Source organism: Rhinoraja longicauda, chromosome 22 (assembly GCF_053455715.1).
Source record: "Rhinoraja longicauda isolate Sanriku21f chromosome 22, sRhiLon1.1, whole genome shotgun sequence".
In the NCBI taxonomy this organism is placed as follows: Eukaryota; Metazoa; Chordata; class Chondrichthyes; order Rajiformes; family Arhynchobatidae; genus Rhinoraja; species Rhinoraja longicauda.
Genome location: NC_135974.1, coordinates 17,330,734 through 17,474,912, shown reverse-complemented (window position 1 = coordinate 17,474,912; position 144,179 = coordinate 17,330,734). Strand labels below are relative to the sequence as shown.

At 45.4% G+C, this 144,179-nt stretch overlaps 2 protein-coding genes across 5 annotated transcripts; one reads left to right on the top strand and one right to left on the bottom strand.

Moving 5' to 3' along the window:
* Window positions 1-65,988: 65,988 nt before the first annotated feature.
* On the top strand, window positions 65,989-93,305 carry eif2s2 (eukaryotic translation initiation factor 2, subunit 2 beta). 2 transcript variants are annotated; one of them, XM_078418859.1, is made up of 9 exons: window positions 65,989-66,120; window positions 68,272-68,455; window positions 73,384-73,478; window positions 74,128-74,263; window positions 75,107-75,207; window positions 80,391-80,539; window positions 86,865-86,921; window positions 91,558-91,643; window positions 92,642-93,305. In XM_078418859.1, exons 1-9 carry the CDS (start codon window positions 66,106-66,108, stop codon window positions 92,815-92,817), a joined length of 999 nt encoding a protein of 332 aa, XP_078274985.1. In that variant the 5' UTR covers window positions 65,989-66,105; the 3' UTR covers window positions 92,818-93,305. The 2 variants fall into 2 exon arrangements, with proteins under 2 accessions (XP_078274985.1, XP_078274984.1); XM_078418858.1 differs by having other exon boundaries at window positions 65,990-66,132.
* Window positions 93,306-100,414: 7,109 nt separating this feature from the next.
* Window positions 100,415-143,885, bottom strand: raly (RALY heterogeneous nuclear ribonucleoprotein). Of its 3 annotated transcripts, none has more exons than XM_078418855.1 (9): window positions 143,654-143,884; window positions 116,096-116,360; window positions 115,239-115,311; window positions 113,727-113,777; window positions 110,306-110,466; window positions 108,604-108,717; window positions 107,470-107,636; window positions 103,944-103,988; window positions 100,415-103,254 (listed from the first exon to the last, which is right to left on the bottom strand). In XM_078418855.1, exons 2-8 carry the CDS (start codon window positions 116,349-116,351, stop codon window positions 103,947-103,949), a joined length of 864 nt encoding a protein of 287 aa, XP_078274981.1. In that variant the 5' UTR covers window positions 116,352-116,360; window positions 143,654-143,884; the 3' UTR covers window positions 100,415-103,254; window positions 103,944-103,946. The 3 variants fall into 3 exon arrangements, with proteins under 3 accessions (XP_078274981.1, XP_078274982.1, XP_078274983.1); XM_078418856.1 differs by lacking the exon at window positions 143,654-143,884 and adding an exon at window positions 142,960-143,085; XM_078418857.1 differs by lacking the exon at window positions 103,944-103,988 and having other exon boundaries at window positions 143,654-143,885.
* Between the last annotated feature and the right edge of the window lie 294 nt (window positions 143,886-144,179).

Here is a 144,179-nt window from a genome sequence, read left to right as displayed (position 1 = left end):
AGTTCACATCACCAACACAAATCATCAGGTCATTTTTCATTGCTGTTCATCAGACATTATTGAGCAAAAAAAAAAAGACGCAAAGTGCGAGAGTAGCCCTATGGATCCGGCAGCATCTCTGAACATGACTGAAGAAGTCACCTATCCATGTTCTCCTGTGATGCTACCTGACCCACTGTGTTGCTCCAGCACATTGTGTCTTTTTTTGTAATCCAGCATCTGCGGTTCCTTGTGTCAACATAGTTGAGCACAAATTAGCTGCTGCACCTGACATTACAACAGTAACTGCACTTCAGAAATATCTGACTGGTGACAAAGGTCTTTCGGTGTCATGGCCATGAAAGTTGCCACATAACATTAAACATAGAACAGTACAGCACAGGAACATGTCCTTCGACTCACAATATCCTTGCCAAACAAATTTTGTGCAAAATTAGAAAATCGTTACCTCTTGGTTCTGACATTCTACTTTGGCCCACAATTTTTGTGCTGAACATGGTGCTAAATTAAACTAATCCCTTTACCTGCACATGATCCATATGCCACCATTCCCTGCATATCCATGTGACTATCTAAAACCCTCTTAAATGCCACTATTGTGTCTAAATATTATTTTCTGCAACTTTATAAAAGTCAATTGTATTCCCTCTGACATTTAATAACATTTGAAAAATATTAGGCATCCACTTTTGGATTCAATCTAAAACTTGACTGAGGTTCCTCCAGCATTTGAATTACCTTTTGAAATCTCTTACTTGAGATGCAAATAACAAAATGTTGGAGGAACTAAACAGGTCATTTTTTTGACCCTGGCCCAATGAGTTCCTGCAGCATCTGCTGTCTTTCTCTCTTATTTGAGGTGATTATCTAACCAAACAAAAATTTGTTGCTGTCTCTCCCGATCAAATTTTGGCTGATTGAATCTGAAAGTGGATGCCTAATATTTTTTACATTTCCCAAGGCTTTCGTTCTAGTGTCTGTTGCAAACATTCTACAATTAAACATCATAAGGGAGCACATATGGATGCAGACTGATTTCTGTCTCAATATTCTACTATTAATTTAAAATATCTGATGCACAAAGTAGAAATCTGTAACCAACAATCCCATTAACTCATAAAAGTAAGAAATCCTTCACCAACAATCTCATTGTTAGTGAGATTGCTGGTTATGGATATCTACATTGTGCTTTAGATATTTTAAAGGGCTGGTACAAGATTGAGACAGAAATCTGCCTGCTTCGAAATACATGTATGCTACTTAACGTTAAAATGCTGTTTAATTCCAGAATGTCTGGGGTCAGATTGCATTCAATATTCCTAATTCATGAGCTCCGGTTCATGCTGGAGAGGTTGTCATCGGTCTTTGACAGCTGTTTGCCACAGGGGTGGGTGTGGAAGTTACATTTACTGCTTTTGGAGCAGTACTACAAATCAAATGTTACACATTAAACATGTGTCCAAAGATCCAGTATCTGTCTCTTGAGAAAACTGTTCATTGAATCATTGAAATATACAGCATGGAAACAGGCCCTTCAGCCCACCGAGTCTACGCTGACCATCGATCACCCGTTAACACTAGTTCTACAGTGCCCTCCATAATGTTTTGGACAAGGACCCATCATTTATTTATTTGCCCCTGTACTCCACAATTTGAGATTTGTAATTTAAAAAATCACATGTGGTTAAAGTGCACATTGTCAGATTTTAATAGAGGCCATTTTTATACATTTTGGTTTCACCATGTAGAAATTACAGCAGTGTTTATACATAGTCCTGTAGGGACACAGGGATTGGTCCAGACCATCGAACCCTCTGATTGGTAGAAGAGGTGAGGTGGTGCGCAGGAAAAGGAACTGGGCAGTCTGGTTTAGAACTCCGAGAGAGACAGTAAGATTTATGGTTGTCTGTCGTTTGGTGCGTTGGTTGTCACGGTTGTTAATATTACAATAAACGTCTACCTCAACGTACTTCGCCTACGACACGCCATAGTGGTGACCCCGACGTGATCACAGATCACCAAGATGTCCTATCGGGAGGCATCGATGCCGAACGCAGTCGGCGTTCATCTGCCCCCGTTCTGGGCCCACCAACCACGCCTGTGGTTCGCCCAAGCGGAGGCACAGTTCCACCTCCGGGGAATACAGGAGGACGAGACCAGGTTCTACCATCTACTGAGCGTCCTGCCATCGGAGACGTCCGCACGAGTCGCACAGTACGTCACCGACCCGCCAGAAACCGACAAGTATGCGGGCCTCAAGTCGCTGCTGCTGAAAACCTTCGGGCGCAGCCAACAACAGCGGGCCAGCACACTCCTGCACTTACCTGAGCTCGGGGACCGACCGCCGTCGGTCCTCATGATGGCGATGATGACTCTAGCGGGAGAGCACACCAAATGCCTCATGTTCGAGGAGGAATTCCGCGAGAAGATGCCAGAGGACGTCCGCGTAGTCCTAGCAGACGTTACTTTCGGGGACCCGATGGATTTCACAGAAAAGGCGGACGCACTGGTCGCGGCAAAGGCGAGGCGCCCCGGCTCAGTAAATCGGGTTTCAACACAGGTGAGCGACCGACCGCGTGGCCAAGATGGCGCCCATCCGCCCGCCACTTTTCAAAAAACCCGCCAAGCTGCTATGTCGACGGCGGCCATTTTGAAACAGGCCCGCGACATAGAAACACACCAGCGCGGCTGGTGTTTCTTTCATAGACGGTGGGGAGCAGCGGCACGCAACTGTAGAAGCCCCTGCACATTCTCGGGAAATGCCTCGGCCGATCAAATGTAGAGGCAATCTCGATCGGCCAGAACCATCGCCTCTACCTTGCGGAGCAACATACAGGTACCGTTTTCCTCGTGGACACCGGGGCGATCGTCAGCATTGTGCCTCCATCCTGCCAGGAAGCGCGATCAGGTAAGACCGGCCCCCCACTCATTGCGGTCAACGGCAGCCCTGTCCGTACCTACGGAACACGGGACATGTCCCTGTCCTTTGGTTCCAGGACCTACAACTGGACTTTCATCATCGCAGATGTAGGCCAGGCAATCCTGGGAGCGGATTTCCTTTGGGCTTTTTCATTGATCCCTGACGTCCGTGGGAAGAGCCTGCAGCCGTCGTCCAGTAGCGTTGACCCCCCCGCTCCTTCGGTTTCCGTGTCATCCAGCCCGACCGTCCAGGCCGTCACCACGACCTCCGACCCGTTTGCTGCGATACTCGCTGAATTCCCGGAGCTCCTAGTCCAGCGTTTCGACACACCTGCCGCCAAGCACGGAGTCGTACACTTCATCCCTACGGAGGGACCACCTGTTTTCGCCCGAGCCCGACGCCTACCCCCTGATAAGCTGGCAGTCGCTCGCGAAGAGTTCCTCACTTTGGAACGGCTGGGGATCATACGCCCGTCAGACAGCCCGTGGGCCTCACCGTTACACATGGTCCCAAAAGCATCTGGGGGGTGGAGACCATGTGGCGATTACCGACGTCTGAACGCCATCACCACGGCTGACCGATACCCGATCCCGCATATTCAGGATTTTTCTGCCAGCCTAGAGGGTGCCACGGTATTCTCAAAACTGGACTTAGTCCGAGGGTATCACCAAATCCCGGTTCGCCCTGCAGACATCCCTAAGACCGCCACGATCACCCCGTTCGGGCTTTTTGAGTGGCTGCGGATGCCTTTCGGCCTCAAAAACGCCGCCCAAGCGTTCCAACGCCTCATGGATCATGTGGGTCGGGGTTTCCGATCCGTGGTCGGCCCGCCAGCAGAGACACCTCACTTTCGTTTCGGAATTTACCACCGACGTTCGGCACATTGCGGGAAAACTAAACACCGTGGCGGATGCCCTGTCCAGACCAGCGGTTTCCCCGGTTGCCGAGGTAAGTTCCGGGGTGGATTTCCAGGAGCTCGCGGAGGCTCAGCGCCTGGAAGACACCCCCTCCCTGTACCCCCACACCACCTCGGGGTTGCGGTTGGCACAGGTAGCCTGTGGTCCCACGCGTACCAAACTCTGGTGTGACGTTTCTCTGCCGCGCACCCGCCCGGTAGTGCCCACTTCCATGCGGCGCCAGGTTTTCGACACTATTCACGGCCTGGCACATCCGTCCATCCGGGCCACTTCGGCTCTGGTTGCAGCTCGATTTGTCTGGCACGGGCTGCGGAGGCAGGTGGCCGCCTGGTCCCGCTCCTGCATTCCGTGCCAAACCTCCAAGGTACACCGGCACACTCGGCCCCCCGTCCAGCAGTTCACGGTCCCCGCAGTCCGATTCCTCCACATCCATGTGGATCTCGTCGGTCCGATACCCCACTCCAGGGGCTACACCCACCTCCTCACGGTAGTCGAGCGGTTCACCCGGTGGCCAGAGGCGCTCCCGTTGTCCGACATCTCAGCAGCCTCCTGCACTCGGGCTCTGGCACTAAATTGGGTTGCCCGTTTCTGCGTCCCGGACGTCATCACTACCGACCGGGGCGCCCAATTCACCTCATCCCTGTGGGTGGCTCTGACTCAGCTGTGCGGGTCCCGATTACAGCAAACCACCACCTATCACCCCCAGGCCAACGGGATGGTGGAACGGTTCCACAGGCAGCTTAAAGCCTCACTCACTGGCCGCCTGTCCGGCCCCGACTGGGCCGACCAGCACCCATGGGTTCTCCTGGGTATCTGCACGGCTCCGAAGCACGATCTCGGAGCTTCCTCGGCAGACCTGGTCTATGGCTCGCCCCTGCGGGTACCAGGCGACGTTCTCCCCCAATGTTCCACCCCCCCTCCCTCCATGCCAGCACTCTTAGCTTCACTCCGAGCGCGGGTGGGGTCCCTGGCCCCGGTCCCTGCTTCTCGTCACGGGGATCCCCCTTCACACGTCCCGCCGGCCTTGGGCGACTGCGAGTTCGTTTTCCGGCGCATTGATGCCCACCGTCCCCCGTTCCGGCCAGTTTACCAGGGTCCGTTCAGGGTAGTGAAGAGAGGCACAGTCACCTTCACGTTAGAAATGGGTACACGACAAGAGGTCGTCTCGGTGTCCCGCCTCAAGCCTCCCTATTTGGACCCAGACCAGCCCGTCACAGCGGCTCAACCTCCTCGCCGGGGCCGACCTCCGGCCGCGGCTCCCGTACAGCAGTTTTCCCCCTCGCTGTCCCCGTTCGGGACTCCGCTTCCCCCGGTCGCCTTGCCACTGCCGCCTCCGGCTCCGTCAGTTCCCCCTCCTCCCGTGGTGCCGGTTTCCCCGTCCCCACCCCCGGCAGGGCCCCCCTCTCCTCTCCGCACCCGCTCCGGTCGGGTGGTCCGGGCACCTGCCCGGTACCGCACCGAGGGTTCTTGGGGGGGGTCATGTAGGGACACAGGGATTGGTCCAGACCATCGAACCCTCTGATTGGTAGAAGAGGTGAGGTGGTGCGCAGGAAAAGGAACTGGGCAGTCTGGTTTAGAGCTCCGAGAGAGACAGTAAGATTTATGGTTGTCTGTCGTTTGGTGCGTTGGTTGTCACGGTTGTTAATATTACAATAAACGTCTACCTCAACGTACTTCGCCTACGACACGCCATAGTCCCCCCATTTCAGGGCACCATAATGTTTGGGACACAGCAATGTCATGTAAATTAAAGTAGTCATGTTTAGTATTTTGTTGCATATCCTTTGCATGCGATGATTGCTTGAAGTCTGTGATTCATGGACATCACGAGTTGCTGGGTGTCTTCTTTAGTGATGCTCTGCCAGGCCTGTATTGCAGCCATCTTTAGCTTATGCTTGTTTTGGGGGCTAGTCCCCTTCAGTTTCCTCTTCAGAATATAAAAGGCATGCTCAGTTGGGTTCAGATCGGGTGATTGACTTGGCCACTCAAGAATTGACAATTTTTTAGCTTTGAAAAACTCCTTTGTTGCTTTAGCGGTATGTTTGGGATCATTGTTTTGTTATAGAATGAATCGCCGGCCAATGAGTTTTGAGGCATTTGCTAGAACTTGAGCAGATAGGATGTGTCTATACATTTCAGAATTCATTATGCTACTACCATCAGCAGTTGTATCATCAATGAAGATAAGAGCCAGTAACTTCAGCAGCCATACATGCCAAGGCAATAACATCCCCACCACCGTGTTTCTCAGATGAGGTGGAATGCTTTGGATCTTGGGCGGTTCCTTCTCTCCTCCATTCTTTGCTCTTGCCACCGCTCTAATATAAGTTAATCTTCTTCTCATCTGTCCACAAGACCTTTTTTCCAGAACAGTAATTACTCTTTTAAGTACTTCTTGGCAATCTGTAACCTGGCCATCCTATTTTTGCGGCTAACCAGTGGTTTGCATCTTGCAGTGTAGCCTCTATATTTCTGTACATCTATACATCTTCAGACTGAGGATGGGTCTTGACCCGAAACATCACCCATTCCTTCTCTCCCTTCTCTCCCGAGATGCTGCCTGACCCGCTGAGTTACTCCAGCATTCTGTGTCTATCTCCGGACAGTGTGGGCCCAGATGCCCGGGCGCTGCCTAACGGAGGATCACATGGCAACCGCCTCCCGGCCCAGGCAGCCGCCATTGGTGGAGCGGGAGCACGTGGCCGCTGGCTGGATGAGGTCACATGGGGCGGTGACTTCACATTGTCCCGTATTTGGGCTTGAGGAAGTTGGCAACCCGAGGTAGACTTCACGGTGTGCATCCAGGTGGGGTACAAAGAGAGGGGGATGAAGAGGAAGAAGGCGTCTGTTTGTTGGTTAGTCACCAAAACGTGGAGAATTCAATGTTCATACAGTTCGGTTGTAAACTTACACCATATGAGAAGCTGATGAATTCCTGCTTTTAAGTTTTATTTAGGATAGATAGAGACGGACGGACGGACGGACAGACAGAGGATATAGATCATTCACATAATTCCTGGCTGTTCTTATTCTGCTTTCTAGCCTCCTGCCATTTTTTTCTATCAGTGAATCCTTTATTTCTTATCTGACACCCTTTTGGTTTTTTTTTCATCTCGAGCATCAGCCCACCCATCTACCAATCACCCCCCCCCCCCAATCTGCATCCACCTATCCACCTATTGTATCTATATATGCTATACCCGATCTGTCTGGATAGCATGCAAAACAAAGCCTTTCATTGTACCTTGGCACACGTGGCAATAATAAATCTAAACCTAAACCCATATCCCCTACCCCACTCCCAGCCTTTTCTTTTGAAATATGCTGAGTGTCTCCATATCCTTTTTTAATAATATGGTCTTGGAATGTACACAAATGCAAAAGCAGCTCAAATACTGAGGTTCACGTTACCTTGCCTCTGGTGAGACCACACTTGGAGTATTGTGTTCAGTTTTGATAACCCTGCTATGGGAACAATGCTATTAAGCTGGAAAGAGTGCTGGGAAGATTTATGAGGATGTTTCCAGGATACAAGGGACTTAGTTATAGGGATAGGTTGGGTAGGCTCAGACTTTATTTCTTGAAGCGTAGACTGAGTTGTGATGTTATGGAGGTGCATAAACTTGACGGGAATACTGTAGATAGGGTGAACCCACAGAGTGTTTATTCCAGGGTAGGGAATCAAGAACAAGAAGGCTTAGGTTTAAGGTGACAGTAGAAAGATTTAATAGGAACCCGAGGGCCCTTTTTTATTCTCACAGAGAGTAGTGGGTATATGAAACAAGCTGACAGATGAAGTAGTTAAGGCAGGTGCAATTCAGAAGTCAGAATACATTTATTAGCCAAGAATGTATCCATACAATAAATTTGACATGGTGCTTTGCTCGCACATGGTAAAAACACGATATATATCAGACAATTAAAAGTAAAACATTATAATTTAAACATGTGAAGATAAAGTACCAGAGTAAAAAGAGGCTACAGACTTTTGGCTGTTGAATAGAGCTACTGCTCGTGGAAAGAAGTTGTTTTTATGCCTGGCTGTGGCAGCTTTGATAGTCCGGAGTCGCTTCCCAGAAGTACTTCAAAGAGTTCATGGGCAGGGTGAGAGGGGTCAGAGATGATCTTACCCGCTCGCTTCCTGATCCTTGCAGTGTACAATTCGACAATGGGGGGAAGGTTGCAGCCAACAACTTTCTCCACTGATCGAATGATGCATTGCAGCCTCTGGATGTCATGCTTGGTGGCTGAGCCAAACCAGACCATGATAGACAATAGACAATAGACAACAGAAAATAGGTGCAGGAGAAGGCCATTCGGCCCTTCGAGCCAGCACCGCCATTCAATGTGATCATGGCTGATCATTCTCAATCAGTACCCCGTTCCTGCCTTCTCCCCATACCCCCTGACTCCGCTATCCTTAAGAGCTCTATCTAGCTCTCTCTTGAATGTATTCAGAGAATTGGCCTCCACTGCCCTCTGAGGCAGAGAATTCCACAGATTCACAACTCTCTGACTAAAAAGTTTTTCCTCATCTCTGTTCTAAATGGCCTACCCCTTATTCTTAAACTGTGGCCCCTGGTTCTGGACTCCCCCAACATTGGGAACATGTTTCCTGCCTCTAACGTGTCCAACCCCTTAATAATTTTATACGTTTCGATAAGATCCCCTCTCATCCTTCTAAATTCCAGTGTATACAAACCTAGTTGCTCCAGTCTTTCAACATATGACAGTCCCGCCATTCCGCGAATTAGCCTAGTAAACCTACGCTGCACGCCCTCAATAGCAAGAATATCCTTCCTCAAATTTGGAGATCAAAACTGCACACAGTACTCCAGGTGCGGTCTCACTAGGGCCCTGTACAACTGCAGAAGGACCTCTTTGCTCCTATACTCAACTCCTCTTGTTATGAAGGCCAACATTCCATTGGCTTTCTTCACTGCCTGCTGTACCTGCATGCTTCCTTTCAGTGACTGATGCACTAAGACACCCAGATCACGTTGTACGTCCCCTTTTCCTAACTTGACACCATTCAGATAATAATCTGCCTTCCTATTCTTACCACCAAAGTGGATAACCTCACACTTATCTACATTAAACTGCATCTGCCATGCATCCGCCCACTCACACAACCTGTCCAAGTCACCCTGCAACCTCATAGCATCTTCCTCACAGTTCACACTGCCACCTAGCTTTGTATCATCGGCAAATTTGCTAATGGTACTTTTAATCCCTTCATCCATCATTGATGTATATTGTAAATAGCTGCGGTCCCAACACCGAGCCTTGCAGTACCCCACTAGTCACTGCCTGCCATTCTGAAAGGGACCCATTTATCCCCACTCTTTGCTTTCTGTCTGTCAACCAACTTTCTATCCATGTCAGTACCCTACCTCCAATACCATGTGCTCTAATTTTGCCCACCAATCTCCTATGTGGGACCTTGTCGAAGGCTTTCTGAAAGTCGAGGTACACCACATCCACCGGCTCTCCCCTGTCAATTTTCCTAGTTACATCCTCAAAAAATTCCAGTAGATTAGTCAAGCACGATTTCCCCTTCGTAAATCCATGCTGACTCGGAACGATCCTGTTACTGCGATCCAAATGCTCCGCAATTTCGTCTTTTATAATTGACTCCAGCATCTTCCCCACCACTGATGTCAGACTAACTGGTCTATAATTTCCCGTTTTCTCTCTCCCTCCTTTCTTGAAAAGTGGGATAACATTACCTACCCTCCAATCCACAGGAACTGACCCGGAATCTATAGAACATTGGAAAATAATCACTAATGCGTCCACAATTTCTAGAGCCACCTCCTTAAGCACCCTGGGATGCAAACCATCAGGCCCTGGGGATTTATCAGCCTTGAGTCCCATCAGTCTACCCAAAACTTTTTCCTGCCTAATGTGGATTTCCTCCAGTTCCTCTGTCACCCTAGGATCTCTGGCCACTAGAACATCTGGGAGGTTGTTTGTATCCTCCTTAGTGAAGACAGATCCAAAGTACCGGTTCAACTCGTCTGCCATTTCCTTGTTCCCCATAATAAATTCCCCTGCTATTGTCTTCAAGGGACCCACATTTGCCTTGACTATTTTTTTCCACTTCACATAGCTTCAAAAGCTTTTACTATCCTCCTTTATATTATTGGCTAGTTTACCCTCGTACCTCATCTTTTCTCCCCGAATTGCCTTTTTAGTTATCTTCTGTTGCTCTTTAAAAGAGTCCCAATCCTCTGGCTTCCCACTCTTCTTTGCTATGTTATACTTCTTCCCTTTTATTTTTATGCTGTCCTTGACTTCCCTTGTCAGCCACGGGTGCCTCTTACTCCCCTTAGAATCTTTCCTCCTCTTTGGGATAAATTGATCCTGCAACTTCTGCATTATTCCCAGGAATACCTGCCATTGCTGTTCCACAGTCTTCCCTGCTAGGGCCTCCTTCCAGTCAATTTTGGCCAGCTCCTGCCTCATGCCTCTGTAATCTCCTTTGCTATACTGTAATACTGACACCTCCGATTTTCCCTTCTCCCTCTTAATTTGTAGAGTAAAACTTATCATATTGTGGTCACTGCCTCCTAATGGCTCCTTTACCTCAAGTCCCCTTATCAGGTCAGGTTCATTACATAACACTAAATCCAAAATTGCCTTCTCCCTGGTAGGCTCCAGTACAAGCTGTTCTAAGAATCCATCTCGGAGGCACTCAACAAACTCTCTTTCCTGGGGTCCATTACCAACCTGATTTTCCCAGTCTACCTGCATGTTGAAATCTCCCATGACCACCGTAGCATTACATTTGCGACATGCCAATTTTAGCTCCTGATTCAACTTGCACCCTATGTCGAGGCTACTGTTTGGGGGCCTGTAGATGACTCCCATTAGGGTCTTTTTACCCTTACAATTCCTCATCTCTATCCATACTGATTCTACATCTCCTGATTCTATGTCACTCCTTGCAAGGGAGTGAATATCATTTCTTACCAACAGAGCTACCCCGCCCCCTCTCCCCACCTGCCTGTTTTTTCTGTACGTTGTGTACCCCTGAATATTCAGCTCCCAGCCCTGGTCCTCTTGTAGCCATGTCTCAGTGATTCCCACAACATCATACTTGCCAATGTCTATCTGAGCCTCAAGCTCATCCACTTTATTTTTTATACTTTGCGCATTTAAATACAATGATGGAGAAGGTGAGGACAGACTCTATGATGGTAGTGTAAAACTGGACCGTCATTGCCTGTGGCAGGTTGTGTTTAGCAAATTTTAAAATATATCTGAACTAGTACATGGATAGGAAAGGTTGAGGGGGATATGAGGTCAAATATGGACAAACAAGATTATCCTAGATGGGGAATCTTAGTCATCGTGAACAAGTTGGGTCAAAAGGCCTGTTTCCGTGCTGTATTATGACTCTATGACTACATTCTATGACTCTCTGATTCTGGAGCATAGATTCCAGAGGTTAAAGAATTCCTTGAAAGAAATTCCCTGAATTCCCTGATTAGTCTGAAAGATCATCAAGCAATACTCCAAAAGCAGCCTCACCAAAGTCTTTTAGAGCTGCAACATAACTTCCTGACTCTTATACTCGGTGCCTTGACCAATGAAGGCAAGCATACTTCATGCCTTCTTTACCACATATCTGCTTGCTTTGCAACTTTCAAGTGGCTATGGACTTGAACCCCTAGATCCCTCTGTACATCAATGGCGTTAAGAGTCGATGCAATTATGTAGTCAAGAAATGAGTGCACAGCACTCAACCTAACTGTGTTTACAACCTAAAGATATGAACATTCAATTCTCCAATTTTATGTAACTGACCTAAACTCCCCGCTCCTTTCTCCTCCCCCCTCCCCCTATGGTCGCGTTCCCACGTGACCTCGCTGGCCAATCCGAGGGTTCGACGACCTGGACCATTCTCTATGGTCGCTACAGTAGCACCAATAATGATTTCAGTGCAGCTGCCTATGTGAGGGGCCCACTCACCATGACAAGGGTCTGGGAAAGGGTTTATTCAGTCACAGAGGTGGGAGAGCTTACTCCAGTGTCTCAGAGGGTGAGAATGGTGCAGGAGAACATGTATTGGGTTTGTATTGTCACGTGTACCAAGATACAGTGAAAAGCTTTGTTTTGCATGCCATCCAAACAGATCACATATACTAAATATTAATATAATCAATCAAGTCAAACTCAAGTACAATAGACAGGGTGCAGGGAAAGATACAGAGTGCAGAATATAGTTCTCAGCATTGTAGCGCACCTGTTCTATATTATCTATAGTATTTGTCTTTTAAAAAACTCTATTCTCTCCCCCACACCACCAGCTCCAGTTCCAGTTCCAGTTCCAGCCACGGAGCAATGATTTAGTGCCTTCTGTCAGCTGCTTAATAGCCCAGCCTGTAATGATTTACTAATGGAGGCATCATAATGGGACATTAACGGAAAAAGGCACCATACATGCATCCTCCCAGGGGACAACATCAGGCAGCAGCTTTTACTCTGGTACTGGCAGTTTAATGGTAATTAGGCCCACCTGTATCACTCAGCTCATCACATTATGCAGCTCAGGAGAAGGCTAGTTGGCCCATCAAGATTATGCTAGCTTTTTGAAAGAGACATCCATTCACTTTTAGACTTATAGAGACACAGTGCAGAAGCAGGCCCTTTGGTCATCCTGTACCCTAGCACCATCCTACACTCCAGGGATAATTTACAATTTGCAGAAGCCAATTAAGCTACAAACTTGTACATCTTTGGAGTGTGGGAGGAAACCAGAGCATCCAGAGAAAACCCATGGCATCACAGGGAGAACATACAAACTCCACGCAAATCCTCCTGTCTTTGTTCAAGGTCTGCTCTGGTTAATCATGTTTTCACATTTCACAGTCCATATTTTTGTCTCTGGTCTACACTCATTCTATATTATCTGTCTTTACTGTTGCTAGTATTTCCTTAGTGAGTTTGCAAAGTTTTCAAACCTTTCAATATCTCTGTGTCTCCCTCTCCCCGACTCTCAGTCTGAAGAAGGGTCTCTACCTGAAACGTCACCCATTCCTTCTATCCAGTGGTGCTGCCTGTCCTGCTGAGTTACTCCAGCATTTTGTGTCTATTGTTCTCAATCCTCAAGCCTAGAGACAAGAGTCAAGAGTCTGATGATGGGTCCCAACCCGAAACATCACCTATCCAGTCTGAAGAAGGCCTGATCTAAGAGGTTATGTATCCATTCCAATGTTGCTTTCTCTAATTTCAAGTAACCCCTGCATTCCCTTTTTCTCTGGCACTCCCCCACCACTGGAACGTCCTGCCAGTTCAACTGTTTGCATCCAGATATTCCTTTGTTATCACCTCTCCCACAGCCAACAATGAATTATTGTGGGCTCAACCTTTCCTTGGTCATTGGTGACCCGGTCCGGTCAGGTTGTGCGACCACCAGTGCGCTTTGTGCCTCCGGTTCTGGGGGGGGTCCTGTGGCGGCTCCCAAGGGTCGGGTCATGCCACTGCCGACAACCTCGGCACGGGAATAGACCATTCCAGGGGGGCGGTCCGGTACTACAGATATAAGGACGAGGTTTTGGGCGCGAAGCCATTCTGGCAGACTCGACCCTTCTGATAACCGTGTATTAAACCAAAACGCCCCCAAAATACCTGGCTCCTTGCCTTTATTTCGGGCCTCTACCGACGCGCCACACTAGTTCCAATTTGTTCTGAACCTTTTCATACCTCTAGTTTCCCTCTCCCATGATTCTCCATCTGAAGAAGGATTTTGACCCGAAACGTCACCTATTCCTTTAGTTATCTTATTAAATGACAAAGCTTTTCGACCCAAAACGTCACCTATTCCTTTCCCCCACAATACTGCTTGACCCACTGAGTTACTTCAGCACTTTGTGTTTTTTACGAGTCAAGAGTGTTTAATTATCATATGTACCAGCAACAGGAAGATGAAATTCTTACTTGCTGCAGCTTAACAGGCTCTTAAACACCAATTGCTGTTCCTGGCAATTTTATGTCTCTTCCTTTTGGATTTAATGCTCATTAATTTCTCTTGTCAGCCACATATGGACAACTTCTCCTTGGCTTTTTATGCCTTAAGGAATTATTTTTCTGGAAATTATTAATTGTTTATTTTAAATACTAACTATTGTCTGTCCTCTGTCCTCTGTCACCCCTTTCCCAACTAACCACGGCCATCCTCCCTTCATCCTTCCATAGTTTATACTGTAGTGTTTAAACTTTAGTTGAAATCTAGTTATCTTATTAAATGACAAAGCTTTCTCGGCTGTACTAGGGACTTTGGGCTTTGTTTTGTTTTTGCACTATTTTTTTTTAATTGAACACTTTTGGTTGTTTACTATATTATGTAATGAGCACTGCATTTACAAACCTGTTACGCAGCTACTGCAAGTAAGAATTTCATTGTTCCGCTTTGAGACATTTGACAATAAAACACTCTTGACTTGACTTTCAAATACATTGTAAAATTCTATTTTATTATCATCACACTTCTCCAAAGGTTCTTTGACATTAAGATTATCAATTTACCCTTCCTCTGAGTGGCGCAGTGGCTCAGCTGGTAGAGTTGCTGCCTCACAGCATCCGTGTGGGGATTCTAACTGCAGGCAAATGGAACAAACTGAGATGGGGCATCTTGGTCTGCATGGACTACCACTGCATGTGGCCTTGCCAAGGTCTTACCCACTACAGATGATGGAGTTAGCAATGGGTCAGAGCAGGCTCACTGAGAAATGGGTTAAGAAGAAAATAAAGCAGGTTTTCAGATGAGGAAGGTAAGTGGAGAGTCAAAAGACATTGCAAATCAGGTTTAGGTTTAGATTTATTATTGGCACATGTACCAACGCATAGTGAAAAACTTTGTTTTGCATGCATGCTAAGCACGATTTTAAAATGTTTAGTTTAGTTTTAGTTTAGTGATACAGCGCGGAAACAGGCCCTTCGGCCCATCCTACACACACTAAGGACAATTTGCAATTATACCAAGCCAATTAACCTATAAACCTGTGCATCTTTGGAATGTGGGACGAAACCAAAGATCCCGGAGAAATCCCACTCAGGTCACGGGGAAACAGAAACATAGAAACATAGAAAATAGGTGCAGGAGTAAGCCATTCGGCCCTTCGAGCCTGCACCGCCATTCAATATGATCATGGCTGATCATCCAGCTCAGTAGCCTGTACCTGCCTTCTGTCCATACCCCCTGATCCCTTTAGCAAAAAGGGCCACATCTAACTCCCTCTTAAATATAGCCAATGAACTGGCCTTAACTACCTTCTGTGGCAGAGAATTCCACAGACTCACCACTCTGTGTGAAGAAATGTTTTCTCATATCGGTCCTAAAAGACTTCCCCCTTATCCTTAAGCTGTGACCCCTGGTTCTGGACTCCCCCAACATCGGGAACAATCTTCCCGCATCTAGCCTCTCCAACCCCTTAAGAATTTTATATGTTTCTATAAGATCCCCCCTCAGTCTTCTAAATTCCAGCGAGTACAAGCCCAGTCTATCCAGTCTTTCCTCATATGAAAGTCCCGCCATCCCAGGGATCAATCTGGTGAACCTTCTCTGTAATCCCTCTAAGGCAAGAACGTCTTTCCTAAGGTTAGGAGACCAAAACTGCACACAATACTCCAGGTGCGGTCTCACCAAGGCCCTGTACAACTGCAGCAGAACCTCCCTGCTCCTAAACTCAAATCCTCTTGCTATGAATGCCAACATACCATTCGCTTTCTTCACTGCCTGCTGCATCTGCATGCTTGCTTTCAATGACTGGTGCACCATGACACCCAGGTCACGTTGCATCTCCCCTTCTCCCAATCGGTCACCATTCAGGTAATACTCTGCTTTCCTGTTCTTGCCGCCAAAGTGGATAACCTCACATTTATCCACATTATATTGCATCTGCCATGCATTTGCCCACTCGCCTAATCTATCCAAGTCACTCTGCAGCCTCCTAGCATCCTCCTCGCAGCTAACACTGCCACCCAGCTTCGTGTCATCCGCAAACTTAGAGATGTTGCATTCAATTCCCTCGTCCAAATCACTAATATACACTGTAAATAACTGGGGTCCCAGCACTGAGCCTTGCGGTACCCCACTAGTCACTGCCTGCCATTCCGAAAAGGACCCGTTTATTCCTACTCTTTGCTTCCTGTCCGCCAACCAATTTTCTATTCACCTCAACACTGAACCCTCAATACCGTGTGCTTTAAGTTTGTACACCAATCTCCTATGTGGGACCTTGTCGAAGGCCTTCTGAAAGTCCAGATATAACACATCGACTGGTTCTCCCTTATCCACTCTACTAGTTACATCCTCGAAAAATTCTATAAGATTCGTCAGACATGATCTGCCTTTGGTAAATCCATGCTGACTTTGTCCGATGATTTCACCACTTTCCAAATGTGATGCTATCACATCTTTAATAACTGACTAGCATTTTCCCCACTACCGATGTTAGGCTAACTGGTCTATAATTCCCCGTTTTCTCTCTCCCTCCCTTTTTAAAAAGTGGGGTTACATTAGCTACCCTCCAGTCCTCAGGAACTACTCCAGAATCTAAAGAGTTTTGAAAAATTATCACTAATGCATCCACTATTTCTGAGGCTACTTCCTTAAGCACTCTGGGATGCAGTCTATCTGGCCCTGGGGATTTATCGGCCTTTAATCCATTTAATTTACCTAACACCACTTCCCGACTAACCTGGATTTCCCTCAGTTCCTCCATCTCATTAGACCCCCGGTCCCCCGCTATTTCCGGCAGACGGTTTATGTCTTCCTTAGTGAAGACAGAACCAAAATAATTTGTTCAATTAGTCTGCCATCTCCTTGTTCCCTATGATCAATTCACCTGTTTCCGACTGCAAGGGACCTACATTTGTCTTAACTAATCTTTTTCTCTTGACATATCTATAAAAGCTTTTGCAGTCAGTTTTTATGTTCCTTGCCAGTTTTCCCTCATAATCTATTTCCCCTTTCCTAATTAAGCCCTTTGTCCTCCTCTGCTGGACTCTGAATTTCTCCCAGTCCTCTGGTATGCTACTTTTTCTGGCTAATCTGTATGCTTCATCTTTTGTTTTAATACTATCCTTGATTTCCCTTGTTAGCCACGGATGCACTACCTTTCCTGGTTTGTTCTTTTGCCAAACTGGGATGAACACTTGTTGTAGTTCATCCATGCGACCTTTAAATGCCTTCCATTGCATATCCACCGTCAACCCTTTCAGCATCAATCGCCAGTCTATCTTGGACAATTCACGCCTCATACCCTCAAAGTTACCTTTCTTTAAGTTCAGAACACTTGTTTCTGTATCGACTTTGTCACTCTCCATCCTAATAAAGAACTCTACCATATTATGATCACTCTTGCCCAAGGGGCCTCGCACAACAAGACTGCTAACTAACCCTTCCTCATTACTCAATACCCAGTCTAGAATGGCCTGTTCTCTCGTTGGTTCCTCGACATGCTGGTTTAGAAAACCATCTCTCAAACATTCCAAGAAATCCTCTTCCTCAGCACCCCTGCCAGTTTGGTTCACCCAATCTATATGTAGATTGAAGTCACCCATTATAACTGCTGCACCTTTAGTGCACGCATTTCTAATTTCCTGCTTGATGCCATCCCCAACCTCACTACTGCTGTTAGGTGGCCTGTACACAACTCCCACAAGCGTTTTCTGCCCCTTAGTGTTTCGTAGCTCTACCCATATCGATTCCACTTCCTCCAAGCTAATGTCCTTCCTTTCCACTGCTTTAATCTCCTCTCTAACCAGTAACGCTACCCCACCTCATTTTCCTTTCTGTCTATCCCGCCTGAATATAGAATATCCCTGGATGTTGAGCTCCCAGCCTTGGTCACCCTGGAGCCATGTCTCCGTAATCCCAACTATATCATAATCATTAATAACTATCTCCACATTTAATTCATCCACCTTATTACGTATACTCCTTGCATTGAGACACAAAGCCTTCAGGCTTGTTTTTACAACTCTCTCACCCCTTATACAATTATGTTGAAAAGTGGCCCTTTTTGATTTTTGCCCTGGATTTGTCTTCCTGCCACTTTTACTTTTCACCTTGCTACCTGTTGCTTCTACCCTCATTTTACACCCCTCTGTCTCTCTGCTTCTGCTCCCATCCCCCTGCCACATTAGTTTAAATCCTCCCCGACAGCACTAGCAAACACTCCCCCTAGGACATTGGTTCCATTCCAGCTCAGGTGCAGACCGTCCTGTTTGTACTGGTCCCACCTCTCCCAGAACTGGTTCCAATGTCCTAAAAATTTGAATCCCTCCCCCTTGCACCATTTTTCAAGCCACGTATTCATCTGAAATATCCTCCTATTCCTACTCTGACTAGCATGTGGCACTGGTAGTAATCCAGAGATTATTACCTTTGAGGTCCTACTTTTAAGTTTATCTCCTAGCTCTCTAAATTCACCTTGTAGGACCTCATCCCGTTTTTTACCTAAATCGTTGGTGCCAATGTGCACCACGACAACTGGCTGCTCACCCTCCCCCTCCAGAATGTCCTGCAGCCACTCAGAGATATCCCTGACCCTTGCACCAGGGAGGCAACATACCATCCTGGAGTCTCGTTTGCGGCCGCAGAAACGCCTATCTATTCCCCTTACAATTGAATCCCCTATCACTATAGCCCTTCCACTCTTTTTCCTCCCCTCTTTTGCCGCAGAGCCACCCACGGTGCCATGAACTTGGCTGCTGCTGCCTTCCACTGATGAGCCATCTCCCCCAACAGTATCCAAAATGGCATATCTGTTTAGGAGGGAGATAACCGCAGGGGACTCCTGCACTACCTGCCTACTGCTACGCTGGCTAGTGGCCACCCGTTTCCTTTCTGTCCGCTTATCTTTTACCTGTGGTGTGGCCAACTCACTATACGTGCTATCCACGACCTTCTCAGCATCGTGGATGCTCCAGAATGAGTCCAACCGCAGCTCCAACCGTTCAATGCGGTTTGCCAGGAGCTGCAGCTGGACACACTTCCTGCACATGTAGTCATCAGGGACACCGACAATATCCCTGATCTCCCACATGTTGCAGGATGAGCATTCCACGGGGCCGATCTCACCTGACATGTCTTACTCCCAAATTAAATCAAATCCCTCTTAATCCTTTAAACTGTAACTTTACTAAAAAGCACTGTACCTTTAACTCACTGAACACTTAACTAAAAGTACAAACAAAAAGCAGAAATACAACCCCGGGGTTACGCCCAATCAGCTGCTTCCTCTAGTCCGCTTCCACCAATCAGCGGCTTCCTCCAGACCACTTCTTTTAAAGTGTGTGGGAACGTTTTTATCTCCAACCACCTCCAACCGCTCCTGGGCCTCTGTGTGAACAAGCCCCGCGCTGGCTTTTTAAACCTACCGCCCGGACGCTGCTCCAACCGCCTCCAACCGCTGGGAGAACTTACCAATTCCGTACAGACAGCACCGGTAGTTGATATTGAACCCAGGTCTTTGGCGCTGTAAGGCAGCAACTCTCCCACTGCGCCACCATGCTCCCCATGTTGTTCTTAATATATCACTATCAATGTTAATATTAATAACTAGTACACATATTTGGGCAGCACAGTGGTGCAGCGGTAGAATTGCTGCCTTACAGCACTGGAGACCTGGGTTTGATCCTGACTACGAGTGCTGTCTGTACGGTGTTTGTACGTTCTCCCTGTGACCACATGGATTTTCTCCGGGTGCTCTGGTTTCCTCCCATGTGTCCAAAGACGTGCGGCGTTGTAGATTAATTGGCTTCTGTAAATTGTCCATAGTTTGTATAATAAAACAAGTGCATGGGTGATCGATTATCGACACGGACTCTGTGGGACAAAGGGTCTGTTTCCACTCTTTGTCTTTAAACTAAACTAAAGATCAGATATGCCATACCTAGATACAATCAATTTAAACTCAAGTACAATACAATAGATAGAACTATCAGTTCCATAGACAAAGTCCAATGCCCTCGGTGAGGTAGAGGGGTTGATCATCGGAGAGGAGTGACAAATTAGGGTACAAGATTACTCTCAGAAGGTAAAATGGGCTATTATAAACAGCACCAGGAATTGTGACATCTGAGAATTATTCTAGTGTGCAGAGGGAAGTCAAGAAATAGATTGCACACATACTGACATTATTTGTAATGTTATGTGTTTTCCAGAGGGAGATGAACCGAGCAAGGTTGATATTTATCTTTGTGCCCAGACTGTGACAGGGCTTCTGCTTCGACCTCCAATTTAGCATAATAGAGTCAGAGCGTCATAAAGCATAGAAACAGTCCCAACCTGTCCATGCTGACTGAGATGCTCCATCTAAGGTCATCCCACTGGCCTGCATTTGCCCCATTTATATACTAAAACTCTCATTTGTTTGTTTATTTGTTTGTTTGTTCCTGAACTACAGCCAAAATGGTACACGATAGCGCGACAATTTAAGGCCCACCTTAGTTTCTGTCGTCCCTTTGGTGCTAATGGAAGAAGTTTCATTGAAATCGGTTATATTTTTAAAGCTATTCACATTTTAAAGTTCAAATCTATCTCCTGGGGGGGGAGGGAGGGAGGGAGTTGGGGGGGAGGGAGGATAAGGGGGGTTGAGGGGGATGGAGTGGGGAGGGAGGGGAAGACAGGGAGGGGAAGGCAGAGAGGGGGAAGGGGGAGAGGAGAGGGTGTTGCACCACTGCAGGAGAGGTTTGGGCACAATGGGTCCACTTGGTCTAGTATCCCCCTAAAGCTTTTTTGTCCATGTACCTGTCCAAGCGACTTTTAAATATTGTTACTGAGCCTGCCGCAACTACTTCCTCTGTGGAAAGGTTGCCACCACAATGTTGTCAGGGAGAGACTTCCAGGATATTGATTAACTCTTGGTGAAAGATTGGTGGGAATTAGGATGACGTTGTCTTAGAGCAGGGGTGTCAAACTACCGGCCCGCGGGCCGCATCCGGCCCATGAAGGGGTCCAATCCGGCCCGCGGGATGATTTGGGGAAAAGCCAGCGTTGTTAGATTGTACACAGAAAGTGAGCTACATGACCGCTTAAACTCGCAGGAAATATGAATTTTGCGCAGAAGGAAAATGCAAGTCCGATCTGCAGCTGTCACCTCCCCACTCCCCGGCTCCCGGGGGTGAGTGGTAGCTGCGCCCATCTCCGCCATGCAGTACCGTGGGTGGGAAGGGGCCGGCGTTGGGGAAGGTGGGGAGACTCAGCATTGTTGTGCCTGGGCTGCCGCCACAGAGAATGCCACCATGTACCTGAGGTAGACACAAAATGATGGAATAACACAGAATGAAGAAGGGTCTCGATCCGAAACGTCACCCATTCCTTCTCTCCAGAGATGCTACCTGACCCGCTGAGTTACTCCAGCATTTTGTGTCTACTTTCGATGTAGACCAGCATCTGCGTTTTTTTTCCCGACCATGTACCTGAGACCCAGGTGAGTGCGTGGATAGAGGCTGGTGGGAAGTTGCCGCACTGTGAAGCAGCCAGCGATCCAAAATCTGAGCTGCTCTCCAGGATGGGGACTCTGGCTTTGGGTTAAGGTTAGGTGGGATGTGAAGACGTGCTGGTAGTTATGCGGGAATAGGGAAGAGAAGGGAGAAGGTGTGGTAGAGGAAGGGGAAGGGGAGCAGGTGAGGGAAAGGAGGGTTTTTAGGGATGAGGAAGGGAAGAGAGGGTGTCGAGGGAGGGGAGTGGGGGTAAAGAAAGAAAACAGGGAGGGGGGTGGTGAGGAAGGGAGCAGATGAGAGAAGGAATGATGTTTAGGAATGACGGAAGGGAGGAGATTTAGGGACGAGGTAGGAAAAGAGAGAGGATGTAGTAAGGGAGGGGAGTGGGGGAGTAGTTGGAAGGAAGGAAGTGGGGATGAGAGAAGGGATAGGCTGAGGAAAGGGAGAGGGCAGGTGAGGGAGAAGGTGAGGGTAGAGAAGGACATGAGAGGTAAAGGAAGAGGATGTGAGGGGAAGGATGGGGAGCGGGGCCTTCAGGTGAGATGATGGACAGACCATTTTTCACCATGCCAGGTAGCTGCTGTTTGGCTGTTCACCACCCAGCCAGCCCATTGTGGGCAAAACATAAACACAGTAGGAAGACTATAAGACAGGGGAACAGAATTAGGCCATTTAGCCCATCAAGTCTATTTTGCCATTGAACCATGGCTGATCTATTTTCTCTCTCAACCACATTCTATTGTCTTCTTTCTCCCTGTAACCTAATCTAGATCTATCAATCTCTGCCTCAAAAATACCCAATGTCTTGGCCTCCACCGCAGTCTGTAGCAATGAATTCCACAGATTTACTCCTCATCTCCATTTTGAATGTATGACCTATTATTCTGATGCTGTGACCTCTGGTCCTGAGAATCTATGCTATTAGCTGATATAGTCAATTAGAGATATTATATTTTGTTGTAGTAGAGATGGTTTCTTTTGTTGTTTTAGCTAATATAAAATGAATGCTTATTTTAGTGGAAAGCAGTAAGATGGATGCTTGTGGCAGAAATGTTATCCTTGGGAACAGAATGTGTTTGTCCCTTTACGAATGATAAAGCTCATTTGTGATCTCACTATCTTGGGTAATGCAACCACGGGGGCCCTCGACATGATTACCCAGGGACTTACTGAACTTAGGCTCTTTACTATGCAGAACAGATATGCCCTAGATTATTTGTTGGCTCTGGAAGGAGGTGTCTGTGCTATAGTAAAAGGTAGGTGTATGATGGGAGTTAGGGATCAGACAGAGAATATTACTAGTTTTATTACAAAGATAAGAGAGTAAATGGATAACATGAAGGAGTCGAATAGTTGGGGTGATTAGGATTTCGGGGGCTGGTCGGACAAGTTGATTAATATAGCATTGTATATGGGAATTTTAATTGTTTGTATTTTTGTCGGGTTGGCTATTCTGAAATGCGTATTGAGAAGAATGCAGATGGTGTTAGAGAGTATCGGTACTTCAAGAATGTTAGTGGTAAGACAAACTGAATTGTGTGATAAGGAGGCTGAGGATGTTGATAGTGTGAAGGAAGAGTTTGAACGACTAGGAAGGTTATTAGATTAGGAGGTAAGAGTGAAGGGGAAGATGAAGTGGTTTTGAGGAAGAGCAACATAATAGAATAGGTGTAATAGGATATGCGCCCTTTGGAGAGCTATACCAGAAGGTCTGGAGATCTTCTCGGGAAGAACCCCATGGTGGAATAAATCTGATGTGCTAATCCAGTATCACGTGTGATTATTCAGACTGAAGGTAAAGAATTTGATTTAACAGTCCTAGACTCTCCTATTACTGGAAACATTATTTCTACATCCACTCTATCTAGGGCCTAGATACCAATCATAAAAGTAATGTTTGTTACGCAAACGTCTTCATAAGAAACAAAATTCGTAAAGTGAAACACTTTGTAGTTCTAGCAGAAACTGAGACACATGAGAGCAGATTGAAAAAACAAAGCCAACAAAAGCTGTGGGAGCACGCGCAGATGCGTTCACACGTGCACAACTGATCCGGCCCGCATGAAGTCGCATTTTGCCCATTCCAGCCTGTGACCTAAAATGAGTTTGACACCCATCTCAGAGGAATGTAGAAATCCAGAATTATCATTGGTCTGGTCCTTTATAGTTGCAGAGATCATGAGGATGGCAGATGTTGTTGAAGTAACTCTATTGCATGTCAGAAATATTGAAATTGGCCATAATCTCTGAAAAATGTATTCTCAAAAGCAGACTGTAAAAGAATATCATAACGTGTGGAAAAAATTATCTTTTCACTTGTCATCAGAGAGGTCTTTTTCTGCAAGTGTTGACTATCATTATGTAATATTCTGTGTCATATCCAATTAAACCATCCAATGCAGATATACAAAGTGTTTTTTAACCAAGTAACAGTTAATCCCTTGGTATTTGGTAGTGATTTAATTGGTGTGGTCTCACCAAGGTCCTATCCAACTGCAAGGAGACTTCCTTACTCCTGTATTCAAATCTGCTTGTAATAAAGGCTGGCCAGATTTATCCACCTAATTGTTTGCTGAACTTACCACTCATAGGTCGGCACAGTGTCACAGTGGTAAACTTGCTGCCTTACAGCGCCAGAGATGTGGGTTCGATCCTGACCTCAGGTGCTGTCTGTAAAGAGTTTGCACATTCTCCCTGTGACTGCGTGGGTTTTCTCCGGGTGCTATGGTTTGCTCCCACACTCCAGAGACGTGCAGGTTTGTAGGTTAATTGGCTTCTGTAAGTTGTCCCTAGAGCGTTGGATAAAAATAGTATACAGAGTGGTTATTGGTCAGTGCGGACTCGGTGGGCCAAAGGGCCTTTTTCCACGTTGTAACTCTATACTAAACTAAATTAAACTTCGTAGAGTTAGATGGCACAGAAACAGCCCTTCAGCTCAACTCGTCCAAGCCAATAGGAGTGTAGGAAAAAAACTGCAGGTGCTGGTTTAAATCGAAGGTAGATCAGTCTGAAGAAGTGTCTCGACCCGAAACGTCACCCATTCCTTCTCTCCAGAGATGCTGCCTGACCCGTTGAGTTACTCCAACATTTTGTGTCTACCTTCGTCCAAGCCAATCCTGACGACTATCTAAGTTAATCCCACTTGGCCCATTTCCCTCAAAACCTTTCCTATCCATGTATCTTGTCCAAATTATGGTGTTGTTTGTACAAAGATTGATTGGTGGACTTGAATGAATAAATTGGTCAATTCAAAATAAACGAGTGGATGAGTGTTTATTGCCTAAAATATTCCGATCTTCCCCCACCAGAAGCACTGTTATGCTGCTGCAAGTAAGAATTTCATTGTTCTGTTTTCGGTACATAAACACTCTTGACTCTTGTAGCATGTTTTTTTCAATCACAACTTCCAGTCCATTTATCCTCAGGCACCTTTGATCCAAAGTAGGTTCAGATGATTTATATTAATTGGGCCTGGATAAACGAGGAGGTTGCCAAAAAGAAGTTTCTGATCTCCTTTTGCCAATGTGAGTGCAGAAGAGATGGGGAACACACTTGTTTGTTGCCTTTTATCTCTTTGTTTTCCTTTAAAACCTTCTTTAAAAACGTACCTACATCCATCCTTTGGCTATCACCCCTTATACCTCGATGGTAGACACAAAATGCTGGAGTAATTCAGTGGGACAGCAGCATCTCTGGAGAGAAGGAATGGGTGACTTTTTGGGTCGAGACCCTTCTTCAGTCTGATGCCCTTATAACTCTGCATGGGTCAGAGAATATTTTGATGACACAAGGAACTGCAGATACTGGTTATTAAAATAAAACACAAAGTGCTGAAGTAACTCAGCGGGTCAGACAGCATCTCTGGAAGATATGAATAGGTGATGTTTCGGCCCGGGGCCCTTCTTCAGTGATTGTGATGGGGAGAAAAACTGTAAAACAGGTGGCGGCAGGACAAAGGAGTTATAAGTAATAGGTAAGTACAGGTGAGGAGGGATTTTTGATAGGCAGATGGTTGGATAAAGGTCAGAGATGAAAAGATTAAAAACTGAGATAAGGATAGAAGAGATTTGAACTGAGAAGCCAGAGAAAGGAATATAGGTGGAAGGGATGGGGGGAGGGGATAAATGGATGCAAATCCAGGTAGGGCACAGGGAACAGAGGGGTAGAAGGGGGAAGGGTGGTTGTAGGTTAGTTACCTAAAATTTGAGAATTTAATGTTCATACCGTTGAACATGGAATATGAGGTGGCGTTCCTCTGGTTTGCGTGTGGTCTCATACGCAATAGAAGAGGCCCTGGACAGAAAGGTCAGTGTGGGTTTGGGAAGGGGAGTTAAAATGTGTCTGGGAGAATGTTGCTGTGCTGAATGTTGAGAGAAACATTAGCTGGAGAGGTGGCACCTTGTAGTATTTAGCTGCTGCTTTGCGATTAAACCATGTCGACCTTTCTACTGGTAGGAGGGCTAAAAATGGGCAGAAACATTGTGGTTTTGAAAATGAGTGCTTCCCAGAAAATAGAACAGCACAGCACAGGAAAGATCCTGCAGGCCACAGTGTACATGCCAAACAAAATGCAAAGTTACACTAATTTCCTCTGCACGTGATCTATTTCCTTCCAACCCATGCATATCCACGTGTCTATCTAAAAGCATCTAGAGAAGAAGTCTGAAAAAAAGTCCCAACCCGAAATGTGGCCTATCGATGTCCTCCAGAGACAGTCTGGCCCGCTGAGTTACTCCAGCACTTTGTGTTCTCTGTAGGATTCCAGTGTCTGCAGTTCCTTAGGGTAGCTTTAAAACTTTGTTCAATTAGCACTGAAAGTGTGATGGGCAGTTTTCATATTGGGAGGTGGTTCAGAGAATCACAAGAAATGACATGCATTTTAAATATCACCATTACTTCAGTTTAACACAGAATTCATTTGAGGATAGCACTTCTGTGTGTTTTATATTGATTCAGTCTGGGTTATTAGCATGGAAATCACTGAAAATATTCTGCATAGAAATTACTTTTGGGTTATTATGACCTTGAGCCCAGCAGTTGATGTGTGAAACATCCCACAGTTCTGCATATTGCTGTTAGACTTTAGAGATACAGTGCAGAAACAGACTCTTCAGCCCACCGAGTTCATGCCAACCACGGATCACCCCGTACACTAGCACTATCCTACACACTAGGGACAATTTACAATGTTGCCAAAGTCAATTAACCTGCATACTACCTGCATGTCTTTGGAATGTGGGAGGAAACCAGAGCACTCAGAAACCCCATGTTTCAAGAGTCAAGAGTGTTTAATTGTCAAATGTACCGAAAATGGAAGTGAAATTCTTACTTGCAGCAGCATAATAGGCCCGTCAAATTAAATAGCATAATAAATATAAGAAAATTCAAATGATTAAAAAATATATATATATTAGTGCAAAACAAAATCCCAAAGGCCTTTGTGCAAACAAGACAGTTTGTACCAAAGATAGACACAAGGTGCTGGAGTACCTCAATGGGTCAGGCAACATCTCTGGAGAAAAAAAAAAATTTCGGGTCAGGACCCTTCTTCAGTCTGATACCAACAACTGCAGTTCCTTTCCACACAAAACAGTTTGTGGATTAGTTGGTATTTGTAATGTTCAAGAGGCTGATGGTTGTTGGGAAGAAGCTATTACTGAACCTGGAGGTTACAGTTTTCTGACTCCTAAGAATGCGACTGATAAAATTTGTCTCCTAATATCCTCTGCTTTGAAATAAAAAAATCTAAATTAGGCTAAGGGAGAAGGTGTGGTAGAGGAAGGGGAAGGGGAGCAGGTGAGGGAAAGGAGGGTTTTTAGGGATGAGGAAGGGAAGAGAGGGTGTCGAGGGAGGGGAGTGGGGGTAAAGAAAGAAAACAGGGAGGGGGGTGGTGAGGAAGGGAGCAGATGAGAGAAGGAATGATGTTTAGGAATGACGGAAGGGAGGAGATTTAGGGACGAGGTAGGAAAAGAGAGAGGATGTAGTAAGGGAGGGGAGTGGGGGAGTAGTTGGAAGGAAGGAAGTGGGGATGAGAGAAGGGATAGGCTGAGGAAAGGGAGAGGGCAGGTGAGGGAGAAGGTGAGGGTAGAGAAGGACATGAGAGGTAAAGGAAGAGGATGTGAGGGGAAGGATGGGGAGCGGGGCCTTCAGGTGAGATGATGGACAGACCATTTTTCACCATGCCAGGTAGCTGCTGTTTGGCTGTTCACCACCCAGCCAGCCCATTGTGGGCAAAACATAAACACAGTAGGAAGACTATAAGACAGGGGAACAGAATTAGGCCATTTAGCCCATCAAGTCTATTTTGCCATTGAACCATGGCTGATCTATTTTCTCTCTCAACCACATTCTATTGTCTTCTTTCTCCCTGTAACCTAATCTAGATCTATCAATCTCTGCCTCAAAAATACCCAATGTCTTGGCCTCCACCGCAGTCTGTAGCAATGAATTCCACAGATTTACTCCTCATCTCCATTTTGAATGTATGACCTATTATTCTGATGCTGTGACCTCTGGTCCTGAGAATCTATGCTATTAGCTGATATAGTCAATTAGAGATATTATATTTTGTTGTAGTAGAGATGGTTTCTTTTGTTGTTTTAGCTAATATAAAATGAATGCTTATTTTAGTGGAAAGCAGTAAGATGGATGCTTGTGGCAGAAATGTTATCCTTGGGAACAGAATGTGTTTGTCCCTTTACGAATGATAAAGCTCATTTGTGATCTCACTATCTTGGGTAATGCAACCACGGGGGCCCTCGACATGATTACCCAGGGACTTACTGAACTTAGGCTCTTTACTATGCAGAACAGATATGCCCTAGATTATTTGTTGGCTCTGGAAGGAGGTGTCTGTGCTATAGTAAAAGGTAGGTGTATGATGGGAGTTAGGGATCAGACAGAGAATATTACTAGTTTTATTACAAAGATAAGAGAGTAAATGGATAACATGAAGGAGTCGAATAGTTGGGGTGATTAGGATTTCGGGGGCTGGTCGGACAAGTTGATTAATATAGCATTGTATATGGGAATTTTAATTGTTTGTATTTTTGTCGGGTTGGCTATTCTGAAATACGTATTGAGAAGAATGCAGATGGTGTTAGAGAGTATCGGTACTTCAAGAATGTTAGTGGTAAGACAAACTGAATTGTGTGATAAGGAGGCTGAGGATGTTGATAGTGTGAAGGAAGAGTTTGAACGACTAGGAAGGTTATTAGATTAGGAGGTAAGAGTGAAGGGGAAGATGAAGTGGTTTTGAGGAAGAGCAACATAATGTGTAATAGGATATGCGCCCTTTGGAGAGCTATACCAGAAGGTCTGGAGATCTTCTCGGGAAGAACCCCATGGTGGAATAAATCTGATGTGCTAATCCAGTATCACGTGTGATTATTCAGACTGAAGGTAAAGAATTTGATTTAACAGTCCTAGACTCTCCTATTACTGGAAACATTATTTCTACATCCACTCTATCTAGGGCCTAGATACCAATCATAAAAGTAATGTTTGTTACGCAAACGTCTTCATAAGAAACAAAATTCGTAAAGTGAAACACTTTGTAGTTCTAGCAGAAACTGAGACACATGAGAGCAGATTGAAAAAACAAAGCCAACAAAAGCTGTGGGAGCACGCGCAGATGCGTTCACACGTGCACAACTGATCCGGCCCGCATGAAGTCGCATTTTGCCCATTCCAGCCTGTGACCTAAAATGAGTTTGACACCCATCTCAGAGGAATGTAGAAATCCAGAATTATCATTGGTCTGGTCCTTTATAGTTGCAGAGATCATGAGGATGGCAGATGTTGTTGAAGTAACTCTATTGCATGTCAGAAATATTGAAATTGGCCATAATCTCTGAAAAATGTATTCTCAAAAGCAGACTGTAAAAGAATATCATAACATGTGGAAAAAATTATCTTTTCACTTGTCATCAGAGAGGTCTTTTTCTGCAAGTGTTGACTATCATTATGTAATATTCTGTGTCATATCCAATTAAACCATCCAATGCAGATATACAAAGTGTTTTTTAACCAAGTAACAGTTAATCCCTTGGTATTTGGTAGTGATTTAATTGGTGTGGTCTCACCAAGGTCCTATCCAACTGCAAGGAGACTTCCTTACTCCTGTATTCAAATCTGCTTGTAATAAAGGCTGGCCAGATTTATCCACCTAATTGTTTGCTGAACTTACCACTCATAGGTCGGCACAGTGTCACAGTGGTAAACTTGCTGCCTTACAGCGCCAGAGATGTGGGTTCGATCCTGACCTCAGGTGCTGTCTGTAAAGAGTTTGCACATTCTCCCTGTGACTGCGTGGGTTTTCTCCGGGTGCTATGGTTTGCTCCCACACTCCAGAGACGTGCAGGTTTGTAGGTTAATTGGCTTCTGTCAGTTGTCCCTAGAGCGTTGGATAAAAATAGTATACAGAGTGGTTATTGGTCAGTGCGGACTCGGTGGGCCAAAGGGCCTTTTTCCACGTTGTAACTCTATACTAAACTAAATTAAACTTCGTAGAGTTAGATGGCACAGAAACAGCCCTTCAGCTCAACTCGTCCAAGCCAATAGGAGTGTAGGAAAAAAACTGCAGGTGCTGGTTTAAATCGAAGGTAGATCAGTCTGAAGAAGTGTCTCGACCCGAAACGTCACCCATTCCTTCTCTCCAGAGATGCTGCCTGACCCGTTGAGTTACTCCAACATTTTGTGTCTACCTTCGTCCAAGCCAATCCTGACGACTATCTAAGTTAATCCCACTTGGCCCATTTCCCTCAAAACCTTTCCTATCCATGTATCTTGTCCAAATTATGGTGTTGTTTGTACAAAGATTGATTGGTGGACTTGAATGAATAAATTGGTCAATTCAAAATAAACGAGTGGATGAGTGTTTATTGCCTAAAATATTCCGATCTTCCCCCACCAGAAGCACTGTTATGCTGCTGCAAGTAAGAATTTCATTGTCTGTTTTCGGTACATAAACACTCTTGACTCTTGTAGCATGTTTTTTTCAATCACAACTTCCAGTCCATTTATCCTCAGGCACCTTTGATCCAAAGTAGGTTCAGATGATTTATATTAATTGGGCCTGGATAAACGAGGAGGTTGCCAAAAAGAAGTTTCTGATCTCCTTTTGCCAATGTGAGTGCAGAAGAGATGGGGAACACACTTGTTTGTTGCCTTTTATCTCTTTGTTTTCCTTTAAAACCTTCTTTAAAAACGTACCTACATCCATCCTTTGGCTATCACCCCTTATACCTCGATGGTAGACACAAAATGCTGGAGTAATTCAGTGGGACAGCAGCATCTCTGGAGAGAAGGAATGGGTGACTTTTTGGGTCGAGACCCTTCTTCAGTCTGATGCCCTTATAACTCTGCATGGGTCAGAGAATATTTTGATGACACAAGGAACTGCAGATACTGGTTATTAAAATAAAACACAAAGTGCTGAAGTAACTCAGCGGGTCAGACAGCATCTCTGGAAGATATGAATAGGTGATGTTGCGGCCCGGGGCCCTTCTTCAGTGATTGTGATGGGGAGAAAAGCTGTAAAACAGGTGGCGGCAGGACAAAGGAGTTATAAGTAATAGGTAAGTACAGGTGAGGAGGGATTTTTGATAGGCAGATGGTTGGATAAAGGTCAGAGATGAAAAGATTAAAAACTGAGATAAGGATAGAAGAGATTTGAACTGAGAAGCCAGAGAAAGGAATATAGGTGGAAGGGATGGGGGGAGGGGATAAATGGATGCAAATCCAGGTAGGGCACAGGGAACAGAGGGGTAGAAGGGGGAAGGGTGGTTGTAGGTTAGTTACCTAAAATTTGAGAATTTAATGTTCATACCGTTGAACATGGAATATGAGGTGGCGTTCCTCTGGTTTACGTGTGGTCTCATATGCAATAGAAGAGGCCCTGGACAGAAAGGTCAGTGTGGGTTTGGGAAGGGGAGTTAAAATGTGTCTGGGAGAATGTTGCTGTGCTGAATGTTGAGAGAAACATTAGCTGGAGAGGTGGCACCTTGTAGTATTTAGCTGCTGCTTTGCGATTAAACCATGTCGACCTTTCTACTGGTAGGAGGGCTAAAAATGGGCAGAAACATTGTGGTTTTGAAAATGAGTGCTTCCTAGAAAATAGAACAGCACAGCACAGGAAAGATCCTGCAGGCCACAGTGTACATGCCGAACAAAATGCAAAGTTACACTAATTTCCTCTGCACGTGATCTATTTCCTTCCAACCCATGCATATCCACGTGTCTATCTAAAAGCATCTAGAGAAGAAGTCTGAAAAAAAGTCCCAACCCGAAATGTGGCCTATCGATGTCCTCCAGAGACAGTCTGGCCCGCTGAGTTACTCCAGCACTTTGTGTTCTTTGTAGGATTCCAGTGTCTGCAGTTCCTTAGGGTAGCTTTAAAACTTTGTTCAATTAGCACTGAAAGTGTGATGGGCAGTTTTCATATTGGGAGGTGGTTCAGAGAATCACAAGAAATGACATGCATTTTAAATATCACCATTACTCCAGTTTAACACAGAATTCATTTGAGGATAGCACTTCTGTGTGTTTTATATTGATTCAGTCTGGGTTATTAGCATGGAAATCACTGAAAATATTCTGCATAGAAATTACTTTTGGGTTATTATGACCTTGAGCCCAGCAGTTGATGTGTGAAACATCCCACAGTTCTGCATATTGCTGTTAGACTTTAGAGATACAGTGCAGAAACAGACTCTTCAGCCCACCGAGTTCATGCCAACCACGGATCACCCCGTACACTAGCACTATCCTACACACTAGGGACAATTTACAATGTTGCCAAAGTCAATTAACCTGCATACCTGCATGTCTTTGGAATGTGGGAGGAAACCAGAGCACTCAGAAACCCCATGTTTCAAGAGTCAAGAGTGTTTAATTGTCAAATGTACCGAAAATGGAAGTGAAATTCTTACTTGCAGCAGCATAATAGGCCCGTCAAATTAAATAGCATAATAAATATAAGAAAATTCAAATGATTAAAAAATATATATATATTAGTGCAAAACAAAATCCCAAAGGCCTTTGTGCAAACAAGACAGTTTGTACCAAAGATAGACACAAGGTGCTGGAGTACCTCAATGGGTCAGGCAACATCTCTGGAGAAAAAAAAAAAATTCGGGTCAGGACCCTTCTTCAGTCTGATACCAACAACTGCAGTTCCTTTCCACACAAAACAGTTTGTGGATTAGTTGGTATTTGTAATGTTCAAGAGGCTGATGGTTGTTGGGAAGAAGCTATTACTGAACCTGGAGGTTACAGTTTTCTGACTCCTAAGAATGCGACTGATAAAATTTGTCTCCTAATATCCTCTGCTTTGAAATAAAAAAATCTAAATTAGGCTAAGGGAGAAGGTGTGGTAGAGGAAGGGGAAGGGGAGCAGGTGAGGGAAAGGAGGGTTTTTAGGGATGAGGAGGGGAAGAGAGGGTGTCGAGGGAGGGGAGTGGGGGTAAAGAAAGAAAACAGGGAGGGGGGTGGTGAGGAAGGGAGCAGATGAGAGAAGGAATGATGTTTAGGAATGACGGAAGGGAGGAGATTTAGGGACGAGGTAGGAAAAGAGAGAGGATGTAGTAAGGGAGGGGAGTGGGGGAGTAGTTGGAAGGAAGGAAGTGGGGATGAGAGAAGGGATAGGGTGAGGAAAGGGAGAGGGCAGGTGAGGGAGAAGGTGAGGGTAGAGAAGGACATGAGAGGTAAAGGAAGAGGATGTGAGGGGAAGGATGGGGAGCGGGGCCTTCAGGTGAGATGATGGACAGACCATTTTTCACCATGCCAGGTAGCTGCTGTTTGGCTGTTCACCACCCAGCCAGCCCATTGTGGGCAAAACATAAACACAGTAGGAAGACTATAAGACAGGGGAACAGAATTAGGCCATTTAGCCCATCAAGTCTATTTTGCCATTGAACCATGGCTGATCTATTTTCTCTCTCAACCACATTCTATTGTCTTCTTTCTCCCTGTAACCTAATCTAGATCTATCAATCTCTGCCTCAAAAATACCCAATGTCTTGGCCTCCACCGCAGTCTGTAGCAATGAATTCCACAGATTTACTCCTCATCTCCATTTTGAATGTATGACCTATTATTCTGATGCTGTGACCTCTGGTCCTGAGAATCTATGCTATTAGCTGATATAGTCAATTAGAGATATTATATTTTGTTGTAGTAGAGATGGTTTCTTTTGTTGTTTTAGCTAATATAAAATGAATGCTTATTTTAGTGGAAAGCAGTAAGATGGATGCTTGTGGCAGAAATGTTATCCTTGGGAACAGAATGTGTTTGTCCCTTTACGAATGATAAAGCTCATTTGTGATCTCACTATCTTGGGTAATGCAACCACGGGGGCCCTCGACATGATTACCCAGGGACTTACTGAACTTAGGCTCTTTACTATGCAGAACAGATATGCCCTAGATTATTTGTTGGCTCTGGAAGGAGGTGTCTGTGCTATAGTAAAAGGTAGGTGTATGATGGGAGTTAGGGATCAGACAGAGAATATTACTAGTTTTATTACAAAGATAAGAGAGTAAATGGATAACATGAAGGAGTCGAATAGTTGGGGTGATTAGGATTTCGGGGGCTGGTCGGACAAGTTGATTAATATAGCATTGTATATGGGAATTTTAATTGTTTGTATTTTTGTCGGGTTGGCTATTCTGAAATGCGTATTGAGAAGAATGCAGATGGTGTTAGAGAGTATCGGTACTTCAAGAATGTTAGTGGTAAGACAAACTGAATTGTGTGATAAGGAGGCTGAGGATGTTGATAGTGTGAAGGAAGAGTTTGAACGACTAGGAAGGTTATTAGATTAGGAGGTAAGAGTGAAGGGGAAGATGAAGTGGTTTTGAGGAAGAGCAACATAATAGAATAGGTGTAATAGGATATGCGCCCTTTGGAGAGCTATACCAGAAGGTCTGGAGATCTTCTCGGGAAGAACCCCATGGTGGAATAAATCTGATGTGCTAATCCAGTATCACGTGTGATTATTCAGACTGAAGGTAAAGAATTTGATTTAACAGTCCTAGACTCTCCTATTACTGGAAACATTATTTCTACATCCACTCTATCTAGGGCCTAGATACCAATCATAAAAGTAATGTTTGTTACGCAAACGTCTTCATAAGAAACAAAATTCGTAAAGTGAAACACTTTGTAGTTCTAGCAGAAACTGAGACACATGAGAGCAGATTGAAAAAACAAAGCCAACAAAAGCTGTGGGAGCACGCGCAGATGCGTTCACACGTGCACAACTGATCCGGCCCGCATGAAGTCGCATTTTGCCCATTCCAGCCTGTGACCTAAAATGAGTTTGACACCCATCTCAGAGGAATGTAGAAATCCAGAATTATCATTGGTCTGGTCCTTTATAGTTGCAGAGATCATGAGGATGGCAGATGTTGTTGAAGTAACTCTATTGCATGTCAGAAATATTGAAATTGGCCATAATCTCTGAAAAATGTATTCTCAAAAGCAGACTGTAAAAGAATATCATAACGTGTGGAAAAAATTATCTTTTCACTTGTCATCAGAGAGGTCTTTTTCTGCAAGTGTTGACTATCATTATGTAATATTCTGTGTCATATCCAATTAAACCATCCAATGCAGATATACAAAGTGTTTTTTAACCAAGTAACAGTTAATCCCTTGGTATTTGGTAGTGATTTAATTGGTGTGGTCTCACCAAGGTCCTATCCAACTGCAAGGAGACTTCCTTACTCCTGTATTCAAATCTGCTTGTAATAAAGGCTGGCCAGATTTATCCACCTAATTGTTTGCTGAACTTACCACTCATAGGTCGGCACAGTGTCACAGTGGTAAACTTGCTGCCTTACAGCGCCAGAGATGTGGGTTCGATCCTGACCTCAGGTGCTGTCTGTAAAGAGTTTGCACATTCTCCCTGTGACTGCGTGGGTTTTCTCCGGGTGCTATGGTTTGCTCCCACACTCCAGAGACGTGCAGGTTTGTAGGTTAATTGGCTTCTGTAAGTTGTCCCTAGAGCGTTGGATAAAAATAGTATACAGAGTGGTTATTGGTCAGTGCGGACTCGGTGGGCCAAAGGGCCTTTTTCCACGTTGTAACTCTATACTAAACTAAATTAAACTTCGTAGAGTTAGATGGCACAGAAACAGCCCTTCAGCTCAACTCGTCCAAGCCAATAGGAGTGTAGGAAAAAAACTGCAGGTGCTGGTTTAAATCGAAGGTAGATCAGTCTGAAGAAGTGTCTCGACCCGAAACGTCACCCATTCCTTCTCTCCAGAGATGCTGCCTGACCCGTTGAGTTACTCCAACATTTTGTGTCTACCTTCGTCCAAGCCAATCCTGACGACTATCTAAGTTAATCCCACTTGGCCCATTTCCCTCAAAACCTTTCCTATCCATGTATCTTGTCCAAATTATGGTGTTGTTTGTACAAAGATTGATTGGTGGACTTGAATGAATAAATTGGTCAATTCAAAATAAACGAGTGGATGAGTGTTTATTGCCTAAAATATTCCGATCTTCCCCCACCAGAAGCACTGTTATGCTGCTGCAAGTAAGAATTTCATTGTTCTGTTTTCGGTACATAAACACTCTTGACTCTTGTAGCATGTTTTTTTCAATCACAACTTCCAGTCCATTTATCCTCAGGCACCTTTGATCCAAAGTAGGTTCAGATGATTTATATTAATTGGGCCTGGATAAACGAGGAGGTTGCCAAAAAGAAGTTTCTGATCTCCTTTTGCCAATGTGAGTGCAGAAGAGATGGGGAACACACTTGTTTGTTGCCTTTTATCTCTTTGTTTTCCTTTAAAACCTTCTTTAAAAACGTACCTACATCCATCCTTTGGCTATCACCCCTTATACCTCGATGGTAGACACAAAATGCTGGAGTAATTCAGTGGGACAGCAGCATCTCTGGAGAGAAGGAATGGGTGACTTTTTGGGTCAAGACCCTTCTTCAGTCTGATGCCCTTATAACTCTGCATGGGTCAGAGAATATTTTGATGACACAAGGAACTGCAGATACTGGTTATTAAAATAAAACACAAAGTGCTGAAGTAACTCAGCGGGTCAGACAGCATCTCTGGAAGATATGAATAGGTGATGTTTCGGCCCGGGGCCCTTCTTCAGTGATTGTGATGGGGAGAAAAGCTGTAAAACAGGTGGCGGCAGGACAAAGGAGTTATAAGTAATAGGTAAGTACAGGTGAGGAGGGATTTTTGATAGGCAGATGGTTGGATAAAGGTCAGAGATGAAAAGATTAAAAACTGAGATAAGGATAGAAGAGATTTGAACTGAGAAGCCAGAGAAAGGAATATAGGTGGAAGGGATGGGGGGAGGGGATAAATGGATGCAAATCCAGGTAGGGCACAGGGAACAGAGGGGTAGAAGGGGGAAGGGTGGTTGTAGGTTAGTTACCTAAAATTTGAGAATTTAATGTTCATACCGTTGAACATGGAATATGAGGTGGCGTTCCTCTGGTTTGCGTGTGGTCTCATACGCAATAGAAGAGGCCCTGGACAGAAAGGTCAGTGTGGGTTTGGGAAGGGGAGTTAAAATGTGTCTGGGAGAATGTTGCTGTGCTGAATGTTGAGAGAAACATTAGCTGGAGAGGTGGCACCTTGTAGTATTTAGCTGCTGCTTTGCGATTAAACCATGTCGACCTTTCTACTGGTAGGAGGGCTAAAAATGGGCAGAAACATTGTGGTTTTGAAAATGAGTGCTTCCCAGAAAATAGAACAGCACAGCACAGGAAAGATCCTGCAGGCCACAGTGTACATGCCGAACAAAATGCAAAGTTACACTAATTTCCTCTGCACGTGATCTATTTCCTTCCAACCCATGCATATCCACGTGTCTATCTAAAAGCATCTAGAGAAGAAGTCTGAAAAAAAGTCCCAACCCGAAATGTGGCCTATCGATGTCCTCCAGAGACAGTCTGGCCCGCTGAGTTACTCCAGCACTTTGTGTTCTCTGTAGGATTCCAGTGTCTGCAGTTCCTTAGGGTAGCTTTAAAACTTTGTTCAATTAGCACTGAAAGTGTGATGGGCAGTTTTCATATTGGGAGGTGGTTCAGAGAATCACAAGAAATGACATGCATTTTAAATATCACCATTACTCCAGTTTAACACAGAATTCATTTGAGGATAGCACTTCTGTGTGTTTTATATTGATTCAGTCTGGGTTATTAGCATGGAAATCACTGAAAATATTCTGCATAGAAATTACTTTTGGGTTATTATGATCTTGAGCCCAGCAGTTGATGTGTGAAACATCCCACAGTTCTGCATATTGCTGTTAGACTTTAGAGATACAGTGCAGAAACAGACTCTTCAGCCCACCGAGTTCATGCCAACCACGGATCACCCCGTACACTAGCACTATCCTACACACTAGGGACAATTTACAATGTTGCCAAAGTCAATTAACCTGCATACTACCTGCATGTCTTTGGAATGTGGGAGGAAACCAGAGCACTCAGAAACCCCATGTTTCAAGAGTCAAGAGTGTTTAATTGTCAAATGTACCGAAAATGGAAGTGAAATTCTTACTTGCAGCAGCATAATAGGCCCGTCAAATTAAATAGCATAATAAATATAAGAAAATTCAAATGATTAAAAAATATATATATATTAGTGCAAAACAAAATCCCAAAGGCCTTTGTGCAAACAAGACAGTTTGTACCAAAGATAGACACAAGGTGCTGGAGTACCTCAATGGGTCAGGCAACATCTCTGGAGAAAAAAAAAAATTTCGGGTCAGGACCCTTCTTCAGTCTGATACCAACAACTGCAGTTCCTTTCCACACAAAACAGTTTGTGGATTAGTTGGTATTTGTAATGTTCAAGAGGCTGATGGTTGTTGGGAAGAAGCTATTACTGAACCTGGAGGTTACAGTTTTCTGACTCCTAAGAATGCGACTGATAAAATTTGTCTCCTAATATCCTCTGCTTTGAAATAAAAAAATCTAAATTAGGCTAAGGGAGAAGGTGTGGTAGAGGAAGGGGAAGGGGAGCAGGTGAGGGAAAGGAGGGTTTTTAGGGATGAGGAAGGGAAGAGAGGGTGTCGAGGGAGGGGAGTGGGGGTAAAGAAAGAAAACAGGGAGGGGGGTGGTGAGGAAGGGAGCAGATGAGAGAAGGAATGATGTTTAGGAATGACGGAAGGGAGGAGATTTAGGGACGAGGTAGGAAAAGAGAGAGGATGTAGTAAGGGAGGGGAGTGGGGGAGTAGTTGGAAGGAAGGAAGTGGGGATGAGAGAAGGGATAGGCTGAGGAAAGGGAGAGGGCAGGTGAGGGAGAAGGTGAGGGTAGAGAAGGACATGAGAGGTAAAGGAAGAGGATGTGAGGGGAAGGATGGGGAGCGGGGCCTTCAGGTGAGATGATGGACAGACCATTTTTCACCATGCCAGGTAGCTGCTGTTTGGCTGTTCACCACCCAGCCAGCCCATTGTGGGCAAAACATAAACACAGTAGGAAGACTATAAGACAGGGGAACAGAATTAGGCCATTTAGCCCATCAAGTCTATTTTGCCATTGAACCATGGCTGATCTATTTTCTCTCTCAACCACATTCTATTGTCTTCTTTCTCCCTGTAACCTAATCTAGATCTATCAATCTCTGCCTCAAAAATACCCAATGTCTTGGCCTCCACCGCAGTCTGTAGCAATGAATTCCACAGATTTACTCCTCATCTCCATTTTGAATGTATGACCTATTATTCTGATGCTGTGACCTCTGGTCCTGAGAATCTATGCTATTAGCTGATATAGTCAATTAGAGATATTATATTTTGTTGTAGTAGAGATGGTTTCTTTTGTTGTTTTAGCTAATATAAAATGAATGCTTATTTTAGTGGAAAGCAGTAAGATGGATGCTTGTGGCAGAAATGTTATCCTTGGGAACAGAATGTGTTTGTCCCTTTACGAATGATAAAGCTCATTTGTGATCTCACTATCTTGGGTAATGCAACCACGGGGGCCCTCGACATGATTACCCAGGGACTTACTGAACTTAGGCTCTTTACTATGCAGAACAGATATGCCCTAGATTATTTGTTGGCTCTGGAAGGAGGTGTCTGTGCTATAGTAAAAGGTAGGTGTATGATGGGAGTTAGGGATCAGACAGAGAATATTACTAGTTTTATTACAAAGATAAGAGAGTAAATGGATAACATGAAGGAGTCGAATAGTTGGGGTGATTAGGATTTCGGGGGCTGGTCGGACAAGTTGATTAATATAGCATTGTATATGGGAATTTTAATTGTTTGTATTTTTGTCGGGTTGGCTATTCTGAAATGCGTATTGAGAAGAATGCAGATGGTGTTAGAGAGTATCGGTACTTCAAGAATGTTAGTGGTAAGACAAACTGAATTGTGTGATAAGGAGGCTGAGGATGTTGATAGTGTGAAGGAAGAGTTTGAACGACTAGGAAGGTTATTAGATTAGGAGGTAAGAGTGAAGGGGAAGATGAAGTGGTTTTGAGGAAGAGCAACATAATAGAATAGGTGTAATAGGATATGCGCCCTTTGGAGAGCTATACCAGAAGGTCTGGAGATCTTCTCGGGAAGAACCCCATGGTGGAATAAATCTGATGTGCTAATCCAGTATCACGTGTGATTATTCAGACTGAAGGTAAAGAATTTGATTTAACAGTCCTAGACTCTCCTATTACTGGAAACATTATTTCTACATCCACTCTATCTAGGGCCTAGATACCAATCATAAAAGTAATGTTTGTTACGCAAACGTCTTCATAAGAAACAAAATTCGTAAAGTGAAACACTTTGTAGTTCTAGCAGAAACTGAGACACATGAGAGCAGATTGAAAAAACAAAGCCAACAAAAGCTGTGGGAGCACGCGCAGATGCGTTCACACGTGCACAACTGATCCGGCCCGCATGAAGTCGCATTTTGCCCATTCCAGCCTGTGACCTAAAATGAGTTTGACACCCATCTCAGAGGAATGTAGAAATCCAGAATTATCATTGGTCTGGTCCTTTATAGTTGCAGAGATCATGAGGATGGCAGATGTTGTTGAAGTAACTCTATTGCATGTCAGAAATATTGAAATTGGCCATAATCTCTGAAAAATGTATTCTCAAAAGCAGACTGTAAAAGAATATCATAACGTGTGGAAAAAATTATCTTTTCACTTGTCATCAGAGAGGTCTTTTTCTGCAAGTGTTGACTATCATTATGTAATATTCTGTGTCATATCCAATTAAACCATCCAATGCAGATATACAAAGTGTTTTTTAACCAAGTAACAGTTAATCCCTTGGTATTTGGTAGTGATTTAATTGGTGTGGTCTCACCAAGGTCCTATCCAACTGCAAGGAGACTTCCTTACTCCTGTATTCAAATCTGCTTGTAATAAAGGCTGGCCAGATTTATCCACCTAATTGTTTGCTGAACTTACCACTCATAGGTCGGCACAGTGTCACAGTGGTAAACTTGCTGCCTTACAGCGCCAGAGATGTGGGTTCGATCCTGACCTCAGGTGCTGTCTGTAAAGAGTTTGCACATTCTCCCTGTGACTGCGTGGGTTTTCTCCGGGTGCTATGGTTTGCTCCCACACTCCAGAGACGTGCAGGTTTGTAGGTTAATTGGCTTCTGTAAGTTGTCCCTAGAGCGTTGGATAAAAATAGTATACAGAGTGGTTATTGGTCAGTGCGGACTCGGTGGGCCAAAGGGCCTTTTTCCACGTTGTAACTCTATACTAAACTAAATTAAACTTCGTAGAGTTAGATGGCACAGAAACAGCCCTTCAGCTCAACTCGTCCAAGCCAATAGGAGTGTAGGAAAAAAACTGCAGGTGCTGGTTTAAATCGAAGGTAGATCAGTCTGAAGAAGTGTCTCGACCCGAAACGTCACCCATTCCTTCTCTCCAGAGATGCTGCCTGACCTGTTGAGTTACTCCAACATTTTGTGTCTACCTTCGTCCAAGCCAATCCTGACGACTATCTAAGTTAATCCCACTTGGCCCATTTCCCTCAAAACCTTTCCTATCCATGTATCTTGTCCAAATTATGGTGTTGTTTGTACAAAGATTGATTGGTGGACTTGAATGAATAAATTGGTCAATTCAAAATAAACGAGTGGATGAGTGTTTATTGCCTAAAATATTCCGATCTTCCCCCACCAGAAGCACTGTTATGCTGCTGCAAGTAAGAATTTCATTGTTCTGTTTTCGGTACATAAACACTCTTGACTCTTGTAGCATGTTTTTTTCAATCACAACTTCCAGTCCATTTATCCTCAGGCACCTTTGATCCAAAGTAGGTTCAGATGATTTATATTAATTGGGCCTGGATAAACGAGGAGGTTGCCAAAAAGAAGTTTCTGATCTCCTTTTGCCAATGTGAGTGCAGAAGAGATGGGGAACACACTTGTTTGTTGCCTTTTATCTCTTTGTTTTCCTTTAAAACCTTCTTTAAAAACGTACCTACATCCATCCTTTGGCTATCACCCCTTATACCTCGATGGTAGACACAAAATGCTGGAGTAATTCAGTGGGACAGCAGCATCTCTGGAGAGAAGGAATGGGTGACTTTTTGGGTCGAGACCCTTCTTCAGTCTGATGCCCTTATAACTCTGCATGGGTCAGAGAATATTTTGATGACACAAGGAACTGCAGATACTGGTTATTAAAATAAAACACAAAGTGCTGAAGTAACTCAGCGGGTCAGACAGCATCTCTGGAAGATATGAATAGGTGATGTTTCGGCCCGGGGCCCTTCTTCAGTGATTGTGATGGGGAGAAAAGCTGTAAAACAGGTGGCGGCAGGACAAAGGAGTTATAAGTAATAGGTAAGTACAGGTGAGGAGGGATTTTTGATAGGCAGATGGTTGGATAAAGGTCAGAGATGAAAAGATTAAAAACTGAGATAAGGATAGAAGAGATTTGAACTGAGAAGCCAGAGAAAGGAATATAGGTGGAAGGGATGGGGGGAGGGGATAAATGGATGCAAATCCAGGTAGGGCACAGGGAACAGAGGGGTAGAAGGGGGAAGGGTGGTTGTAGGTTAGTTACCTAAAATTTGAGAATTTAATGTTCATACCGTTGAACATGGAATATGAGGTGGCGTTCCTCTGGTTTGCGTGTGGTCTCATACGCAATAGAAGAGGCCCTGGACAGAAAGGTCAGTGTGGGTTTGGGAAGGGGAGTTAAAATGTGTCTGGGAGAATGTTGCTGTGCTGAATGTTGAGAGAAACATTAGCTGGAGAGGTGGCACCTTGTAGTATTTAGCTGCTGCTTTGCGATTAAACCATGTCGACCTTTCTACTGGTAGGAGGGCTAAAAATGGGCAGAAACATTGTGGTTTTGAAAATGAGTGCTTCCCAGAAAATAGAACAGCACAGCACAGGAAAGATCCTGCAGGCCACAGTGTACATGCCGAACAAAATGCAAAGTTACACTAATTTCCTCTGCACGTGATCTATTTCCTTCCAACCCATGCATATCCACGTGTCTATCTAAAAGCATCTAGAGAAGAAGTCTGAAAAAAAGTCCCAACCCGAAATGTGGCCTATCGATGTCCTCCAGAGACAGTCTGGCCCGCTGAGTTACTCCAGCACTTTGTGTTCTCTGTAGGATTCCAGTGTCTGCAGTTCCTTAGGGTAGCTTTAAAACTTTGTTCAATTAGCACTGAAAGTGTGATGGGCAGTTTTCATATTGGGAGGTGGTTCAGAGAATCACAAGAAATGACATGCATTTTAAATATCACCATTACTCCAGTTTAACACAGAATTCATTTGAGGATAGCACTTCTGTGTGTTTTATATTGATTCAGTCTGGGTTATTAGCATGGAGATCACTGAAAATATTCTGCATAGAAATTACTTTTGGGTTATTATGACCTTGAGCCCAGCAGTTGATGTGTGAAACATCCCACAGTTCTGCATATTGCTGTTAGACTTTAGAGATACAGTGCAGAAACAGACTCTTCAGCCCACCGAGTTCATGCCAACCACGGATCACCCCGTACACTAGCACTATCCTACACACTAGGGACAATTTACAATGTTGCCAAAGTCAATTAACCTGCATACCTGCATGTCTTTGGAATGTGGGAGGAAACCAGAGCACTCAGAAACCCCATGTTTCAAGAGTCAAGAGTGTTTAATTGTCAAATGTACCGAAAATGGAAGTGAAATTCTTACTTGCAGCAGCATAATAGGCCCGTCAAATTAAATAGCATAATAAATATAAGAAAATTCAAATGATTAAAAAATATATATATATTAGTGCAAAACAAAATCCCAAAGGCCTTTGTGCAAACAAGACAGTTTGTACCAAAGATAGACACAAGGTGCTGGAGTACCTCAATGGGTCAGGCAACATCTCTGGAGAAAAAAAAAAATTTCGGGTCAGGACCCTTCTTCAGTCTGATACCAACAACTGCAGTTCCTTTCCACACAAAACAGTTTGTGGATTAGTTGGTATTTGTAATGTTCAAGAGGCTGATGGTTGTTGGGAAGAAGCTATTACTGAACCTGGAGGTTACAGTTTTCTGACTCCTAAGAATGCGACTGATAAAATTTGTCTCCTAATATCCTCTGCTTTGAAATAAAAAAATCTAAATTAGGCTAAGGGAGAAGGTGTGGTAGAGGAAGGGGAAGGGGAGCAGGTGAGGGAAAGGAGGGTTTTTAGGGATGAGGAAGGGAAGAGAGGGTGTCGAGGGAGGGGAGTGGGGGTAAAGAAAGAAAACAGGGAGGGGGGTGGTGAGGAAGGGAGCAGATGAGAGAAGGAATGATGTTTAGGAATGACGGAAGGGAGGAGATTTAGGGACGAGGTAGGAAAAGAGAGAGGATGTAGTAAGGGAGGGGAGTGGGGGAGTAGTTGGAAGGAAGGAAGTGGGGATGAGAGAAGGGATAGGCTGAGGAAAGGGAGAGGGCAGGTGAGGGAGAAGGTGAGGGTAGAGAAGGACATGAGAGGTAAAGGAAGAGGATGTGAGGGGAAGGATGGGGAGCGGGGCCTTCAGGTGAGATGATGGACAGACCATTTTTCACCATGCCAGGTAGCTGCTGTTTGGCTGTTCACCACCCAGCCAGCCCATTGTGGGCAAAACATAAACACAGTAGGAAGACTATAAGACAGGGGAACAGAATTAGGCCATTTAGCCCATCAAGTCTATTTTGCCATTGAACCATGGCTGATCTATTTTCTCTCTCAACCACATTCTATTGTCTTCTTTCTCCCTGTAACCTAATCTAGATCTATCAATCTCTGCCTCAAAAATACCCAATGTCTTGGCCTCCACCGCAGTCTGTAGCAATGAATTCCACAGATTTACTCCTCATCTCCATTTTGAATGTATGACCTATTATTCTGATGCTGTGACCTCTGGTCCTGAGAATCTATGCTATTAGCTGATATAGTCAATTAGAGATATTATATTTTGTTGTAGTAGAGATGGTTTCTTTTGTTGTTTTAGCTAATATAAAATGAATGCTTATTTTAGTGGAAAGCAGTAAGATGGATGCTTGTGGCAGAAATGTTATCCTTGGGAACAGAATGTGTTTGTCCCTTTACGAATGATAAAGCTCATTTGTGATCTCACTATCTTGGGTAATGCAACCACGGGGGCCCTCGACATGATTACCCAGGGACTTACTGAACTTAGGCTCTTTACTATGCAGAACAGATATGCCCTAGATTATTTGTTGGCTCTGGAAGGAGGTGTCTGTGCTATAGTAAAAGGTAGGTGTATGATGGGAGTTAGGGATCAGACAGAGAATATTACTAGTTTTATTACAAAGATAAGAGAGTAAATGGATAACATGAAGGAGTCGAATAGTTGGGGTGATTAGGATTTCGGGGGCTGGTCGGACAAGTTGATTAATATAGCATTGTATATGGGAATTTTAATTGTTTGTATTTTTGTCGGGTTGGCTATTCTGAAATGCGTATTGAGAAGAATGCAGATGGTGTTAGAGAGTATCGGTACTTCAAGAATGTTAGTGGTAAGACAAACTGAATTGTGTGATAAGGAGGCTGAGGATGTTGATAGTGTGAAGGAAGAGTTTGAACGACTAGGAAGGTTATTAGATTAGGAGGTAAGAGTGAAGGGGAAGATGAAGTGGTTTTGAGGAAGAGCAACATAATAGAATAGGTGTAATAGGATATGCGCCCTTTGGAGAGCTATACCAGAAGGTCTGGAGATCTTCTCGGGAAGAACCCCATGGTGGAATAAATCTGATGTGCTAATCCAGTATCACGTGTGATTATTCAGACTGAAGGTAAAGAATTTGATTTAACAGTCCTAGACTCTCCTATTACTGGAAACATTATTTCTACATCCACTCTATCTAGGGCCTAGATACCAATCATAAAAGTAATGTTTGTTACGCAAACGTCTTCATAAGAAACAAAATTCGTAAAGTGAAACACTTTGTAGTTCTAGCAGAAACTGAGACACATGAGAGCAGATTGAAAAAACAAAGCCAACAAAAGCTGTGGGAGCACGCGCAGATGCGTTCACACGTGCACAACTGATCCGGCCCGCATGAAGTCGCATTTTGCCCATTCCAGCCTGTGACCTAAAATGAGTTTGACACCCATCTCAGAGGAATGTAGAAATCCAGAATTATCATTGGTCTGGTCCTTTATAGTTGCAGAGATCATGAGGATGGCAGATGTTGTTGAAGTAACTCTATTGCATGTCAGAAATATTGAAATTGGCCATAATCTCTGAAAAATGTATTCTCAAAAGCAGACTGTAAAAGAATATCATAACGTGTGGAAAAAATTATCTTTTCACTTGTCATCAGAGAGGTCTTTTTCTGCAAGTGTTGACTATCATTATGTAATATTCTGTGTCATATCCAATTAAACCATCCAATGCAGATATACAAAGTGTTTTTTAACCAAGTAACAGTTAATCCCTTGGTATTTGGTAGTGATTTAATTGGTGTGGTCTCACCAAGGTCCTATCCAACTGCAAGGAGACTTCCTTACTCCTGTATTCAAATCTGCTTGTAATAAAGGCTGGCCAGATTTATCCACCTAATTGTTTGCTGAACTTACCACTCATAGGTCGGCACAGTGTCACAGTGGTAAACTTGCTGCCTTACAGCGCCAGAGATGTGGGTTCGATCCTGACCTCAGGTGCTGTCTGTAAAGAGTTTGCACATTCTCCCTGTGACTGCGTGGGTTTTCTCCGGGTGCTATGGTTTGCTCCCACACTCCAGAGACGTGCAGGTTTGTAGGTTAATTGGCTTCTGTAAGTTGTCCCTAGAGCGTTGGATAAAAATAGTATACAGAGTGGTTATTGGTCAGTGCGGACTCGGTGGGCCAAAGGGCCTTTTTCCACGTTGTAACTCTATACTAAACTAAATTAAACTTCGTAGAGTTAGATGGCACAGAAACAGCCCTTCAGCTCAACTCGTCCAAGCCAATAGGAGTGTAGGAAAAAAACTGCAGGTGCTGGTTTAAATCGAAGATAGATCAGTCTGAAGAAGTGTCTCGACCCGAAACGTCACCCATTCCTTCTCTCCAGAGATGCTGCCTGACCCGTTGAGTTACTCCAACATTTTGTGTCTACCTTCGTCCAAGCCAATCCTGACGACTATCTAAGTTAATCCCACTTGGCCCATTTCCCTCAAAACCTTTCCTATCCATGTATCTTGTCCAAATTATGGTGTTGTTTGTACAAAGATTGATTGGTGGACTTGAATGAATAAATTGGTCAATTCAAAATAAACGAGTGGATGAGTGTTTATTGCCTAAAATATTCCGATCTTCCCCCACCAGAAGCACTGTTATGCTGCTGCAAGTAAGAATTTCATTGTTCTGTTTTCGGTACATAAACACTCTTGACTCTTGTAGCATGTTTTTTTCAATCACAACTTCCAGTCCATTTATCCTCAGGCACCTTTGATCCAAAGTAGGTTCAGATGATTTATATTAATTGGGCCTGGATAAACGAGGAGGTTGCCAAAAAGAAGTTTCTGATCTCCTTTTGCCAATGTGAGTGCAGAAGAGATGGGGAACACACTTGTTTGTTGCCTTTTATCTCTTTGTTTTCCTTTAAAACCTTCTTTAAAAACGTACCTACATCCATCCTTTGGCTATCACCCCTTATACCTCGATGGTAGACACAAAATGCTGGAGTAATTCAGTGGGACAGCAGCATCTCTGGAGAGAAGGAATGGGTGACTTTTTGGGTCGAGACCCTTCTTCAGTCTGATGCCCTTATAACTCTGCATGGGTCAGAGAATATTTTGATGACACAAGGAACTGCAGATACTGGTTATTAAAATAAACACAAAGTGCTGAAGTAACTCAGCGGGTCAGACAGCATCTCTGGAAGATATGAATAGGTGATGTTTCGGCCCGGGGCCCTTCTTTAGTGATTGTGATGGGGAGAAAAGCTGTAAAACAGGTGGCGGCAGGACAAAGGAGTTATAAGTAATAGGTAAGTACAGGTGAGGAGGGATTTTTGATAGGCAGATGGTTGGATAATGGTCAGAGATGAAAAGATTAAAAACTGAGATAAGGATAGAAGAGATTTGAACTGAGAAGCCAGAGAAAGGAATATAGGTGGAAGGGATGGGGGGAGGGGATAAATGGATGCAAATCCAGGTAGGGCACAGGGAACAGAGGGGTAGAAGGGGGAAGGGTGGTTGTAGGTTAGTTACCTAAAATTTGAGAATTTAATGTTCATACCGTTGAACATGGAATATGAGGTGGCGTTCCTCTGGTTTGCGTGTGGTCTCATACGCAATAGAAGAGGCCCTGGACAGAAAGGTCAGGGTCAGGTCAGTGTGGGTTTGGGAAGGGGAGTTAAAATGTGTCTGGGAGAATGTTGCTGTGCTGAATGTTGAGAGAAACATTAGCTGGAGAGGTGGCACCTTGTAGTATTTAGCTGCTGCTTTGCGATTAAACCATGTCGACCTTTCTACTGGTAGGAGGGCTAAAAATGGGCAGAAACATTGTGGTTTTGAAAATGAGTGCTTCCCAGAAAATAGAACAGCACAGCACAGGAAAGATCCTGCAGGCCACAGTGTACATGCCGAACAAAATGCAAAGTTACACTAATTTCCTCTGCACGTGATCTATTTCCTTCCAACCCATGCATATCCACGTGTCTATCTAAAAGCATCTAGAGAAGAAGTCTGAAAAAAAGTCCCAACCCGAAATGTGGCCTATCGATGTCCTCCAGAGACAGTCTGGCCCGCTGAGTTACTCCAGCACTTTGTGTTCTCTGTAGGATTCCAGTGTCTGCAGTTCCTTAGGGTAGCTTTAAAACTTTGTTCAATTAGCACTGAAAGTGTGATGGGCAGTTTTCATATTGGGAGGTGGTTCAGAGAATCACAAGAAATGACATGCATTTTAAATATCACCATTACTCCAGTTTAACACAGAATTCATTTGAGGATAGCACTTCTGTGTGTTTTATATTGATTCAGTCTGGGTTATTAGCATGGAAATCACTGAAAATATTCTGCATAGAAATTACTTTTGGGTTATTATGACCTTGAGCCCAGCAGTTGATGTGTGAAACATCCCACAGTTCTGCATATTGCTGTTAGACTTTAGAGATACAGTGCAGAAACAGACTCTTCAGCCCACTGAGTTCATGCCAACCACGGATCACCCCGTACACTAGCACTATCCTACATACTAGGGACAATTTACAATGTTGCCAAAGTCAATTAACCTGCATACCTGCATGTCTTTGGAGTGTGGGAGGAAACCAGAGCACTCAGAAAACCCATGTTTCAAGAGTCAAGAGTGTTTAATTGTCAAATGTACCGAAAATGGAAGTGAAATTCTTACTTGCAGCAGCATAATAGGCCCGTCAAATTAAATAGCATAATAAATATAAGAAAATTCAAATGATTAAAAAATATATATATATTAGTGCAAAACAAAATCCCAAAGGCCTTTGTGCAAACAAGACAGTTTGTACCAAAGATAGACACAAGGTGCTGGAGTACCTCAATGGGTCAGGCAACATCTCTGGAGAAAAAAAAAAAATTCGGGTCGGGACCCTTCTTCAGTCTGATACCAACAACTGCAGTTCCTTTCCACACAAAACAGTTTGTGGATTAGTTGGTATTTGTAATGTTCAAGAGGCTGATGGTTGTTGGGAAGAAGCTATTACTGAACCTGGAGGTTACAGTTTTCTGACTCCTAAGAATGCGACTGATAAAATTTGCCTCCTAATATCCTCTGCTTTGAAATAAAAAAATCTAAATTAGTGCGGTTACACGCTGTCACCTAACCTTTCTGTACTGTCTGCCGGTTCATCGGAAGGTCCACCACAAACTTCACCCCCAGCATGTGGAACTGATTGATTCATTCAACCTTTGACGAAGATTACACAGGAATCTCAGTTCAGACAGATTGCTGGTTTTCCGATGGATGTAGCTGATTCACCAATTGCCAGTTTGCAACAATGCAGCTTTGTGACATTATTGCCCTTTAATGTGACCGCCTTCTCTGCATCCCAGTCGACTTTAGCCCTTGGGCTCCTGTGGATTTCTCAAATCAATTTAACTTGCAGCTCGCACCGAAGGTGGAAATGGAATTCCTCAGAAATAAACTAAACACAAAATAGGTTTCTGCCTTTCCATTAAAAAAATCGTTGTCCTTCAAGTCCTTTGAAGAACTCAGGATCCCACTAATTATACCGACTAATAATCCGACAATCGGTCTCAGAGCTGTTCAATGTCATGTTAGTGTACAAGGACATGAAGTCCAAATCAGACTCTCAGCATTAAATATAGCTACCTTGACTGGAAATCTAACACCTTTAATACCAGCACTCACCTAAGATCAGCTTTGAAGCATGTTGAGACTGACTGTTACTAATTGACTGCGACATTTGCTTTTAATTTTTGTTGATATTTTCAGACTTCTTTGATGAGCTGCTCATTGCGGTTTCACATCTGCCTGACATTTTCGCAAAGCGGGGAGGAGAGATTCTGAAGAACAGGATGCAAATTGATGAGAAGAGCTTTAGTGGAATTAAAATGGAAGAATTATTCAAAACGAGGATACAAACTGTTGTTCATCTGTGTGAAGGCTAGAGCAGAGATGTAGAAGGTCTCTTTCACCATAGAAGGACAACATTTATCAAAGTGAGTATTATTTAGATTGTGCTATCTATTAAGGGAGCCATTGCATGAATAAAATCTTAAATGCAATACCTCAAAGCTTCTATCCTCATAAAGACTATATTCCCTACTCCCAATTCCTCTGTCTATGCCGCATCTGCGCCAAGGATAAGGTTGTCTATACGAGATCATCGGAGATGTCCTCATTCTTTAGGAAACGGGTGTTCCCCTCTTCCATTATAGATGAGGCTCTCACTAGGGTCTCCTTAATATCCCGCAGCTCTGCTCTTGCTCCCCCCCCCCTTAATTCACAACAAGGACAGAGTCCCCCTTGTCCTTAGCTTTCATCAGCCATCGCATAGAGCATATAATCCTCCAACACTTTTGCCACCTCCAACGGGATCCCACTAATGGCCACTTCTTCCCATCTCCACTTCCTTCTGCTTTCCGCAGAGACCATTCCCTCCGCAGCTCCCTGGTCAACTCATCCCTTCCCACCCAAACCACCCCCTCCCCGGTACTTTCCCCTGCAACACCTGTCCCTTTACCTCCACCCTTGACTCCTTCCAAGGACCCCGACATTCTTTACAGGTGAGACAGAGGTTCATTTGCACCTCCTGCAACCTCATCTACTGTATCCGCTGTTCCAGGTGTCAACTTCTGTTCATCGGCGAGACCAAGTGCAGGAGTGGCGATTATTTTGCTGAACACCTCTGCTCAGTCCACCTTAAACTATCTGATCTCCCGGTTGCTCAGCACTTTAATTCCCCTTCCCAATCTGACCTTTCTGCCCTGGGCCTCCTCCATTGTCAGAGTGAGGTCCAGCACATATTGGAGGAACAGCACCTCTTATTTTGCTTGGGTAGTTTACAATGTATGAACATTGACTTCTCTAATGTCAAATAGCCCTTGCTTTCCCTCTCTCTCCATCCCCTCCCCCTTCCCAGTTCTCCCACCAGTCTTACTGTCTCCGACTACATTCTATTTCTGTCCCTCCCACTCCCTTGACATCATTCCTTCTCTCCAGAGATGCTGCCTGCCCGCTGAGTTACTCCAGCATTTTGTGTTATCTTCAGCATAAATTTACAATTTAATTTTAGCCATTCAACATCCTCCTTAAAAAAACAAAACATAAAACTGAACTAAGTTGCTCACTTCAGCAATAGAGAGAAAAAGACAAACAAATTTTCTGCTAAATCCTTAAAATATACATTGTGTGTGTGTTATTATAGTATATTATTATATATATTTTGTACATCATATATCCATATATATAAATATATATGTGTGATGTATTGTACATAATGTGCATAACGTATAATATGTAATAATATATCAACTTTAATACATCAAGGATAATATAATAATATATTATTATCACACACGCAATATATATATATATACATATTAAGGATTTAGGGGAAGTCTTGTCTATAATGTTAAAGTAATTGTCGTTTCTTTTGTTTTTTGACAATTTATTATTGCCGTTTTAATGACTTTAAAACAAAATATGTATGCTTTCAGTAGATAAGAGAGATTTCTAATTGAAATAGAGTTCCCGGGAAATTTCCAAAGGGCAGATTGCCCCCTTTGGTTTGTCAGTAATGCTTCGTGTCTCTAATACCCGTGGGCAAATCGGGTTTTTATGCAATATTATGCCATTGCAAAATGCAGAGAACTGGCTAATTATCTGACAGAAATCAGAAGCGAAGCTTTGACATGAAGTAACATGCCGTTGAATAAACCCCCACTGGCTATCCACTGACCGAAGGGGGGAAATAGAGGGCAGCGGCGAACCCTGTACATCTGAATTTCCATAAGGTTGGCTGGAGAACTAACTCTGAGCAAAGTCCCTGAGAGTCTGAAACGAGAGGAAAAACAGATGATTATTTCAAAGGGACCTTTGCGTGGAACAGTTCACTTTCCAATATATGTTCAAGAGGGAAGACATGCGCCCAGGTCCCAATAAAACTGTCTCCGTTTTATTCGCCAGTCTCTGCGGGTTTAATGTCCTGCGTTGCGCACACGTTTTATTAGAAAGCATTTATACACGAATTGTTTGTAAATTCGTTGCTGGAAAACTCAACAATTTTTATTACGCGCGGCGTTGTTATTCGTTTGAAGAAAGCCCGTACAATCGTGCAATACATTGGATTTCGACTGTGCTCCATCCAACACGTTCCCTCGGCAAACAACGAAAACTCTGCGGAGAGGTCCACACTTTGGTAATTCATTGTTTAAGTTACACAACAACGTAAGAAAAGCCATCAAAAGTCTGCGATTTTTTGCAATAGTTATTTATACTTTCTAAACAAGGCACGCACAGTTTAAAAAACTCGTTTCCCCCGAATTAGCTATTTGATGCGTAAAAACATAGAACAACATTGTAAATTTGACAATGAACCTTTACAATAATTGTAATTTAATCTGCATTCAAAGGGTGTGAATTTTAATAATGAGAATAGGTGTATTAATTTTAAAGATATATTTATTTAAAGTATAGTGGAAACGAATGGGAACATTTTGTACATTTATTTCAATAGAATGAATTACTATTTTTCAAAATTACTTTTCTCGCATGTGTTTCTTTATAATAAAGAACTAAACCCATTTTCGGATTCAGCGCGATAAAGAGAAGATTATAACGCCGTTGGTTAGAGAATTAGAAATTGCGACGCCGTACTTCGAAGGCATCTTACCACGTTTGATTTGGGCGAAATAAACTGTAAATTGGAAAAAGATTGTTTGTTGAGGGGCCTGGGATAATGCAGATGATCTTGCAAATCGGATTTTCGATTCCTAAAATTGTGTGGAAAGAAGATTATGTTTTTGTCAGTATATTTTTCAGTTGTTACTCTGAAAAATGGTCCTCCTTACTCGGGCCAGCCAAATGCATACTAACATAGTTTCCATATTAGACGTCAGGCATCAGTTCTTTGCTGCTAAATTTCATGCCTCTACTTTTACTGTTATTTTACTCTGATCGTCAATTGTTCTGCCACACAATTCCCATGTTTTGTTACAATTAATTTCATGGGCTAAATTGAGTTTCACTTTGATGGTGGTAGTAAATATTCCAATTGCAGTATCGGGGCTGGGTTTATTTTTCAACGGTTTGTTTTGGCAGTGATAATGCAACTTTTGGTTTGTGCAAGAAATCGAACGATTGCTTGCAAGTCTTCGTTCTTGACAAGTTCCCTTGCGATGCCCAAATTACTCTATCCGGCCGTTTTCTAACAGCGATTTTGTTTAATTTAATTTAATTTTTTAATTCAATTTAATTTTAATTTTATTTGTCATATGTAGGATGGCACAAGGTCAACGGTACAATGAAATGCGCTCTTGCTCCCCCTCCCCCCATTCGTAACAAGGACAGAATCCCCCTCGTTCTCACCTTCCACCCCATCAGCCAGCGGATCGAACAAATCATCCTCCAACATTTCCGTCACCTACAACGGGACCCCATCACTGGCCACATCTTCCCATCCCCTCCCCTCTCTGCGTTCCGCAGAGACTGTTCCCTCCGTAACTCCCTGGTCCACTCGTCCCTTCCTACCCAAACCACCCCATCCCCGGGCACTTTCCCCTGCAACCGCAGGTGATGCAACACCTGTCCCTTTACCTCCCCCCTCAACTCCATCCAAGGACCCAAACAGTCTTTCCAGGTGAGACAGAGGTTTAACTGCACCTCCTCCAACCTTATCTATTGTATCCGCTGCTCTAGATGTCAACTTCTTTACATCGGCGAAACCAAACGCAGGCTCGGTTTCGCTCAACACCTTCGCTCAGTCTGCCTTAACCAACCTGATCTCCCGGTGGCTGAGCACTTGAACTCCCCCTCCATTCCCAGTCTGGCCTTTCTGTCATGGGACTCCTCCAGTGCCATAGTGAAGCCCACCGGAAATTGGAGGAACAGCATCTCATATTTCGCTTGGGCAGCTTGCAGCCCAGCGGTATAAACATTGACTTCTCCAACTTTAGATAGTTCCTCTGTCCCTCTCTTCCCCTCCCCCTTCCCAGTTCTCCCTCTATCTTCCTGTCCCAATCTACATCCTTCCTTTGTCACGCCCCCCTGACATCAGTCTGAAGAAGGGTCTCGACCTGAAACGTCACCCATTCCTTCTCTTCTGAGATGCTGCCTGACCTGCTGAGTTACTCCAGCATTTTGTGAATAAATACCTTTGACAAGCCAACGGGTCACTTCAGCAGTAATATTCCAAGGATATATAAGATAAAAAAGACATTAGTAAGATAAAAAGACAATATTAAAATAATCAACATAAATGATGTGAAATGTGTTTATGAGTTCAGAAGCCTGATGGCCTGATGGTAGAAACTGTTCTTAAGTCTGGTGGTGCGTGCAGCCATACTCCTGTATCGCCTGCCTGACGGTAACAAGGAGAACAGCCTGCGTGCTGGGTGGCTGTGGTCCTTGATGATGCTGACGGTAGAAAATGTCCTGAATGGCCGGGAGACAGTTGCCAGTGATGTGATGTGCCGCCTTCACCACTATCTGTAGTGATTTGTGGCTGTGGGCAGAACAGTTCCCGTACCAGACTGTAATGCAGCCCGTCAGCAGGCTCTCGATGGTGCATCTGTAGAAGTTTGTGAGGATGCTGGCGTTCATGCCAAACTTCCTCAGTCTTCTCAGGAAAAAGAGCCGCTTTGTTATTGTGTCTGTGTGCAGTGTCCAGGAAAGGTCCTCAGTGATGTGCACACCGAGGAACTTAAAGCTGCTGACCCTATCAACCCTATCAACCTCAGCATCACCGATGTCGATGGGGAGGTGTCCACTCCCTCGCTGCCTCCTGTAGTCCATGATCATCTCTTTAGTTTTGCTGACATTGAGAGAGAGGTTATTTTCTTGGCACTAGCTGTTTAGTGCCTTTACCTCCTCTCTGTAGGCCGTCTCATTGTTGTCTGTGATGAGGCCCAAGATGGTCGTGTCGTCACCAAACGTTAGGATGATGTTTGAGCTGTGCTTAGCAGTACAGTCGTGCGTGAACAGGGAGTACAGGAGAGGACTGAGCACACAGCCCTGTGGTGTGCCTGTGTTAAGGATCAGTGAGGAAGAGGTGTGGCTGTCAATTCTCACCACCTGGGGCCTGCCCGTCAGGAAATCGAATATCCATCCGCAGATGGAGGTCTCCAGTCCAAGATCAAGGAGCTTGGGGACGGGTTTTGAGGGAATAATAGTGTTGAATGCCGAGCTGTAGTCAATAAAGAGCATTCTCACATATGTATTTCCTTTGTCCAGGTGGGTGAGCGCAGTAAGTTTGACTCACTCCCAACAAGAAATGATAATATTGTGATATGGATGCATTTTGTTTCATTTGCTTTACACTCTGCATCAATCAAGCTAACATTAAGATGAAAGACACAAAGCACAGGAGTAAATCAGTGGGTCAGGCAGCATCTCTGGTGAACATGGATAGGCAACGTTTCGGGTCGGGAAACTTCTTCAGACTGATGGTGTCCTTGTGTTGAAATAATATTAAATTAGTGTATTATGTTATTTTTTTTAATTCACCTCTGAATTTGAGGTCAAGATTTCGTACCACTGAAACCGTCGGCACCCAGCCCGACCCTCGAAGTTTACAAGATTTACATCCGCGCTGCTTCTGGGAAACAATGGTCCATGATACAGTTGGCACTTAGAAGGGCCATCTAATTTGGCACGTACCACTCCGACATAAGCGTTTCTTTTTTGTGTACCAAACTTGTTTCCTTTTGAAAACTGCTGTTGAATCTGTCACCAGCACCCTTGTACACACTACGACTCCGTTCATACATAAGTTTTTTAATATATATATAATCTTTCCTGTGTTGATTATCAATTGTTATGCTAATTATCAACTCATTTATCTATTAATTTTAAACACCTTTAAATTTTTCTATATGGTATGATTTACAAAATCAAGCATTTCAATTCCAATGATGTTTCCCTCAACTATCTCTTTTCAGAATTAGGTGGCATAACTTCAGAATAAAGATTCTGTATGATTTACCTCTGGCTTATTGTGGACATTGGACTTAGTCTCTGGAACTGTGTAGGAAGGAACTGCAAATGCTGGTTTAAACCAAAGATAGACACAAAATGCTGGAGTAACTCAGCGGAACAGGCAGCATCTCTGGAGAGAAGGAATGGGTGACATTTTTAGTCTGAAGAAGGGTCTCAACCCAAGACATCACCCATTCCTCCAGAGAAGCTGCCTGTCCCACGTACTCCAGCATTTTGTGTCTATCTTTAATCTCTGGAACTGAGGAGTTACAGTGCTGAGAACTATATTTTGCATCTTTGATATCACGTATACCAAGGAACAGTGAAAGGCTTTTGTTTGCGTGCTCTCCACTTAAAGAAGACTATACATGAATACAATCAAACCGTCCACAGTGCGCAGATAAAGGATAAAGGTTACTGAGGCAAAGCATTATTGGTATTGCCGTATGGTAGTGACATATTGGACATTGTAATAATTGGATCGCCGGGGAAGAGAGAGTCAGGTGGGACATCAATGGAGTCTTTGTAGTCAGAGAGGGAGTATCTAACACAAAGATCGCGTAGTCCTAGCGTCATAGTCATAGTACAGAAACAGGCCCTTCAGCCCAACTTGTCCATGCCAACTAAGATGTCCCATCTAAGCTAGTCCCATTTGCTTGAATTTGGCCTGTATCCTTCTAAACCTTTTCTATTCGAATAATTCAAGTCAGAATTTCATTGTTTCTTGTCTCTTGATTATCCATCTTCTTTGAATTGCGAACCTGTATCAGATACTGAGATCCACTTTGTATTTAGGTGCTTTGCTCCAACCGTTTGACTATGACATATATTATTTTCCTGTTTATAAGGCACATTTATAGTTCTTGGCAGTGACAAAAAGCTGATGACTGTAAAAACCAGCTTGCTTGTTTTCCTTCAGTTCAGTCTGCGATGTTTTGTGAAATAGTCGGGAGTGCTTTACACCAAGGCTTTTGTTGCTTTCCAGTTGCACTTTCTTTTCAGCTCTCTGGAGAAACATTCAATGACCTTTGCATAACTTGGCGGTCAAATTCATTATTTAATACAAAGAAAACTTTCCCAGGAATGTTCAGGTTTGGATCAAGCGGCTTCTGAACCAACTGTAAATCACAGACTGTAAATCACAAGCTCCTTGCTAAAAGGAGAACATGAGAACATTTAGATGGCAGAATTTCTTTGGCTCTCTGTTTGATGGATGGTGATGTTGTCCGTAGTTTGATGGACCATATTGACATTAGGGTTACGGGAGCTCACAAACTGCCCAAACAAGTTACTAAACTAAGTGTTTCTGCTTCTGTCATTAACCAAAGGCGAACTGGAAGCCTGGCAGTTTACAGCAGCCAAGTTATCATCAGTCTGCCTTCCGGTTGCAAGGCCCCCCCCCCCCCCCCCCCCGGGTGGGGGTCCCTCTACGCAGGGATTCTGCCCCTCTCCATCGGGGACCTGGGGTGGAGGGTATTGCACCGAGGAGTCCCCAGCAACCTCTCTCGCAGTTCACAGACTCGCCAGCCGCCTACCACTTTTGCGGGCTGGAAGAGTGTGTGTACCACGTGTATATGGAGTGTGTGAGGTTGCAGCCCCTGTTTCAATATCTAAAGGGGCTGCTCCTTGCCTTCTGGCTGCACTTCTCATCCACCATCCTCATCTTTGGACACCCTGTGCGTAGGGGAGAGGGTAGGTCCGAAGATGTCCTGGTTGGATTGCTCCTGGGTCTGGCCAAGCTGGCCATCCGCGAGTCATGGTGCCAGGCGGAAGAGGGCTCTGCCCGAGCCAGCTGCCTGCCCCTTTTCCGGGATTATGTCCGTGCCCGGGTGGTGTTGGAGTGGGACTGGCGCCGTCCACGGGCACCCTTGGGGACTTCCGGGACCGTTGGGCACCACGGGGGGGGTTGGATGCATCCTGAACAGGGATTGTAACATAGTTGTATAAAAGTTAATTTGGTATATTTGTTTGTATTGTATTCTGGTGGTGGGTTCTGTTTTGTTTTATTGCATTGTAGATATTATTTTTAAATATTTGATTACATTTTTTTAATGTAAAAAAAAAAGTTATCATCAGTCATTAACCTGTCATTGCAGCAAGGATACCTGGGTTCTCCTCTCTTCTCATTCACAGTCAACATTACTGCTCAATCAATCTCTCCCGGACAAACCCCTGATTGTCAATTAGCATAGGCTGAATTACTCCAGCACTTTGCGTGTATCTTTGGTATAAAGCAGCATCTGCAGTTTTTTGTTTCTACATAGAACGGTACTGTACAGGAACAGGCCCTTCGGCCCACAATATTTATGCTGAACATGATGCCGTTAAACTGATCTCATCTGCCTGTGCATGATACATATCCCTCTATTCCCTGCACTTTCATGTGCCTATCTAAAAGCCTCTTAAACACCACTATTGTTTCTGCCTCTACCACCACCCATGACAGCACATTCAAGGCACCCACCAATCTCTGTGTAAAAAAGTTGACCCGCACATCTCCATTAAACTTTCCCCCTCTCACCTTATAGCTATGCCCTCTGGTGTTCGACATTTCCACCATCGGAAAAAAGTTCTCACTGTCTACCCTATCTATGCCTCTCATAATTTTATATATTTCTATCGTCTGCCCTCAACCTCCGTCCTCATCCTAATCAAAATCAGAGCCGGGCTATTTGCCAAAAATTAGGAACACTGTTAACAGATGGCGATCGTAGAAATAAAGAGAAATTGCTTGAAATTTTAATCAGGTTAACCAGCCTCTGGAGAGGGAAAAGTTAATGATAGAGGTCAACATAGCCTTCATTCGGAACATGGGGAATAGATGCAGACACAGAAGAAACTGCAAATAATGGAATCTTGATCAAAACACAAAGTGCTAGAGGGTCAACAGCATCTGTGGACAGGCGATGTTTCAGGTTAGGACTCTTCTTCAGACAGCTTTGAAGAAGGGTCCCAACCCGAGACTTTATTTGTCCATTTTCCTCCACAGATTCTGCCTGGCCCATTGAGTTCTTCCAGCACTTGTGTTTTGGATGAGGAAATAGACACATTGAATCTATTGTCAACTGAACATACTCCAGTGATCATTGAAAGCAAACAACACCAGATTTGGTTAGATTGAAAGTAGCCAGTCTTTGTAGTAGAAATGTTGCTTACATGACTTAGTCGGTTTCGGTGAGACTGACTCACCAAGCACGTACGTTACAGAACTCTCTGAGAGTTCACCGGAAATCTCTCTGATTCTCAGAGGAAGGAATATGGGGAAGGAATTGAAAAGCTAATAACTGCAGATGCTAGACGTTGGCAGGTCATTATCCTGAAATCGTAACTCACTTCCTCTCTTGACAAATGCTGCCTGACCTGCTGTACATCTTCTGCACCATCTGGCTTTAGTTAAGTGGGAAAGGTAATCAGCATTCAGCATCAAAGCCTCTGAGAATTTTATACCAAGGATCACAAACTTCTTCAAATAGCAAAGAAAGAAATGTTTGAACTGAAGGATATTTTTTTATGGATTAGGAATTGAAGTTCTGGTTAACTCTCTATGTGTATTTAGTTTTGCTTCATTCACCAAAAAAGGTTTGGTGTAGGTGTAGGTTTAGGTTTATTATTGTCACTTGTACCGAGGGACAGTCAAAAGTTTTTGTTTGCGTGCTATCCAATCGAATCAAATAATCTTAAACATAAATACAATCAAGATAAATCTTGCTTTTTTTGCACAATTACTTTTTAGCCCCAATTCTTGCTTGTGTCCCATGACTGGCAGCAGTAAATGCACTGGTATAGATGGCAACTAAGGGAGAGAATAATGCACGTCACATCCATTTAACCATGGTGACTGATGTGTAAATAAAAGTGATTTGAACAAATCACCAACAAATAACGGTCATGTCTAGAACCAGCTGGAGACACAAGGAACGGCAGATGCTGGGATCTTGAGCAAAACACAAAAGTGCTAGAGGCACTCAACGGGTCAGGCAGCATCTGTGGAGGAAATGGACAAATTACATTTCTCTTCTTCAGACTGGTCAGTATGGCATGATTTAACTGTGTAGCATGCAGACAAAGCTTTTCACTGTATCTCTGTACGCATGAGAAAGTAAACCAAAACTAATATTCTCCCTGGATCTCAAGGCGGGATAATGTCAGAGAGAACTTTATGTCAGATCCAAGAGCTGAATCCTGCCTAAATCCTGGAGGATTGTAGGAAGTGCAGGGTGCGGTTGTAAAGAGAAAATGGATAATAGATGCGTTAACTGAGGAAAAGTCCAAAGATGTCTTTTAAACAGATAAAAATCAACAAATGAAGGAAAAGTGTTTATTAAAGTCAAACAAGGTAATCAAGTTAAGTCTAGTCGAGTTTATTGTAACATGCATAAGTACGGTGAGGTACAGGTACAATGAAAATCTTGCTTGCAGCAGCATCACAGGCACATAGACTCAGGCCACCCTCAAAAACATAACTTGTACATAAATTGTAAATTGTACATAAATTACACATAAGTTACATAAGGCTGTGAAATAGAAGAGTTGAGTTTAGTTGAGTTTAGTTTATTGTTATGTGTAGTGATGTACAGTGAAAAAGCTTTGTGCTAACCAGTCAGCAGAAAGACAATACATGATTACAATCGAATCATCCACAGTGTACAAATACGATAAAGGACTTAACATGAATAATGTTCAGCGCAAGATAAAGTACTGTAAAGTCTGATTAAACATAGTCTGAGGGTCTCCAATGAGGCAGATTGTAGCTCAGGAATGCTCTCTAGCTGGTGATATGACAGTTCAGTTGCCTAATAGCAGCTGGGAAGAAACTGTTCCTGAATCAGGATGTGTGTGTGTTTTCACATTTCTATACCTCTTGCCTGATGGGGAAGGGGAGAAGAGGGGGGAGAAGGGAGAAGAGAAGACAGGGTATTATTCTTACTGTAAACTATTCTTTAGTCTTCATAAAAGAAGGGGATGTTGCAAGCATTGTAGTTAGGGAGTTGTGAGATATTGTCTGATATAATTAAAGTTACAGAGCAAATATGAACAGAGGTCAGAGGTCCTGGGTGAAATGACACTGTGAAGAAATGTTTCCTCGTGTTTGTCTTAAATGGTTGTTTTCTATGCCACCCCAGTTCTAGTCTCCTCAGCCAGTGAAACACCCTCCCCATCTACCCTGACGAGCAGTGGGAACATTTTGTAACCTTCAGTGAGGTCACTCATTGTAAATTCGATAGGACGCAAGTCTGCTCTGTTCAATCACCCCTGTGGCAAACCCATTAGAAGTATAAAGTGGAAGGTTCACAAGTAAAATAAGTCTCAAGGTGGTGAAACTGCTTTAGAAATGGAAATAACATTTTATTTCACACAAGTGCCTCCATGAATTATTCTGTTTATCCGGTTCATTATTTATGACTTTGGTATTCTCTCCTCAGCTTCCTTGATCTTGTTGAAGCTCGATTACATCAACAGTCTACTGCCTACAAAATGAAGAGCATTAAGCTAACCCATTTTCAAATTACTGGTGTGATCCCAAGTGTAGTATTGTGTTCGGTTCTGGATACTGTTTAAGAAGAATGTCCAGACATTTGAGAAACTGCAGAGGAAATTTATTAGAAAGGGATTGAAGAAGACTGTGTTCTTAGAGTCAAATTCAAGAATATTTTGAATAGAATTGTTCAAAATAATAATCTTGATGAAGTCTTGCAGGAAAATCCACAACCAGCGAATCTCGATTTAAGGAAACTGACAAAAAAAAAGAGATAAAGAGATTTTTACTTAAAGCAGTGAATTTCTATAATCCAGAATGTGCTGCAACACATCAGTGGCAGGGAAATTATTGTTTATTAGAGATCGGATCGACTAACATCTGGAGAAGCGGAAAATTATTAGGAAAGTCATCGTGGTTTTGCGAGAGGAGGTCGTGGCTCAGAAACCTGATTGAGGTGACAAAGATGATGGAAGGGCAATTGATATTGTTTACATGGACTTCAATAAAGCATTTGATGGATGAATTGCTCATGAATTGAATGGAAGATAGAGCATGGAACAGCCTCGTGGATAGTAAAGGTTTAGAGGGATACTAGACCAAGTGGACGCATTGGGCCCAAACCTCTCCTGCATTGGTGAAGCACCCTCTCCTCCCCCCCCTCCCCCTCCACCCCCTCCCTCCCTCCTCCCCTCCCCTTCCCCTCCCCCTCCCTCCACCCACCCCCCTCCACTCCCCTCCACTCCCCTCCACTCCCCTTATCCCTCCTCCCCCCCTCCCTCCCTCCCTCCCTCCCTAGGAGATAGATTTAAACTTTAAAATGTGAATAACTTAAAAAATAACACCAATTTCAATGAAACTTCTTCCATTAGCACCAAAGGGACGACGGAGAGTAAGGTGGGCCTAAAATTGTTGCGCTATCATGTACCGTTTTGGCTGTAGTTCAGGAACAAACAAACAAACAAATGAGAGTTTTCGTATAAAGATGGGCCAAATGGGACTAGCTTCGATGGGCCATCTTGGTTGGCATTAATGAGTTGGGCATAAGGGCCTGCTTCTGTGCTCCATAATTCTATGAATTATGTAAAGACCAGTGGCACAGATGACACAAGCTTAACAATGTGAAATGTGCTTCAGTTTATTATTTTCATGTGTACAAGGCTCGTTGGTCGGCGTAACCGGGAGGGAGCTGGGAACATCGTGTGCTAGGAGTGGGCTGGTAGGAGGGTGAACCCGGGTAATGCCTCCAACGCTTTCAAGGTCGGCTGGATGTGGCGCACCCAGGACACAAATATGGCCAGGCAAGGAGAGGAGGGGGACGTCAGTTCGGAAGAACAGCTCCAGTGTTCCGAGTGCGCCGGCCAACTGGCCTTTGGACTATTTCACTGTGCAGTTGCATGTGTGATAAACAAAGCACCATTGAACCAAGTACAGTGAGAAGTTTGGTTTTGCAGGCTATCCAGTCAAATCATAAAATACGATATATAAATACCCTAACCAAGCCAAACTCAAGTACACCACGTTAAGCAAAGGGGAAGATACAGAGTGCAGAATATAGTTCGCAGCATTGTAGCGCATCAATTCAATAGACATAGTCCAATGTTTGCAATGACGTAGAGAATTGTACAGTACTCCAGCTTATGGTGGGACCGATGAGAAGCCTGATAACAGAGAGGAAGAAGCTGTTCCTCAGTCTGATGGTGTGCACATTCAGACTTCTGTATTCAAGGGCAAAATTCTACGAGACAGCGAGAGAGAAAAGAAACTCAGCAGGTCAGACAGCCTCCCTGGAGAACATGGATGTTTCAGGTCAGAACCCTTCTTTGGACAGAACAGAAAAATGCTTGTGACAGGCAGATTTTAAAAAATAGTTTTAAAAATAGGTATGGAATCCTTGACTTTTATAAACAGTGGCAAGAGCAAGAAAGTGCATGGGCGATGGAGAGTTCGCAGCTTCAAATTCCTGGGCATTAACATTGAAAATTACCTGGGATCAGTACGTGGAAGTAATCACAAAGAATGTGCATCAGTGACTCTACTTCCATAGTTCAGAGATTTGGAATGTTACTCCTGACACATTGGGGTAATTTACAGAGGGCCAATTAACCTACAAACCCACATGTCTTTGGGATGTGGGAAGAAACCGGAGCACCAGGAGGAAACCCACAAGATCATAGGAAAACGTGCAAACTCCACGCAGATAGCACCTGAGGTCAGGATCGATCTCGGGTCTATGCGCAGTGAGGCGAGTCTGAAGGTTCCGACACAAAATGTCATCTATCCACATTCTCCAGGGATACTGCCTGACCTGCTGAGTTACTCCAGCACTGTCTTTTTTTGTAAGCCAGCATCTGCAGTTCCTTTTATTCACAAAATGCTGGAGTAACTCAGCAGGTCAGGCAGCATCTCGGGAGAGAAGGAATGGGTGACGTTTCGGGTTGAGTCCCTTCTTCAGACTGATGTCGGGGGTGGGACAAAGGAAGGATATAGGTGGAGACAGGAAGATAGAGGGAGATCTGGGAAGGAGGAGGGGAAGGGAGGGACAGAGGAGCTATCTGAAGTTGGAGAAGTCGACGTTCATACCACCGGGCTGTAAACTGCCCAGGCGAAATATGAGGTGCTGCTCCTCCAATTTCCGGCGGGCCTCACTATGGCACTGGAGGAGGCCCATGATAGAGAGGTCAGACTGGGAATGGGAAGGGGAATTAAAGTGCTGGGCCACCGGGAGATCAGTTGCGTTGATGCGGACCGAGCGCAGGTGTTCAGCGAAGCGATCGCCGAGCCTGCGCTTGGTTTCGCCGATATAAATAAGTTGACATCTAGAGCAGCGGATGCAATAGATGAGGTTGGAGGAGGTGCAGGTGAACCGCTGTCTCACCTGGAAAGACTGTTTGGATCCTTTGATGGAGTTGAGGGGGGAGGTAAAGGGACAGGTGTTGCATCTCGTGCGGTTTCAAGGGAAAGTGCCCGGGGTTAGGGTGGTTTGGGTAGGAAGGGACGAGTGGACCAGGGAGTTACGGAGGGAACGGTCTCTGCGGAACGCAGAGAGGGGAGGGGATGGGAAGATATGGCCAGTGGTGGGGTCCCGTTGTAGGTGACGGAAATGTTGGTGGATGATATGTTGGATCCGCTGGCTGGTGGGGTGGAAGGTGAGAACGAGGGGGATCCTGTCCTTGTTGCGAGTGGGGGGAGGGGGAGCAAGAGCGGAGCTGCGGGATGTAGAAGAGACCCTAGTGAGAGCCTCATCTATAATGGAGGAGGGGAAGCCCCGTTTTCTGAAGAACGAGGACATCTCGGAAGCCCTAGTCTGAAACACCTCACGTCGTGGGCAGTTTACAGCCCGGTGGTATGAATGTCGACTTCTCCAACTTCAGATAGCTCCTCTGTCCCTCCCTTCCCCTCCTCCTTCCCAGATCTCCCTCTATCTTCCTGTCTCCACCTATATCCTTCCTTTGTCCCACCCCCGACATCAGTCTGAAGAAGGGTCTCAACCCGAAACGTCACCCATTCCTTCTCTCCCGAGATGCTGCCTGACCTGCTGAGTTACTCCAGCATTTTGTGAATAAATCGATTTGTACCAGCATCTGCAGTTATTTTCTTATATATCTGCAGTTCCTTGTTTCTGCATGAATAGGCGACGGTTTGGGAGGGACCCTTCTTCAGCCGGTTTTGACAGTCACATTTTTATTTGGCCCTGAATTGTTTTGTTTTCTCTGTAACTAATTTCTCTCTCCAATTGTTTTTTTTGTAAAATATATTGTTTAATAATTTCACCATCCTTACAGTAAGTTTCACAGCACTGACAGGACAATGGCAGGAGAGATGTGGCAAGGCTGGAGAAACCTGCCGCACTCCTTGCATTGACTCCACAATGGGAGCCCATTGCTGAATGACTTCACTCCGGAAACTACAATAATGGGCGCAGCGAAACTCAATGCGCTTGCGCAACAATACGCCGGCGCGTGCGTCGGGACAAGCACATGCGCAGTCGCTGCCCAAACTGCAGAGGAATGATGCAATGTGGGCGGCTCGCGCTTGAAAGCCGTCGCCCGCATGACGTATATTGACGGACAGGGAACTCAACCAATCATTGCAGAGGAAGAGCTATGGTGACCAATGGAGAGCCGGGGTTGCGGGAGGGGGCGGGACGCGGGGGCTGTCAGGCGCGGGCGCGGCGGCGGCGCGCGCTCTCGCTGTCGCGCTGTGAGCGGAGGTGCCGGGGGGACCGAAGGACGAGCAGCGGAGAGCCGGACTCACACACAGGAGGCGCCGCCATGTCGGGAGACGAGGTCGGTCGGTCGGTGGGTCTGAACCCTCGTGCAGCCGAGGCCTGCGGTTCGAATCCTGAGCCCGTGGCGGCGGCCGCTGGAGCCTGAGGCCTACCCGGCCTGGTTCTGGCGTGGCCGTCGCGCCCTCGGGCCCGTCACGTTGTCGCCATCCCGGGCGGTGGGAGCCCATCATCAGAGTCCCACCTCCGGGGGCCGCGTGTGTTACTGGTGTCACATCTCTCCCCTTCCTCTCCTCTTCCTTCCCCCCCTCCTCCCGGTGCAGGCGGGGGTGAGGGAGGGGGGCGATGAGAGAGGGAAGGGAGTGGGGGGAAGAAAGGGAATGTTGGCGAGAGGGGGGAAAGGGAAGAAATGAGGGGAAGGGCGAAAGGTGGGAGAAGGATGAGGTGTATGTGAGAGGGGAGGGAGGAAGTGGAGGGGAGGTGACGTTTCGGGTCAGGCCTCTTCAATGCGAAGATGGGTCCGAACATGAAATGTCACCAATCCATGTGACATTGGTTCTCCACAGATGCTGTCTGACCCGCTGAGTTACTCCTGCGTTGTCTGCCTTTGTTACTTTCAGTACTATTTTCGTATGTTGCTCATTATATGGACGTACTGATTCATCAGCTGAAACTTGATTGTTGGTGGGAATTGGCAAAATTTACTACCGTCTGGCACAATACCAGTTGACTCCATGGGAGTCAGTGTTCGGGATTCCTAGTCCCATTTATCCTGTTTCCTGTTGCAATGAAGATGTGTGCCGGGTTATTTCTGAAATTTTAATTCTTATCTAATATTTATGCAAATGTTTGGATGTGGGACTCTAACTGCTGGAATCTCAAGAAAAAAGTTTTTTTTTAAAAAATCAGTGAGTTGAGCAGCATGGTGGGGAAGAGTTGTTGCCATTTTGGGTCAAAAACTTGACTGAGTTTGGAGAGGGAAGGTACCTTGTATAAAGGGGGTGGGAAGGGTGAGACAGGCCCTGTGGGTGCTAGGTGGACAGAGTTGAGTTAAATATTTGCATTTATCAAACCAAGACCACACCAAGACTCCGGCTACAAGAAATAAACTGACATCCATAAGATCCTATTAACAGCTTTGATGATGCAAAGCATGCATGTTATCTCATTTTAATTTGTTCAAAATGTTAGCATGCCTGTTGTCTTAAATAAATAATTCGACTAATGTAGCTGGGACTTGTTGGCTGGTGTGGTCAAGTTAGGCCAAGAGGCCTGTTTCCGCACTGTACCACTATGACTCGTATGATGAAGAGAACGTCTGTCTTCCGCAAAAGGCGGCATATTGATGTAGAACTGCCTCACATCACCAGAGGCCCTGGTCTGATCCTAATTATGGGTGCTGTCTGTGTGGAGTTTGCATGGTCTCCCTGTGACTGCATGGGTTTAATGTGGGTCTTCCTGTTTCCTCCCGCATCCCAAAGACGTGCAAGTTTGTAGGGCCTCTGAAAACTGCCCCCAGTATGTAGGGAGTGAATAGAAAGTGGAATAATATAAAATGTGCAAACGGGTGATCGACGGCAAGCGTGGACTCAGTGGGCCAAAGGGCCTGTTTCCATGCTGTATCTCTAAACTAAGCATTCTTTGTCGTGTTTCCAAGAGGGCATCTCATGTTATGATCATGCACTACATCAAGCATAACCAGGGCCCGCAATATCCATTTGGTTTGCACTTTCTGAATAGTCTGAATCAATTTTGTGTGAAACCTACAATGTTTCTTTCATATATTATCCGTTCCATTGTTATCCTTGATAACGTTTGAAGGGCGTTCAGCAGTTGCTGACTGGAGGCTCTGGTTCAGAAATAGTGCTGATTTTGGACAGGACAAAAATGAAATAAAATTATACTTTTTTGTTTGCAAAATTAACCTTTTTTCTGACTTAATGTGTGCATTGTACAGAGGATGGATTGTTGGAAGTATTTCCTGCACTGATGACCTTGCTTATTTATATGATTGCAACAATTCCTTTTGAGAAAAATACTGAAACCTTGCCAAGTAGATGTAGAACAAAAAAATAGAGTTGTAACGAGTTTAGTTCTTCCTTTGCAGAATAATTAAGAATAATATTTTTTTAAACATGCGAACTTGTTTTGAAACCATAATTGATCAAATGTCTGTTCTTTCTCTCTTCCTCTCCCTCTCTCACATACACAGATGATTTTTGATCCCACTATGAGCAAAAAAAAGAAGAAAAAGAAGAAGCCTTTCATGTTGGAAGAAGATGGCACAGAGCAGCAAACAGAGGAGATCCCAGCAACAGAATGCAAGGAGGCCATAATATCAGAGAACCTGGAGGAGAAAGTTCTGGAAGCAGATGATGAAGATAGTAAGAAGAAAGGTATTTCAATTCATTTAATACAATATTTCAAAATTATTTTAAAATTAGAATTCAGTATGGGGCTTCTAACATATTAATTAGGTTTTGGCATAGAAATATGGTCAATGGATATTTTTAAGACAAGAGATTGACAAATTCTTTATGAGTAAGGGTGTCAAGGGTTATGGGGAGGAGGCAGCAGAGTGGGGTTAAGAGAGAAAGATATATCAGCTATGATTGAATGGTGGAGTAGACTTGATGGGCTGAATGGCCTATAAATTATGAACAGTGGGAGTGCTGTCAGAAGGCCCGCAGCAGTTCAGGAAATGACTTGTTGCCACCTACTCTGCAATTGCAGATGGACAATAAAAATAGCGAAAAGAATAAGTAAAACATCAAAATTGTAAAATTTACGCTGAAGGATCAACCTTTCCATGCCAGTATTAAAATAATGAAATATTTGGGTGAATTTAACTTCCCCGCTCTCACCCTCTAGTTACACAACATCAGGTGCTGATATCTGGATACCTTTTCAAATATGATGTGGCTGGTGTTTTTAGGCAGTGAGTGGCACTTCTCTCAATGCTCCTGCAGCACAGTCGTCGTCGTCACCCCCCCCCCCGGAGCATCCACACCCCGTCCTACAGCTCCTCCACCTCTTGGGTAGTAAATAAATTCCCTCTTACTCCTGCCAATAATATTAAATTTGCCATCATCACATGTACATAGGAAAATGTTTCAACAAACCCCACTTATGATTGTAAGTTTATGATTGTCACATGTACCGAGGTACAGTGCAAAACTTTGTTTTGCATGCTATTAGATCAGATAATACCATACACAGATAAAATCAAGTCAAACTCAAGCACAATATGTAGATCAAAGAGGTGGATACAGAGTGTTGGATATGTCCTGAAAGTATTGTGATATAGACCTTTGCCTCCAAACATTTCAGATTCAGTGGGATAAACAGCCATTCATTCAAATCAAGCAATGCCAATCTCAGTTCAAGGCACAAGGTGCCGGAGTAACTCGGCGGGACAGGTAGCATCTGTGGTAGACATGGATGGCCGATATTTTGAGTCGGGCAGTTTACTGCTGGGTGGAATGTACAGACATTTTATTGATTGGTTGTGAAAGGTTGGGTGTTTTCTAGAGATTAAACGTGAAAGCCAGTTGTCTGACCAGCAGTATTTTCAGCAACTGTTCTTTGTGTAGCTCTATTTCATTATTTCATGTAACAATGAGATGGAGCAACTAAAGTATGCACAACCTCATCTGACCCCATTCACCTTGTTCAGGTCTGCCAGCAGTCTAGTTTTCCATAGTTCTTTGGTGTTGGAGCAGTAATGGACCCAAAGGTTCTAACTGATGTTACTCATATTAATAAAAGGAGGAATGCTGAGCTTTAGACAAAGAGAAATGCAGATGCTAAAATCGTCTGCAGAACACAGTGTTGGGGGAACTCAGCAGATCTTTGGAGGACAGATGTTTTGGGTCAGAGCCCTTTAGAACTTGATACAGCACAGAAACAGGCCCTTCGGCCTACCCTGTCCGTGCCGACCAGCGATCACCCCCGTACAGTAGCTCTATCCTACACACTTTACAGAAGCCAATTAACCTTTTACTGAAGCCAATTTTACAAAAGACATTTTACTGAAGCCAATTTTCAGCTTAATAGACAATTGAAGCTTAATAAACAATAGGTGCAGGCGTAGGCCATTCGGCCCTTCGAGCCAGCCATTCAATGTGATCATTCTCAATCAGTACCCCGTTCCTGCCTTCTCCCCATACCCCCTCTATCTAGATATCTCTTGAATGCATTCAGAGAATTGGCCTCCACTGCCTTCTAAGGCAGAGAATTCCACAGATTCACAACTCTCTGGCTGAAAAAGTTTTTCCTCATCTCCGTTCTAAATGGCCTACCCCTTATTCTTAAACTGTGGCCCCTGGTTCTGGACTCCCCCAACATTGGAAACATGTTTCCTGCCTCTAACGTGTCCAACCCCTTAATAATCTTATACGTTTCAATAAGATCTCCTCTCATCCTTCTAAATTCCAGTGTATACAAGCCTAGTTGCTCCAGTCTTTCAACATATGACATTCCCGCCATTCCGGGAATTAACTTAGTAAACCTACGCTGCGCGCCCTCAATAGCAAGAATATCCTTCCTCAAATTTGGAGACCAAAACTGCACACAGTACTCCAGGTGCGGTCTCTCTAGGGCCCTGTACAACTGCAGAAGGACCTCTTTGCTCCTATACTCAACTCCTCTTGTTATAAAGGCCAACATTCCATTGGCTTTCTTCACTGCCTGCTGTACCTGCATGCTTCCTTCCAGTGACTGATGCACTAGGACACCCAGATGTTGTTGTACGTCCCCTTTTCCTAACTTGACACCATTCAGATAATAATCTACCTTCCTATTCTTACCACCAAAGTGGATAACCTCACACTAATCCACATTAAACTGCATCTGCCATGCATCCGCCCACTCACACAACCTGTTCAAGTCACCCTGCAACCTCATAGCATCTTCCTCACAGTTCACACTGCCACCCAGCTTTGTATCATCTGCAGATTTGCTAATGGTACTTTTAATCCCTTCATCCAAGTCATTGATGTATATTGTAAATAGCTGCGGTCCCAGCACCGAGCCTTGCGGTACCCCACTAGTCACTGCCTGCCATTCTGAAAGGGACCCATTTATCCCCACTCTTTGCTTTTTGTCTGTCAACTAATTTTCTATCCATGTCAGTACCCTACCTCCAATACCATGTGCTCTAATTTTGCCCACCAATCTCCTATGTGGGACCTTGTCGAAGGCTTTCTGAAAGTCGAGGTACACCACATCCACCGGCTCAATTTTCCTAGTTCCATCCTCAAAAAATTCCAGTACATTAGTGAAGCATGATTTTCCCTTCGTAAATCCATGCTGACTCGGAACGATCCTGTTACTGCTATCCAAATGCTCCGCAATTTCGTCTTTTATAATTGACTCCAGCATCTTTCCCACCACTGATGTCAGACTAACTGATCTATAATGTCCTGTTTTCTCTCTCCCTCCTTTCTTAAATAGTGGGATAACATTAGCTACCCTCCAATCCACAGGAACTGACCCTGAATCTATAGAACATTGGAAAATGATCACCAATGCATCCACAGTTTCTAGAGCCACCTTCTTTATGTACTGTAGGATGCAGACCATTAGGCCCTGGGGATTTACCAGCCTTCAGTCCCATCAGTCTACCCAAAACTTTTTCCTGCCTAATGTGGATTTCCTCCAGTTCCTCCGTCACCCTAGGATCTCTGGCCACTAGAACATCTGGGAGATTGTTTGTATCCTCAGTGAAGACAGAGTACCGGTTCAACTCGTCTGCCATTTCCTTGTTCCCCATAATAAATTCCCCTGCTTCTGTCTTCAAGGGACCCACATTTGCCTTGACTATTTTTTTCCTCTTCACATACCTAAAAAAGCTTTCACTGTCCTCCTTTATATTATTGGCTAGTTTACCCTCGTACCTCGTCTTTTCTCCCCGTATTGCCTTTTTTTTTTACACAAAGGCTTGTTACCACATTGTGCAATGAGTCAGTTGTTGGATAAAATGAATGTTCAACCATTACATCAGATGTTGTATGGGTGTACAGAAAGATATAGCTGTTGCTACCCAGACAGTTTGTAATGCTTGTTCAAAGATCATTCATATATGACCCGAGTTCCTGGTCAGTAACTTTGAGAGTACATCGCCAAGATCAATATAAAATTCACATTTTTGGCCTTGTAGAGCTGTAGGCGGCACAGTGCTAGAGTTGCTGTGTTACCGCTAGAGACTTTGGTTCGATCCTGACTATGTGGTGTCTGACCCGAGTTTGTACGTTCTCCCTGTGACCACGTGGGTGCTCAGATTTCCTCCCACATCCCAAAGATGTTCAGGTTTGTAGGTAGACACAAAATGTTTGAGTAACTCAGCGAGCCAGGCAGCATCTCTGGAGAGAAGGAATGGGTGACGTTTCGGGTCGAGACCCTTCTTCGGACTGATTTGATTTCAGGTTTGCAGGTTGGCTTCTGTGAATTGTCCTTGGTGTGTAGGATAGAACTAGTGTGAACGAATGATCGCTGATGGACTCGGTGGGTTGAAGAGTTGTTTCCATGTTGTATCTCTAAACTAAACTAAAACTACAGATGTACCCTGCATTGCGAGAGGTTTCTTTTTTGGTTGGTCCTTTGCACATTTAACACATAGTTACATTTTGAATTTGGACTCCTGCTGTAATCAGAATTAAATGTGAATGGCATTCATGCTTGTGGCAGGTGACACCCTTACTGGGTTGTGATTGGAAAGCGCTGTGCTGTTATGTGACTGCCTTGCTTCTTAACAGCTGGAGGCTTTTATAAAGTAATATACAAACTGATGTAGTTGAAGGGTTGTGAATCGTGCCTGGTAAACCAATTCAACTGAATGCTTGGTTTGTAATTTCTTTATGATTTATTATAGACAAATTATGTCATAAATAGGACTTGGGAGAGTTATTTGGGAGCAAAATGTGATAAGAAAAAAAATCAGATTAATTCTTAAATATTTGACATGGATTGGGCTGAACCGTGCTCTGGCTGTGGTTCACGTTCAACGACCACAGCGTTTTGCGGTATAAAATATCGTAATCATACAACACGGAAACAGGCTCTTCGGTGCAACTGATCTATGTGACCAAGATGCGCCATCCAAGCAATTTCAATTTGCCCACATTTTGTCCATATTGTTCTAAACTTTTCCTATCCACGTAGCTGACCAAGCATCTTTTAAATGCTGTCATTGTACCTGCTTAACTACCTCCTCTGGCAGCTCATTCCATATACACACCGCCGTGTACTTTCTCGGGCCATAAGTTCTATTTTTCAATCCCTATTTGTTGTATAATCTACTAAGAATATTTTTCTTCAATCGTAGATGCCACAGATGACTTAGATGACTTGGATTTCATCAATCAAAAGAAGAAAAAGAAGAAGTCAAAGAAAGCTTTTGACATTGATGATGGTATAAAGGTTAGTAATGTGGGGCCATGTTGACCTGTGATATGAGAAACTTCCCTATTTGCCAAATGAGTATTACACGTATGAAAAAATGAACTTATCTGATTTGCTGAATGAATAGCATTAGAAAAAATGAAGTGTGATACAATTCAAAAATCACTTCCGATAGAAACAACATGTTGGAGTAAATACTTCAATCTGAAGAAGGGTTCCACCCCAAAACTTCACCTACTCTTTTTCTCCAGAGATGCTGCCTGACCACTGAGTTACTCCAGCACTTTGTGTCTATCTTTGGTATAAACCAGCATCTGCAGGTCCTTCCGACACGATTTCAAAATGGATCTGAGCCGTAATACTCTGACTCTTACTCTATGACGTTTTTGGGCTAGCACCTTATCTTTAAAAACTTTTGGATCATGGAAAAAACAACACTCATTATTGTTCTCTATTGTCATCTGTTCTTTTAAAGTTGCATTCTGGTTATATGCAGGCTGGTGATAAACAGTAATGTAATCGCTCGCAGTTTTTCCTAAGATTCTCTATCCTCATTTGAGAGAATATATTTTAAAGTAGTTGCTACCAAACCAAAGCTCTTTTGATCAGTCTGCGTTTCCTTTGCAATGGTGTGGGGTGTTTAATTTATGGAAATTTTGACACTTAGGATCTGAAGATTGAAAATGAGGTGCCTGAGCAGGGAGAAGCTGATGATGATGCATTTGACATGAGCATGATGCGAAAGAAGAAACCAAAACCTGTCACCTTCGAAGATGAGGAAATAATTGAGGGGATTGATGGCAGTGAGTATTTTACCATAAGAAGTTGACCATCGATGGTCTTCCACTCCATCCCCTAGCTGACAAATGTATTGGGTAAAATAGTGTTGCAGCTGATAAAGCCGCTGCCTCGCAGCACTAAAGACCGGGGTTTGATCCTGACCTTGGGTGCTGTCTTGTGTGGAGTTTGTGTCTTCCCCCCGTGACCATATGGGTTTTCTCTGGTCTCCTCCCACATTCCAAAGACGTGAGGGTTTATAGGTTAATTGGCCCCTGTAAATTGCATGTAAAATATATATATGGAGTGGATATGAAAATGGGATAATTGCCTGAACCCTGCTTATCTAGAGTGGTCATGTGATTGAATCAAGATCTGAATGAAAGCTGGGTTTTAATGCATTTTCCCTTAGGTTTACAACATAGAACAGTACAGGAATAGGCCCCTCGGCACACAATGCCTGTGCTAAACATGCCAAGATAAACTAATCACCTCTGAGGAAACAAAGAACTGCAGATGTGGGTTTACCAAGGAAAGGCACAAAGTGCAGGAGTAACTCAGCATGTCAGGCAGCATTCCTGGAGAACATGGATAAGTTATGTTTCGGGTTGTGACCCTCCGCTGCCTGCACATGATCTGGAGACGACATAAAGCGGAGATTAACAGGTACTCGATTAGTAATGATGTTAAAGGTTGCAGAAAGATAAGTTCATAGGTCATCACAGCAGAATTAGGCCATCGAGTCTACTCCGCCATTAAATCATGGCTGACCTATCTTTCCCTCTAAACCCCATTCTCCCGACATCTCCACATAACACTTGACTACGTTACAATTTCTTCTCTCACAAAGTTGTGATTTATTTCCTCAGTAATCGATGACGATGAAAGCAAAAGAGACGATGGTATCACTTTCTTCTCCTCGACTGGGCCAGCGTGGGCTGGATCCGAACGAGACTACACTTACGACGAGGTAAAAATACATACTGGTTATTATGTGAGGACGTGTTTTTTAATTATCTTTTCTGTCTTCACTTCTGATGGAATGAAGGTTAGGAAGCAGTATTTCTTTAGGGGAAGCCCCTACTTTGCCCCTAGTTTGTAGGAAGTGGATGGAAAGTAAGATAACAGAACATTTGTGAATGGGTGATCGATGGCCGGCATGAACTTGATGGGCCAAAGGACCCGTTTCCATGCTGTATCTTTCAATCAAAAACACAAAAGTGCTGGAGTCAGAAGAAGGGTCCTGACCCAAAACGTCACCTGTCCATTCCCTCCACAGATGCTGTCTGACCTGCTGTGTTCCGCCAGTACCTCGTGTTGCACAAACCCTTCACTGATGTATTTACAAATAATTATTTAGTTCATCAAAGCAGCAACTATCGGCCCCCACCTCTTAGCTTTTGCATATCTTACACCACTATTGCCATACCGACCGATATGAGTGAACGGAGATTGTGACTGCGACTGGTTTTGTATCCTCCCCTGCTGATGATTTTCATAATAGTTTTCCCACTGCTGCCTCTGCCTGTCACTGAGTCATTGAATTACATCACATTGCATCATCTTTTATGACACCACATTGCATCAACTTATTACTCCTGGTGATACCCTCTTGTACCCATGCAGAACTCCCTGACTTCATACACTTCACTTCCAATTTCCATCCTGCCCTTAAATATACTTGGACGATCACCGACATCTCCCTCCCGTTTCTGGACCTCGCCATCTCCATCACAGGAGACAGACTAGTGACTGACATCTACTATAAACCCACTGACTCACACAGCTATCTGGACTACACTTCTTCCCACCCTGTCTCCTGCAAAAAGTCTATCCCCTACTCCCAATTCCTCCGTCTATGCCACATCTACGCCCGGGATGAGGTGTTTCGCACTAGGACATCAGAGATGGTATCACTTTCTTCTCCTCGACTGGGCCAGCGTGGGCTGGATCCGAACGAGACTACACTTACGACGAGGTAAAAATACATACTGGTTATTATGTGAGGACGTAATTCAAATCAGAGATGTCCTCATTCTTCAGGAAACGGGGCCTCCCCTCTTCCATTATAGATGAGGCTCTCATTAGGGTCTCTTCTACATCCCGCAGTTCCGCTCTTGCTCCCCCTCCCCCCATTCGTAACAAGGACAGAATCCCCCTCGTTCTCACCTTCCACCCTATCAGCCAGCGTATCCAACAAATCATCCTCCAACATTTCCGTCACCTACAACGGGACCCCACTACTGGCCACATCTTTACATCCTCTCCCCTTTCCGCGTTCCGCAGAGACCGTTCCCTCCGTAACTCCCTGGTCCACTCGTCCCGTCCTACCCAAACCACCCCATCCCCGGGCACTTTCCCCAGCAACTGCAGGAGATGCAACACCTGTCCCTTTACCTCCCCCCCAACTCCATCCAAGGACCCAAACAGGTGAGGCAGAGGTTCACCTGCACCTCCTCCAACCTCATCTATTGTATCCGCTGCTCTAGATGTCAACTTCTTTACATCGGCGAAACCAAACGCAGGCTCGGCGATTGTTTCGCTCAACATCTTCGCTCAGTCCGCCTTAACCAACCTGATCTCCCGGTGGCCGAGCACTTCAACCCCCACTCCCAGACTGACCTGTCTGCCATGGGCCTCCTCCAGTGCCATAGTGAGGCCCACCGGAAATTGGAGGAACAGCACCTCATATTTCGCTTGGGCAGCTTGCAGCCCAGCGGTATGAACATTGACTTCTCCAACTTTAGATAGTTCCTCTATCCCTCTCTTCCCCCCCCCTTCCCAGTTCTCCCTCTAACTTCCTGTCTCCACCTATATCCTTCCTTTGTCCCGCCCCCCTGACATCAGTCTGAAGAAGGGTCTCGACCCGAAACGTCACCCATTCCTTCTCTCCCGAGATGCTGCCTGACCTGCTGAGTTACTCCAGCATTTTGTGAATAAACTCCTGGTGACCTTGTCGGAACATCTCTGACAGAGAGTACAATTTTCCCATATATTAGGAATAAGCCATTCAGCCCCTTAAGTTTGCTCTGTCATTTAATAAACTAACACGATTGTAATCTCAGCTCTGCATTCCCATAGTAACCCATTCACCCTCTTGTGATGAAGAATGTCCTCTTTTGCCGTAGGTATTTAGTGACCCTGCCTTTGAGGACTCGCCATCTTCAGAAAACATTTCGCCTCTTCAGAATAAATGGCAACCCCTTATTTTTACAACGATGTAGCTGGTAGAGCTGCTACCTCCCAGCACAGAAAACCCAGGTTTGATCCTGATCTTGGGTGCTCTCTGTATGGAGTTTACATGTTCTCCCTGTGACGGCCTGGGTTTTCTCCGGGCTCCTCCCACATCTGAAGATGTGCGGGGTTGAGGTTAATTGGCCCTCTGTAAACATAGAAAAATAGGTGCAGCAGTGTGCCATTTGGCCCTTTGAGCCAGCACCACCGTTCAATATGATCATGGCTGATGATCCAAAATCAGTACCCCATTCCTGCTTTCTCCCCATATTCCTTGATACCGTTAGCCCTAAGAGCTATATCTAGCTTTGAATACATTCAGTGAATTGGCCTCCACTGCCTTCTGTGGCAGAGAATTCCTCAGATTCACAGCTCTCTGGATGAAAATGTTTTTCCTCGTCTCAGTCTTAAATGGCCCACCTCTTATTCTTAAACTTTGACCCCTGGTTCTGAACTCCCCCAACATCGAAAACATTTTTCCTGCATCTAGCTTGTCCAATCCATTAAGAATTTTATATGTTTCTAAAGATCCCCTCTCATCCTTCTAAATTCCAGTAAATATAAGCCCAATCGATCCATTCTTTCATCATATGTCAGTCATGCCATCCTGGTGAACTCCCTCAACAGCAAGAATGTCCTTCCTCAAATTAGGAGACCAAAACTGCATACTATACATCAGGTGTGGTCTCACCAGGGCCCTGTACAACTGCAGTAGGACCTCCTTGCTCCTAAACTCAAATCCTCTTGTTATGAAGGCAAATATTCCATTTGCTTTCTTCACTGCCTGCTCTACCTGCATGCTTACTTTCAGTGACTGATGTACAAGGATACCCAGGTCTCGTTGCACCTCCCCTTTTCCTAACCTGACACCATTCAGATAATAATCTGCCTTGTTCTTGTCACCAAAGTGGATAACCTCATATTTATCCACATTATACTGCATCTGCCATACATCTGCCCACTCGTCCAACCTATCCAAGTCACCCTGCAGCCTCATAGCATCCTCCACGCAGCTCACACTACCACCGAGCTTTGTGTCATACGCAAACCTGTAAAGTGCCCTTAGTGTGTAGGGAGTGGATGTGAAAGTGGAATGACATAGAGCTAGTGTGATGGGTGCTCGATCCTTAGCATGGGCTTGGTGGGCCGAAAGGCCTGTTTCCATGCCTTATCTCTAAACTATACTGATATGCTACTGCATCTAAGAATTTGAATGTTTCATTGTTTGTACATATGACAATTAAAGACTCGAGACTCTTGAGAAAGGAAGCAATCAGTCTACAGATGTCCTCTCCACCTTTCCTCTTCTGTAGTTTGTAGGTTAATGTCTTCATAAATTATAGGAACAGAATTAGGCGATTTGGTCCATCGTGTCTACTCCGCCATTGAACGATGGCTGATCTATCTTTCCCTCTCAACCCTTTCTCTGCCATCTCCCACAACCTTTGACACCCTTACTAACCAAGGACCTGTAATTCTCCGCTTTAACAATACCGAATGGATAGGTGACGTTTTGGGTCCGGAACATGGGCAGGTGATGCTGAATGTTTGGTCTGAAGAAGGGTCCCAACATGAAAGGGCCTCTAGAGATTTTTCCTGGCCTGCTGAGTTACATCTGACCTTGTGTCCTTGTTGTCAGTAGATGGTTTGGAAGGTGTCAATCATTTTTCTTCTGCTCCAGCAATCACTGGATTGTGGCTAGAAATTTGCTATTAACGCACGTCTTCTGAAGACACTTGCTGGTTCAATGATTCTCCAAAATTAGTAGCAAATCGCCGGCCATGCAGTTCCCTGGGTTTTCAATTGTTATACATTTCTGTACTTGCCACTTCATTGGCAGATTTTAAATAGTTTAAAAGTATTCATTTCTGATGTAAACAAATCAGCTTTTAGATGGCCAGGTTTAACGTAGCTGGTAGGACATAATGAAACCAGGCCTAAAACTTCAGTTAAAAGAAAGTCTGGATACTATTTCAGGAGAAATTCTTTCCACATGCACCCAATTTTGTCATGCTGCCTCCATCCATAAATAATGTAACTCAAACCAGGTTGACTGTTTTATTGAAGAATTTGTCATGTATATGTGTCTTCGCAACAGGAACACAGCAGCTGAAGCAGTTTACACAGTGCAATGATTGAACTGATTAAAATGCTACCTTTATGTGGACAGTCTTAGTGTTTTGAACTCCCTTGCTTTACCCTAACCTGATACAAAATGTATGTATACATCTGTTTATGTACACATTCTGTCATATTCAAGTATTAATTCCAATAGCTACTTCCCATTAGAGCTATAACATTACTACTACAATTAATCATAGCCTGAGGGGATTGTGTATGTGTGACTGCTGGATTTTTATATTTTGATAATAAATTCCTGAGTGGTGAATGTAAAGTGGGGGTCGAATGATGTCTGTGCTCTGTGGCCCAATCATTCCCCACCCTTTAACCCCATACCTACATTTGACAGCTATGTCAGATTGCTTCGCACTCCAAGAAGCGCAAGAAACCAAAGAGAAAAATCATGTTGAGTAGATGTTTAAAAATTATTATTCCTTGAACGTGCTTTTTTTGTGGGTGAAAGATTGTTTGACTGAATACAGGGCATTTAAAGACGAAAGGCCCTTTAATGGTATTCTGCCTGACCAAAACTATATTTGACCTTGCCTACCAGTTCTATAATACCCTGAGAGATGGATCCATAAAATAAAAGTTATTCTTTTGCTGCTGTGAAGATAAATTTACAGTTGTAGAAAGGAGACCCAAAGGTTTCTCTTGATATAATTGTTCAGGGCACCTATCTCATAAATCTTCAGCTAGTGTTATATTTCTGTCTACGTACACATACATCTTGCAGGCATGTGTTTGGAACTCTTGCAAGTATTAATATGAAATATGCCTTTTTTTCCTGTTCTTTAGTTGCTGACCCGTGTATTTAATATAATGCGAGAAAAAAATCCAGATATGGTGGCTGGGGAGAAGAGAAAGTTTGTTATGAAACCACCTCAAGTGGTCAGAGTGGGAACCAAGAAGACGTCGTTTGTGAATTTCACAGATATCTGCAAACTGTAAGTTCTCAGAGCTACCTCTTTGCAGATTTCCAGTCTTCTTTTCATCTGAAAGATTGCTTTAAAATTAGATTTAGGTTTATTATATTGTCACGTACTGAGGTAAAGTGAAAAGCTTTGCTTTGCATGATATCGAAACAGAGCAGATCCACTGTACGTAAATACAACAAGTCAAACTCAAGTGCAATAGATATGAGGGGAAGATGTATAGTTCCCAGCATTGTAGTGCATCAGTTCTATAGACAAATTTTAATGTCCACATAGAGATGAATATGACAGTACCCATGCTTTTGGAAGAACCATTCAGAAGGCTGCTAACAGAGGGGTAGCAGGTATACCTGAGTCTGGTGGAGCGCAATTTCAAGCTTCTGTGCCTTATGCAGGACTGGAGCAGAGGACGAATGACCGGGGTGGTCTTTGATTACGTTGGCTGCTTTTATGAAGCAATGTGAAGTGCAGATGGAATCAACAGTGGGAAGTCTGGTCTGTGTGATGCACTAGGCTACATCTGCAACCCTCTGTATTTTCTGTCTTGAGCAGAGCTGTTTCCAAGCCCAGCTGTGATGCAATGTGGCAGCATGTTTCTATGGTGCATCTGTAGATGTTTGTGAGAATCATTGGAGGCATACTGAATTTTCTCAGCCTCCTGAGGAAGTAAAAGCATTAGTGTGCCTTCTTGGCTGTCGATTAATGTGCGTGGTCCACGATAGGTGATTAATAATATTAAACCAAGAAACCTGAAACAACCATTTCTACTTCGGCACCATTGATGCTGATTTGGGCATGTACTTCACCATGCTTCCTGAAGTCAATTTCATTTTAATGGAAATGATGATGACCTTGGGTTGATAAGAACCTCTGTTTTAGAAAGTTGTGCCTAATTCAGATACAAGCTTGCCCTCTTGTTTTGATGTCCATGGGATGGAATGAGCAGATCTCGGAGATTTATCCTGTGACCTTCTCCATGACTGTTTTTTCAATTAAATCCAAGTTGTCCTTTTCCTTCAAATATTTTTCACCACCTTCAGGCTGCAGCAATGAAAATATATACAAATGTTTTCAATTAACAAATTTACCATTTCACATTCAAACCCTTTTCTGGTATAAATCTGTTACGAAGCATTCAAGTGGGGAATTCAGAATCATTTGCTTTATGTGGAGAGGAGTGAAAATGTGGAATTGGTTACCTTGGTAATTGATGCATCATAAGGATGCATTCAAGGGAAGGCTGGCTGTGTATGCAGAAGGGAGGAGATTGCGCTGATAATTTAGATTGATGAATCGGACTTTGTACTCTGGAAAGTATCACCTTCTGTCTTGTAAAAAGAAGACAAAGTGCTTGAGTAACTCAGCGGGCAGCATAGAAACATAGAAAATAGGTGCAGGAGGAGGCTGTCCGGCCCTTCGAGCCAGCACTGCCATTCATTGTGATCATGGCTGATCATCCATCTTTGGTGAACATGGATAGGTGACATATCGGGTCTGAAGAAGCCTACTGACCTGAAACATCACCTAGCCATGTTCTCCAGAAATGCTGCCTGACCCATTGAGTTACTCCAGCACTTTGTCTTTTACAAGCATCTGCAGTTCCTTGGTTCTCCACCTTCTGTAATGCCCATCGCACTTACGCCAGTTTTATAAATACTTTTAAATGTTCAATTCTTTTAATTAACCATTCTTGTTTCTTTCTATCCTGTTAATTAACATTACTCTCTTCTTTCTGGAATTCCCCTTTGATATTTGTGCAGGTTTGTAAGTTTGAGTTTGACCAAACAACAAACTGGAGCATACTTCAAATAGTTTTAAGGTGAAGATGTGAGAGCTTAAAAACATGATTTACAGTTATTCCCTTTACAGTTCAGTTCATGTGTAACTGAAAGGAACTAGGATGCATATTATATTTAGATTTTACTTTAGACTCTAGAGATACAGCGCGGGAACAGGCACTTCAGCCCACCAAGTCCGTGCCAACCAGCGATTCCCGTACACCAACACTATCCTACAGACTAGGGACAATTTACAATTTGTACCGAAGCCAATTAATTTACGAACTTTGGGAGTGTGGGAAGAAACCAGAGTATCCGGAGAAAACCTATGCACAGGGAGAACGTACAAACTCCGTACAGACAGCACCCATTGTCAGGATCGAACCCAGGTCTCTGGTGCCGTAAGGCAGCAATACTCCTGCTGCGCCTCTGTGCTGCCCCGAATCTCATCTTGTTGGGATGTGATATTATTTGAATTGGGCAACACCTTTTGGTTCCTCTATGTGATGTGGCATATGAATTGGCATTTCTAATATAAAATAAGTTTAGATCATATTAGTACCCCACGGGAGCCTGCTTTTCCTTGTAAGTGTTGACTTGTACTGTATGGGTGCTTTTCTGCGGAAGGGTTTTGGTACCTTGACCATAGCTTGCATATGGTCCACAGCAGCCATTGGATATTTTGCAAGTCACTTCTTGTTACCGTAACTGTATTGAAATCTAAAGCGGGGTCTTTGCGTTACCTCTGAGACATATAATCTGCCTGGCTAGAATATGCACAAATCCTTCAACAGATCCTACTTGTCAAATCTGTGTCATTATCTTATTGCCGTACATGGAAGCTTGCTATTTGGAAATTGGGCGCTGCAATGCAAAACAACTACATTCCAAAATACATTTAATTGGCTGTAAAGAAGTGTCATCTATCGATGTTCTTCAGCGATGCTGCCTAACCCGCTGAGTTACTCCAGCACTTTGTCATTTTTGGTAAACCAGCATCCCCAATTCCTTGATTCTGCATGACATTTTTGTATCCAGTCTTTCTGGGGTAAGGTTTGTACCTGGAAGTTTATTGTCTTAAAAGTTGAAGGGCTGGGATATAAATTTTATTCAGAGTTTAGTTTAGAGATTCGGCGTGGAAACAGGCCCTTTGGCCCACCGGGTCCGCGCCGACTAGCGATCCCCACATATTAACACTATCCTACACACACTAGGGACAATTTTTACATTTACCAAGCCAATTAACCTACAAACCTGTACGTCTTTGAAGTATGGGAGGAGTCCGAAGATCTCGGAGAAAACCCACGCAGGTCACAGGGAGAACGTATAAACTCCGTACAGACAGCACCTGCAGTCAGGATCGAACCCGGGTCTCCGGCACTGCATTCGCTATAAGGCAGCAACTCTACCACACCGTGCTGCCGTTGTGTAATTATTGCATAGAACATAGAAAAGTACAGCACTGGAAAAGGGTTTTTGGCTCAGTGTCTGTTGGAACATGGTGCCAGATTAAACTAATCTCAGTCTGCAGAAGGGTCTCGACCCGAAACGTCACCCGTTCCTTCTCTCCCGAGATGCTGCCTGACCTGCTGAGTTACTCCAGCATTTTGTGAATAAATACCTTCGATTTGTACCAGCATCTGCAGTTATCTTCTTATAAAACTAATCTCAGCTGTCTGTATTGATTATTCCTCCATTTTTGAGGTTCTGGTTGGTTCCTGGAGAATCTGGTAAAGTGAGGATCAAGTGACGTAAAACTGATTCTAAACATTTAGTTTAATTTCCACAAAGTCCTGATTCACAATGTGTGCTGACTTACTGTTATCGGACGCAACTCTGTGTTACAGCCTGAAGGTCAGATGTACATAGCAGCACTAATCATAGTTTTATAATGTTTGCGTGAAACATCAAAAAGCATTTTGTTCCTCGTGTTCCTAAGGTCATACTTTTCTTACGTTTTCTTTGAAAATGTGGAGTTTGGACATCAGTGCCAAGACTAAGTGGCCCTTCAGAAAGTTAATGAGCCTTCCTTTTGAACATCTAATGCTTGTGGCTTGAAGGTGTGGTCCTTTATGAAGGTGTGGTCTTTTAGGTTGCTCAATGGGAAATTGTGAACATTCACACCATGTGGCCATAAAAAAAGCCAGTGTGAATGGTGTGACACTTAAAGCTGATGGCATTGTACAAAGTGCATCATTGTTTTAAGAAGGGTCTTCTTCTTTGATGTCACAGTTTGGAGGCTTGTTCTGTCACCTTTGTTATTGTCCTGGCTGATACAGATGAGGAAAATGAACCTGGGATATCAAAGTCGCCATATCGGGTCAATGGCTCCAACTGTCAATTTCAAAGGAAACGTAAGGCTATTCTCGCATTTGTGCCTTCCTCCCTACTGTGGTGCAGAGTCACCTCTGCTTTTTATTCTTTGATGCTTTAAGGGCTTCTGACTTTTTCTGCTGACATTGCTTTGATTTTAAAGCTAATAAAAGATGATTGAAGGACATCTTTGCGCAGAAATGTTCTTTTGGATGCCTATTATGGAAAGAGAAAACTTGCAACAATTTATATGGTAGTAATTCAACAAAGTGTGTCACATAAACTGCTACCATGCGGCTGGAGCTGTGGTTCGCACAACTGGAATCTGCATTGGATTGCTGCCTCAGACTTCAAAGGAGTAGCTGGAACTGACACTTGTGAATTAAGTACTCAGGTTTTTGTCTTATTACAATTCCTAAGACTCTAGTTAGTTTATCAACATTAGGGTTGGGTAGCACTCCCAAAATGTCTCTGCCATCACTGTAATGATGCAGGCAAAACAAGGTTTACTTCTTAAAATTCTTGGAGAGAATCAGTACATTTGTGTTCTATTCACCTGTGGCTTTTGCAGACTTGGGGCATCTTAAAGAGATGTACAGCCATTAAAGCACGTTAAAATTAAGTTAGTATTGCTATAGGCAAGTGTAAAGACCAGTTTCTATTGGTAAATGATATCTCTGGTGTGATACTCACCTATGTTAGGTATGCACTTGTGGAAGTACATGGGCCATGTGCACCAGTATGGGCTTATTGGTTTTGGTTTATTGTCACATGTGCTGAGAAAAGCTTTATGTGTGCTATTCAGTCAAATAAAATCGTACTATACACGAGTACAATCACATACACAACTGCAACAGAGCACAAATCCAAAGAGCAATATAGTGTTATAGCATTATAACTTTGCAATTGCAGAAGGTGGTTTGCAGAGTCGAGACAACACCCTAGCTAATGGGAAGACCGTTTAGTAGTCTGATAATAAAAGTGAAGAAGCTGTTTCTGAATCTCGTGGGTACTTCTGCCCAACGGAAGTGGGGAGAGGAAAGGGTGACTGGGGTGAGAAAGGACATTGATTATGTTGACTACTTTCCCGTGCCCATGGGATTGGGCTGAGTCGCATGTTTCTGTGGCATAAAAACATTGTCCATGTTTACAATCTAAAACTTGCCTAAAAGAGTTGAGAGTTGGATACCTACCAGGAATGGTGATTGTGTGCAGAACTTTCTTTTGGCAGAATGAATAAAGGCAGTATAATCTGCCTGACTGGAATATGCATAAATCCTCCAACAGATCTCGCTTGTCAAAAACAAAATCTGGGTCATTATCTCATAGCTGAACATAGGAGCTTGCTATTTGGAATTGGCTGCTGCATTGCAGTAATGACCATCTCAAAATGCATCTAATTTGCTGTAAAGCTCTTTGGGCACCCTGGGGTTATAACAGAAATTGTGATCCTTTCTACAACACTTGACTAGTATTTATATCAAAAACATATCTTATTTTCAGAATTTCTTTGAAAAATAAATGAAACAATTATTTACCTAATGTAACTGGATGTTGGGCCAGAGGTGAATCTTTTTGGAGGTATTATTAATAAAAAGACACCTGGAGTCATTCAGCCAGAACTGTTCAGAGTCTCGAGCTTCTGTCTCTCTAATATACCATCAGCTGTTATTGTTTAAACATGACACTTGTAATTGAACTATTTAAATGGTGAATGCTGAAAAAAATAATGGTAGAACTCTCTTTTCATATAGTGAAAGTTTCCCTCATTTTCTTGGAGTATTTCTGTTATGTTGTTATGGTGAGTGTCAGTCTCCAGCTCCAATCCTGCAAATCTATTCTCACTATTATTGAATTGTCCTGATTTACTTGTTGGTCTTCATAATGCTTATTTTGGAAATTCATTAAAAAAAAAACTATTGAGTGATTCTGATGTTGTGCACAATTTCCTCTTACCTACGTTTTAAATGCTTCTCTGCCATGAAGACCTGTTTTTAATATATATGGTATTTATTGTGGGGAGAGCATAATTATTCCTGAGCATTTTGTCACTTGGTTTCAATAGAAATTTTATGAATTATCCTTGCGATAGATCTTGCAGCTTTATTGGTACGGTCAGAAGAATTTGATACCCTCTTAATAAAACATTGTTATCTTGACAGCGTTTGGGTGTGTAGAATTAACGTATTTTAAGGTATAAATAAATTAACAACTAACGTGGCACTTTTTTTCTCTTTCACCTCCAGGTTGCATCGTCAACCTAAACATCTTCTGGCATTTTTATTGGCTGAGTTGGGTACAAGGTAAGATGCAATCTTAAAAAATGCAATGAATTAACCCTAGGGAAAACTATAAAGAAGTCCTTCACTAATTGAAAGTTTTAAAACAAAATGAAGAACCATAATTTAAACTCTAGCTCTTTTGGTTTGCTCTATGTCGGTGTGCTCCTAGGTCCACCACCGATTTTCTGACATTCTTGGTTCCAGAACGTTTCTGCATTACCCGTTTTGCCAGACCAACAGAGGTCACGACTTCCGAGAGGAGTCCAACAGCACCGGAACAGTCGCCTGGGCTGTCGGGGGGCCGAGATATCTGCCCGCAAAGTTGACCTTGGAAGTCAACAATGGGAATGGATCTGCCGGTTCCAGCCAGGCCGGAGTTCCAGAGTCCTGGGCGCAGGGGGCAAATTCGACCTGCCGATCGGTGCGGAAATCCTGATGATGTAGAGATCAGCCGTCTCACCTGGCCTAGGCGCCACATTTAAAGGAGAACTTTCGAGGGGGGGCTTTCAAGTGCGCTCTCATAATTTTGTCCGGATTAATGGAGGTGCCTGACCAACAGTCACTGAAAAATTGGTGGTGGACCTGTACTAAAAATGTGGCGACATGTAGAGTTCTTATCAGCTAGAAGGAATGAATGAGGCTATAATGAATGATTCCCACAGTTACAGACTGATTACCTCAGTTACTGACTATCCAAGGCTTTTCCCTTCTGTCCCAATACCTCCTCAAATGCTGCCCCTTGAGATTTTCTCCTTCAAGCAAGCTGCACTGCCAGAACAGTTGGGGATTGTATGTGTGGCTGTTGCTCTGCTTAACATGGGTCACTTGGTGAAGCAGCCACTTGTAACAATAACTCTTAACCACAGTTGCTAACTTTTTGACAAGTTATCCAGTGGAAAAGCTACAAATTATATTCTATTTCTCAAACTGCCAACAGCATAGGTTCTGTTCCATAATCCAGATTTATTTAATGTTTTGAGAGAATTTGAAATACTGTGCTAAAGTGTAGATGAGGATTGATCCGATTCTAAAGTCTTAGCCAATTTTAATGAGAAAACAGACATCTTTCAACTTTGCCACAACTTTTGTAAATTAAATGAGTTGCTAATGGAATTGAGTTTAGTTTAGAGATACAGTGACGGCCTCCCTTGAAATGCAGCCCATATTGATGCTCTGGAGTGAAATGTTCCAGGATTTAGATCTAGCATCAATGAAGAAATGTCAAATTATGTCTCAAGTTTCAGTCATCAATAAACCAAGCGCCGCTAAAAGATCACTGAAGACCGTAATGGACAGCATGTGACCCGAAACTGAGATCAAATCTGGGTATCTGGAGAATGCAATGTCCCAATCAGACAATGTGGTTGGGTCAGTGGAGGCACAGGGAACTGCAGAGGCTAGTTAATAAAAAGGACCAAAGTGCTGGAGTAACTCGATGGGTCAGCATGTTCTCCAGGGATGTTGCCTGACCTGCTGAGTTACTCTGGCACTTAAATTTGTCTCTGCTGCCAAAGATGGCGGGTTTGTAGGTTAACAAGACTATAAATTGCCCTTAATGTGTAGGGAGTGGATGAGAAAGTGGGATAATGTAGAGCTGGTGCGTGAACGGGTGATCAATGGTCAGTGTGGGCCGTAAGGCCTGTTTCCATGCTGTATCTCTAAACTAAACTAACGGTACTTAATGTTGATGCTTTTGTGAAATTATGGTTTAAATGTGCACTTCCAGTAGTTAAATGAATGAATGAATACTTTATTGTCATATGTGACAAGTCACAGTGAAGTTCTTTGATTGCATACCCAAGGTATGCAATAGTCGCCACATAAAGGGCGTTTACAAAGTTACAAAGAATCCCGCGCCAGGTTCAACTTTGTTCTCTCCTGGCACAAGATGCAACAAATATGAGCTGTATTTATTTTGTGCAGTGGGTTCTAATGAGTTGTCTGAAATGATGGAGGAGGCAGGTACGACTGAAACTTGCTGGGGAGAATTATGGAAGGCCATGAGCGAATCTTTCAAAGGGATGGCCCCAGGGCAGCACGGGTTAAGCAGTAGGAAAGAATGGCAGATTCTGGTTTAAATCGACGGTAAACACAAAATGCTGGAGTAAGTGAGACAGGAGAGAAGGAATGGGTGACGTTTCGGGTTGAGACCCTTCTTCATACTTCCGGGTTAAACAGTGACTACTACTTCATTTGCTTCAGTTTAAAAAAAATCGTCATCCATTTTCATTGTGGATCTTGTTTCACTCCAAGTTCTGATGTTTTCTCTGCGTGATTAAGACACTTGATTTAGAGAGGAGGGATTAAGCAGGCTGGTTACAGTTTCCTTTGCCTGGCTGGAGAGACAGTTGCTTTTAGCTAAGCTCAAAATTTAACAAGAAGCTTTTAGTTGCAAGTCAAGGGAATGGGAACGTGAGTTTTGGCATTTGTTTTTGACGTTAAATGATGTGATTTGAAGCCTTTAAAGATTAGCACTCTGGAAAACCCCAAAACTATTGAAGGGCTATGAGCAAAAATATTAGATAATCCAGTTTATAACCCAATGCTGCACATTGGCATGAACTCTTTTTGAAAGTATTGGGATTGGCTTGTTGTCATGTGTACTGAGATATAGAGAAGCTTTGTTTGCGTGCTCTCCAGTCCAATCATGAGTACAATCAAGCCATGCACAACAGGTAATGCAAAGGGGAAAAATACCAGAGTGCAGAATATAGTGTTGTTAAATTGCAGACTCTTGTTGTAGATTGTAGATTTACAGCATGGAAACAGGCCCTTCGGCCCACCAAGCCCGCGCCGAACAGCGATCACTCCGTACACTAACACAGGGGCCTCCAAACTTTTCAGCATGGCGGCCACATTATATATTTGGCACATTTTTGGGGGCCGTAGGAAAAAATAAAGAAGTGGGTTTTATAAATTTAATGAACTCAAAAAAGTTTAGACTAGGTTATGTTAGATTAGGAAAGGTTAAACTAGGTTAGATTAGGTTAATTTACATTAACAACAAATAAATAATATTCAATATTTAAAAAGAGCTTGAAATATTGGAATATATATATACTGTAGGTATACAATTATTTATAAAACAGAAAAAAATACAATGACCACCAGTGGGAGAGAGAGGGGGGGGGGGAAGAATCTGGGTAGAGGGAGCAGCGGGTGAGCGCGGGGAGGGTGTCGGAGGGTCTGGTGAAGGAGCGCCGACGCTTGTGGGGGGTGCTTCCTCTCTCTATTTCTCTCTCTCCCACCTAGAGCCAGCGAGATCTGCACCGCTGCTCCATTCTCTTCCCCGGCCCTGTCTCCCTCTAACGAGGTGAAATAAGAACAAACACAAGTGCGGTTGTTGTTCAGAAGCTCCGCGTGGCTGGTGGCGGCAAGGAAGGAAGTTTCACTTGTGTTTGTTCTTATTTCGCTGCGTTAGAGGGACACGGGGCCGGAGAAGAGAGTGGAGCAGCGACGCAGATTGCGCTGGGAGAGAGAGAGAGAGAGGGAGGGAGCGAGCAGCCCCCGCAAGTGGCCGTGCTCCTTCACCGGACCCTCTGACGCGCTCCCGCTGCTCCCTCTACCCCGACTCTCCACCCCCCCCCCCCTCTCTTTCTCCCCCCGGGGTGAGTGGCAGCGGTGGCTGCGAGGAGGGAAGTTTCCTTGGGTTTGTTGTTTGCGTGGGGGGGCTGCGATCTCTCTCCTTGTCCCGGCTCTGGGTCGGTGGCGATCCGCTCTCCGGCGAACCTTCACCGGCAGCTTCTGCTTCCAGTCCCCGCAGCCTAAGAGCTTGCTGCGGGCCGGATAAAATCTCATGGCGGTCCGGATGCGGCCCGCAGGCCATAGTTTGGAGATCCCTGCACTAACACTATCCTACCCACTAGGGATAATTTACTAAAGCCAATTAACTTACAAAACTGTATGTCTTTGAATGTGGGAGGAAACCAGAGCTCCCGGAGAAAACCCACGTGGTCACAGGGAGAACGTTCAAACTCTTATGTTTGTATTGGAGAAAAATCATCTGGAAACCTTTGCCAATTCCTTTCGACCAGTTTAGTTTATTGTCACGTGTACCATGTTACAGTGAAAAGCGTTTTGTGGCGTGCTGTCCTGTCAGCAGAAAGACTATACATGATTACATCAAGCTGTCCACAGTGTACAGATACAGGATGAAGGAAATATCATTTATTGCAAGGTAAAGTCCGATTAAAGGTAGTACAAAGGTCTCCAATGTGGTAGATGGTAGCTCAGGTCTGTTCTCTGGTTGGTGATAGGATGGTTCAGTTGCCTGGTAACATCTGGGAAGAAACTGTCCTTGCATCAGGAGGTATGCATTTTAATACTTCTGTACTTCTTGCCTGATGTGAGAGGGGAGAAGAGGGAATATCCGATGTGAGACTTGTCCTTGATAATGTTGGTAGGCCTTGCCGATGCAGCGTGAAGTACAGTGGCTATAATCAATGGTTGATGCGTCCCATCAATGTTTCTCTCCACATACTGCCATCCAGGGCCACCAGAAAGCAATGGGTTGCGACTTCACCTCCTTGCCAACTTACTGCAGCTGCTGCTTGAGCCCACGTGGCAGGCATTGTGCTCCCAGCGCATCTGGAGACATTAAATGTGATGATTTTGAACAATATTTATTGTAACCTGTGGATTGTTTTTCTTCTAACAGTGGATCCATTGATGGCAATAACCAGCTCGTAATCAAAGGAAGGTTTCAGCAAAAACAAATAGAAAATGTGTTACGGAGATACATCAGTGAGTATAGTAAATAATAACTATTTTAAGTGATTGCTGGTATCGGTGTTACCTTGCGCTGATGTAGAACATAAGTAATGGGGCAGGAGAACGTCTGCTCTGTCAAAATGATGGCCATCTTGTACTTCGTTCTTCAGTGTTCTTAGCCAAAACATTAAAATGTTTTGGCTAAGAAAACATCCCTTTTCTTCCAAAAACACTCTTTGACCCACTGAGTTCCTCCAGCAATTTTCTTTTGCTTCGGATCCCTGTGTCTGCAGCCCCTTCTGCCTCCCCATCTCCCTTGATACCCATAAAAGACAGCAATCTATTAACCTTGTTTCAAACGCAATAACTGACCCTGAAGAATCACTGCTGTCTGAGTGAGGAACTTTCTCTTCAGTCCTAAATTGCATATTTCTTAATCCAAAACTGTAACCTCAGTCCTAGAATGCTGGAGTAACTCAATGGGGCAGGCAGTATCTTTGGATGGGAATGGGTGACGTTTCGGGTCGAGATCCTTCTTCAGACTGGTCTAGACCCAAAGCATCACCCATTCCTTCTATCCAGAAATGCTGTCTGTCCTGCTGAGTTGTTCCAGTATTTTGTGTCTACCTATGGTATAAACCAGCATCTGCAGTTCCTTCCTACGCGCCTCAGTCCTAGACTCCCAGCCAATTAAGCTACAAACCTGTACGTCTTTGGAATGCGAGAGGTAACGGGAACACCCGGAGGAAACCCACGCAGGGCGAACGTGCAAACTCCACACAAATAGCAGCAGAAGTCAGGATCGAACCGGGTCTCTGGTGCTATGAGGCAATGGTTCTACCAGCTGCACTGCTGTGCAGCCCTCTAGTGTGAAAGGGTGGCACTGGTCCAGTGGGCGGAAGGGCCTGTTTCCCTGCTGTATCTTTCAATCAATATGTAAAGGATTAAAATTTAATTGGCTGTGTTTCTGCAAAACCTTTTGGTATGACTGATGTTTTTTTGTTGACTCCTCCTTTTCCCCCGATTCACAGAGGAGTACGTTACCTGCCACACCTGCCGGTCGCCAGATACCATCCTGCAGAAGGACACACGTCTGTATTTCTTGCAGTGCGAGACCTGTCACTCACGCTGTTCCGTGGCCAGCATCAAGACCGGTTTCCAGGCCGTCACTGGGAAACGTGCTCAGCTCCGTGCCAAAGCGCATTAGCCTAAACCCTGGCCACTGGAGAGAATTGGAACTGAGGATCGATGTGATAGAACTGTTCTACCAAACAAGGGGTGGGTTTTAAGTGCATCAAAAAAATTTAAGAGTTGCTGACAGCTCTGCGGAGGCAAGCGAGGCAATAGTCTATGGAGATGTCCCAAGCCCCAGAGTTCATTGTGACATTCCCTGTTGCACTGCTCTGTTTATAAGCTGTCCAGTCACCAGTGTCATCGACAGAGAGATCACCAGGCTGCTGGGGAGTTCAGCGTCATTTCTTGAAGTCCGGAAATGATCCATTGAATGTCGATTATTTTAAGAGTATATAGTTCCTCATTGTTGAATATACCTCACCCTGGTAGTTATCACAGTATCTGGCTGCTGTACTTTTTTTAAACAGAGGAGTGGTGGGTGGGCTTGTGTGAGGTAGGGGCGTTGACCAAATTGTGCTCAATGAGTTTTGGAAATTTATTAAACAAATTCCCTGCAAATTATTTTAAACTGTTGACTTTTGTTTTACTACGGCATCTTTCTAAATCAAACCTTTCAAATACCAGGGTGAGGTCTGCGTTGTGGAACCTAATCGACGCTGATTTAACAGCAGTTCTGAGGGTTTATCCATATTCATCCAATGATCGGGTTGGGGAAGGGTTTTTAACAAAAAGTACTACAGGGCATGTGAGCTTAATTTACCTCATGGCTCTGCACCAACGGATGAAAAGGTGCAAGTAAGTAAGATGTAATAAAAGTGGTCATTCACACAGCCATGCTCCTTGGCTTCTGGTGCTGTTTGCCCTACACTTAAAAACTCTTAACAGTGTTGTGTTCAGTTAATGCACGATAAACTATACTTCTATGCTCATCAACACTCTTGAGTTTAACAGCATCTCTGGAGAACATGGTCAAGTGAAGCCAAATTCTCTTCCAGCTGTCTTCCCCCTTGCTACAATCAGTCTGAAGAAGGATTCGGTTCCGAAATGTTGCCTATCCATATCCTCTAGAGATGCTGCCCAACCCGTTGAGTTACTCCAACACTTTGTCTACTTTGTAGACCAGTATCTGCACTTCCCCGTGTCTCGCCGCTCTTCAATATGTTCCGTCTAATGAAAAGGTAAAAAGATTGCAGATTGCTAGAAATTTAAAATGAAAACCGTGCTGAAAATACTCGGTGGGTCAGGTAGCATCTGTGGAGGGAAAGACGGTGGTTAAGGCAGATGAGACCTGGCTTCACATTCATTGAGTAGAAACATCAACATTTTTACTCTGCAGATTTGCTGCATAAATGTATTTCCTGCATTTCCTATTTTTTTCACATTTCACAAAGTATAGGTAGATAAACAGGTCTCGGAAACCAATGATAGACACAAAGTGCTCGAGTAACTCAAGGGGACAGGCATCGTCTCTGGAGAAAAGGAATAGGTGACATTTCAGGTCTGATCCCTTCTTTGAGACCCTGAAGAAAGGTTAAACACCAGTGCAACATTATAAAACCCTTGCCATACATAACTGCTTGCATCTTCCTTCTCAATGTGGCTGTACGGTTCTGTGAAAATGTGAACACCTTTTCTTCCCTTCCCTTTATTAAATCCAGTGGATTTCTAACTGTTGGAAGGAAGGTTTTTAATAAGGTTTGGAGAGAATGTTACGTAAATATTGGTGGGATGGCTCAGTAAAAATCTTCATTTAAACAAAATTGGGCTTCGTGCAACGTGATCTCAACAATGATTCTGCCTTTGTGGATTATTTTCATGTCCTGATAAATTTGTCTTTGCTTACTGCATTTTCACCCTACAAAGTTTCCATTTGGAGGATGGAGTTTAGCTTTATTTTGCAGCGGATGATGAATGGGGTTGCGATTTATGAAGGATCGTGTGTAAATGAAGTGTGCAGAAAACATTTGCCATTTTTGTTAAACATCTTGCAAGTTCAGACACCACAGACTCACTCACCAAATCTGAAATCATTTTTCAGAAGGTGGTTTATCTGGGTAACGACAATTTTCAGATTTGCTAAGTGAAGTGGGGATTGGCTTCAATGCTCTATAATTGCTGTCACAATATACTGAAACATTGCAGCTTACCAACAGATTCTTGAATGCCAAAATGCTGAAGGAACACAGCAAATCAGTCAGCATCTGGCAAAGGAATGGACAGGAGATATTTTGGATCGGGATACTTCAGTCTGAAAAAGGGTGGTGGTGCAGCTAATAGAGATATTGCTTCACAACACCAGAGACCTGTGTTCGATCCTTACTTGGGGTGCTGCCTGCGTGGAGTTTGCAGGTTCTCCCTGTGACCACATGGGTTGCTCTGAGTTCCTCCCATATCCCAAAGATATGTGGTTTGTTGGTTCATTGGTCCTGTGTAACCTGCCCTTAATGTGTATCGTGACTGGATGAGAAAGTGGGATAACATCAAACTCATGTGAGCGGGTGATCAATGGTTGGCATCGACTTGGTGGGTCGAAGGCCCCGTTTCCGTGCTGTATATTTAAAGGTGGATCCCGGCCCGAAATGCCGCCTGTCCATTCCCTACCCAGATGCTGCCTGACCCGCTGAGTTCCTCCAACATTTTGTGTTTTTTTCAAGATTCCAGCATTTGCAGTTCCTTGCTTCTCCAGATGTGGTGGAAAGGAGGACGAGGCGAATGAAAGATCCATTAATGTTCCTTGAATGTGAATTGCATTGCCCATGGGCAATATCATTGGCACAATGCATATTTGATATGTCACCAACCCCAATTAAACCAACATTTGAATCAAAGCCTGTGAAAAAAACATAAACACAAGTTCTTTGAAATGTTTTCTTGTGTAATGTAAATGAAAATGTCTCTTGGAAGTTGAGAGATGGAGAAAGAGACTAGTTTTGGGGGAAAAGAAAATTGTTCTGGGTATTGCCACCATTTTCTTTATTTGGGCATTCTTCCTCTTAATCTAAGGCAATAAAGATAATGATAACTAGGCAACCTTCATTAAGAATATGCACAAGTTGTATCCACTTATGTTTTCTGTATTTACCTGATGCATGTCTGAGTAGACTGAACTATGTTTTGGTGAGGTACAAGGCACCTTACAGTACACCTTCCTGATCGGCTAACTCCCAAAGTGCCTCTGGAATTGAGAATGCCAAGACCTTGAGAGTTGACATTGTAGATATGTCCCCATCCACTTTAATGTAAACACATAGAAGGGATGCATTTTAATTTTCTTTTATATTGAGCTCTTGGAAGTAACACCAAATGACTTTGGGTGCTGTGCAACTATTTTTCTTTGTTAGGACAACAAACTGCAAGTGCAATTGTTATAAAAGAGCTGCCACCTTATTCCTAAAGGTTATGTAATGTAAGTTAAGAGGAACTTCCTTGGAGAATGGTGCAACGCATTTGAAAATAAATTGAGTGGACTTCTAATGCAGCTGGTGTATCATGCTTTCTTTTGAGTTGTGTTATCCAGAAGGGTTGGGGAACATGTATTGAATGAAATGGATAGTAGTAGCCTCCTTCAATCTCTATCCTTTCACCCTATACCTGTGGATGCAACTTGGATTGGGACCCCTCAAACTATTTGGTATATATATACAAAAACATGAGAGGAATAGAGCGGGTAGATGCACAGCGTCTCAGGCCCAGAGTAGGGGAATTGAGAACCAGAGGACATAGATTTATGGTGAGGGGGGGAAAGATTTAATAGGAGCCAGAGGGATAACTTTTTCACACACAGTGGTTGGTGTATGGAATGAGCTGCCAGAGGAGGTAGTTGAGGCAAGTCCTATCACAAGTTTAAGAAACATTTAGACAGGTACACAGATATGACAGGTTTAGAGGGATATGTGCCAAACGCAGGTAGGTCAAGTCAAGTCAATTTTATTTGTATAGCACATTTAAAAACAACCCACGTTGACCAAAGTGCTGCACATCTGATTAGGAAGAAAAAAAAAAGACAACATACAGTGGGACTAGTGTCAATGGAACAATTTGGTCGGCGTGGGCAAGTTTAACCGAAGGGTCTATGACTGCTTATACAACTACAATGAGACATCTGGAATGTATCGTGCAATGAAAGCTTAGAGACCCATGGATTAATTAATTTGCCTATCAAGTTAGCTTCCATTTCTGTCATAAAATACAGAATTGTACAGCATAGGAATAGGCTATCATGTTGCCAAACTAATCCCACCTGCCTGCACATGGTGTTTACCCCACATCCTTTTCTGTTCCTGTTGGTCCAAATATCTTTTAAACGTTGTCATCACATCTGCTTTTGCCACCTCCCCTGATGGTGTGTTCTAGGCACCTATCTTGTATATGTATTTTATAAAATCCAGCACAGATCCTTAAACTTTACCCCTCTGACCTTGAACCTATGCCCTCTAGAGTTTACATTTTCTACACTGAGGGGGAAAAGGTTCTGACTACCCTTTCCATGCCTGTCATACTTTTATACCCTTGTTTCTGGCGTCTCCTCAGTCTCTGATGCATCAGAGAAACCAGTCCAAGTTTGTCTGACCACTAATTATAGATAGTGACCTCTAATCCAGGCAGCAACCTGGTGAGTCTGTTCTACACTCTCCAAAACATCCACAATCTTTCTGTAATCTGACCATAACCACACACAATACTCCAAATTGGCCAAACCAAAGTTTTAAACAACTAAAAAACAAAAAGTGCAGGAGGAACCTGGCAGGCAGGCAATATCTGTGGAGATACACAGACGATGATCTTTTGGCTCAGGCATACCATGTGGGACTTTATCACAGTGGGGCAGTGGTAGAGTTGCTGCCTTACAGTGCAAGAGACCTGGGTTTGATCCTGAGCGTGAGTTGTACAGAGTTTGAACGTTCTCCATGTGACCACGTGGGTTTCCTCCGGGTGCTCCAGTTTCCACACGCCAAAGACATACAGATATGTAGGTTGATTGGCATCTGTAAATTGACCCTAGTGTGTAGAATAGTGCTAGTGTACGGGGTGATACTGGTCGGCACAGACCCGGTGGGCTGAAGGGTCTGTTTCCATGCTGTATCTCTAAAGTAAAGTCCAAATCAGTACTTTACTAAAGCCAACGCAGACGGCATCCACTGCTCTGCCCTCAATCATCTTTGCCATTTCCTCAAAAGATTTAATTATATTTGTGATTCAGAATCTCCCCATACACTCCCAATTCCCTATGCACCTCTGATTTCTGGATTCTCTCGCCATTTAGAAAATAATCTGTCTTTATTCCTACCAAAATGCATGACTCCACACTTTGCTACACTATATTCCATCTACCACTTCTCTGCCCATCTCCCAACCTATCCAAATCCTACTGCAGAGTCCCTGTTTTCTCTACACGACCTGCCCCTCCACCTATTTTGGTGCTATTTTATACAGTGCAAGCTGCAGCTGGCCATAAAGGCCCAGATAAATCCCATTCTGGATTTGTAGCTCATTGATCTGACACTTTGCAAATCCATTTCCATTTCAATGAATGAAAATCAAACCTTTGGAAATCTGGACTGAAAGCAGATATTGCAGGGAAATGCATTGAACGGGCAGGAAAAATGATAAGAGAAACAGCTAATTTCTGAATTCTACCTTGGGTATATTTCTACATCATCCCTGGATAAAGCCCGGAGATATTTAACTTGAAAGAACTCTTTCCACAGATGTCCAACCTCTTATTCTCTAACCCAGGTAATATCCTGGTGAATCTCTTTTGAACCATCTCCACCCCAACCTCCACCTCCTTCCTTTAGCGTGGTGACCAGAACTGTACAATGCTCCAAATGCTGCCGAACCAAAGTTTTGAACAGCTGCCGCTTGATTTCCTAACTTTTATACTCAAAACCCAGACTGATGAAGGGAAGTAAGCCATACACGTTCTTTACCATCCCATTCACGTGTTGCAACTTTGAGGGACCTTTGAACTTGCAGCCCAAGATCCCCTTGCATAGACAAACTCATACTGTATAGAAACAGGCCCTTCGGCCCAACTCTTCCATGCCGATCAAGATGCTCCATTTAAGCTTTGGTGTGAACACTCCCTGAAACTCCTGCTTCTCACCCTCTCTGCCTCCTGTGTGCTGCTCGGTGAGTGGTGTTTCACCCGATCCAATGCATCATAAAAGGTACCAGACACTTCATGTACTGGGTCTTAAAGTATGATCCGTGGTAGGAAATGTGAAGAGTGCAGTCTACTCCACCTAGCAAAATATTAAAAGATCATAGAACCATACGGTGTGGAAACAGGTCCTTCGGCCCAACCTGTCCACATACCCTATCTAATCTAGCCCCATTTGTCCACAGTTCCCTCAAAACCATTCCCATCCATGTACCTGTTCAAATGTCATATTAATATTAATGTACCTGCCTCAACTACTTCCACTGGCAAAATGTGTAGGATGGAACTGCGGATGCTGGTTTACACTGAAGATAGACACAAAATGCTGGAGGTCAGCAGGTCAGGCAGTTTTTCTGGAGAAAAGGAATAGGTGACGTTTCGGGTCGGAACCCTTCTTCAGGAGTCCGAAACATCACCTAAATTTCTTTTCTCCAGAGATGCTGCCTGACCCGCTGAGTTATTGGTGCTTTGTGCCCAGTTCCACTGGCAGCTCATTCCATCTCCCCACTGCCTGCTGTGAGGAAAAGAGTTTAATTAGATTAATGTGGAATAAAGCTATCCCACAACCAGAATACTGTGGTTTGTAAATTACACCATTTACACACTTGTTGACTATTTTTAACTCTGACCATGAAAAGATGTCTTTAGTTTCACATCTGCTAAAGTTCCTAACACCATTCATTGTTTCAAAGATGAGCCGTTCACACTTCTCCGAACTGCAAAGTCTTGTGTAAATGTTAAGGGCTGGTGTCTTGCCAACTTCAACTGATTTGAGGAAGACCTTGGTGTATATCTGCAAACATCTGACTTCCTTCCTCCCTTCACAAATGAAAGTGGACTATTTGGAGTAATTCAGCAGGCCAGGCAGCATCTCTGCAGAACATCAGCAAGACCCTACTTCTGCAAAGGTCTGAATGACAAGCACCATTGATTCTTTGGAAAGTTTGGACTGCCCAGAGTAAAAACCACCAGACTTTATGTTAGGGCAGAGACTCAAAACTACTTCCATTTAGTGTATCAGTCTGAGGCAGGGTCCTGACCCGTAACATCATCTGTTCCTTCCCCCCACAGATGCTGCCTGACCCACTGAGTTCCTCCAGCATTTTGATTTTTCGTTTGCACAGTGGTACAGCTGGTAGAGATGCTGCCTCACAGAGTCAGACACCCGGGTGCGTTCCTGACCTCAGGTGCTGTCCGTGTGGAAGACGTACAGATTTGTAGGTTAATTGGTCTTCTGTAAATTGCCCTTAGTGTGTAGTGAGTGGATGAGAACATGGGATAACATAGAACTAGTGTGAACGGGTGATCGATGGAGTTGGTGGCCTGTTTCATTGCTGTGTCTTTAAACTAAAATCAAATATTTCAACCATTCAGTGTAGCATGCTTTACAAAGTCTGGAAGCATTATAGAAATGCAAATCTATGCTTGGGCTTATGAAAGGTCAGGTAGATGGAAATAAAAACTATTTGTAATCACTCTCAATAGCAAATATTTTTTATTGGAGTACTGTACAACTCATAACGTTCTCCCACACGTTGCTCATGAATACTTTGCAGATCATGAATAAATAAACTATTTTTTAAAGTAGTGAAGCACAAATAACCTTTGGCACCCTGCAGGCACCAGGTCACGCTGAGAGAAATCCCACCCCCACCTCTCTTCCAGCTTTCTCCCTACCCACTACAATCAATCTGAAGGGTCCCGACCCAAACATCATCTGCCCATTCCCTCAACAGATGCTGCCTGACCCACTAACTTCCTCCAGCACTTTGTGTTTTACTGAGAATATATAAAGATATATTATCCCAACATCTTCTCCAGTGCCTTGATCTTTTCTATAGAACAAAGAACTGAACGGCAGCAGAACATTTTTTTCCCCATGTGCCAACCTAAAAGCCTCTTAAACACTGCTATTGTGTCTGCCTCCACCACCACCCCCAGCAGCACATCCCACCACCCTCTGTGTAAAAAAATTGTAGCTTTAAGATGAGAGGGGCAAAGTTTATAGGAGATGTGCGGGGGCAAGCTTTTGTTTGCACAGAGTAAGTGCCTGGAACGCACTGCTGGGGGTAATGGTGGAGGCAGATACGGTAGTGGTGTTAAAATGTTTTGGGGTAGGCACATGGATAAGCAGAGAATGGAGGGATATGGATCATTTGCAGGCAGATAAGAATTGGTCTTGACATCAAGTTCAGCATAGGCATTGTGGACTGAAGGGTCTGTTCTTGTGCTGTACTGTTCTCTGTTCAACAAGAAGGTGAACTAACACCACGAGAAATAGGCAATAAATACTGACTCAGACCCCAGGAGGGTTTTAAGATCGACAGTGCATGCCCTCCATTTCCAGATCCCGTATAAGGCCAGTCCATGTCCAGCACAAAAGGCCCCCACCCCAAAACGTCGCCTCTCCATTCCCTGCACAGATGCTGCCTGACGCGCTGAGTTCCTCCAGCACTCTGAGTTTAGTTGGCATTCTCTGAAGTGTGTCCTAACCTATCAATCAAAACAAGCCTCCTGATTTTGCAATCACAATTTAATTCTTCAGTAAGCCTTTTTTAGACACTGAATACCCTTCGAATGGAAAGGAAATATTATTAGCAGAAAAAATGAGGTATGATATAATTCACAAATCACTTAAATAGACACAAAATGCTGGAGTCAGCAGGTCAGGCAGCATATTTGTAGAAAAAGAATAGGTGACATTTCGGGTCAGAACCCTTCATCAGAAGAATGGTTCCGACCCAGAACGCCACCTACTCTTTTTCTCCAGAAATGCTACCTGACCTGCTGAGCTACTCCAGCACTTGGTGTTTATCTCCAGTGTAAACCAGCATCTGCAGTTCCCTCCTACACAAATCACTTAGATTGATGATAGACGCATTTGGATCATCGGCAGAGGATGGGAAAGTAATTCACCAAAACAAGCAGACAAGGGGCAGAGAATTGAACCTGCTGTTTTTTGACCCTGGTCAGTGTAATCTGTGACTATTCCCTCAGCCTCTCCACTCCACTTACAGAAAGAGTGGAATAACTCAACTGGCCCCAACTCTGCCTTCCGTTTAGTCCCAGCAAGCTGTAGTTAGGCCTGGCTCATAACCTGCAGCTAAACATTTATTTGAACAATTCTGTTTATCAATTATTAAACAATTTCAAATAAATATGCAAAATTGTTTGACTGAGAATCAGCCAATCAGATAATGCAGTCTTTATTGACTTTCCATTTGGCTAATATGGATTTGCCATTGAGGGGAGGAGGTGGGAGGTTACATGTTCAACAAATGTCCAACTGGAGGAGATGATAACATTACAGGAGAGCGTTTAGAGAATTACAGCATGGAAACAGGCCCTTCGCCCACCAATTCCTTGCCGACCATCGATCACCTGTTCACACTAGTTCTGTGTTGGAAAATGGCTAAAATGACAGATCAGTAAGAACACAGTAGTGCAGCAGGTAGAGCCGCCGCCTCACAGCGCCAGAGGCCCAGGATTTGATTCTGACCTCGGGCGCTGTCTGTGTGGAGTTTGCACGTTCTTCCCTATGACCATGTGGGTTTCCTCCGGGTGCTCCGGTTTCCCACCCACATCCCAAAGTGGTGTGGGTTTGTAGGTTAATTGGCCCTCTGTAAATTGACCTTAGTGTTCAGGGAGTGGATGAGCAAGTGGGACAACATGGAACTAGTGTGGGCAGCTTTCTTCCATAACATGCCAGCGGGAACCCACAGGCAAGGCTGGCACAGTTACGCCAGGCTGACTATGATGAAAGAAATCATTATTTGAATGGACACAAAGTGCTGAAAAGACACAAAGAGTCCTGAACTGAAAAGGTCACCTATCCATGTTCTCCAGGGATACTGCTTGACCTGCTGGGTTACTCCAACACATTGTGTTTTTTTTGTAATCCAGCATTTGCAGTTCCTCAAGTCTAAATATTTGAAAGAGGTGGTTTATTCTCCCTCATCGAATAAGTAATCCAAATTGGTAATATTCTCGAGAATGATGGAGATTGACAACAGTACTGTACATGCCAAGAGAATAGAATGAATGAATGAGTAATCTGACATCTACTGCTCATCCCAGAGTTACAGGCGATTGGCCATCAGTTTGTTCTTTGTGCACCGTGTTTCTTGCAACCAATCCTGAGGCACAAACAGGTTTTGTTTTAATCATCTGCTCAGCGATGTGGGAATGCCCAAATGTTTTACAGATGTCCCCATCCTCCTGGTCTAGCTGAGGTGAAACACTGATGTCCTTTGGTGGCTTCTCGGTTAATTAAGCGACACGAGGCTCAGCCGGTTTCGATCGCTCCCCCCGTTACTTGTTGCCTGCTGGGAACCACTGGCTTTCAGTCTGTAAAAATAAAAAGCCAATTTATGCAGGAAGCAATCTGTCTAAACTGTCAAGCATTCACCCAACACAGTGTGACAGGTGGACTCAATGGGAATACTTCACTTCATTAACCAGAGAACCATCAATGGTAATAATGGCCCACTGCTCTGACTCCGCGTCCAATCAGCTTCCTCTCCCAGAGCTTTGCGTCCAATGAACACACTCTTTGAATTCTTCATCCAATGAGCTTACTCCACCAAGTTTCTTGCCCAATGAACACACTCTCCCAGAGTTCCTCGTCCAAAGAGCTCGCTCGACTAGGATTGCACACAATACTCCAAATATGTCCTAACCAAAATCCTTCGGCCCAAGTTGCCCACACTGGCCAACATGTCCCTGCTACACTAATCCCACCTGCCTGCACTTGGTCCATATCCCTCCAAACTTGTCCTATCCATGTATCTGTCTAACTGCTTCTTAAACATTGGGATAGTCCCAGCCTCAACTACCTCCTTTGGCAGCTTGTTCCATACACCCACCACCCGCTGTGTGAAAATGTTACCTCTCAGATTCCTATTAAATCTTTTCCCCTTCACCTTAAACCTGTGTCCTCTGGTCCTTGATTCACCTACTCTGGGCAGGAGACTCTGCATCTACCCGATCTATTCCTCTCATGATGCAAGAAACAAATTGGATGATAAAACACATACCTTCTATTCTAATGTTGCCTCTGCCATTGCTCTGTGACGAGCCTCCTGCAGGGAGAGAGAATTGAGATAAGTCAACATTTCTGGACAGTCAGAGCGAGGACAAGGGTAGAGGTGGCCAAGCCAGAACACAATCCTAGAAAAGGTGATGGAACGAGACTTTAGAACAATGGAACTTTGCACTGCAAACCGAGGCATGGCTGTGATGCCCTGTCTGATAGAGATCAGCTCTTTAGGTTAGTTTAGAGATCCAGCATGATGACAGGTCTTTCAGCCTACAGCATCCATGCATACAAGAGGCATCAGGTTTTGGCACCATGTTCGAAGTCCAGTCTGCACTCTAGTACTTATGATCGGTGCCCGATCCAGGCGAGCCCCAGGCTACTGCAGGCCTCCGGCCATCACCTTCCTTGGACACCACGTCCCTCTCCTCGCCCGTACACCAGGGGCCTCCCACAGCCGACCTCGGCCAGACCACCGTTCCCACTCCTCTCCTACCATAACACACAAGCAAGAGATGCTAAAAGATCTCAACATTTTGCCTGTCTACGCCTTTGGGCAACATTTCCAAGCTTGCCTCGTCTTTGAGGGCAGCCCAGAGTGGACCTGCTCTCAGCTCAGCTCTCAACTCTATGTACATTGTGCTGAACTTAATAAACAACTTGTTTTTAACCCAAAGTTAGGAGGGCCACAAGATAGACCCAAATAGCTGGAGTAACTCGGCGGGTCAGGCAGCACCTCTGGAGAAAAGGAATAGGTGATGTTTCGGGTCGAGACCCTTCTTCAGACAGTCAGGGAATGAGAGATATAGACGGTGATATAGAGAGACATAGAACAAATGAATGGTAGACATACAAAAAGGTAACCATGATTAAGGAAAGGTGGAACCAACAATGGCCCATTGTTGGCTGTGGAGTAGGTGATAACGAGTTATACAGACAGTGAAACTAGTACAACGACTGGAGTGGGGGAGGGACACGGAGAAAGGGAATGCAAAGGGTTACTTAAAGTTTGAGAAAAAGTTAGAGTTCGGATGGCTGTTGGAACGTGATTGATAGCCTGTTAAACCACCTCTAACCACTGACCCCTTCCCCTCCCCTCCCCCATCCCAGACTTGCTTCTAGTTGCCTGTTTCCTATTAATGTACTCAAAAAGCTCTGCTCCTTTTACAAATTTTATCGCATTCTTGATCAATACCATTTGAAGGCAAAGGGATTAGCTAAAAGATTTCCACATCAGACAAAATTATTTCTTGAGGCAAAATATGACTCGTGGCCACAAAGTATCTGATATCAAACAATGTCTGCCGGGGTTGGAGCGGAATAATGGCTCCTTAGATCTTGCTGGATCTTGCAAGAATATCCTTCCTCAAATTTGGAGACCAAAATTGTACACATTACTCCAGGTATGGTCTCACTAGGGCCCTGTACAACTGCAGAAGGACCTCTTTGCTCCTATACTCAATTCCTCTTGTTATGAAGGCCAACATTCAATTGGCTTTCTTCACTGCCTGCTGTACCTGCATGCTTCCTTTCAGAGACTAATGCACTAGGACACCCAGATCTCGTTGTACGTTCCCTTTTCCCAATTTGACACCATTCAGATAATAATCTGCCTTCCTATTCTTACAACCAAAGTGGATAACCTCACACTTATTCACATTAAACTGCATCTGCCATGCATCTGCCCACTCACACAACCTGTCCAAGTCACCCTGCAACTTCATAGCATCTTCCTCACAGTTCACACTACCACCCAACTTTGTATCATCTGCAAAAGTGCTGGATGAACTCAGTGGGTCAGGCAGCATCTGTGGAGGGGATGGACAGGTGACATTTCAGACTGGTGAAAGGCCTGTCTGTTCCCGCCAGCACTTTGTGTTTTGTTTGAGTATAATTATAGAATCATACAGCTCAGAAACAGGCCCTTCGGCCCAACCCACCCATACTGACCAAGATGCCCAATCCATGTTAGTCCTCTGTTTATTAACTTTCATAATATTTCGAACTTAGCTCTCATTGTCTTTGTGAAGATGGCAGTGTGTAGAGTCACACAGACATACAGCATGGAAACAGGCCTTCAGCTCAACCCATCCATGCCAACCAACATGCTCCATCTCCACTTGTCCCACCTGCCTGCATTTGGCCCATATCCCCCTAAACCTTTCCTATCTCTGAACCTGTCCAAATGTCTTCTACATAGTTTAGTTGGCTCGATTGCAATCATGTATAGTCTTTCCACTGAATGGTTAGCACAAAAGCTTTTCACCGTACCTCGGTACACGTGACAATATACTAAACTAAACCCGAGGTCGAATTTGAACCCGGGTCTCTGGCGATGTGAGGCAGCTTTACCAGCGTGGTGACAGAGTTGCAGATCGCTGGGTCAGTGCCGTGCTCCCTGCTGACCAAAGAAAGGTGTTGCAAAAGAACAAATCCTTGCATTTCTCATTACAACGGAGAGCAAGGTGTTGCAGGGCTCGGGTTAAATCATCCAAGCTGCAGCACGACCCTACACTGTCAAGAGTGTGCTCATGCAAGTCAGACGCAGCCAGCTCTTCGGACAACCCTGACAGTGGATTCTGTTCTCTATAGGCCTCTGGGCTGCAGTTTGTGCCAGTAAAGTATATTGAATCAGCCCCCTTTCTACTTTTCTACGGATCATGAACTAACAAATCTGCTGGGTTTTAAAAGCATGTTTTTAAAATGTTACCTCCATAAGGAGTCATGGGTTGCATAATCTCACGGGCTTAGTTTTAAATTAAAATAAAACCCCAATTTATTTCGCAAAGTCTCTAGACTAAATAGTGGAGACAGTTTGCTATGAAGGGTGTTTTATTGAAGATTTATGTGAGGGCGTAGTGCAGGGTCAAACTTGGCCCATCGCTGGGCAATGGCTCTACTGCACTCTCTGGTGGTGACATTGGTTATTGCGATATTAAAGGGAAGAGTTAATTGTCAGAGGTATAGAATCTTAGAATCATGCAGCACAGAAACGTCTTAAGGAAACATGCAAAGAGTAATTGCCACACTGATAGACTTTATTGGACTTCAATGTTATATATTTGCTCTAAAGTTGTACACTTTATCCTTTATCAGTGCACAATGGTTGGCTCGATTGTAATCATATTTGGTCTTTTCTTTGACTAGATAGCAGGCAAATAAAAGCTTTTCAATATCTCAGTACACGTGACAAACTACACTAATCCAAATGAAACTAAACTAAACTGAACCAATCTAATCTAAACCAATCAAATCTAATCTAATTTTAAAAATAAAACAAAACTAAATTAAAATTAAAAACTAAAACTAAACCATAACTGAATTAACTAATCTAATCCAATCTTAACTAATCTAAACTGAACTAAACCAAAACTAATCCAATCTAAGCTAATCTAAACTAAACCAATCTAAACTAAACTAATCTAAGCTAAACAAAACAAAATTAAACTAATCTAAACTAACCCAGACTCCTAAACAACTACTGAGGGTTGAGGGTGCAGCGATCACTGCCACAGAGCCACACTAACCATCTCATCCTCACAGTCATCCCCTTCCACTGCCTCTTCCTGCTCCAGATCGACAATGTCCACCTCCTCCACCTCAAATGCCTCCTCCGTGATCGTCTCTGCAGTTTCTGAAGTGGAATCTCCTTGAGATGCCTCAGTCTGTCCTTCGTCTGCCTTCTTCTTGAACTCTGGAGAAAGATCCAAATTCAGAGCGGGTGTGTTTCATGCAATGATCCCTCCCCCCCCCCCCCCCCCCGGTCACAGTCACATAACTGTACGGCATGGAAACAGGCCCTTCGGCCCACCTCGTCCATGCTGACCAAATTGTCATTCTGGGCCAGTTCCATTTGCCTGCATTTGGCCCATATCCCTCCAACCCTGTCCATATATCAGTCCAAATGTCTTTTAAAGTCAATATAATCTATTATATGAACAGAAAACAATATGAATACGCAAGACGTCAGGCAGTGTCTGTGGGGAGAGAAGGGATGATTTCCTAATCTTCAAATCTACCTCCTTGTGGTCCCTGCACTTGTTCCCAATCTGTACTTTCAGTGTAGATGTAACATGAGGTTCTGGTCAACAATTTTTCATCAGATCGTGGAAAGTTGGAGTTTAAAGGAACTCTTTTTCTATGATAATGAGGTGGGACTAGTTATGTTCTTAAGATCAACAGTCGGCTAATAATTAACAACGTGTCAATGGGTAGAGTTGTTGCCTCAGTGCCTGAGTGTATGTTCTCCCTGTGACTGCGTGGGTTTTCTCCGGGGGAGAGGGGGTCAGGTTGGGGGAGGGGGAGAGGGGGTCAGGTCAGGCGAGGGGGTCAGGTCGGGGAGGGGGAGAGGGGGTCAGGTCAGGGGAGGGGGAGAGGGGGTCAGGTCGGGCTAGGGGGAGAGGGGGTCAGGTCGGGGAGGGGGAGAGGGGGTCAGGTCGGGGGAGGGGGAGAGGGGGTCAGGTCGGACGAGGGGGTCAGGTCGGGGGAGGGGGAGAGGGGGTCAGGTCGGGGGAGGGGGCCAGGTCGGAGGAGGGGGCCAGGTCGGGGGAGGGGGTGAGGGGGTCAGGTCGGGGGAGGGGGAGTGGGAGTCAGGACGGGGGAGGGGAGAGGGGGTCAGGTCGGGGAGGGGGCAGCAGCAACGGAGGGACTCACACACCCACCTGTGTACCCGACTTTCACCTTTGCAATCTCCTCCAGTCTCACCAGCAACGAGTCAATGTTGGATTTGATCTGTGTCAGCTCGACTTTAATCCGCTGTAGCTCATTGGATTTCACTGGGGAGGGCAGAGAGAGGGAGGGGGAGAGAGAGGGGGCCATGGGGAGAGAGGGCCATGGGGAGAGAGGGAGGGGGAGAAAGGGAGGACAGAGAGAGAGGGAGGGGGGAAGGGGAGGGTAAAGAGAGGGAGGGTAAAGAGAGGGAGTTGTTTAACATTGCATGATGAGGCATTCACCGACAGAGAGCTCCCGCTTCAGCCAAAACTATCTATTTTCCCAAATGGTTTTTAAAACTTTGATGTTCTAGATCTCTGACAGGGGCCTGAATCTTGCAGTGATGTTGATAACGAGGACACTGACCTGGGACCTGGTGATGAACACACACACACACACACACACACACACACACACACATGCACACACATCGCGCACGCACCATATCAATTTGGTGCATCACGGCCTAGTTCAACAACTCGAATGCCCAGGAACCATGGAAGCTGCAGAGAGTGGTGAACACAGCCCCGGTCCATCACGGGTGCTGACCTCCCCACCATTGAAAGGATCTACAGGAGGTGCTGTTTCCCATCAAGAAGATGATCCAGGAGCCTGAAAACCATGACTATCACGTTCAAGAACAGCTTCTTCCCAACAACCATCAGGCTCTTGAACACTGCACAACACTAACCTCAGCGACTAGAATCTTCAGTGGACTGTGTCGTTGGTTGCACCACGGACTTCAGTTTTGCACTATTCTGGTTATCTTGAGTTTAAAGGGGATATGCAGAACAAGTGTGGTGGGTGTCTCGAGTGGTGATGGAGGCAGAGACGATAGTGGCATTTAAGTGACTTTTGGATAGGCACATGGATATGCGAGGAATGGAGGAATATGGATCAGGTTCAGGCAGAGGAGATTAGTTTAACTTGGTATCATGTTCGGCACGGACATTGTGGGCCGAAGGGCCTGTTCCTGTGCTGTACTGTTCTCTGTTCTATAGCATCAACGTACTCAAGCCAAGCACTTAAAGGAGAAGGTTGGGGAGGGGGTTTGTTTGGCATAGAAACAAAGTGCTGGAGTCACTCAGCGGGTCAGGCAGCATCTGTGAAGGGCGTGGACAGGTACAAAGTGCTGGAGTCACTCAGCGGGTCAGGCAGCATCTGTGGAGGGCGTGGACAGGAGATGTTTCAGGTCGGGGCCCTTCTTCAGGCTGATTCACAATTCGCATCTCTTTTATCCTTATCTCACACCTTTTGTCTTTTCATCTCTGGTCTTTGTCCAACTATCTGCCAATCCCTGCCCCCACCCACCCGGATCACTGGCCAGGCTTTGTCCTGCTCCTCCTCTCTTCCAGCTTTCTCCCCTCACCACCATAATCAATCTGAAGCGTCCTGACCCAAAACCTTTCGCCTATCCATGTTCTCCAGAGATGCTGCCTGACTGGCTGAGTTACTCCAGCACTTTGTGTCTCTTTTTGCAAACCAGCACCTACAGTTCCTTGTGTCCTGAATTCCTCCAGCACTTGTGTCCTACACAAGATTCCAGCATCTGCTGTTCCCTGTGTCTACATATAAACACGTGTAGACATATATTTCTAGGCCAGCAGTTGGGCTGGCTGGTTTTATTCCGGGCTGAAGCCCGACACGACTCACGTTTTAACTTGTTGGCGTTCTTTGCCATTGTGCTGGAGCGGGTCATCAGCTTCAGGGGGAGGGTGGACTTCCCTCGGCGGAGAACGGGGACAATCACACGGGGCCGCTTAGCCGGGACGACCCTGGGGACCAATGAGGGCCGACTTGAATATTCGTGCATCCTGCGGTGGAGAGAGGGGGAGAGTGAGAGAGGGGGAGAGTGGGAGAGTGAGAGAGGGGGAGAGCGAGAGAGGGGGGAGAGTGAGAGAGGGGGAGAGCGAGAGAGGGGGAGAGCGAGGGAGGGGGAGAGCGAGGGAGGGGAGAGTGAGAGAGGGGGAGAGTGAGAGAGGGGGAGAGTGAGAGAGAGGGGGAGAGTGAGAGAGAGGGGGAGAGTGAGAGTGAGAGAGGGGGAGAGCGAGAGAGAGGGGGAGAGCGAGAGAGGGGGAGAGTGAGAGAGGGGGAGAGTGAGAGAGGGGGAGAGTGAGGGAGGGGGAGAGTGAGAGAGAGGGGGAGAGCGAGAGAGAGAGCGAGAGAGGGAGAGAGTGAGGGAGGAGGAGAGTGAGAGAGGGGGAGAGTGAGGGAGGGGGAGAGTGAGGGAGGGGGAGAGTGAGGGAGGGGGAGAGTGAGAGAGGGGGAGAGTGAGAGAGAGGGGGAGAGTGAGAGAGGGGGAGAGTGAGAGTGAGAGAGGGGGAGAGTGAGAGTGAGAGAGGGGGAGAGTGAGAGGACGGAGAGTGAGAGAGGGGGAGGGTGAGAGAGGGGGAGAGTGAGAGAGGGGGAGAGTGAGAGAGAGGGGGAGAGTGAGAGAGAGAGGGAGGGGGAGAGTGAGGGAGGGGGAGAGTGAGGGAGGGGGAGAGTGAGGGAGGGGGAGAGTGAGGGAGGGGGAGAGTGAGGGAGGGGGAGAGTGAGGGAGGGGGAGAGTGAGGGAGGGGGAGAGTGAGGGAGGGGGAGAGTGAGGGAGGGGGAGAGTGAGGGAGGGGGAGAGTGAGGGAGGGGGAGAGTGAGGGAGGGGGAGAGTGAGGGAGGGGGAGAGTGAGCGGGACGGAGAGCGAGGGAGGGGGAGAGCGAGGGAGGGGGAGAGTGAGAGAGGGGGAGAGTGAGAGAGGGGGGGAGAGTGAGAGTGAGAGAGGGGGAGAGCGAGAGAGAGCGAGAGAGGGGGAGAGTGAGGGAGGAGGAGAGTGAGAGAGAGGGGGAGAGTGAGGGAAGGAGAGAGTGAGGGAGGGGGAGAGTGAGGGAGGGGGAGAGTGAGAGAGGGGGAGAGTGAGAGAGAGGGGGAGAGTGAGAGAGGGGGAGAGTGAGAGAGGGGGAGAGTGAGAGTGAGAGAGGGGGAGAGTGAGAGAGACGGAGAGTGAGAGAGGGGGAGAGTGAGAGAGGGGGAGAGTGAGAGAGGGGGAGAGTGAGAGAGAGAGGGAGGGGGAGAGTGAGGGAGGGGGAGAGTGAGGGAGGGGGAGAGTGAGGGAGGGGGAGAGTGAGGGAGGGGGAGAGTGAGGGAGGGGGAGAGTGAGGGAGGGGGAGAGTGAGGGAGGGGGAGAGTGAGGGAGGGGGAGAGTGAGGGAGGGGGAGAGTGAGGGAGGGGGAGAGTGAGGGAGGGGGAGAGTGAGGGAGGGGGAGAGTGAGGGAGGGGGAGAGTGAGGGAGGGGAGAGTGAGGGAGGGGGAGAGTGAGGGGGACGGAGAGTGAGAGAGAGGGAGAGTGAGAGAGGGGGTGAATGAGAGAGGGGGTGAATGAGAGAGGGGGAGAGCGAGGGAGGGGGAGAGCGAGAGAGGGGGAGAGCGAGAGAGGGGGAGAGCGAGAGACGGGGAGAGCGAGAGACGGGGAGAGCGAGAGAGGGGGAGAGCGAGAGACGGGGAGAGCGAGAGAGGGGGAGAGCGAGAGAGGGGGAGAGCGAGAGAGGGGGAGAGCGAGAGAGGGGGAGAGCGAGGGAGGGGGAGAGCGAGGGAGGGGGAGAGTGAGGGAGGGGGAGAGTGAGAGAGAGAGGGAGGGGGAGAGTGAGGGAGGGGGAGAGTGAGGGAGGGGGAGAGTGAGGGAGGGGGAGAGTGAGGGAGGGGGAGAGTGAGGGAGGGGGAGAGTGAGGGAGGGGGAGAGTGAGGGAGGGGGAGAGTGAGGGAGGGGGAGAGTGAGGGAGGGGGAGAGTGAGGGAGGGGGAGAGTGAGGGAGGGGGAGAGTGAGGGAGGGGGAGAGTGAGGGAGGGGGAGAGTGAGGGGGACGGAGAGTGAGAGAGAGGGAGAGTGAGAGAGGGGGTGAATGAGAGAGGGGGTGAATGAGAGAGGGGGAGAGCGAGGGAGGGGGAGAGCGAGAGAGGGGGAGAGCGAGAGAGGGGGAGAGCGAGAGACGGGGAGAGCGAGAGACGGGGAGAGCGAGAGACGGGGAGAGCGAGAGAGGGGGAGAGCGAGAGAGGGGGAGAGCGAGAGAGGGGGAGAGCGAGAGAGGGGGAGAGCGAGAGAGGGGGAGAGTGAGGGAGGGGGAGAGTGAGAGAGGGGGAGAGTGAGAGAGAGGGGGAGTGAGAGAGAGGGAGAGAGGGGGAGAGTGAGAGGGAACGTAGGGTGCGAGAGTGCAAGAGAGAGCGAGGATGAGAGAGAGTGTGTGTGTGAGAGAGAGAGACAGTGTGAGAAAAGAGTGTGAGGAGAGAGTGTTTGTGTGCAAGAGAACGAGAGAGAATGAAAGGGAGAGAGAGAGAGAGTGAGTGAGAGTAGGAGTGTGAGTGTGATAGAGAGAGAGTGTGTGTGAGAGATAGGGAGAGATAAAAGGTTACCTGAAGGAAATCTGGTTGACAAAGTTAAGATACGGATCATCTACAATCTGTATGGCAGAACAATCTGAAGAGCTGAATGGCTTCTGGAGTCATACAGCTTGGCAAAGGGGCCCTTCGGCCCACCTTGTCCTGGCTTCTTACTGTGCTAATTGATCAACAGATATTTCAGGAGCCATGAAAGACTTGTGGTTGGTTTGGAGGTCAGACACTCCAAAGCACTTTGCAGCCAACAAATATGCAGCAATATATACTATCAGCATGTTTCTACCAGGAATAACATGATATCGTAAGACACAGGAGCAGAATTAAGTCTGCACCATCATGGCTGATCTAAGTTTTCCCTCAAGACCCCCATTGCCCTGACTTCTCCCCGTAACCCAGTAAATCACCTGCTGTGGTGACGTCAGTGGGTGGAGACATATTGGTCGGGATATCTGTCTGAGAGGGAGAGGCAGGACCCAGGCCAACATCCTGCCCTAACAAGGAACCCCCCCAACAGTGTGGAGCTCCCCCATTTCTCCAGCCCCTGTCCCTGGCTCCAGTGTCAGGAGATGGGGGGGGGGGGGGGGGAGATTGGGACCCAGCCCCTGAGCCACAGCTGACCGTACAGCTTGCAATTGGTGCATTGGACTTATCTTACGATCTAATCACTGACCCAAATAGCGGCAGAATCAAAACAAATCACGGACGTTACCTTTCGTAGAAATCATCCCTGAAGTAATCGTAAGCAAAGTCGTAGCTGGTGCTTTAAGGAGAGAGAAGACAAAATTAATCACTGGAAGTAAAACTGTGAATAAAGTACTTACTAGAGTGCTAGTCAATAGTCAATAGTCAATAGTCAATAGTAATGTATTTGTCACATACACATAAATGTGCAGTGAAATGAAAAATTACCTGCAGTTCAACAATAAGACCAATAAGAATAATCAATAAAAATGCAATAACACACACAATCATAAACTAACACCAAACAAAAGAAACATCCATCACAGTGAGTCTCCTCCAGTCACCTCCTCACTGTGATGGAAGGCCAGAATGTCTTTTTCTCTTCCCTGCCGTCTTCTCCCGCGGTCAGGCTGTTGAAGTTGCCACGTCGGGGCAGTCGTGGCTCCCGACATTGAAGCCTCTTTTGCTCCTCCACACTGATCCCATCTGCCCTCATTAGATCCATCTCATTCTACACCTTGACTATTTAAATATTTCTTAAACATGGTGACTGTATCTGATCCAACCATCTCTGTTTTAAGAGGCGTTTAGATTGGCACATGCAGGGATTGGAGGGATATGGATCACGTGCAAGCAGAGGGGATTAGTTTAACTTGCTGTCATGTTCGTCACGGGCATTGTGCATGTCCCTGTGCTGTACTGTTCCTTGCCCAGTGTTAACGTTTAACGTCAATGTCCAATGTCCATGATCCAACAGCCATTGCCCAATTTCCAATGCTCAACATTCAACACTAAATACCTAACAACCAATGTCCAACACCCAATGTCCAACACCCAACACTAAGTGCCCAATGTCCAATGTCCAACACCCAGCACCCAATGACCAATGACCAACACCCAATTCTCAACATTCAATGCCCAATACCAACACACAATGCCCAATACCCAACACACAATGCCCAACATTTAACACCCAATACCCAACACACAATGCCCAATGCTCAACATTCAATGCCCAATGTTCAATGTCCAACACCCAATGACCAATGCCCAACATTCAACACCCAATGCTCAACATTCAATGTGTAATGCCCAATGTTCAATGACCAATGCCCAACATTCAACACCAATGCCCAATGCCCAAAGTTCAACACCCAATGCCCAACATTCAGAACCCAATGTCCAATGTTCAATGCCCAACCTTCAACACCCAATGCTCAACACCCAATGCCCAATATTCAACACCCAATGCCCAATATTCAATACCCAATGCCCAATGTTCAACACCCAATGTCCAATGCCCACTGTCCAACCCAATGCCCAAGGTTCAGAGCGTCAAAGTGATGGAACTTAGGGGGAAGCTGGATCAACACACAAGGGACCAGTGACTGAAGAGTGCGTGGGGAGATCTGGTTTTCTTGAAACCCCAGTATGGACAAGCTGGGGCGAATGACTGACTTCTATGCCGTAAACTCTGTCTACTACAGCATAGCCCCGGTATTTTGCCTGACAGAGCTACCAGACATGGTGAGGACGATACCTGTACAAAGTGGAACTGGGTCGTTTCAGTCCCTTGGGTCTGTTGGGCCTGGGCTCCCCGGCCATGTTAATATCTGCAAGAGACAAACCAAACCAGAAGTGAAGAAAAGTATAAACCATCCAATTCCCTGCCGGACTCTTCACTCCTTGTTCCTGAACGGGTGATCAATGGACTTGCTTGGCCGAAGGGCCTGTTGCCTTGCTGTATGTCTAAACTAAACTAAAACTGAGAGTTATAGATCAGACAGTACGGAAACAGGTCCTTTCAGCCCAAAATGTTCATGCCGACAAAGATGCCCATCTATGCCAATCCCACCTGCCCATTTTGCCCAAATCCCTCTAAACCTTTCCTATATATGTACCTTTCCATGTGTCGTTTATGATTATAGTAGTTTAGTTTAGTTTAGAAATACAGCGTTGAAACAGGCCCTTCGGTCCACCAAGTCTGCGCTGACCAACGATCCCCTATTTACTAGTTCTATGTTATCCCACTTTCTCATCCACTCCCTACACACAAGAGGGCAATTTACAGAAGCCAATTAATCTACAAACTCACACGTCTTTGGAATGTGAGAGGAAGCCGGAGCACCCGAAGGAGGCCCACGCGGTCACGGGGATGACGTACAAACTCAGTACAGACAGCACCCGTGATCAGAATCAAACCCGCGCCTCTGGAGCTTGGAGGCAGCAACTCTACCACTGCACCACCGTGCCACCCGACTCAACTACCTTCTCTGGCAATGGGGGTGTATGAAGAGATTGTGCATGGTTTTTGTATATATTTTCTGGAAAATTAAAAGCTTCTCCTCTCGGCCATCGGGTGCTGGTGCCACTCCCCGGGCTGGTGGTCGGACTCACCGAGGGTCTGCCCAGCCAGGACTCGCCGGTTCTCTCCGGCCACGGCTACACGCGCCGTCCTCTCGTTTGTGTACTGCACGAAGGCGTAGCCCTTGTGTACCGAACAGCCCACCACCTTGCCGTACTGCCCAAAGATGGTCTCCACGTCAGATTTCTTCACTACCGCCGTGTTGAGGTTCCCGATGAAGACGCGGGAGTTGATGGAGCGTAGGTCGTTCTTGTTGGTGATGTTGCTGGTCTGTACTTTCAGCGACATGGCTGACGCCTGGAATCGCAGAGAATAATATCCATCAGTGCGTGAAGTTGTCAGCTGCCACTCTAATTCTTTCTGAAGAGGCTGGAAGACTATTTCCACCCTCTCCCTCACCCCTGTACAGTGAGTCAGGCCATTGCCACTCGTGATATTTTAGTACTGAGGCAGCTACTTTCTGTAATTGCTCTAATTTCAAGCAACTGCCTCTCCCACTTCAGTGGTCCTGCCAGTTACACTGTTCACATCCATATATCCCTTCATTACCACCTCTTCCACAGCCAACAATGGACCATTGTGGACTCCACCTTCCCTTGGCCATCGGTGCTGGCTCTGATTTGTTCTGAGTATTTGCCTACCTACAGTTTCCCTCCCCCCTCATTCTCAGTCTAAAGAAAAATTCCGACCCGAAACGTCACCTTTTCCTTTTTCTCCAGAGATGCTGCCTGACCCCAGCATATGTGTCTATCTTCAGCTAATCTCAGCCAGTTGCAGTACTGGATAGCACCAGCAGATGGTGGTGTTTACCCATAGCCCATCACTCCCAGAGTGTCTCGGCCGGTTTGGTTCCAATTCTGTTTCAGCATTGATTCACACACTGTCAGAGGAGGTAGTTGAGGCAGGTACAATACCTGCATTGAAAAGACACTTGGACAGGTACATGAATAGGAAAGGTTTAGAGAGATATAGACTGAATGCTGGCAAATGGGATTAGCTTAGATGGGTACAAGGGCCTGTTTCAATGCTGTATGACTCCTTGATTCAAGGGTTTCACATTTCCATCCTGAGAAAAGGTTCAGACTGTCTACCATATCCATGCCTCTCATAATTTTACATACTTCTTTCAGGTCTCCCCTCAATCTCCAGCGTTCCAGAGAATTTACTGCATTCGAGTGTGGGTTTATATTAAATGAGAAATATACATTTGATTGCAGTTGACATGTAATGTAAAAGAGATATCATGCACAGTTATGGGCCAAACATTAATGTAGATGGGGCACCTTGGTTGGCATAGACGTGTTGGGCCGAAGGGCCTGTTTCCATGCTGTATGACTCTGACTATGTTTCCCAGTACTGGGTGGTCACCGAGACTGCACTGATGTCCATCACAAGCGGGGACACTGCCCAAGGGGTCAGTAATCTCCACATGGACTCTCTCCCGGAAACTTCATAATGTGACCACCTGCCCTCAGACTCCTTTTTTAAAAGATACAGCACGGAAACAGCTTCGGCCTACCGAGTCCACGCCGACCAGCGATCACCCCGTACACTAGCACTATCCTACACACTAGGGACAATTTACAATCTTTACTGAAGCCAATTAATCTTCAAATACGCAAGTGGGATGAAACTGGAGCACCTGGAGAAAGGAGAACATACAAACTCCATACAGACAATACCCGTGGCCAGGATAGAACCCGTGACTCTGGCGTTGTGAGGCAGCAACTCTACCGCTGTGCCACTGTTGCCCACCCCAACCTCCTGCCATTGACTGTATGACATATCTATCATCTCAAAGCCCCATTCAGCCACAGAAAATAGACTGGAATACTAGAGGACGTAGTTTTAAGGTGAGAGGGGCAAAGTTTAAAGGAGATGTGCGGGGTAAGTTTTCTCTTTATTGAACAGAGGGTGGCAGGTGCCTGGAACTCGCTGTCAGGAGTGGTGGTGGAGGCAGATACGATAGGGGCATTTAAGAGACTTTTGGATAGGCACATTGATATGCAGGGAATGGAAGGACATGGAAACAGTGCAGGCAGATATGTTAGTCTTGCTCAGCATCATTGTGGATACAACGGCACTGACATTGTGGGCTGAAAGGCCTGTTCTTGTGCTGTACCATTCTACCTTCTAAAGCAGACAGACATTTCATTTGACTGCATGATCCAGGACTATCATTAGGTCCTGAAGAAGGATCCTGACCTGAAACGTCACTTATTCATGTTCTTCAGAGATGCTGCCTGACCTGCTGAGTTACTCCAGAACTTTCTGTCTTTATTTGTCAACCAGCATCTGCAGTTCCTTGTGTCTCTCTGTCATCATTAAGTTCTCGTTGTGCCATTATGAAATGCTGCAGGAAATGCTTCGGCCCACCAAGTCCAGGCAAACCAGCAACCATCCATTTACACAAATCCTACATTAAACCAATTTCTCTTATTTTTCACACATTCCCATCAACAACTCTCAGATTCTAACACTCACCTGCACAATTTACAGAAGCCAATTAACCTACAAACCCACACATCTTTGAAATGCGGGAGGAAACCAGAGCACCCGGAGAAAACCCACGCGGTCACAGGGAGAATGTGCAAATTCCACACACTGCTTGTGAAGTCAGATTCTTTGAGAGTGGTTAGGGCAGGCTTGACAGGTCTGACAAGACTATTTGAGATGACCTGGCAAGGGTGGCACAGTGACACAGCGGTAGAGTTGCTGCCTCACAGCGCCAGGGACGCAGATTTGATCCTAACTACGGGTGCTGTCTGTATGGAGTTTGTACGTTCTCCCTGTGACTGCGTAGGCTTTCTCTGAGTGCTCCAGTTTCCTCCCATACTCCAAAGAAGTACATGTTTGTAAGCTAATTGGCTTCTGAAAATTGTCCCTCGTGTGCAGGATAGAACTAGTGTGTGGGATCGCTGGTCAGCATGGACTCGGTGGGCCAAAGGGCCTGTTTCTATGCTGTATCTCTAAACTAAACGAAAGTTGATTTTTGATGCTGGAAATCTGAGACAAAAACAGAAAACACTGGAAACCCTCAGACTCCTCTCAGAACATGTGTAAAAATAACGCCCCACATCTGCTTTAAATGTTCTCCCTCTCATCTTAAACATATGCCCTCTAATCTTTGTCATTTCCACTCTGGAAAAACGGTTCTGGCTGTCTACCCTTTCTATGCCTCTCATAATTTTATATATTTCTATCAGATCTCCCTTCAGAGACATTTCAGAGAAAACAATCCAGGTTTGTCCAACCTCTCCTGTCCTCTCCTCTCCAATCCAGGCAGAATCGTGGTAAATCTCCTCTCCAAAGCCTCCACATCCTTTCTGTAATGGGGCGACCAGAACTGCACGAAGTGCTCCAAATGCAGCCAAGCCAAAGACTTATAAAGTTGCACCATGACTTCCTGACTCCTACACTCAATGCCCGACGGCTGAAGGCAAGCACACCGTGCGCCTTCCTTATCACTCGTATCAAGTGATGGATGGAAGTGCCTGTCTTTAGACTTTACAGATACAGCATGGAAACAGGCCCTTCGGCCCACCAAGTCTGTGCCGACCAACAATCACCCTACACTAACATTACCCTACACACTAGGGACAATTTCCAGAAGCCAATTAACCTACTAACCCACACGTCTTTGGAGTGTGGGAGGAAACCGGAGCATCCGGAGAAAACCCACGTGGTCGCGGGGGAGAACATATGAGCTCCGTACAGCCAGCACCTGTGGTCAGGATCGATCCCGGATCTATGGCGTTGAAAGGCAGCAATGTACCTGTAGGCCACTGTGCCGCTCCTTCTGAATTCTCCCTGTTGTCCATCATGGCTTTGCAAGACCTCACAAGGACATTGGCCAATGGATAGTTTGTGATCATCTAGCTGGGTACATAGGACTCAGTGAGCTCACGGATATCCAGACACCATCCTTACTCTCCCAGTGACTAAACATGAAGAATCCTGACCCATTCTTTTCCACAACATGGTGATATGGATCACTGGCAGGCAGAGGAGATTAGTTTAACTTGGCAAAAAAAGGACCCAAAGTGCTGCAGTAACTCAGCGGGTCAAGAAACATCTCTGGAGAACATGGATAGGTGATGTTTTGGGTCGGGACCCTTCTTTACTTTGAATGTGGGTGGGTGGGGGGGGTGGAGAGGGAGGGGGTGAAAGCTGGAGGAGAGGTAGGGGCAGGACAAAGCCTGCCGAATGGTAGGATACAGATGAGGATGGGGGGTGTGGGAGGGGGGGGGGGTATTGGCAGATGGTTGGACAAGGCCAGAGATGAAAAGACAATAGTTGTGAGATATGGATAGAAGAGGCACAAATTGTGAATCAGTTTGAAGAAGGATCCCAACCTGAAACATCACACATCGCCTATCCATGTTCTCCACAGATGCTGTCTGACTCGCTGAGTTCCTCCAGGACTGTATGTCCTTTTTTGGCAAGCCAACATCTGCAGTTCCTTTACAGTATCTTTCCAGTTTAACTTGCCGTTAAGTTCAGCATGGACATTGTGGGCTGAAGGGCCAGTTCCTGTGCTGTTCTATGTTCTAAAGAGAACTTGATACGTTTTCAAAAGCATCACCACATATTGCAATGCCTCTTCTCAGCATAAAGCCAAATGAAAATGCTTTACCTTCCAAAAGTAATCAGCTTTGATCCTGGCACACTTGATACCAGCGTTCCCAGGCTATCCGTGATTTACAATCTACTGCTCTAGCCATACATCCACGGGCTGTGACTCTTCCATAGTTCATGTCAGGGCAGAGAAACGACTCAGAGACTTTACATTTATTCCATGGTCCGTGCGAGTGGAGTGGAGTGGGGACAGCCCCGGTGCGGTTGACATACTTCAGCCTGCATTAGGGGGCATCAGCTACAAGGAGATGTTGGACAAACCTGGATTGAAGTCATGATGCAGCTTTCTAGGACTTCCGTCAGGTTGCATTTGGCAGCACAGTTGCTGCCTTACAGCACCAGAAACCCGGGTTCGATCCTGACAACAGGTGCTGTCTGTACCGAGTTGTACCTTCTCTCTGTGACTGTGTTGGTTTTATCTGGGTGCTCCAGTTTCCTCCCACATTCCAAACACGTGCAAGTTTGAGGGTTAATTGGCTTCTGTAAATTGCCCGTAGTGTATAGGATAGTGCTAGTGCTAGTATAGGATAGGTGATTGCTTGTCAGTGAGGACTTGGTGGGCCAGTGGGCCTGTTTCCAAGCTGTATCTCTCAACTAAACTAAACTATTACATACAGTTCTGGTCGCCCCTTTACAGGATGAAAAAACCCCAATGTCCACAATGGGGTAGAGGTAAATCGGACAGTACCCCAGCTTATGGAAGGACCATTCAGAAGCCTGATAACAGAGGGGAGAAGCTGCTCCTGAGTTTGGTGATGCTGCTTTCAAGCTTCTGTTTCTTCTGCCCAATGGACGTGAAGAGAAGAAGGAATGACCAGGGTGGGACAAGTCTTCGATTTTTGTCGGCTGCTTTACCGAGGCAGCGTGAAGTGTAGATGGGGTCGGAGGTGGGGCGTCTGGCCTGTGTGATGGACTGGACTACATCTACAACTCTGTCATTTCTTGCGGTCTTGGGCAGAGCTCAGACTCCTGAGGAAATAGAGGTGTTGGTGTGAAGTCAATGTGGTTGGATTAGGAGGGTGAGACGATTAGGATTAGTCAGAGGGTAGTTAGTCTGTGGAACATTGTCACAGAGGGCTGTGGAGGCCGTCAGTGGATATTTGTACGGCAGAGATAGACAAATTCTTGATAAGAACCGGTGTCACGGGTTATGGTGAGAAGGCAGGAAAATGGGATTAGGGAGCAGAGATAAGCCATGATTGAATGGCGTAGTCTCGATGGGCTGAATGGCCTAATTCCACTCCTATAACTTGTGAACTTGTCACACTCGAAGGCAGGAAGATGAGGATGGAGATGTAGGACTAGAGCTGGAGAAGGCCATGGAAACTTTAAACTTTAGAGAGACAATGTGGAAACAGGCCCTAACAGACACTATCCCACACACACTTGGGACAATTTATAATTATACAAAAGCCAATTAGCCTACAAATGTGCACATCTTTGGATTGTGGGAGGAAACTGGAGCACCCGGAGGAAACCCACGCGGTCACAGGGAGAACGTACAAACTCCGTACAGACAGCACCCGTAGTCAGGATCTAACCCGGGTCTCTGGCGCTTTGAGGCAGCAACTCTACCGCTACGCCGCTGCGTCACACAAGAAACAACATAAAACAGCCCTGCACCATTTCCCTGCACTAACGGCCTTGATCCCACCATTGAATGAGGTCTTGGTTTCACAGAACTTCAGAGTCAAACAAGCAAAAGCATTGTCGAAAAATGTAGAAGCCCCAGCTCACCAAACCCCAATGAAACAAATGATGCTGACTAATGGGAGCATTTAGGGTTGAGTAAGAATGTTAGCTCAAACAGACAGCCTCAACCCACAAGATCTTCTTATCGAGTCCACATCACAAGATTAGAAATTGGTCAGCCAGAGCTGAACACACTTCTCGACATCTGCACACAATGGAGGTTTGTGCTTCTTCTGCTTCTTGTGCGTAGTGGTGGAATGATTGGTGGAAACAGGGCCGCGACGTGAACGCACTTCCCTTGACCCCACCCACAAGATAAAAGAGGTTATTTACAAATCACCACACTGCTGACCAATCAGCCATTGAAGGGAACAATTAAACTCAGGAAAACAAAATCCTGCAAAGATCACTCTTGAAAACAGATATTTCACCGAACAATATGTGGGTGTACACACAAAATGGCAAGCAAACAAAATGGCGCGCAAACAGTGGAGCTGCTGCCTCACAGCACCAGAGATCCAGTTCAACCCTGACTATGGCTGCTGTCTGTATGGAGTTTGTACCTTCTCCCCGTGACCATGTGGATTTTCTCCAGGTGCTCCAGTTTCCTTCCACACTCCAAAGACGTGCAGGTTTGTTGGTTAATTGGCTTCGGTAAAGTTGTAAATTGTCCTCAGTTTGTAGGATGGCACAAGTGTATGGGGTGATCGCTGGGCAGCATGGACTCGGTGGGCCGATGGGCTTGTTTCCGTGCTGGATCTCTAAACTAAACTAAACAAAATGGCTGACCACACATGGTGTATGGGTCAAAATGTCTGCCGGGATAACATGAGACCCAGAAAATGCTCCAGCATTACTCATTGGTTCACACCTTTACAAATTGGGCAGGATGTCTGAGATCTGTCTTTGAAAGGGTGGTGCAGTGGTTGGAGCTGTTGCCTTACAGCGCAAGAGACCCAGGTTCGATCCTGACTTTGGGTGCTGTCTGTACGTAGTTCACACATTCTCCCTGTGACCGTGAGTGTGGGTTTCCTCCAGGTGCTCTGGTTTCCTCCCACATTCCAAAGGCGTGCAGGTTTGTAGGTTAATTGACCTCTTGTAAATTGACCCCTAGTGTGAGACAGAGTCATACACATGGAAACAGGCTCTTTGGCAAAGCTTGTCCATGCCGACCAAGATGCATGCCCTGCGTTTGGGCCATATCCATCTAAACCTTTCCCATCCAAGTGTCTTTCAAATGCTGTTATGGTAACTACCTCCTCTGGTGGCTTGTTCCGTATGCTCACCACCCTTTGTATGAAAGAGTTGCCCCTCGGGTTCCTGTTAAATCTTTTCCCTCTCACCTTAAACCGATGTCCATTGGTTCTTGATTCCATTGCCCTGGGTAAAAGATTCTGTGTATTCACCTTATCTATACCCCTCATTATTTGTACACCTCTATAAAATCCCCCCAATAAGATGCATTTCATTTTCCATCTTTCTCTTCCTTCTCCGTTTGAACTAACATCCATCCACATTGCTACAAACACGCAGATTCCTTCTGGGGTTTTTTGAAACATCACCTGCGAATCTATGTAGATGGCATCTACTAGATTCTCTGAATCATCATTCTCTGTAAGTTTATTGATGCATTCTGCCAAGTTAGGACCAACTATTAACTATCCTCCTTGCAGTGCCAAATAATGCTTTAATGTCATAGAGCTGTACAACACAGAAACAGGCCCTCCAGCACATCTTGTCCATATTGGGGTCATCCCATTTAGCCATCTGAACCCTACAAAGAGTGATACAACACAGAAACAGGCCCTTCAGCCCAACCAAGATGCCCCATGTATGCTAGTCCCACCAGCCTGCGTTTGGCCCATATCTCTCTAAACCTTTTCTATCCATGTACCTGTCCCAATGCCTTCCTTTTCAATCTCTGTTCAAGTGAAAGTGGTGACACAGGTTGTGAAGAATGCGTTTGATACACTGGCCTTCATTAGTCAGGGCATTGAGTGGAGAGGTTGGGACGTTATATTACAGTTGTACATGACATGGTGAGGCTGCACTTAACATATTGTCTGAAGAAGGCTCTTGACCCGAAACATCACCTACTCCTCCTCTCCAGGGATGCTGCCAGACACACTGTTATTCCAGCTTTTTGTGTCAGTCTTCGGTTTCTATTCTATATCTTTCAATCAATCATTCAAAATACATAACGTATGCAATATTATCGGAAAAGATACAAAGAGAGTTTACACTGACATGAAATGTCAGTTGCTGTTACACGGGCAAAGAAAGCAGAGGTTCACGGTCAGGTAAAACTCGGGCATGCTCTGTAACAGGTACATGGATAGAAACCATCCCGGCACACTGCCAAATGCACTGAACATTTGAACAATACTGAAGCTCAATGCAGAGATAGAGAGAGAGACAGACAAAGAGAGAGACAGAGACAGACAGAGAGACAGAGCCAGACAGAGAGACAGAGAGACAGAGAGACACAGACAGACAGAGAGACAGAGCCAGACAGAGAGACAGAGAGACAGAGAGACAGAGCCAGACAGAGAGACAGAGACAGACAGAGAGACAGAGCCAGACAGAGAGACAGAGACAGACAGAGAGACAGAGACAGACAGAGAGACAGAGCCAGACAGAGAGACAGAGACAGACAGAGAGACAGAGCCAGACAGAGAGACAGAGAGACAGAGAGACACAGACAGAGCCAGACAGAGAGTGGGACAGAGAGTTGGACAGAGATTTGGACTGAGAGTTGGACAGAGAGAGGGACGGAGACAGACAGAGACAGACAGAGACTGACAGCGATAGACAGACAGACACAGACACAGAGAGAGACGTACAGACAGACAGAAAGTGAGAGTGAGAGGGAAAGAGATGGAGACAATGACAGAGAGACAGAGTAACCAAGTCCTGGTTTGCAGCAGCTATTTAACAATGACTATTGTCAATAATAAATTAAATTGGAGCCTTCTTTTTCTGGACTAACAGTGGAGCCTTTAACCATGTGTTAATTTAGAACTTAATGGCAGCAATAGATCACAGCTAGAATGAACGCTGAGTTAAGCAGGCACGGCCGTCTCCGATCCCTGGGAAGCCATCTCGATCCAGCAATTTTATCAGCAATTCTTTGCTTCCATTTTTTAATATCCATTCATTTCTTCAATGGCTCAGTTACCTAGCAACTCTCCTGATCTCAGGGTGGGGCAATATTCAGGAAGTGACAAAACACAGAATGATTCCACAGATTCACTTGGGTATATCTCCAGATTCAGGGACAGTTTGTTCCCAGCTGTTATCAGGCAACTGAACAGTCCTGTCAGCAACTAGAGAGCGGTCCTGTACAGTCCGATTACAGATAGTCCAAAGGTCTCCAATGAGGTAGATGGGAGGTTGGGATAGCACTCTGGGGGATGAGAGGTCAGTTCAGTTGCTTGACAACAGCTGGGAAGAAACTGTAGATAGATACAAAATGCTGGTGTAACTCATTGGGTCGGGCATCAGCTCTGGTGACGTTTCGGGTCAAGACCCTTCATCAGGCTGAGAGTCAGGGAGGGGGAAACTAGAGGTATGGGAAGGTACAGACAAAGCAGAGCCTGCATCGATGACTCAGGAAAGGTGGAGCCCACACCCTGAATCTGGAGGTGTGCGTTTTCACACTTCTGTACCTCTTGTTTGATGGGAGAGGGGGAAAAGGGAGTGACCGGGGTGAGAGTGCAACCCTGACAAAACCAATGCTGTCACAGGGAGAACGTGCAAACTCCGTACAGGCAGCACCCATAGTCAGGATCGAACCCAGGTCTCTAACGTGGCAAGGCAGCAACTCTACCACCGCGCCACAATGCCACCCAGGTACTATAACAGCATTTAAAACACATTTGGACAGGTACATGGATAGGAAAGGTTTGGAAGGATATGGGCCAAATATGGGCAGGTGGGACTAGCTTAAATGGGCATCCTTGTCTGCATGGATGTTGGGCTGAAGGGCCTGTTTCTGTGCTGTGTGACTCTATTAATAAAAAACAGCAATTTCAATGTCTGAATGTTATTAACATTTTCACCAAGCACCAGATTATTTTGGGGGGAGAGGGGCCTCTGGGGGAGGGGGACTTGTTCCATTCTTTGCTGACGACACTATCACAGTCCATGCCCTCGTTCTGTGCTCCCCACCACCAGATCTCATTCCTCTCCGTCTCCTGTATCAGGCCATGTTAATCATCTTAAGCAACTCAATTAGGTCACTGGCTAATCGCTTACCCAGGAGAAGGCAGGCAGGCTTCATCCTGGCAATTTAACACATTCACGACCAGTATTAGTCCCCTGGCCAGCTTTTCCTTCAGATACATAGAACAGTACAGCACAGAAACAGGCCCTTCGGCCCACAATGTCCATGTTGAACATGATGCCCGCACATGATCCATGCCCTTTCATTCCCTGCATATTCCATCCATGTGTCTATTTAAATGCATCTTAAACACCACTATTATACCTGCCTCCACCACCACCCCTGGCAGTGCAGTCCAGGCTCCCTCCACCACCACCCCTGGCAGTGCAGTCCAGGCTCCCTCCACCCACTGTGCAGAAAAACTTGCTCTGCATATATCCTTTACATTTTTCTCTCTCACCTTAAAGCTGTGATCTTTCCACCCTGTGAGAAAGGTTCTGACTGTCTACCCTATCTATGCCTCTCATTATTTTATATACTTCTATTAGGTCTCCCATCAACCTCTGGCATTCCAGAGAAAACAATCCAAGTCTGTCCAACATCTATCTGACTGTAGCTAATATCCCCTAATCCAGTCATCATTTTGATAACTCTTCTTTGCACCCTCTCCAAAGCCTCCACATCCTTTGTGTAATGGGGCGAGCGGAACTGCACGCAATATTCCAAATGCGGCCTGACCAAAGTCTTATAGAGTTGCATCGTGACTCTTATATTCAATGCCCCAACAAATGAAAGCAAGCATACCATATGCCTAAGACAGACACAAAGTGCTGGAGTAATTCAGCGGGTCAGGCAGCATCTCTGAAGAAAAGGAATAGGTGACATTTTGGGTTGAGACCCTGCCTCAGATTCTACCATATGCCTTATTTACCACTCTACCATCTACTTGTGTCACCACTTTCAGGGAATGTGGGGAATGTAAAATGGGATTGGTGTTATATTAGTGTCCATGGGTTCCTGATAGTCGGTGTGGACTTGATGGGGTGAAGGGCTTGTTCCTTGTGGTCCGTGTAATCAGTACTGTGCTTGGTGCTCCATGTGACGTGCTTTGTTACCAAATTATGCAACTGCTTTTGATTCCTATAGCTTTAGAAATGGGCCCCTGTAGCTGCGTTATTCCCACTACAAGCAACAGAGAAACACAAATTAAATAAGATTGCTCACGCAACCAACAGACTAAAATATTCCCACAATGTCCTCCAGTTACAAGGACATCTTTAAGCTTCAGTGAGTCCAAACTAGGATCAAATTTAGATTATTTTTGGTGCCAGAGAAAGTCTAAATCGGTCTGTATCACCTCGATTTAATGGTAGTATCACCCGCACATAATGAAACCGTGACTTTGCTCCAAGACACATCACCCAGGCCGACCTTTTCTGGTTTAGGGAGTGGATGAGAAAGTGGGATAACATAGAACTAGTGTGAATGGGTCAGTGTGGACTTGATGGGCTAAATGGCCTGTTTCCATGCAGTATCTCTAGACTAAAACTCTAAACTATTCAGATTTCTTGCTGGAATCTTATGGGCTTCCTCCAAGTGCTCCGGTTTCCTCACACATCCCAAAGCCATGTAGGTTAATTGTTTCTCTGTAAATTGCCCCCAGTGTGCAGGGAGTGGTTGAGAAAGCGGGATAACATAGAACTCGTGTGAATGGGTAGTCGGTGGTCGGACGTGGACTTGGTGGACAAAGGGCCTGTTTCCATGCTGTATCTCCAAACTAAACCAAGCTAAACTATTTTTTTATACACTGTTTCCCTCTCACCCTCTAGTCTTTGACATCTCCACCCTGAAGGAAAGTAATTCTGACTGTATACTCTATCTATCCCTACAAATGACAATAATTTTTCTGTATTTTTATCAGGTCTCCCCTCAATCTCTGATAGTGCAGGGAATGCAAACCAAGACTGTCTTTATAGCTAATACCCTCTAATCCAGGCATCTAATCCTGACAGTGGGTTTTCTCCGAGATCTTCGGTTTCCTCCCACACTCCAAAGACGTACAGGTATGTAGGTTAATTGGCTGGGTAAATGTAAAAATTGTCCCTAGTGGGTGTAGGATAGTGTTAATGTGCGGGGATCGCTGGGCGGCACGGACTTGGAGGGCCGAAAAGGCCTGTTTCCGGCTGTATATATATGATATGATATGATATGAAGATTCCAGCAACTGTAGTCTCTTGTGTTGTACATCCTGATAACCCTCTTTTCCACTACCCTCTCTAAGCCTCTCAGAATTTGATATACTTCTCTCAGGTCTCCCCTCAGCCTCGGGCATTCCAGAGAAAATGATCCAAGTTTGTCCAACCACTCCTGGTAGCTAACTCTCTAATCCAGCCATCATTCTGGTAAACCTCCTCTGCATCCTCTCCAAAGCCTCCACATCCTCTGTAAAGGGGTGACGGGAATTGCACGCAATACTCCAAATGCGGCCTGACCAAGGTTTTACACAGCTGTAGTGTTTCTTGAAAGGCGACCGATTCCCAATGGCTGTTAAGTGACCAGGACAAATGATTAGAGTCTAGGTTAATTAGTACTTAAGGAGATGATTTATGTCGTGTTTAGTGAACTCTTGTTCTTGTTTCCAGCCACAAGCTGTTTCTTCTGCTGTTCCTTGCAGCGGTGGGATCGGGTTTGTGAGCTGGTCCTGATCTCCAATGCCAGGAATATTCACATTTACACCTGAAGCTTCCTAATGCCTTGCCTGGAATTACAATCGTCCTGTATCAATCCACAGCGATCTTCCCTTGTACTGTAGACCCAGCACTGCGGTGGATATCAGAGTGGTAAATCATTAACTATTGTCTACGTCTTCCTTAGAAGGATTAGGAAGTTCATCAAGTCCTCACCAACTATCACCAACGTCTACAGATGCGCCGTAGGAAGCATTTTATCAGGATGCATTATAGCATGGTTTGTGGACAGTTCAATCCAAGACCACAAGAAATTGCAGAGAGTTGTGGATAGGGTTGCCAACTGTCCCGTATTAGCTGGGACATCTCGTATTTTCGGCTAAATTGGTTTGTTCCGTACGGGATCGCCCTTGTCCCGTATTAGGCCCAGACGGCGCTGTAGGCCCAGACACAGTAGGCCTGGACACTGTGGGCCCGGACAGTGTGGGCCCGGACAGTGTGGGCCCGGACAGTGTGGGCCTGGACATTGTGGGCCCGGACAGTGTGGGCCCGAACAGTGTGGGCCCGGAGAGTGTGGGCCCGGACATTGTGGGCCCGGACATTGTGGGCCCGGACATTGTGGGCCCGGACAGTGTGGGCCCGGACACTGTGGGCCCGGACACTGTGGGCCCGGACAGTGTGGGCCCGGACATTGTGGCCGCTGGCTGGGTGTGGTCACGTGAGGTCTGTTATCAGACAACTGAACCGTCCCATCAACAACCAGAGTGCGGTCCTGACCTCCCATCTACCTCATTGGAGACCCTCAGACTATCTTTAATTGGACTTTACTGGACTTTATCTTGCACTAAACTGGATCGCACACAACAAAACATTTTCACTGTAGCTGGGTACACGTGACAATGAACCAAACTCTCTGCCTGTGATGCTGCTGGAAGCAAGATTTCCATTGCACCTGTACCTCATCGTACTTGTGCAGATGACTATAAATTTGACATCATTTGACAAAATTGTCCCTTTCACAAAGCATCAGCACCTAAGGCATTCATATTGACTAGTTCTCTGCTCCGTCTATAAAGCATGGAAACAGGTCCTTCGGCCCAACTCATCCCTGCTAAACAAGGTGTCCCATCTAAGCTAATCCCATCTGCCCGTGTTTGGCCAATATCCCTCTAAGTTGTTCCTATTAATGTACCTGTCCAAATGTTGTCGATCTCCCCGTGGTGAGCCTTGTCAACTGACCCCAGTCAGGCGAACGACAACAAAGAGACAGCAGAAGCAGAAAAAATAGCTTGAGGCCCAAATGCAACCTCAGTCGCTTCATCCCCAGGGCCATAGCTGCTATGAACCGGTCCTGCTGAGCCGGATGGTTACATCGCACAGTGAACCGGCACAGATCTACTGACCTTTATTCTGTTTAAAACTGTTCTAATTTGTTTCATTGGGTTGTATAAATTAATACTGACTAGCTAATTAATTTATTGCATCGTATGGGAGGCGCATTCCCAATCTCGTTGTACCCCTGTACAATGACAATAAAGATATATTGTATTGTATTGTATTGTACTGCAGCTGGGCGCCAACCCGGAGCATGCGCCCTTCTTAGGGCGGGCACCTATGGATGTCGAACCGGATGGCATCACCCTGCTGCAGCTGAATGCGGAAGGCCTCACCAAGGCAAAGACCACCATCATTGAACATCTGCTACAGACCCACAAAGTCACTGCAATCCTGCTCCAAGAGAATCACAAAAGTGTCAGCTCCCACCTGAAGATCTCTGGTTATACCCTGGCTGCTGACACCGACAGCAACACCCATGGGGTTGCCACTTTTGGAAGGAACACAGCAAAATGGAAAGCGATTGCAACGTCCCCTCCTGACTCCGACGTGTAATGGGCGGCAACGCAAGTGGAAGGTGTCACTGTCATCAATGTATACAAGACACCTTCTACCAGGCTTCACAAAGACTCCATCCCCGCCTTTGGTTGGCCCTGCATGTACGCTGGAGACTTTAATTGCCACAGCACCACCTGGGGCTACCGTTCAACTAACCCAGATGGCACTGCACAAGAAGACTGGGCCTCAGCCACTGGCGTTCAACTCCTGTACGACCCAAAATAACCGGTCAGCTTCCTCTCTGGCAGGTGGAACACCACCACCAACCCTGACTTGGCTTTTGCCAACCTGAATGGACCATCCCCACAACGTATCACCCTGGATCACTTCCCGAAATCACAACATCGTCCATCTCTGATTATCCTGGACAACCCCATCGAGCCGGTCCCAACCAAACCTGCGAAGAGGTGGAATTTCCACAAGGCCAGGTGGGACCAGTTCACAAGTCTGGTGGACCTCTGGATCGATAGCCTTCCCACCCCCACCCCCACCAGCCCGGACAATGCCTACTCAGCCCTCTGCAAACTCCTCATCAGGGCAGCAGAGAGTTCCATTCCTCGTGGCTATCATCGCCGGTACATCCCCACGTGGGACGAAGAGTGTGACGCATGCTACGACGCATTCCTGTACGCTGAACCTGGCGAAGAGGCTGCCTCCAAGGCTGCGGAACTGACAAACTGCCTTGACAAGAAGCGCAGAGACTGGTGGGAAGAGACAGTCAAGGAATCGACTTCACACACTCCAGTACGGTGGCGTGGAAGACCTTCAATCGTCTCACCGGTCGAAGTACCCGCCCAAAGCATTACCCTGTCACGGCCAACTCCATCGCCCACCAGTTCCTGGCCAATGGCCACTCCAAAGATGCGGACAAGAACCATACTCGTTCTGTCAAACAGGAATCCACTAATCTTTGGAAAGCTCCAGGCACTGATGGGCACCTGTCAGCACCCTTTTCCTCTGTAGAACTTTCTTCTGTCATCTGTCAACTGAAATGTGGAAAAGCTCAGGGTCCTGATAACATCCCCCCAGAATTCCTGAAACACTGCGGTCCTAAATGCCTGGCCTGGCTCCGTGAGTTATACTCCTTTTGCCTCATTGGTCAGTCCATTCCGAAGATCTGGCGGAAAGCCACCGTCATTGCGCTACCAAAACCAAACAAGCCTGCGGACGACCCAAGGAACTATCGGCCCATCTCACTCCTCTGTGCCCCGTTCAAGCTCCACGAACGGCCTCTCCTGGCCTGGCTCGATCCAATCGTTGACCCTCAACTGCCCACTGAACAAGCCGGATTTCGGCATGGACGCTGCACCACCCACCAAATAGTCAAGCTGACCAACGACATCGAAGGCGGTTTCTAAAAGGATCACAAGGTGGACCTCACCGCCTCTTATGATACTGTGTGGCAACAGGGCTTGATCTTGAAGCTCCTTCAAACCATCCCTGACCGTTATTTAGTGCGGTTCCTTGCCAACATCCTTGCCAACCGCAGTTTTGTACTCAAGACCAGCGACGGACAATCTAGCCGACTGCGACGCCTAAGAAACGGAGTCCCCCAAGGCTCGGTACTGGCCCCCAGGCTCTTCAATCTCTATATCAGCGATCTGCCACGCACGACCTCGCGCCAGTATGGATACGCAGATGACTTGGCCCTACTGCACTCGGACAAGAGCTGGTCAAATGTTGAGGGTGTGCTCTCGGCGGATATGGAACTTGTCGCGGGCTACCTTAAGACCTGGAGACTAAAACTGAGTGTGATAAAAACCACCACAATGGCCTTTCACCTGAACAACAAGGAAGCTCAACGCCAGCTAACCGTCACCCTCAATGGGTCACCCCTACCCTACAACCCATTTCCTACATACCTCGGGGTGAAACTAGATTGGCAGCTGACCTACAAGCAACACCTTGAAGCTCTCCGTGCTAAAGTCTCAGCACGGAACAACCTCCTGCGTTGCTTGGCCGGATCGTCATGGGGCGCCAGGACATCTACTCTTCGAACCAGTGCTCTTGCACTTGTGTACAGCGCTGCTGAGTACGCCGCCCCAGCATGGTGCCACAGCGCTCATACCAGCAATCTAGACGCCACCCTCAACGACACTATGCAGATCATCACTGGCTGCCTACACCCTACTCCGACGGATCTCCTGCCGGTGCTCGCAGGTATCGCACCCGCCAAGCTTCGCAGAGAGTTCTTCACTCACAGGCTGGTGTGCAAGGCCCCATCGGACGCCAAACATCCTTTGCACCACCTCGCCCAGGATTCACAGCAACTGGGACCTCAACGCCTGTCATCTCGTCACCCTTTCTCCAGTCATGCAGCGACCCTCTGTGGCTCCGGTTTCAACATACTAGGAGCATGGAGAACCAGCTGGGAACAGACATCGCCACCTCCTCAATTCACTGTCGCACCGAACACCACAGCCCCACCCAGCTCGGACATGCCCCGCAAAGAGTGGGTCGCCCTGAACCGGCTCCGCACAGGGGTCGGCCGGTTCAACGCCAACATGCATCGTTGGGGGTTGTGTCCATCAGCAGCCTACATGTGTGGAGCAGACCAGCAAACAGCGCAGCACATCATTTTCGACTGCACTGTCCTCCGTCCCCCTGGTGGGAGGGGTAGACCTCATGGCCCTCGATAACAGCACATTGCACTGGCTACAGCGCCTGGAGGGCGTTACATAATTTCTGCTGCCTCAAACTCAAGAAGACCTGTCTAAATGTTTTTAAAATGTTGTTATAGTACCTACCTCAACTACCTCCTATGGCAGCTCGTTCCAAATACCCACCACCCTCTCTGTGAAAAATTCAGATTCCTATTAAATTTTTCCCCTCTCACCTTAAGAGCGACCGATGTCCTTTGGTGCTTGATTTTCCTACTATTCTTACATTACAGATAGACACAAAGTGCTGGAGTAACTCAGTGGGTCAGACTTTAGACTGAAAGTAGGGGGAGGGGGGGGGGTGGGGTGATAAAAAGCTGGTGGTGAAAAAAGACCAGGACCAGTCTGGGTGGGCCACAGATGACCTCAGTCAGATAGGTCCATTGTTGTCCAGGGAAGGTGTGATCCCAAGAGAAACAATGTGGAGAACAGCTGAACTGGTAAAACGACCAGGGTGGAGGAGGGGGTAAGGAGGGAGTAGGGAGGGGAGGGGAGTGTAAGATGAAGTTACTTAAAATTAGAGAATTCAATGTTCAATGTTCATACCACTGGGTTGTAAGCTATCCAAGCAAAATATGAGGTGCTGTCCCTCCAATGCATGTGTGGCCTCACTCTGGTAATGGAGGCGGCCTAGGACAGAAAGGTCCGTGTGGAAATGGGAAGGGGAGTTGAACTGGTTGGCAACCGTGAGATCGTTGCACTCTTGTACTTATTTATGACTGCTGCACCACTGTGCCGCCCATTCCACTTCCTGCACCCCTCTCTGACTGACGGTGGTGCAGCGGTAGAGTTGCTGCCTTACAGTGCCAGAGACTTGGGTTCAATCCTTAATATGGGTGCTGCCTGTGCGGAGTTTGTACATTCTCCCCATGACCGCGTGGAGGTTTTCTCCAGGTGCTTCGGTTTCCTCCCACACTCCAAAGACGTACAGGTCTGTAGGTTAATTGGCTTCGGTAAAGATTATAAATTGTCCCTTGTGTATAGGATAGTGCTAGTGCACGGTGATCACTGCTGTATCTCCAAACTAAACTAAAGCATTTGCCAAGCATCAGTTATTGGGGCTTATCACAGCCCTCAGTCCTGCTTCCTCAAGTAAACAGGAGAGCATTGGAAGGGAGAGATGAATAATTTACGCCATTGTTATTGCAAGCTTGATCAAGCATTCCATGCACCTGACACGAGGCTGCAACACTAATCTCGCCAGCAGCGCTTTACAGGCACACCGTGTGCATTTCCTCAGATATCAGCTGGCGAGGTGTTGTACATTCAGAGGACAAATTTACATTTACAGTCATCCCATCAAGAGACAAGGATTTGTGAAATCTCCCCCTCAACACTTGAAATCCACGCAGGCTCAAGGAACTGACAAAATGTGTGAGAAGGAACTGCAGATGCTGGTTTACACCGACGAAAGGCACAAAGTGCTGGATTAACTCAGCGGGTCAGGCAGCATCTCTGGAGAGAAGGAACGTGACGTTTCAGGTCTTCTCTACCTTCGAGTGTGATGAAGGGTCTCAACCCAAAACATCACCAGAGATGCTGCCTGACCCGCTGAATTACTCCAGCATCTTGGGTCTATACTCAGGCTCAAAGAACTGCAGGTGCCGAAATCTTGAGCAAAACAAAAAGTGCTGGAGGAACTCAGCGGGTCAGGTAGCATCTGTGGAGGAAATGGACAGACAACTTTGTGGCCAGCTGCAACTGGGATGTAAAATGGTGCCAAACTGATGCCTCTTGCATCTAGACTGAGTGGGCTGTCCTGTACATTATGTACTAACCGGGGGAGTGTATCATGTATGGTCATAGTCTTGCTGAGTTGCATGCAAAAGCATTCCCTGTACCTTAGTACACATGATAATAAAGAAACCTTTGATCGTCTCTGGTCGGGACCCTCTTTTAGACTTTAGGGGACAGAAAGCTGGGAGAGAGAGGTTGGGCAAGTGGTCGGTGGGTACAGGCGAGGAGGTGATTGGCAGATGAGTGGAGTAAGTGACAAAGGCTAGAGGGTAAATGAGAGAGAATAGGGTGTCAGAAGAAAACGCACCGTGTCCTACACAGAGTAGGGGAATCAAGAACCAGAGGACGCAGGTTTAAGGTGAAAGGGGAAAGATTTAATACAACCCGAGGGACATGTTTTTCTTTTACACAATTGGTGGTAGATATAGGGAATGAGCTGTCGGAGGAGGTAGTTGAGGCAAGTACTATCACAACATTTAAGACATTTGGACAGGTACATGAATTGGATAGTTTTAAAGGGATAAGGGGCAAAACAGAGGCAAATGGGACTAGCTTAAGTGGGTCACTTTGAACAGCATGGACATGTTGGTCAAAGGGCCTGTTTCCTCTATGAGATAAGAAGAGAAGAGGAGTGGAATGTAAAGTCAGAGGGAGGAATATAGGTGGAAGGGGAAAGGGGGGGATGGGAAAGAAGGGGGTAAATGGGGACAGATCCATGGAAACAGCCATTACTCCAAACACTCCCGTCCAGTTGGTTGCCAATTTGAATTTTAAAAGACCACCCCTTCTCCACTACCTCCCTCCCCTTCCCCGACTTCCACGTGGCTGCACATCCATCTTCCCCCCTTCCCCCTCCCCTATTATTCCTTCCTCTGGCTTCACAATTCGCTCCTCTTCTACCCTTATCTCCCTACCGCACACTTTTTGTTTTTCCATCTCTGGCCTTTGTCCAACCATCTGCCAATCAAACACCTTTCCCCCCTCACCTGTATCCACCTATTACTCACCATGCGTTGTCACACCCGCACCTCTCCCAGCAACCCCCCCCTCCCCCAACCAGAATCCGTCTGAAGAATGGTCCTTACTCAAAACATCACCTATCAATTGTTCTTGTCCCGTTCGATCACCATGAGTCAAGCTGAAGCGTAAATTCTTTATTGCGTGAATGCTCAGAGGATACAATGCATCGTGCAGTCGTCTCCGTGCCTAGTTCCCTCTGACCCCCATGGTGGCTGAATCCCACCCTACCAACAGCTGGTTAGCATATAGAAAAACCCAGACTGGATCAGGAACCGGATATACATCATAGAACACAGACACGATCAAGTCAGTTAATATGACTGATCCACAGAGATGCTCTCCAGAGATGCTGCTTGACCCGCTGTTACTCCAGCACTTTATTTATTTTTCTGTAAGCTAGCACCTGCAGTGCCTTTCAGCACTTTGCTTTGTACAGAAGATTCCAGCATCTCTCCCATTTCTCTCCCTGACTACAATCAGTCTGTAGAAAGGTCCCGAGCTGAAATGCCGCCTGTCCATTCCCTCTACAGATGCTGCCTGACCCGCTGAGTTATTCCAGCACTTTGTGTCTTTAAAAAAAACGTCTTTTCGACTGTTCCTGACCAACTGTGCAAAAGACAAAGTTATTGAAACAGCAGTCACAGGCACGAGTTCAAATCCACCACACCAGATGGAGAGTTATCCAAGCTCTAGATTTAAAAGGGAATGGTGACTGTCAACGATTAGATTATAGAGGAAGCCCATCTGCCTCACTAATCCTCTGTAGGTGGAAACATTGGCAATGTGGCTGACTCTTGATTGTGCTTTTGGCCAAGGCAACTCCCTGAGTGAAGAGCGATTGGGGACCAACAAGGAATGCCAACCATCCCTGCACTGCCCAACAACATGGAATGCTAATCCATCCCTTCAGGAAGCAGGGTTATAAGAGAAGACGGCTGGAGATTTTATGTCATAGTCATACAGCACAGAAACAGGCCCTTTGGCCCAGCTTGTCCATGCCAACCATGATGCCCCATCTACTCATCCCACTTGCCCAGGTTTGGCCCATATGACTCCAAACCTATCCTATTTGGAGATTGACAGATTCTCAATTAGTATGGGTGTCAGGTCTTACGGGGAGAAGGCAGGAGAATGGGGTTGAGAGGGAAAGATAGATCAGCCACGCTTGAAGACCCACCAATGCCAGGCCAACTCCTGCCCGAATTGGCATTGCCAAGCTGTCAGACCATGGGCGATTAAAGATGGCAATGAATTATTTCCTTCATCGACTAGTGGTGCTCTAGAACAGAAAGAGAGGACGTGAATGCACACGCGGTGTCATCTACAGCACTAATCGATGGGGAGCTGGGATGTGGGCTACAGACAGATACGATGGGCCAAATGGCCTTCTGCAAATCTCTATGTAGTTTCTCCAAGTATTCAGGTTCCCCATCTGCCTTCCACCTCCCATTCAATCCCTTTAGTCTTGTTATGCCTTCACTCTACCTACTGCACTTGAGTTTGGCATGATTGTATTTACACATAGTATTATCTGATTGGATTGCATAGCATGCAAAACAAACTTTTCACTGTACCTCGGTACACATGACAATAATAAACCTAAACACAAAGACAGTGAAATACAAGGAACTACAGATACAGGGTTAATAGATAAAAAGACACAAAGTGCTGGAGTAACTCTGCGGGTCAGGAAGCAACCCTGGAGAACAGGGATAGGTGACGTGTCCGGTCGGGACTCTTCTTCAGACAGGTAGCCTGAAGTAAGGTCCTGATCTGAAACACCACCTAGCCCTGTTCTCCAGAGACACTGCCTGATCCGCTGAGTTACTCCAAAATCCCGATGTGGGAACAGGATCCACGATTCACCCCTAAGTTCACCCAGGGGGTCTCCCAGATCCCGCTGTGAAAAAGCCATGGAAAATTTACTGAGGTGCTAAAGAAGCTTGCGTGTTTTTTCCCCTCATTTCCTTGCTAGCTACCGGCAGAAAGGACTGGCACTGTGACGCAGCGGTAGAGTTGCTGCCTTACAGCGTCAGAGACCCAGGTTCGATCCTGACTACGGGTGCTGTCTGTACAGAGTTTGTACATTCTCGATGTGACCGAATGAACTTTCTCCAGATGCTCCGGTTTCCTCCCACATTCCAAAGACATGCAGGTTTGTAAGTTAATTGGCTTTGGTAAAATTGTCCCTAGTGTGTAGGATAGTGTTGTGTACGGGATGATTGCTTGTCGGAGCAGACACGGTGGGCTGAAGGGCCTGTTTCCATGCTGTATCTCTAAAGTCTACCAGTTTATTTACTAAAAAAATACTGGAGACCTTCCAGGAATTCCTTCAAGCACAGCTGATAAACTCACATCTCTTCAAGAGCTGAATCCTGAGAACAGACAAATATTCAATGGGGAGAGGCAATTGTTAAATAGTTGGCAGTATTTTGGCAATGTGTGTACAATGCAGTTGCCAGATTAGTTACCCCACAGCCATCCAGCCTGTCAGACCACTGACCAGGGAGAACCTCTCTCACGTTCAAGCTTCAAGTCAACAGGCCCTTCGGCCCAACTTGCCCACACAGACCAAACATGCCCCATCCACATTAGCCCCACCTGCCTGCATTTGACCCATATCCCTCTAAACTTGTCCGATCCATGTACCTGTCCAAATGTTTCTTAAACATTGTGATAGTACCTGCCTCAACTACCTCCTCCAGCAGCTCATTCCATATACCCACCACCCTTTGTGTAAAAAAGTGACCCCTCGGGTTCCCATTAAATCTTCCCCCCCTCACCTTAAACCTGTGCCGCCTGGTTCTCGATTCCCCTACTCTGGGCGAAAGACTGCGTTTAGCAAAAGACTCTGTGCCTTTGTGGTCCAAAGTCAAACCCAAAGTACAAGCAGAGGGAAGAAGGGCGGCACGATAGCAGAGCTGGTAGAGCCGCAGCCTCACAGCCACAGAGACCTGGGTGTGATCCTGCCCTCGGGTACTGTCCTTGCTGAATTTGTGTGTTCTCCCTGTGACCATGTGGGTTTTCTCCAGGTGCTCTGGTTTCCTCCCACATCCCAAAGACCTGCGAGTTTGTAGGTTAATTGGCCCTCTGTAAATTGCCCCTCGTGTTTTAGGGAGTCGAGGAGAAAGTGGGATAACATTGCACTAGTGTGAACAGGTGATCGATGGTCAGCGTGGACTCTGTGGGCCGAAGGACCTGTTCCCATGCTGTATCTTTCATTCAATTAATAATTTCCAGAGCAGAGGTCCACAGAGGGATGGGATCCTACATGCGGGGTGAAGAATCTTTTCACTGAGGAACAGACACACACAAAATACACAATTTGTAGTATTGCGTGCAGTGCTGGTTGCCCCATTACAGTGAGGACGAGGAGGCTTTGGAAATGGTGCTGCCTGGATTAGGGGGGTTGGCGGTATTAGCTGCAAGGAGGGATTGGACACACTTGGATTGTTTTCTCTGGAACGCTGGAAGCTGAGAGGAGGCTTACAGAAGTATGTAAAATTATGAAAAGCATAGATAGGGTGCACAGTCAGAATCTTTATCAACCAGGGTGGAAAATATCAAAGATTAAGGTGAGGGGGGGAAAGATTTAATAGGAACCGGAGGGTTAACTTCTTCACACAAAGGGTTTATGGAATCACAATGTTTAAGAAACATCTAGACAGGTACAGGGAAAGGACAGGTTTGGAGGGGTACGGGCCAAACGCAGGCAGGTGGGACGAGTGTAAATGTGGCATGTTCATTGGTGTGGGCAAGTTGGGCCAAGGGGCCTGTTTCCACGCTGTAAGACTCGATGATGAGAGGGCGGAGCTTTAAGGTTGGAGGAGCAAAGTTTAATGGAGATGCGTGGATCAAGTTGTTTTTCGTTTACAGTGATGCAAGCCTGGAACACGCTGCCAAGGGTGGTGATAGAGGCAGATATGATATTAGTGTTTAAATATGTACATAGATACGATAGAGGAGATTAATTCAACTTGGCATCATGTTCAGCATAGGCAAAGTGGGCTGAAGGGCCTGTTCCTGTACTGTACTAAGCTCTACACAAAACACAGGCACATCCTCGCATGCGTAGAGTGGAACAGAGAAAGTGTGAAGATAAGTTTTTTGGAAAGAGGTGAGGCATTATAGAGAGGGGAGAGCAGAAGAGTAGGACAGACTTGGATTGTTTTCTCAGGAACGTCAGAAGTTGTGGAAGATCTGATAGAAGTACATAAAGTTACGAGAGGCATAGATAGAGTAGACATTCAGAACATTTCCCCAAGATGGAAAAATCAAATACTAGAGGGCATAACTTTAAGGAGAGAGGCGCAAAGTTAAAAGGAGATGTGCAGAGCAAGTTTTTTTTTTTTTTTACACACACGGAGGGTTGTGGGCCCTGGAATTAGCTGCCAGGGTCGGTGGTGGAGGCAGATACGATAGTGACATTCAAGAGGCTGTTAGATAGGTACATGGGGAATGGAGAGATATGGATCACGTGCAGGCAGATAGGGGGTGGTCTGGGTACCATGTTCAGCATGAACATTGTGGGCCGAAGGGCCTGTTCCTGTGCTGTGCTGTACTGTTCTAGTGGTATGTTCAATCACATAGCCAGCGTGCCTCACGATGGGAGTGCCGCGCTGTGTGAATGGAAAATTAAATGCTGTTGCCCATGGCAACATCAAACGGGTAGGCTAACCCATAGCAACAGCCACTGTAACCAGGCCCGATGCTCATGCAGTCATTGTGTGCGAGATTGAGACTGAGACCAGAGATGGGGGAGGATCTCCAATATACCCAGGGCTGGGGCAGAGGGGCTGTTGTGTTAAGAGGTGATTTTACTGGAATACATCCTCCTCCTCGCTGCCAGTCCCAAAGTCCCCAAAAGACAGAAGAATATCCCTTGATAGACATGCTGGAGTAATTCAGCGGGTCAGGCAGCAACTCTGGAGAAAAGGAACAGGTGACATTTCGGGTCGAGACCCTTCTTCAGACTGACAGTCAGGGGACGGGGGAAACAAGAGACATAGAAGGTAAGGTACATAGACCAAATGAATGAAAGGTATGTAAAAAGCAACGATGATCAAGGAAAGGTGGAGCCCACAATGGTCCATTGTTGGCTGTGGGGAAGATGATAATGAAACATACAAACAGAGAAACTCAGCAGGACGACAGTGAAACTAGTACGTTGACTAGGGTGGAGATGGGGGGGGGGGGGGGGGGAGAGGGAGGGGAAGCAAGGGTAACTCGAAGTTAGAGAAATCAATACAAATACCGCTGGGTTGTAAGCTGAAGCGAAATATGAGGTGCTGTTCCTCCAATTTGCATGTGACCTCACTCTGACATCCCTTGCCATATTGGTACCTTGAGGTACAGCATGGAAACAGGCCCTTCGGCCCATCGAGTCCAGCGATCGCCCCATACACCAGCACTATCCTATACATTAGGGGCAATTTTTACCTCAATTAACCTACAAGCCCGCACGTCTTTGGAGTGTGAAAGGAAACCAGAAAACCCACGCGGTCACAGGGAGAACGTACAAACTCTGTACAAACAGTACCCGTGGTCAGGATCGAACCTGGGTCTCTGCACTATAAAGTAGCAGCTCTACCCGCTGTGCCACTGCATCACCCCTAAACCAGACTTTGATACACCATGTACAGCAACAATTATTAAAATAATAATAATAATCCCTTGCACAAGGACAGAGGTCTTTAAAAAGTTCCTTCAACGTTGAAAAACCTCAAGATAATTAAAATAATTACCGTAAAATTCTTAGGAGTAAGTTTAAAGTACAATATTTTAAATGCTTAGAAATCAGGAACTGTAGATGCTGGTTAATACATAAAAGAACAAAGTGCTGGAGTAACTCAGTGGGTCAGATTGCATCACTGGAGAACATGGATAGTGACATTACAGGCTGGATCCCTTCTTCAGACTCATTTTAAAGTTGTTTGCATTGAAGTCGAATTGAATACAACAATTCACATTGCTGGTTGTGTCTCAAACGCCAATCTATACTTTTACCTAACCTCTTAAGGTGAATGCACAGTCACTTGCCCAGAGTAGGGGAATCGAGAACCAGAGGATATAGGTTTAAGGTGAGGGGGGAACGATTTAATAGGAACATTACACGAAGTGCATGGAACGCGCTGCCAGAGGAGGTAGTTGAGGCTGATACTATCACGGCGCTTAAGAAGTATTCAGACAGGTACATGGATAGGACAGGTTTAGAGGGATATAGAACAAACTAGTGTAGATGGAACACATTGGTCGGTATGGGCGAGTTGGGCCGAAGGGCCTGTTTCCGTGCTGCATAACTCTATAAACACTCAAGCCCGTTTTAATTTATTTATATACAATCGTTTACTAAGTACCAGTGAGGAGTTTGCTTTGATAGATTTTTATTTATTTGCAAAACCTACCGATAGCTAAACGCAAGCTGGGCTGTGTTAATAAAACCCTCTCTCTCACACACATCATCTCCTATCTTAGGGAGATAATACTCCCACCATCCAAAAACAGAGAGAGAGAGAGAGAGAGAGATAAATCGTTCCCCAAAACGCGATCAAACGCGGGAGAAACGGACAAACTTTCTTCCAGAAAGGCAAGGAAAAAATGTACAAGATTCAAAAACAATAAAATTACATTTTGTAAAAAGCCATTCAAACAATTGCTTCAAAGTGACAGGTTATTTTAGGAGGAAAGCTAGTGAGGGAGGTAGAGGAGGGAAACGGGATCCTGATTAAAATGCTGTGCTGATTTAACATATATGTTCTAAAAAGAGAGGAAAAAAAAGCAAAATTGATTAAGATGCATAAAAATCTTGACGCCAGTCTGTGTGAGCGCACCCATGAATGTGTGCAAGAATATACTTCATTTATAAATGTAACATTAATAATCCAGATTCGTTGATCCTATTCCTGTCACACACACACACAAAGATTCACACCAGGTTCTAGTGCAATACAAGAACTCCCCTTTTACACACAGCCCGCTCATCTCCCCCCTATCTAAATATATATTCAATGCAATTTTAAAAAAAGATCAAAAACTTGGTATTTTTCCTGCTTCTTAAAAATCAAAACGTCAAGAGACAGTTTAAAAAAAACTACTCACCAGAGAGGCAAGAAAAATTCAGGAGTTAAAAAACGTCAGGGAGAGGGAGAGGGAGAGGGAAAGGGCGAGGGAGAGGAAGTAAGACAGTGTGAGAGAGAGAATAAGAAAGAGCGAGAGAGAGGGAGAGAGAGAGAGAGAGACTGGCTGTCGGCGGAAGGAACAACGCAGCCAATTCCACTGAGTCCCAGCACTCTCCACCGCAGTCGCAGGGGTGAGTGGGGTTGGCTCCGACAACACGCCCCGCTCCCCAGCCTCTGCAAGCCCGCAAGCAGAGAGCTCCCTGCCTCGCTACCCCCTCCTTCTGGCCGGTCCACGGGCTGGAGCTGCGGGTTGTGGCCGCTGAGACCAGGCAACACTATCAACCCAAAACCTCTCTTCCCTCTCCACTAGTGGAAGCTTCCTGGACCACAGTTAATTCCCAATCCCAGGGCAGGAGGGGTGGAGGAGGAATGAGTGGAGACAGCGTTTAGACAGCTGCACATTCCCCCTCACCTTTAAAATGCATATTCTTTATTAAAAATAAATG

Coding starts and splice junctions, on each gene's coding strand:
- eif2s2 (XM_078418858.1), top strand. CDS start 66,106: ATGTCGGGAGACGAGGTCGGTCGGTCG. Junction 74,264..75,106: donor AATTGAGGGGATTGATGGCA/GTGAGTATTTTA, acceptor TTATTTCCTCAG/TAATCGATGACGATGAAAGC. Junction 75,208..80,390: donor GAGACTACACTTACGACGAG/GTAAAAATACAT, acceptor CCTGTTCTTTAG/TTGCTGACCCGTGTATTTAA.
- raly (XM_078418855.1), bottom strand. CDS start 116,351: ATGTCGCTGAAAGTACAGACCAGCAACATCACCAACAAGAACGACCTA. Junction 113,778..115,238: donor CCCAGTTCCACTTTGTACAG/GTATCGTCCTCA, acceptor CTCTCCTTAAAG/CACCAGCTACGACTTTGCTT. Junction 110,467..113,726: donor AGGGATGATTTCTACGAAAG/GTAACGTCCGTG, acceptor TCTCCACCGCAG/GATGCACGAATATTCAAGTC.